The sequence below is a fragment of the Oncorhynchus keta genome, chromosome 32 (assembly GCF_023373465.1).
Source record: "Oncorhynchus keta strain PuntledgeMale-10-30-2019 chromosome 32, Oket_V2, whole genome shotgun sequence".
Taxonomy (NCBI): domain Eukaryota; kingdom Metazoa; phylum Chordata; class Actinopteri; order Salmoniformes; family Salmonidae; genus Oncorhynchus; species Oncorhynchus keta.
The window spans coordinates 31,676,390-31,820,568 of record NC_068452.1 but is presented as its reverse complement, the minus strand read 5'-3'; the positions used below and the strand labels follow the sequence as shown (position 1 = coordinate 31,820,568).

The 144,179-nt window shown below is 41.9% G+C and overlaps 1 protein-coding gene and 1 long non-coding RNA gene across 7 annotated transcripts; one reads left to right on the top strand and one right to left on the bottom strand.

Annotated features, from left to right (window-relative positions):
- The first annotated feature begins 52,486 nt into the window (after positions 1 to 52,486).
- On the top strand, positions 52,487 to 120,763 carry LOC118365626 (protein shisa-6-like). 4 transcript variants are annotated; one of them, XM_052491359.1, is made up of 9 exons: positions 52,487 to 52,666; positions 53,217 to 54,213; positions 60,292 to 60,440; positions 66,646 to 66,738; positions 67,540 to 67,611; positions 111,451 to 111,516; positions 112,665 to 112,685; positions 113,726 to 113,866; positions 117,126 to 120,763. In XM_052491359.1, the coding sequence occupies exons 2-9, from the start codon at positions 53,669 to 53,671 to the stop codon at positions 117,752 to 117,754; spliced, it is 1,716 nt and encodes a 571-aa protein (XP_052347319.1). In that variant the 5' UTR covers positions 52,487 to 52,666; positions 53,217 to 53,668; the 3' UTR covers positions 117,755 to 120,763. The 4 variants fall into 4 exon arrangements, with proteins under 4 accessions (XP_052347319.1, XP_052347317.1, XP_052347320.1 ...); XM_052491357.1 differs by having other exon boundaries at positions 113,726 to 113,893; XM_052491360.1 differs by lacking the exon at positions 67,540 to 67,611 and having other exon boundaries at positions 113,726 to 113,893.
- On the bottom strand, positions 79,984 to 113,712 carry LOC118365627 (uncharacterized). Of its 3 annotated transcripts, none has more exons than XR_008088744.1 (4): positions 113,145 to 113,712; positions 112,879 to 112,942; positions 105,447 to 105,546; positions 79,984 to 80,163 (listed from the first exon to the last, which is right to left on the bottom strand). It is a non-coding gene; the product is annotated as an uncharacterized LOC118365627 (long non-coding RNA). The 3 variants fall into 3 exon arrangements; XR_008088745.1 differs by lacking the exons at positions 79,984 to 80,163; positions 113,145 to 113,712 and adding exons at positions 82,508 to 82,746; positions 87,590 to 87,642 and having other exon boundaries at positions 112,879 to 113,130; XR_008088743.1 differs by lacking the exon at positions 113,145 to 113,712 and having other exon boundaries at positions 112,879 to 113,130.
- Positions 120,764 to 144,179: the final 23,416 nt, after the last annotated feature.

The following is a 144,179-nucleotide window of genomic DNA, read 5'->3' as shown; positions in this document are numbered from 1 at the left end:
GCGTGGTGAAATTTGGGGAGTGCATTGTCAGTAGTGTACCTTTGGTTCCTAGGGTGTTTCGGCCTTTCACACTATACACCCTCCCCAAAGGCGGCCAGCGACAGGGTGATCAATCCTACGCTTGCGTCCCATTCCCAATTAGTCATAGGAGTTGCCTTGTTGTTGATAGCCAACATCCCATGGGACTATGCATGGCAGGTGCGTCCTCCTCCCTGAGTCAAGCATTGTTGACCGCATACCTCCTGGCCCTCTCACTTCGGGGCCCAGCTGGGGTCTTTCCTCTTCATCCAGAGCCACTGACTGCTGCCTTCTGCCGCCTCTGATACAGCTTTGATTGCCGAACGCTGGCTCTGGCCCTTAATTCCCAGGTCTCTAAGCAGTCTGGTTGTAGATGTTGCCACAAAACCTCTGCAGCCCACCTCCACTGGTCGGACTTCTGTGTTCCAGCCATGATGCCGTGCTTCGGCAGCTAGATCAGCATAGCGCAGATGTTTTCGCTCATAAGCCTCATCTACTGAGTTTTCCCAGGGTACTGTGAGCTCAATGATGAATACCTTATTGAGTGAACGGGACCAGAGCACCATGTCAGGTCTTAGGGTGGTGGTTGCGATCTCCGGAGGAAACACAAGTTGCCGGCCAATGTCAGCTAGCATTTTCCAGTCGCGGGCCAAGCGCAGCTGGTCTCGCTCTGATGGTGTAGAGCCGCTCTTCGGTGGTTTAGCCCCTTCGCGGACAAAGTTTGTCCGTAAGGAGTGTGATGCTGCTGTGGGTGGTAGGGAGTTTGTGGCAGCTCGCTTGTCCTCCAGGGCGGACGCAAGGTTTTTAAGGACTTGGTTGTGACACCAAGTGTAGCGTCCTTGGGTGAGGCTTGTTTTACACCCTGTGAGAATGTGCCTGAGGTTGGCTGGCATGGAACAGAGGGCACAGTCCGGATCTTCACCATACCATTGGTGAAGATTAACTGGTGTTGGAAGGACGTCATATGTTGCTCTGATGGAAAAGCTCAACCGCCTCGCTTCCATGGCCCACAGATCCTTCCAGCTGATCTTCCTCTTCTCCACACTGTCCCATTGAGTCCACTGTCCCTGTTTGGCAAGAGAGACTGCCTTGGCCCACCTTGCAGCCTCCAGGCGTACTTCCTGCACTACCATCTTCCGCTGCTCTGGTGCAGTGGCCTTACTCCAAGCAGCACGGCTAGTTAGCCCAAGGCCTCCTCTCCCTTGCTGAACATGACCCACAATATCAGCATGTCTGAGGGCTGCTGTTGCCTCCTGGACTGCTTTTCCTGGCCTCCATTTGCGCCCAGTTGCCAAGGTCGGCGCGTTGTTGCTCACCACTGGGTCTTGAGATTCATTCAGTGTCATCTGGAGCCTGGTTTTTGCACACTTGTGAATTCCTCTGTTAGACTGGTGAGGGGCAGCTTGAGGACACCATCTCCATAGAGGCCTATGGTGGTAAGGCATCGTGGAACTCCGAGCCACTTCTTTAAGTAGCCTGTGACTCCTCTTTCCATCTTCTCCACTGTTGAGATTGGAACCTCATACAGTGCTAAGGGCCACAACACCCGGGGTAGGAGACCAAACTGCAGACACCAGGCCTTTAACTTTCCAGGTAGCTGGGTGTTGTCGATGGACTGTAGGCTACTACTGATAGTCTTTGTGCAGCTGTTGCACCTGGTCTTTATCCTTCAGGCTTGCATCATACCACCTTCCAAGGCTTTTTACCAGCTGCTCAGACACTGTTGGGATTTGGTCATCTCCGATGAAGAATTTCAGGTCAGAGAGTACTCCCTTCACAATCGAGATGCTGCGTGACTTGGATGGTTTAATCTTCATACGGGCCCAGCTGATGTTCTCCTCGAGTTTTCTGAGCAGTCTCCTGGTGCATGGGACAGTGGTGGTCAATGTTGTAATGTCGTCCATGTAGGCTCTGAGTGGAGGGAGGCGGAAACCAGAGTCGACTCGCTGTCCACCAACAACCCATTTTGAGGATCTGATGATAACCTCCATTGCCATTGTGAATGCCAACGGAGAAATGGTACATCCCGCCATTATACCTACATTCAGGCACTGCCATGAGGTGGTGAACTCTGAGGTGGTGAAGCAGAACTGCAGATCCTGGAAGTACGACTTCACCAGGTTTGTGATGGTGTCCGGTATGTGGAAAAATCTGAAGGCAGACCACTGGAGTTCATGGGGCACAGAGCCAAATGCATTGGCGAGGTCGAGGAAGACTACATGGAGGTCCCTTTTCTCCACCTTGGCCATTTGGATCTGGTGCCAGATCATGCTGAAATGTTCCAAGCAGCCAGAGAACCCTGATGTTCCTGCCTTCTGTACAGATGTATTGACGTACGCATTCCTTTGCAGGTACTCGGCCATCCTCTGGGCAATGACCCTAAAGAAGATTTTACCCTCGACATTCAGTAAGGAGATTGGGCGGAATTGGCTGATGTTCACTGCTTCCTTCTCCTTAGGGATCAGGACCCCGCCTGCCCTACGCCACACTTTGGGTATTATCTTCTTCTGCCAAGCTGTTCTCACAAGCCCCCAGAGGAACCTCAGGACGTCTGGTGCGTTCTTATACACTTTGTACGGGACTCCATTTGGCCCCGGGGCTGATGCTGTTCTTGCCCGTCGAACTGTGTTTTCCACCTCTTTCCATGTCGGAGGGCTGGTCTCAATATGATGTTCCGGGGGTTCAATAGGTGGGATATCTGATGGGATGGCCAGATGTTCATGTCGCTTTGAGTCAAAGTTTGTTGTTCTCAGGTGCTCCTCTAGGTCTTTCTTTGTTGTTTTTAGAGCTCCACTTTTTTCCTTTGTGAAGAGACTTTTAAGGAACTTGAAGGGATCTTTATAGAATCGAGTTCTAGTTTGTTCTTTCTTCCTTCTGCGTTTCCGTAGGTTCTCTGCTCTATGGAGGGATGCCAACCAGGTTTTGATGTCAGCCTGAAGTGCCTCTATGCCCTCCTTTTCCACTTCCGAGGCCTTCTTCCACTGTTTCTTAAGCTGCCGCCTTTCTTGAACGAGGCGCTTGATTTCTTGTTGCCTCCTGGAAACTGGTGGGGTTGGAACCTTTCTCCCACCTTTTGCCTCTTCCACTCAATCTTTCTGTCCCGTACTCATAGATGATGTCCCCATCCTCTCCAACTTCTTCTCCACTGTGCCTCGAAGTTTCTCGAGGGTCAAGGTAAGGTCAGTATTCACTGTTTCCCACAACTTCTTGTCACTGGCGCCAGGCCACTTCACATACGGTCTGTGCCCTGGTAGTCTCCTCTCGACTGCAGGTCTGGGAGGCTGGGTGAGTTCCACTCCTGTTGTTGGTTCCACCTCAGTTGCTACTTCGGTGCTTGAGTTTACGTCCTCCATGACAGTGGTACTGATGCACTGCAAACTATGGTTTGCGTCCAGTTGCTGTGCTTCATTCGACTGATTTGATCGCTTTCGCAGAAAGTAATCAATGCGAGTTCTCTGTCTCTCTTTACCCAAACACCCCTTCTTCCCCTGGTGGATCCTCAACCCATGGTGTGATGTAACTTTCCTCCAACCACAAATACAGGGAAATTCTTGAGGGAAACCTGTTTCAGTCTTCCAGACATTTGAGACTTGGACGGAGGTTCACCTTGCTATAGGACAATGTGCCTAAGCATACTGCAAAAGAAACACTCAAGTGGTTTAAGGGGAAACATTTAAATGTCTTGGAATGGCCACTCCCAACCCCTCTTTTAAGCTGCTGCTATTCTCTGTTTATCTTATATGCATAGTCACTTTAACTATACATTCATGTACATACTACCTAAATTGGCCCTACCAACCAGTGCTCCTTCACATTGGCTAACCGGTCTATCTGCATTGTGTCCCACCACCCACCAACCCCTCTTTTATGCTGCTGCTACTCTCTGTTCATCATATATACATAGTCACTTTAACGATACCTACATGTACATACTACTTCAATAAGCCTGACTAACAGGTGTCTGTATATAGCCTTGCTACTCCTTTTTCAAATGTCTTTTTACTGTTTTATTTTTTTACTTACCTACACAAACAAACACACACACACACTTTTTTTTTCTCGCACCATTGGTTAGAGCCTGTAAGTAAGCATTTCACTGTAAGGTCTACCTACACCTGTTGTATTCGGCGCACGTGACAAATAAACTTTGATTTGACATGGTTAGGTCCAAAATAAGCCCATAGAAATGCATTGGGCTTATTTTGTACCAATTTTGGTAACAGTGAAACGTCTCGCTTCGCTTTATCGTCTCTGAGCTGGAAACAAAATGGCACAATGGATTATGGTCATTGTAGTTAATTACCATGTTTCTGCACTGAACTAGGTTGAATATTTGTTTAGTAAAAACTACAACTCCCTTCAGCCCAGTGTCCCACATAGTTCTTGACTTGATTTCTCTCATGAATTATTCAATTTCTCTCTATAGAAACGGTATGTTGGGCGCACAAAAAAAAAACTAAGTGGAATTCAAGTAATTGAAAGACCATCGAATTGAAATGTTGGTTCATCGCTCAGCAGGACCACATGAAAATAGCCTCCCAGCTTGCACATTTGGTTCCTTGGAAGTTGGGGGAACATACATTTCTGATTTCCCATTAGTTCCAGGAACGAAGCCATACGTTTCCTGACACGTAAAATTGAAAGTTTTTTAGTTTGCAGTGAGATTCTGAGAATGTTTTACTATGGTTCCCAAAAAAGTTTTCCTTGGAGGTTTAATTAACATTCTGAGAATGGACATAAGTCATTTGAAGGTAATAAAATAACATTCTGAGAACATGTTTCAGCAAGACTTTTAAATAACCCTGCTAGTTTAGTTTGGGTTAAATGTTAAATGTTTTGAACTCCAAGCACAGATAGAACACATGCAAATGAATTTGCTTCGGCATTAATCATGCAAACGTTCCCACAGAACCCCGGGAGCACGGACACCATTGGAGGTGTGAAGACAGATGAAAACTTGTTACTGTGAATTAACATATAATGTTTGGATTGTTTTAAGAGTTCATAAAGAGCTATAAATGTTGATATGTTTTGTTGTACTGTCAGTGCTATGGATTTACAGGGAAATTGTGTTATTTTGTTCAGCGGACAGTTTAAAAAATAGCAACACTGGTGCGCTTTTATCATTTAAATTGAGTTGATTAGATTAGAATCTGGGTGTATTTTCCGGTCTTTTGTTTTTACTAGCAAAGTGCAAAGAAATGTTCATTCAGGTTGGGGGTGAGTTTCTGCTTGAATTTGATTAAAAGGACAGTGAATTTGTTCATACTTTGAGAACTTGCTACCAAGCACATGTCTGTATTACGCACATCATTATTTTTCTCTTCAAGATCTTTCTGAATTGAAGAAACGTGTAACCACGTTAAGTCTTAGCCTATTGGTGATCATTTACTCGAGTAGTCTGCAATGTATCATGTATTTCATGTACACTGTAATTGTTTGAGTGTTAATTCTATCGTGACTAATACATTCTGTTAGTTGAATTGAGTAAATGTATTCCTCATTTTAGAGTAATTCTTTGATTGACTATGCGTTCATAATTTAGTAGGTCTATTGGTAGTTGTTATATAAACTACACATGCTTGGGTACCACCTTGACATCTCTGATTTGCTTGCCTCAATAGATTAATGCTAGAACATTGGTCGTAAGGATGACCATTTTGTATCTAGTCTCTTGCATAACGGTGCAAGTTAGACACATATTCATTACAATCATACTGAGAGGTGATGCAAGGCTCCCTACCTTGACTAGATTCCTCCAGAGACACACAGGGCCTGTTGCATTTATTCACATAATAATGGAGTCAGGTTGATAAATGTAGTTTATTATTATATTTAACATAATGTCTACACCCCTACACAATGAGCAAACCTGTAGGAAAAACGTTATGCTGAAGTACTGAAATTCCCACAGAAGCACGCTATTTCTTAACGTTCTCAGAACAATGTGAGAACATGACTTTAAATAGAACCATGAGGAAACCTGTAGGAAGTACTAGAATTCCCAAAGAAGAACATTGTTTCTTAAAACATTTTACTGCAGTGGGCTAAATCAGGGTCACACCGAGTGTTTCTTGGTAGTCTTAAACATCTGCTTTGAAACAAAAGTATACACCTCACACACATGGTTATGGGCTTAAAAAAAGAAGACAGAAGACATGTCAGATATAGAGTTGTAAATGTATTCATTTTTTAGTTTGCATCCCAAAATTACACTTTATATACATCACAGAAGACTGAAATACCATTTGACATAGAAATGTCAGATTTTCGGTGGTAAAAAAAAGAAAAGTTGATTAATTATTCAATGAGTGTTTTTTTAATAACATTCCACCAATGAGGCCGCTAGGTCATTTGACTGTAGGAAAGGGCTACCTATTTGAGAACATTCCCAATGTCAAACCAGTTGGAGAATGTTCCTAGAACATTAACTAAGTTTAAATGAAATGTAACCATGTTTGAACTTTTAGGAAACGTTCTGCTCAAGTAATGAAATACCAAGAAAATAATGTTTTTTTTGTCAAGCTCCTTAAATGTGCTGAGTATGTTCCAAAGCCAAGCAACTATCCTGCACCATTCCCACCAAGCTCTAAGAAACATAGTACATAACGTTCTGAGAACCCTATCTGGGCTACCACCAACTGGCACTCTCCCAAGGTGCACTGAACAAGTGTGGACCCTGGACAGGACAGCAGCAGAGGACCCTGGGAGAGAGAATGCTGAGGCGGCCACTGTGGTGCCTGCAACTGATTAACTCCATTTCAGGAGTCATTAACATTCCTGCCGGATCATCACACACACACTTGTTGATGAAAATCACTACTGACAAGTCTATAATTATGGGACACTTTGGAATTGGCCTGGCCGACCGACTCCTTTCAGACTGGGGCCGAGAAAGAGCAAACCAGTGGCTCAACAAAGAAAGAACAAAAATGACATTACAGACGTGGGCCAATTTGCATTGATTGCTTGTCAACACATAATCTCAATGTGATATTGGAAGAGGAAGGTCGTACGTCTGTGCGGGCCCGAAGGGAAATCTCAGAAATGTAGGTAGCGTAGGCGACCACCACAGAAACGTAATGACGGAGGGAACACAGCCTTTTTCTCTCCTCTCTTCCTGGTCCTTACTCCAGTGCCCTTGTCTTCGCCTCTTTTCCCTCAGTCTTTCAGCATGGCCCACTTTCACCCGTTTTAAAATGAGGAGAGAGCACTCTCACTGAGATGAAGGCTATTTATTTCCCCCCTTCAGTGCGTGGCAGATTGAGAGCTTGATATACAGGTTATCAGTGGTGTATCTAGGTTTCCTCCGCTGAGGCTCACAGCCGCATACTGTACTTTAGCCCAGTTCTAGCCGGGGGTTGCACTGCCTGGCTACACGCCACCATACACGTGACTTGTAAAGCTCTCTCTCTCTCTCTCTCTCTCTCTCTCTCTCTCTCTCTCAAAAAACACAAGTTGAGTGGCTGCTTTTGAGGCAATGGAAGAGTACAACACACAATGTCAGTCTAGGAAATGTCCCATTGGGCACAGATGTTAATTCAACATCTGTTCAACGTAATTTCCTTGAAATAATATGGACACAACGTTGATTCAACCAGTGTGTGCCCAGTGGGATTTGTCTGAGTATGACTGGAGTATGTGAAGAAGCTATTCCAGCCAGCTACATATAGTCTCATTGGAATTACCATTCATGTCAAGTGGGAAAGAGATGCCGTTCATTTGGGAAACCTTGACTAACAGATGTCCACTTTGACTCCCAGACATGAGCTGGAGGATGAAACAGATGCCCTGGACCTTGTCTCACATTGGGCACTCTGAACTGTGGCATGCTCAAACATCCTGTGTGAATTTAGCACATGCACAATCTACAACCTACAGCCACTGTTGGAGTCAACCATTGGATAAGGCTGTTTGAATTCGAATCTACATAACCCTGACACAACTTGACAAAATATCAATCCTTTCTGCCCGTGAGAGATAATAGCAACTCTTAACTGAGATTTGGCTAGAGGTTTCTTTGTATTCAGAGCAGTGACTGTTTCTGCTTTAGCTCATCCAAGCTCTCTGTGAGTGAGCTGGCATCACCCAGAGAACACAAGGCCAGACACCAATCAACAGAAAGCGCCATAACAATATCCACTACAGACACTTACAAAGCTCAAAGGAGGGGGAAAACACACTTCATTTGGAGAGTGATCTGGGCAGTGTCATGAGAAAACCGAGCTGTGACTGAGAATTAAGATTCATTTTCAAACAAATGGATTACAGACATACCAGCGTTTCTGGATATATTCTTAGAGGCATTATAGATATAGGAAGACCGATATGTTCTAGTCTTCTGAATAGTGTGATTTGTGGCTGATAATAAAGACGGTTGGGAGGTCTATAGTACCTGGCAACAGAGAGGACAGCTTTATAAGAGGAGGTAAATCTTTGTGATGATGGAGAACTCAGTTGTGGGTGACTGGAGTGGAAGCCTTGGGGTGATCCTGTATTTTGCCAGGATCTACACAGTGTGGCAAGACAGAAATATGAATGGCATCAGTGGTTGTGTGGTGTATCGTATTAATGCAGCACCTTAATGCATCACTTTGTGGCCCTCTGGGCTGGACCGCTGCCCAGAACAAAGTGATTGGAAGTCATTTGGATCCAGGGTGCGAAGCAGAACTTATATGAAATGAATGCTGGCAACTGCACCATCCATGAATACTAATGAGGAAGGCCCAGACGTGCTGTTGAAGGTGGAGAGAAGATGCACAGAGTCGTTCTTTTGGAACTGCAGCTGTGATTGGGTGTCGATGCATTCTGTCTCTTTCTGTGATGTGTGTCCGGTACAGTGCACCTGTAATAACAATATAGAGACAGACTACTGTTCTGTACTGTATGTGTCAGATTTGTTAAGAGTGTGAAACGGACCAGAGACACTGTACACAGTGGGCTTTTCTCTCTCTCTTACTCTTGGTGTGTTTGGCAAACTAACAAATGTTTCTGTGCTAATTGAATGTTGCCCTCTGATAGATGTCTAAAATAATGAGGCCTTATTTTACTCTCATTTTCTCCCTGTGGAAGGATCCTCTCATCCACATCAAAGCATCTTATCGGCATGGAATCCCGAGTCTGAGGCAATTATTGATCACACTGAGTGCCCAGGCCTCCATTTTTTTCCAGCCCTGCACTGTGTGACATTATGATGATGTGGACAAAAGTGACTGGACCACAGAGATACTCTCATCTAAGCTAATTCAAGGTACCATCGGGGATCTATTACATCACAGGAGTCATAATAGTCCGTGCAAAGAGTGTAAATAGACTCAGGTAGAGACTGGTAGTCTCTGTTTGTGACACTTGTTTTTTTAATCAACAGTGAAAGGAGCAGAAATTCAAAGTTAGTTTGAATAAGCTCTTGACAATAAGGCTAATAACAGTTGACCTTATGTTTGTAGCAGGCAGCCTGTCTTGAGAATGATCAGCACTCTACAATGACTTTGCTTTACAGCACATGGCTTTCTTAGAGCTTTACAACACTACTTTTTAAAAGTTACTATACGTCATTGCTTGATTCTGTTTCATATTTTAGCTAATTTGTTCATATTTACAGACTGCTGTTACCAAACGTTGTTGCAAGGACAAATAGCTGGTGAGGGAGAGTAGAGAGCAGGTCACCATTCATGTTCCTGGTAGATCTGGAGCCTCAGCCTGATCTGTTGGTGTCTGTTAGCTCAGGCAGGGAGGGATGCCAAAGATTGCAAACTCTGGGGTAATGACCTATTTAGTGTGACTCACCTAAAACCCCATAATGAGACTGATGGATGATTTACTGGGGCCACAACTATGATCTTCTGATGTAATTTGTGTGCATGGGGTATTACTCTCTGAAATAGCTGTAAATAGTAGTTGAGCAGGTCCTTGACATACAGAGTTATGGAAATGTAATTGTTTTTAGATGATGAGCTACCTGGAAGCAGATCTCTGGCTGGGTGATACAGAAAGCAAATGTAGTCAACTAAATGGGATGGGGATTCTCCAAATAGGTTTATATAGGTTGATAGTGTTAGCACTACAGGATCAATAATGAGACACAATAACACATCGGGTAAAATTGTCTGCTAGTAAATTCCCAACATGAAAAGCTAGTTAAAATTACGTCATTACAACCTGTTTACAATCTTGTCATTAGAAACATTTTGCCGGTTGGGTTTTGGCTGGTTAAATAGCTATATCATCATCATAGTGAAGTCGAAGAACAAACAATAAAAAAGCCAAATGCTAGCAGACAGAGATCATGGTAGAGGGCACAGAGATTGACAAAATAGGACAACACAGGCTGGAAAGAGCAAGAGACTAATTACGGCCATGCAGAATAGGCCTATAAATAGCTCTGAAGTCAAAACCAGTATGATGCAGGTAGACATGAAGGAGGCACAATGGAATGCATTAATGAATGAGTAAGTGGAGGTTCTGAGCACCCAATCATACAGGCTTTGAGAAGGCTGTATCTCCATCTCCTATATTCCAATCCATTTCACCATAATCCAAGCCATCCCTAAGGCACTGCATCTCAGTGCTAGAGGCATCACTACAGACCCTGGTTCAATTCCAGGCTGTATCACAACCGACTGTGATTGGGAGTCCCATAGGGCGGCACACAATTGGCCCAGCATTGTTTAGCCGGGGTAGTCCGTCATTGTAAATAAGAATTTGTTCTGAACTGACTTGCCAAGTTAAATAATTAAAAAATATATATTCTGGCCCAAATCACTCACTGTGTTTGGCTATAGCTGGCTGTAGAGCCCCTTCATCCTGTGGACTATGTAGGGAAGGATAATGAGTGTTTTGGACGTCAGTAGAAAACCGCAGCTAATCAATGCAGTCTATTTGGAGCAGAATGTCAACCACTGCTCTGCCGTCTCCCAATACTCTGTCTAAGTGTATTGATGTACACTCAGGACACAAGAGACTTACACCATGACAAATAACCCTTGTGCATTTGCCTTAAAACTTGAGAAATGTACCTGTCAGAACCCAGGGCACTGAATGGCTCACATCAAAATGCACAATGAAATGTGTGACGTTTTAGAGCAGGAGTAAATATCTTAGTATGCTGATCCATCAGTTATATTTAGCTGTGTTCTGTTGTCTTACCCAATCGCAAAACTTTTGCTTTGGTCAGCACCAATGCATCGTCCTTTCAGTCTTACTCAGTCATGCTCAGGGACAGCATCTTTCATGTGCTGTTGTGTGATTGTTGATTACCTTACCCTCTCACTGAGATAACTCTCGCACTGCAGAGAACGGAAGCTGTTATTGAAGGGAAATGGAAGTCAGCCACTAGAGAGAGAAAAGTATAGAAAATCAAGTACATGTCTGCAAACATGCGGCTGAACTTTTTAAAAGTAATTCATTCAGCAGACAGGAGCTGAACAAGATTGATGTTCATATTTCACCCATCAATGGTTTTCATAATTCAGTACACTGGTGCGTTGGGCACAGTCAGAGCATGTCATCAACTATACCAAGTAGATTGAATAGCTGGCTTATTGACAACCAGATGATACAAATAAACATGCCTAGTGGCATCAGCTCAAGATCAGGATAAAACCTCTGGCCTGGTGGACATGGGGCCTTGGATCAGTGTCTAAAAGGGGAATGATGTGATATCCACGCTAGCTGACAATGCTAGACAATGCTTTCTCCACTATCATGTATAATGTACATCTCAACACTGCTTACATATAGTAATAACACAGTCGCCAAACCTCTCTAGACAGACTTCTTACTGCATTCAGGCCTTACTGCATACAGGCCTCTGCTATCCACAGATTCAGGCCAGGGATACAGGCCTCTGCTACCCACAGATACAGGCCAGGGATACAGGCCTCTGCTATCCACAGATACAGGCCAGGGATACAGGCCTCTGCTACCCACAGATACAGGCCTGGGATACAGGCCTCTGCTACCCACAGATACAGGCCAGGGATACAGACCTCTGCTATCCACAGATACAGGCCAGGGATACAGGCCTCTGCTATCCACAGATACAGGCCAGGGATACAGGCCTCTGCTACCCACAGATACAGGCCTGGGATACAGGCCTCTGCTACCCACAGATACAGGCCAGGGATACAGGCCTCTGCTACCCACAGATACAGGCCAGGGATACAGGCCTCTGCTACCCACAGATACAGGCCAGGGATACAGGCCTCTGCTACCCACAGATACAGGCCTGGGATACAGGCCTCTGCTACCCACAGATACAGGCCAGGGATACAGGCCTCTGCTACCCACAGATACAGGCCTCTGCTACCCACAGATACAGGCCTGGGATACAGGCCTCTGCTACCCACAGATACAGGCCAGGGATACAGGCCTCTGCTACCCACAGATACAGGCCAGGGATACAGGCCTCTGCTGCCCACAGATACAGGCCTGGGATACAGGCCTCTGCTACTCACAGATACATGCCAGTGATACTACAGGCCTCTGCTACCCACAGATACAGGCCATTGAGCTCCTTCTGTCAGTGGAGGTAGAGCATGAACTGCTATCCACTGATACAGGGTGCTTCTCACGTCAAGAGGTAGAGCACCACCGTCATCCAAGCGTATCATCCAGCTTTTCACAATCTCTGCTTGCAGGTCAATTGTTCAGGTAATGATGAATTCCAAAACTATGGAAATGAGTTCCGCTTTTTGATTTGCATTTATTTGAAATGTACTTATTGGCACACGGTAGACTGTTTGTACTAACCACCTACAGTGCATTTCCCAGAAATAAATATATAACTAATAATCATTAAAATGTAAGGGAGCTCTGGACAGTCAGTTAATATTTAATGAGCAATACGCAGCCTCGCTCAGAAGAAAATGGAATTATTGATGGAATTATTTTCTCTCTCTTAATATTTTACGGAATGACAAAGAGGACATGGTGTGCAGGAGTCTCTCCTAAACAAAACCTTAATGTTGTAAATATGAGAACTTTCTCGGAAGTTGTACTTTCAAGAATGACTCAGAAATGTCAAAGGTCAGCAGCAAAGCGAGTCCTCAGTGTTTTTGCATTGTCCCAAAGCCTGTCTGGAGAATGTGTCACATGCTTTCCAGCCTTTTTTTGCAGTTGTCTCCTTTTGTAGAGACCAGCAGGGTTCTGTCTGACTGGGGGATTCTGGAATAACTTGTGTCATCTCTTTGTCTCTCTTTTCAAACATTATTTTCATCTTGTGGACAATTAATTGCCTAAACCAATGTCAGGTATTTTTTTTAATCATAAAAAGCCTTCACACATCAAATATGCAAATGAGGAGTTATGCCACAATGTTTGCTTTTTTTTCCAGTTATGTTCAGGCCTGACAACTCCTCTCTATTCAACCCTGAGATGCCATTACCTGTGGATGGTTCAGGTTATTTATCACTTTCCACAAGTTCCAGTTGTTCAAACCTCTTAATGGTTCTTTTAAATGGATGTGCGTATAAGACAAATGATAACAAATTACTGGCACCAAAACTGAAGATCTATATTCTTGGCAACTACTTCCACTTCTGTGGAACTCATACCAATACATTTAGCTTAATTGTCTCTGACATAATTTCACCTCCTTTCGGAGATAAATGACAGTACACGTTCACGTCTTGCCAGTTATAGTATTCGGCAGTGATTTAGCAATTTAGATATATACTTCTGTTACACCCCAAATGGTCCACTGCTGATTTGCTTACCACTAAATCTCTCCATGCCGTCAATCTTACTGCAAGTTTGTTTTTTATATATATTTTATCCTAGGCAACCATCGTAATTATGGTACATATCTAATTCACTTCATCTTCTCAGTGCCTAGAGAACAGCCTATCTGGAGAAAGTATCCTTAGGTAGACAACTTATGAGTATCCAAGATTGTAAAATTATACCAGACCGTGGAAAGAAACCAAACTCTTTCCTAATGAGGAGAAAAGGCCACTCAGGGCAGAGCTTCAGTGTGAAACCCAGGGAGGGAGGAGAGGAACTACTGGTGCATGCAGCAGCACGGTGGTCTAGTGTCTCCAGGGCCGTGTAGTCTGCGTGCCTCCTATCCCAGGATCACTGGATGCAGCTCTGTGGGGCCCATCTGTATCTGCTGAAAATAATTTGACGTTGCAGATCATGATATACTGTAGAGCCGCTTTCACATCTGTGAGAATGTCATGAACTTTAAAAGGGAGTAGTGTACATTTCCAACTGGCAAGGTATCACTATTATGTAACAGGATGTCAATACTGTCCTGTTATATCCCTTTCATACACAGACCAAAATCACACAAATGTATCACGCCTGCTTTTTTATACCAGATTTTTCCATACAGCATATCATAAGGGGTAGGTAAAAAAGTGAATAAATTCAAACATGCCTTGGAGACTGTTGTGGTGGAGTACTGAGTAGGCAGACAAGATGCTGTGCGTGCAATGCCCAGGATGAGGGTGAAGGAGAAGCTGACTGTACACTATATAGCTGACTGTACACTATACATATCACAGAAGGTTGGTAACACCTTAATTGGAGAGGATGGGCTTGTGGTAATGATTGGAGCAGAATCAGTAGAATGGTATCACATGGTTTCCATGTGTTTGATGCCATTCCATTTGATCCAATTTTATGAGCCGTTCTCCCCTCAGCAGCCTCCTGTGGAACATACAGTCATGTCCATAAATATTTGGACATTGACCAAGTTATTATTATTTTAGCTGTTTACAACAGCATATTGCATATGAGCTGAAAGACTTTGCAGACTTTCATCTTTAATTTGAGGGTATTGTGGCAAAGAAGGGGGTCGAGTGATAAATGGCAGATATGTGAGAGCAGAACTAATAAACGGGCTCTGCCTGGTCACTAAAATGGCCACCCATATCAGAACTACAGATCACAAAATGGCCGACCGCCAAAACTACAAGTCCCAGAAGCAAGGGGAACCCTCAGAAGGTGGAACCAACCCACAGATAAAGGGTCAAGAAAAACCAGGAAGAGGGAGAGAGAGTGCTGGGAGGATCTATGAACAATAGAGAAAGAGACAATAGAGATTGACTGGATTTACCATGTATGAGCTGGATTGTTTTGGATTTACCTGTTGGCGTTTGGACCTGGACCTACCGAGAACCCAATTTGTGTCCCGAACCCTGCTATCCTTGACCTCGCCTACGGCCTGGGTGGACCAGGACGGAGAAACAAACACACAGGTACTGTCCTGTTTGAAAGAACTCTCATTCTTGGGTGATTTGGTGACAGTTTACCACTTCATTTGTGACAAACTCTCCTAATTTTGAAGAGGAGGAGAATGCGGGCATGGACTAACCATACCGCTGGTTAGGTAGAAGAAAAAGAAAAATGTTCAGTTAGCACTCCAAAGGGGAGTCAGTTTTTTTTTGTGGCTTTGTTTGGTTAGGACAGTTTCTCAGGTAAATGAGTATGGAGGGAGCCATACAGGCCCTATTACAAGCGACGGCCGCCCAACAAGAGGCAACTAGAGCTCAACAAATAGTTCATCAGGATGCAATGCGAATGTATCAGGACACGTTACAGATCCAGCACCGCACCAACCAGCTGCTCACAGAAGAGCAAGAGAGAAACACCCGGGAGTTAAGAGAAGGCCTAAAGGGGCTAGCGGACCAAATTGGGGCTCAATTACCAGCTGCAAATACCCAGAGGCGGGCCAATCATTTTCTTCAAAAAATGACAGCACAGGATGATGTGGAAGCATATCTTACCACCTTCGAAAGGACGGCAGAGAGGGAGAAGTAGCCGAAAGAAGAATGGGCAGGGCTTCTGGCACCATACCTGGCAGGGGAAGCTCAAAAAGCATATTTCGACCTGGAGTTGAAAGATGCACAGGATTACATTAAACTAAAGGGAGAGATTCTGACTAGACTGGGAGTGACCAATACTGTGAGGGCACACCGCTTCCACCAGTGGTCCTACCGACTTGGACAACCCCCACGAACACAGATGTTCAACTTGATTCACCTGGCACGGAAATGGTTGCGACCAGAGACCCGTTCATCCGCCAAGATCATCGAGACCATCGTACTCAACCAGTTTCAGCTAGGTCTACCCCAAGAAGTGAGACGATGGGTTGGCCAGAACGAGGTACTTTCCGCCGACCATCTCGTGGGCCTGGTTGAACGGTATTGTATGGCAGGAACAGCTGAGCAGGCACAGGAGGAAAGAATCCAGTTCCCCAGGCATGGGCGAACCAGCGGACAGGGTAAGGCTGTCCCAACATATAGAGGGAGAAGAGAGCAGCATGGGGCCATGAGGAAAGAATCAGAATCAGGCCGAGACACTAAGGGAAAAAACGGAAACCGGGACCGGGTGTCGAGCCCTCTCCCCCAAACCCCTATTATCTGTCACAATTGTAATCAACCGGGACATATTGCAGCCTACTGCCCTATTAAAGAAGAGCCAATGCAATGTAACCTCGGTGAAAATGAAGATGATATATGGTATGCAAGTCCTGTTGTAACCACTGTACTTGAAGGTTGAAGGGAAAGAGGTTGAAGCACTGCTGGATTCCGGCAGTATGCTAACCCTGGTTGTTGCAAGCCTAGTGCTGAATCATAAACTGGATACAAGACAGAATATCAGTGTTACATGCATTCATGGGGATACCCGTCTGTACCCCACGGCCTTAGTGAGCATACAGAGGACGGTGTGCTGGATCATGAGGTCGTCGTGGTCCCGAAGATGTCATATGATGTAATATTGGGTAGATACTTTCATAACTTTGCAAAGTTAGGCCAAAATAATGGCATATTTGAGAAGCCAACAACCCTGACCAAGCAGGAAGAAGCATGGGGCCTTCAACCAAAGCCAGGAAAAGTCTCCCAGGGGCCAACATCACAGGTGCTGGTAGGGGAGGAGGATGAAGTGGCAAACCTCGTTGATAACGAACAGCCCGGTACTAGTGGGGCTGGGGTCGATCTGAATCCAGAGGACGACGATCTAGAACCAGCACACCTGGCAGGGTCCTTGACTCATTTCGGGATGGCTCAAAACCAGGATCCAACCCTGCAGCAAGCCAGGGCAGACGTGCAGGTCGTTGATGGTACTCCCATAAATGATGGGATGATGCCTAATAGTTTTCCCCACTTCATCATGAAAAAGGGTTTGGTGTATAGAGTCTCGAAAATAGGGGTTGATGTGGTGGAACAGTTGTTGGTCCCCACCCGGCACCAGAGGACAGTACTGGATCTAGCTCATGGGCACCTTGGTATCTTACAAACCGGTTTCGGGTTTTATCTGAGGTTTTACTGGCCAGGAATTCAGGCTGAAGTGGCTCGGCATTGTGGAGAGTGCCGGGAGTGCCAGTTAACCTTTTATAACTAGGGGGTGCTATTTTAATTTTTGGATGAAAAACGTTCCCATTTTAAACAAGATATTTTGTCGCGAACAGATGCTCGACTATGCATATAATTGACAGCTTTGGAAAGAAAACACTCTGACATTTCCAAAACTGCAAAAATATTGTCTGTGAGTGCCATAGATCTGATGTTACAGAAAAAAAACAGATAAAATCCAATCAGGAAGTGCCGCATTTTTTGAAACCGCCTCATGGCAATGACTCCTTATATGGCTGTGGAGGAGCTAGGAGTCAGCTTACATTTTCCACGTTTTCCCCAAGGTGTCTGCAGCATTGTGACGTATTTGTAGGCATATCATTGGAAGATTGACCATAAGAGACTACATCTATCAGGTTGTCACTTGGTGTCCTCCGTCACAATTATTGCGTAATCTCCAACTGCAGTATTTTTCCGTTTGCCTCTGATGAGAAACCAACTGCCACAAATTATTTTTCATCGAATAGAATTGTGAAAAACACCTTGAGGATTGATTCTAAACAACGTTTGCCATGTTTAGATGCACTATTGTAAAGTGGCTGTTCCACTGGATGTCATAAGGTGAATGCACCAATTTGTAAGTCGCTCTGGATAAGAGCGTCTGCTAAATGACTTAAATGTAATGTAATGTTTCTTTCGATATTAGGGAGCTAATTTGGAAAAAAGTTTGGCGTTGACTGCATTTTCGTTTTTTTTTCTTAGCCAAACGTGATGAACAAAACGGAGCTATTTCTCTTACACAAATAATATTTTTGGAAAAAATGAACATTTGCTATCTAACTGAGAGTCTCGTCATTGAAAAGTGAGATTCCCAATCTGGGCTGTAGATCCCCACGTCATCTAAATAAACTGCGGCGTATGCTTTGTGCGGTTTTAGGACTTTGTCCATGAGCCGTTGAAAGGTGGCTGTAAGCCGAATGGCATGATGGTGTATTAAAACAAACCGTCGGGTGTTGCAAAGGCTGTCTTTTCTTTGGCCCTGGGGGTCAAAGGAATTTGCCAGTACCCTTTTGTCAGGTCAAGGGTCGTAATGACTCCATGATATATTCAATGAAATCGTTGAAACTACAACTTTCCGAAATACAGCTGCACGTAAAAAGCCTTATAGCAACTCCTTTGATCGTCAAGGCGAGAATGGAGGTCCCTGCGCGTGCGATTACAAACAAGGAATTGTGGTCCAACCCAAAACCATGACATACTGGCGTTTACCTCAGCTCATTGGCTATCTACCCAGCTGGATTTCAAAAAGATCAGTGGTCATTGGGCAGAAATATATATATATATAAATCAATGAAGCTTCGCTAAAATTATTGGTGCGTAAGGTAGTCATTTATCGTTGTCTTCAAATCAGCTCACTTGGGTCAATACTCCCCGCAAAAAAAACAATGACGTTTGGTCGTGTTGCAAACATCCAGAGGAATGCACTGAAACCCACCATGACTAGATAAACGATTGTTTACAGGGGAGAATCACGTCGAATGCTCCGTAAAAAAATGATAGAGATGGATTCACGGCACAACCGGTATACAAAATGTTTCGATTTAGGCTATAAAAAATGTATTTTATCAAAGAAAACAGCACTTCATTTGATCACTGGGACCCTCAGGAAGAGAAATAAGAGCAAGATATCAGAATGTAAGTCATAATTTTACCTTCAGATGTGAATGTGTAAAAACTGTCATGGCGGAAAATGTTTCTGTTGTTGATTGCTCTTCTCAAACAAAAGCATGGGATTTGTTCTCTGTAATAGCTATTTTAAATTGGAAAACATAGTTTGATTACCAATATTCTAATCTTTTGAAGGGTGTAAGACACTTGCATTTTCAAGAATGTTTAATGTTACGAAGTTGTATTTTTAGTTGTCACTCTGAAATTTCCCCTGATGTTGGTCCCTGTACGGGGATCGCAGCCATAACAGGTTTTAAGCATCCCCAATCAAAAATTACATCTAGAATCGGCTTCCTATTTCACAAAACAAAACTTCCTTCACGCCAAACATACCCTCATAAAACTGATCATCCTACCGATCCTTGACTTTGGCGATGTCATCTATAAAATAGCCTCCAACACTCTACTCAGCAAACTGGATGTAGTCTATCACAGTGCCATCCGTTTTGTCACCAAAGCCTCATATACTACCGACCACTGCGACCTGTACTCTCTCATTGGCTGGCCTTCGCTTCATACGTCGCCAAACCCACTGGCTCCAGGTTATCTACAAGTCTCTGCTAGGTAAAGCCCCGCCCTATCTCTGCTCGCTGGTCACCATAGCAGCACCCACTCGTAGCACACGCTCCAGCAGGTACATCTCACTGGTCACCCCCAAAGCCAATTCCTACCTTTGGTCGCCTTTCCTTCCAGTTCTCTGCTGCCACTGACTGGAACAAACTGCAAAAATGACTGAAGCTGGAGATTCCCATCTCCTTCACTAGCTTTAAGAACCAGCTGTCAGAGCAGCTCACAGATTACTGCACCTGTTCATAGCCCATCTGTATACAGCCCGTCTATCTACCTCACTCCCATACTGTATTTATTTATTTATTTAGCTCCTTTTGCACCCCAGTATCTCTACTTGCACATCCATCTTTTGCACATCTACCATTCCAGTGTTTAATTGCCATATTGTAATTACTTCGCCACCATGGCCTATTTATTGCATTATTTGCACTCACTGTATATCGACTTTTTTTCTACTGTATTATTTGACTGTATGTTTTGTTCATTCCATGTGTAACTGTGTTGTATGTGTTGAACTGCTATGCTTTATCTTGGCCAGGTCACAAGCACTGGATTACAGCAGAGAGCCTCCTGTAATGTCCTAAATGCTTTGGTGGCCCTTTCATCCCATTTGACCATGTTTGGCCCTCTGGCTCTAGTCATGTCGGTAAGTGGGGCGGCCACTGTGACATAACTTGGGATGAACTTCCGGTAGTAACCGGTCAGCCCTAGGAAGGCTCGGACCTGCTTCTTATTTACTGGTTTCGGCCATTCTCTAATTGCCTTCACCTTCTTACGTTGGGGTTTGATTAACCCTCTTCCCACAGTGTATCCCAGATACTCTGTTTCCTCTAACCCCACATAACACTTGGCAGGGTTCGCCGTGAGCCCTGCATTTCTAAGGGCGTCTAACACTGCCTTTTTTTTGCAATGAAATGTGTGGCTTGTTTGTGTGTGTATGTGTGTATATATATATATATATATATAACAATGGCCGGAGTTGAAAGGAACAGCACTTCACCTTAGTGACTGTTCCCTCTGCTCTATACAATACATATCTGTTTATTTTATGTGATGATAAAAGGCTCATACAAATATTTTTGTTATGTTTTCTTTCATTGATAGCGACTCCGACTGGGAGCCCCCGGTGCCAAGCTGCCCGCTCTACCTGTGCCTCCAGTGGTGTTCATATGCCATAGTTCATTACTGCCGGCATGACTGTGCCTCAGGGCCAAAAGGGCACAGCATGGAGGCGTCGTTGTGTTCTGTGTTGCATGAAATGCACCACTTGTTCAGTTTGCTTCTGCTTTACATCAGAAAGAGACTGCTATGGGACATGGCACAGGCAGCAAAATCACCAGCAGCAACACCCAATATTAAGTCCAAAGAGCTGTCACTACCAGTGAAGCAAGCCATTCTTACAGGCTGACTACACCGCTTGCGTTGCGTGTGCGAGCGTTGCAAAATAAATGTAGAAATCTATGTTATTCAATTATTGCACCTACACTGCTCGGGCGTACCAACGAGCGTCTGCTTTGCCAAGTGCTAAAATAGAAGTCAGTTCTATCTGCCTCTGCCATCTCTTCATTGGTTTATAGAAGCAGGTACCCACGTGCCATCTCCTCATTGGTTATAACCACGTGGGTGACTGAAAGACGAACAAAGTCAGTGGCGTTAATGCACCTAATTTATGAAAGTTGCTAATAGCAATATAAAGTCAAGAGAAGAAAAAGCCTGGAAAGAGGAGAGGTGACTAGAAATGGTTCGGTTGACCGTTTTATGTGTGGATTAATTGGCGGAGTAGAGGACCTTCTGCATTTCAGGTAAATAACAACTCAATGTTTATATCCCAGGACAAATTAGCTAGCAACAGCAAGCTAGCTATAAAGAACAAATTAGCTAGCAAGTGCAAGCTAGCTAGCTAAATTGCCATAAATGTTTAAGAAGTGGAATGTTCTGCAATGACCAAGTCCATCACCTGACCTGAATCCAATTGAGTATGCATTTCAGTTGCTGAAGGCATAACTGAAGGCAAAACGCCCCAAGAACAAGCAGGAACTGAAGACCGCTGCAGTAAATGCCTGGCATAGCATGACCAGGGAAGAAACCCAGCATCTGGGGATGTCTATGGGTTCCAGACTTCAGGCAGTCATTGCAAAGGATTTTCAACCAAGTATTAAAACTCACAATTTAATGTATGATTATGTTAGTTTGTCCAACTACTAAAATTGGGGGGCTATATATAAAAATGGTTGTAATTCCTACACGGTTCATACAATAATTTTGACAAAACCCTTAAATTAAAGATGCAAGTCTACAAATAAAGCACATCTTGATTGTTTTATTTAAAATCCATTGTGGTCGCATACAGAGCCAAAATGATGCAAATTGTGTCACTGTCCAAATACTTATGGACCTGACAGTATGTACAAAACAAAAATAACAAACATTGCATAGATTAAGACAGGAACGAAACTGGAATGGAGAATAACTGAAAGTAGGCCTAAGTCCAATAATAAGTTGGGCTCAAAATAGCCAGGTCTCAATCATGGCTGTAACTGGCAGCACGCCAACCTTACCCTGACTCCTCAAGGCCTCAATTTAAAAATACCAATATTAACCAATCATTCATTAACAAGCTCAAATAAGGCATGAAAGTACAAATAATATTCAGGCAATTATCAGAAATATTCACATTTTCAATAATAGTGTTAAACCCTGCTTTAAGCAGTAAGTCAACCAGGGAACACATTTATCTCGTTCTTCGGATTAAACAACATTGCATTAACCACACAGGATAGTTGGTGTTCCTGAACACAGCTCTGTTCGACCCCCTCACCCCACCCATTCATTCCTTTTGGCTTGACAAAAGGATTGATTAGAAGAGCTAATGGGTATGTTCAAGCGGATACATTTTGTAAAGTCGTTGACAAAGTCTGTAGCATTATGAGGATACAAATTGCCCGACTTTCGCCTACATGTAGACTGAATGAACTTTACAGTTTCTTTGCACTTTGCAGTTTCTTCTCACCAATTGCACCATGCAGCCATCACCTGCATTTTTTGGGAGCCACTATTTGTCAACCAATCATTAGAGTTTTTTTCGTCGACCCACACGAATGTGACCAAAGACATGACTGGAACATGAACCAACTTTGCCGCAATTCTAAAGCTACAGGGGATACAAATGAAAGTGATATTTGAGACCTCTTTCTAACCAATTAATTGTACAGGCGTTATGCTTTCAGTTTGTGAGTGCGTGATATGGGAGTATAGAAAAGTTAATTTTTCCATTTATAAAGACAAACTTTTATAAACAATAGCAGCTATGTTGACACTGCCATTTTGATCTGAGCCTTGCTGTTTGGAAAACCACTACCATGTCTGACTTTAGGTTGTCACAGATGTACCTCCCCCGACTTCCCTTGCCAATTTCCATCTATAGTCGGTATCGTTAGCCTTTCTGCTAAAACACACCCAATATTAGCAGAGCAACAAACAAATAGTTTGCCACTAAAACAAAATGAATGTTGTCATGCCGACTACAAACTTCTAAAAAGCCCTTTTGGATAGGCTACTGGGGAGATTTACTTTTGTGAACTCTATACTTAATAAACTTTATTTACATAATACTGTATACAGTAAATGTTTTCTTAATGATCCAGAGTGCTCTCCAGGATTAACTCACGGACCAACACATTTATAACTTGATGTCAGTGCTTGTCAGGTTGGCTGCGGTTTATTTAGGATAGAAAGCCCATTTATTCAATATTTTGACTTTTTAAAGAGTTTAGGATTACTTTCCTTGGCCTTTAACTTAGAAATGCAACACTAGTGGCCTGTGTTGTCTAATGGCTAGTCCCGCATAACCTGGCACACATGTACAGCCTAGGCAACCAGAGTTTGAATCTGCCCTATGCCCTTCTGACTCACAATCTATCTTACCTTTCCTGTCTCTTCTTCTTCACTGTCCTATCTCAATAAAATACATTAACATATACAGTATATACACTGTCTATACAGTGCTGTGAAAAAGTATTTGCCCCTTTTCTAATTTACTCTACTTTTGCATATTTATGATACTTAATGTTATCAGATCTTCAACCAAAACTTAATATTAGATCAACAGAACCTGACTGAATCAATAACACAACAATTATATACTTATTTAATTTATTTCATGAACAATGTGAAAAAGTAATTGCCCCCCTTACACTCAATAACTGGCTGTGACACCTTTAGCTGCAATGGCTGCAACCAAATGCTTCCTGTAGTTGTTGATCAGTCGCTCACATCGCTGTGGAGGACATTTGACCCACTCTTGCATACAGAACTGCTTTAAAGACATTTTTGACTGACCGCTTCGATTCGGTCTTATGTAGCAACATTTGAAATTGTATTTTTTTTACGTTGGATAAAAGTAGAGCTAGAAAATGGTATATCATACACTGCAGTTGAGGAACAATGGGAAAGTAATTCTGCTTTGAATGTCGATACATTTGTATCCCCACTTTTGAGAAAATGGCCCTTAAAATATTTGGTACACATACTGAAGAGCTCTTCTTTTGTCTACACCCATTCAGCATCATTCACAGCCTCTTAAGCCTTAGCCCCACCCATCTCTTTAAGGATTCACATATGAGGCCATGTGGTAAACACACGCTATATCAAATAAAATGTATGTTTATTTATCACACGCACAGGATACAGTAGGTGTAAACGGTACAGTGGTAGTACTTGCATACTTTCATAGTAGCAATATAAAAAACAGAGTGTACAGATGTTCATGAAATACAATCGATGGCCGTAATCACCCCCAGACACACGTGTTAATTTGATGGGTCATGTAATAATAATTTGGCCGAAGTGGAGTCTTTTGTTTAGACATGTAGCTAGCTAGTTAGCTAGCTAGCTAAACAATGAACCGGCATAACCCCAACTCATACAACTACCAATGCAAAAATTGTCATAGCTGTAGTATGAATCTGCAGGTAGCTAACGCTAACAAACTCGGTTCAATGTTAGCGAGCTAACATTGGACTATAATTAGCAATGCAAATTAATTTCTGATTCAAATAATATTACTACACAGATCATACACGTAATGTTAGCTAGCGAGCCAGCAAGCTAACGTTTGCTAGCTAACTAACAGCACGCTTTAACTTGCAATAAAAACTACTTTCTGACAAAATTAGAAACTTAAATCTGGAAAATGTAACTAGACTCTTACCTGTATACATGGATGAACACTTCACGGCAGACTGGAACCATTTAACTCCGTTTTGTTTGAAGCGTTTTGTTTGAATCTTGTTTGGCCAGCTTTGTGTCAAGTCACTCCGGTTCACACTGACCGTGGCGTGTGCATAAAGTAGCCCATCACTTTTTTTCCTAATAGCGCCTGCTAAATTAAATGTTGCTGAGAAAAGTAGCAAAACTTTTGTAGTTCTCGATGGCTAACATTATATCTTTCAAAATCGGCATGGTATAAAGGACTGTCAACACATACAGAACAGTTCAAGTTATAGAATGAAGCATGCTACATGGCAGACCAATCCAAACTCATCTACCGACATGTCCAGCCCATACATTCTCAGCCAATCATGGCTAGTTGGAAAGTTCCTGCCTTTTTCCATGGCTAAACCAACTAGGCTTGTAATTTAACAATTGTATTCGTATTTATGGATGGAATATATGTTTGTTATTAAGGCACATGAAGGTTCACATGTTCCAAAAGGAATTTCAGCCCAAAAACAAATGTTAATAAAAAACAAATGTTTACATTCAAATGCTACTCCTGATAAATACTGTAGTGACATGTGACATACTGTATGCCTAGTTTCCTGAAACAAGTCACATTTGAGGTTTTTCAAGCATGAACTGCTCGTTTCAAGTCCTGCTACAATATCTGAATTGGGTTAGGTCTGGACTGCTTTTAAACAATTTTCATGTAGACTGTGTTTTGGATCATTGTCTTGCTGCATGACTCAGCTGCGCTTCAACTTCAGCTCACAGCTGGATGACCTGACATTCTCCTGTAGAATTCTCTGATACAGAGCAGAATGCATGATTCTTTCTATTAAGGCAAGTCGTCCAGGTCCTGATGCAACAAAGCATCCCAAAACCATCACACTACCACCACCATGCTTGACCATTGGTATAAGATTCTTACTGTTGAATGCAGTGTTTGGTTTTCGCCAGGCATAATGGAACCAATGTCATGGATGAATACTATGCGAATGCACTGTATATACCATATATATATATATATATATATATATATATATATATATATATATATATAAAATACCAGTCAAAAGTTTGGACACACCTACTCATTCCAGGGTTTTTCTTTATTTTTACTATTTTAAACATTGTAGAATAATAGTGAATACTTCAAAACTATGAAATAACACATATGGAATCATGTAGTAACCCAAAAAGTCTTAAACAAATCAAACTATATATTTTATATTTGAGATTCTTCAAAGTAGCCACCCTTTGCCTTGATAACAGCTTTGCACACTCTTGGCATTCTCTCAACCAGCTTCAGGAGGTAGTCACCCGGAATCCTTTTCCAACAGTCTTGAATTCCCATATATGCTTAGCACTTCTTGACTGCTTTTCCTTCACTCTGTGATCCAACTCATCCCAAACCATCTCAATATAAAACATTAGGAACAGCTGCTCTTTCCATGACATAGACTGACCAGTTGAATCTAGGTGAAAGCTAAAATCCATTATTGATGTCACTTGTAAAATCCACTTCAATCAGTGTAGATGAAGGGGAGGAGACAGATTAATAAAGAATGACGTTTAAGCCTTGAGACAATTGAGACATGGATTGTGTATGTGTACCATTCAGAGGCAAGACAGAAGATTTAAGTGCCTTTGAATGGGGTATGGCAGTAGGTGCCAGGCACACCGGTTTGTGTCAAGAACTACAACACTGGGTTTTCACGCTAATCTGTTTCCCGTTTGTATCAAGAATGGTCCACCACCCAAAAGACATCCAGCCAATTTGACAGAGGTGTGGGAAGCATTGGAATCAACATGGGCCAGCATCCCCGTGGAATGCTTTCAACACCTTGTAGAGTCCATTCCCTGAAGATTTGAGGCTGTTCTGAGGGGAAAAGGGGCTGTAACTCACCATTTATGTTTTGTACACTCAGTATATAAAGGATTGCAACAGTGTATGCACTTACTCTAAAGTGTAGGCCTACTGTATACCAAGCAACTGTAGGAAATGATGAAATAATTATTTGAAATAATTGCAATACATTTACATTGAATCAAATCAAATAAAAGTTTATTGGTCGCGTACACCCACTTTTGCAGATGTTATCTCAGGTGCAACGGAATGCTTATTTTTCTAAGTCCAACAATGCAGCAATATCTAGCAATACAATAACAAAACACACATAATCCAAAAAGTAAAAAAATAATATATATAATTTTTGACAAAACAGAATGAGCAATAGCAGAAGGAGCAATTACAGAGTACAGAAACTAAATATACATGCATGTGAATGGTGTGTATTGACAGAATGGACAGTATATGAATAGAAAAGGTGTGTACAGCAGTAGTTATATAGGATGAGCCATGACTAGATTACAGTATATACATATTAAGTGCTATATAAACATTAAAGTGACCAGTGTTCAATGACTCTAAGTACAAGGTTCATGGCAGGGTACTGGGCGGAAGCCAGCTATTGCTGGCCTGGAGAGGGTCAGTCTCTCTGTCCCAGCACTGATGCACCTGTACTGTCTCCGTCTTGTAGATGGTAGCGGGGTGAACAGGCCGTGGCTCAGCTGACTGAGTTCCTTGATGAGCGTCTTGGCCTTTCTATGACACTGGGTGCTGTAGATGTTGCGAGAACAAAATTGCAAGATTAGGGTATTATAATGTTGTTATTGCATCAAATCGTTATTTTATGCAACAGAATAAGGGGTTGTTAGAACGCTCATCTATGTGTGTTCTACTGAGAATGGGCCTCTGGAAGATGTACGATGTCTTTGGGTGATAGCGCATTCCAGAGCATGAGTTAATGTTTCTGTACTCGGGTACCAGGGGGAGATGGCTCCAGTATGGAGTTGGGTGTCTCCACACAATGAGGACAGTTTTTACAGCAGATCCTTGTGACCCATTCCATACATCTGATGTTTGTCATGTAGACTGAAGGAGGATTGACTTTGCTATAAAATGCTGTGGCTCAAACCAGCTCGTTGAGTTCTCAGTGATCTCCAGGCGTGATTACCGACCAGCTCCATTACTGCAGTAATTAAATAATAACGTTTGATTGTTTTGAAAAAATCCAAAAGTCTCTCCTTTTGATTATAATAATTCCAGCACAATGTCCTGGAGGGCAGGTAGCGTGCTTCCGGTGATGTGTTGGAGAGCCCTACGGATGTGAGCCTTGCAGTTGTCGTACCAGGCGGTGATACAGCCCGGTAGAATGCTCTCGATGGTCTCTGAAAGACACGTGTATGCAGTCACTCGATCTTTCAAGTAGTGACAGAAATCCTGTAATTCTTGTGGGGCCTACTGCAGGTAATGCTTCATAGTTACAGTATAATGATTACGACTTCCTGTACAGGTTAGCCTGTAAAGAATAGCCATTTTATTAGCCCTGATTATTCAGCCCATGCTTTGCACGCTCCTAATTAAAGTGCATATCTTTATAAGTTCCACTGCATTGTCTTCCATTACTTTTACATTCATGGTTTTTCTTTCTTTCAGATTCAATACTAGTTTAATTGACAGTTTCGTGAAGGCAGCAGAAACTTAGGATTTATTTTTAACAAGAGAGAGAAAGAGAGAATGTGAAATGGAAAGGGTCAAAGCTAAATGAGTAATTCGTTATGAAGTGTTGCTCATCATGAAAGGATCTGTCTTCCTGTGTCCTCTGGATGTGTGGTGTCATGAAGTACTCAAAGGAAAACCCCATTTGTTAATATAGTATTTGGCGCTGGAGGATTCCCCTTTATTTCTGTATACTTAAACATTTATCTCTGTGTCTTTGTGTCTGCTCCAAGCTGGATAGACTTTGCCCAGCATCGCAACTGGCGAGATAAGTAGCTCTACACATGAATGTAAAACTGGAATAGAGGTAAATCCCAAGTTTCTGCTGCCTTCAATGAACTGTCAATCAAACTGGTATTAAATAAGAAAGGAAGAAAAACCATGATTGTAAAAGTAATGGAAGACAATGGGAAACAATGCAATGGAATTTATAGAGATATGCACTTTAATTAGGAGCATGAAAAGCATGGGCTGAATAAGCAGAGCTAATACAATGGCTATTCTTTGCAGGCTAACCTGTACAGGAAGAATTAATCATTATACTGTAACTGTTAAGCATTAACTGAACAAGCAAGACAGCATTACTGTCATACTTGTTAGATCAAGTATTGTATGAATCAAATCACATTTTATTGGTCACATACACATGGTATGGGGCGGCAGGGTAGCCTAGTGGCTAGAGCATTGTACTAGCAACCGAAAGGTTGCAAGTTCAAATCCCCGAGCTGACAAGGTACAAATCTGTCGTTCTGCCCCTGAACAGGCAGTTAACCCACTGTTCCGCCATTGAAAATAAGAATTTGTTCTTAACTGACTTGCTTAGTTAAATAAAGGTAAAATAAAAAATGGTTAGCAGATGTTAATGCGAGTGTAGCGAAAAGCTTGTGCTTCTAGTTGCGACAGTCCAGTAATATCTAACAAGTAATCTAACACATTCACAACTACCTTGTACACACAAATGTAAAGGGATGGAATAAGAATATGTACATATAAATATATGTATGAGCGATGGCCGTCGGTATGAAATACAGTATATTTACACATATGAGATGAGTAATGTAAACATTATTAAAGTGGCATTATTTAAAGTGACTAGTGATACCTTTATTAAATCCATTCATTATGTTTACACGTGTCCTTCAGTGTAAATGTATTGCAATTATTTTTTTTGCCACTATTTTATCCTTGTCTACAGTTGGTTGATGTAGAGTATGTGCATACAGGGTTACATTCCTTATAGATTTATACAGTATCTCACATTTGTAAATGTATCGAATGCTCCCTTAGCTCTGTTCCACCATTTATGAGTTCAGTCTATGGGAAGATGCCCTTCAAAGTTTTCCTGGGGTAAAGCTGAGAATGTGTATGCAGTTGATAAAGACAGTGGGCCTATTGCACTTGTCCTCCACACCATCACAGCCGTGCTTCTTGTTGCAGAGATAAGGAGGCGGTTGCCTTGTGGGATCAGACGCCGTCAAATCACAGATCAGGAAGAGGCTGTCGAGCAGGAAGAGGAAGACCAGGGAGGGAGGGAGGGAGGGAGGGAGGGAGGGAGGGAGTGTGTGTGTGTGTGTGTGTGTGTGTGTGTGTGTGTGTGTGTGTGTGTGTGTGTGTGTGTGTGTGTGTGTGTGTGTGTGTGTGTGTGTGTGTGTGTGTGTGTGTGTGTGTGTGTGTGTGACTATTCACTCTGGTAATCATGAAGAGACACACCTATTGATAAGCTGCTGTCCTTGTCCACTGACACTGAACATCTGGCCTGACCTAGTATCCCCCAGCTAAGTGAACAGGGCTGAATGATAATCATGTTTTACCAGCCTCCCCACCCACATTAACCTTTATGAACAGGTGTTTGCACAGACCTCTGTTTGTTTGTCAATCCTTCTGCATTGTCGCTAACATTGTTCTACGAGGTCTAACTGCTGCCTGGGGGCATTTTTTAGTACGTATTGTGACTATTAAACTCTCATACTTAGTGAGGATGAATGGAATTGTAGTACTTAAATAGGATTATACAAGTAAAGAGGAAATAGCTGTAAAATATGATCTTGCCTGTTGTTTTTCATGGTGCAGCATGTTGACAGAATGGGCCAGAACAGGAGCACCTGTAACAGGAGCACCGGTAACTTGGCAGCCGTGGAGGAGAGGTTTAAAAGAGGATGGTCTGGATGTGCCTGTCCTGGTTCTGCCAGCCTAACAGTGACGAACAGCTACATTAATCAACCCTGTCCAGCAGACAAGGGGTGAGTCCAAAATGAACACTTCACCAAATTTAGCCGCTACTGAAAGGTTACTTCCGCCTCCCCAGGAATACCCTGACCCACTTCTCCCTCTCCCTCCATATGTCTCCCCCTGCAATCTTCCTCTCCATTCTCTCCCCCTGTTTCTTTATTCAAGAGAATCTTCCCTTTATTGATATGAAGGTTCACTTCCCTGAACAGTTACTATGGGAAAATATGAAGTTGGTTTTGGCAGACTGAAGCACTATATGGTATTGTTATGCTGATGACTTTGTGGTTGGATTGATTACACAATCTAGGCTACTTTGCATTGCTGCTTGTCATATCGAAATAATAGAGACTACATTGTCAGGGTCAAAATACTTAACCTGTAAACAAGTGTATAGAAGAAGAGGATCTGATGCACCAATAGGATACCATTTAGGGTGTAAACACATTGGGTAGGTTTGGTGCTGTAGAGCCTGGCTCCAGAGTGATGGGCCTGATTGTTCTGGGGAGATAAGACTCAGGCTTCTCTGATGTAGACAGCTTCCTTTCACACAAAGACACAAAGAAGTGGATTGCATTGATTTAGTATTGATTCAAGGACCCAGACTTTGGAGATCTCTCCAGTTAGTTCTCGTCTAGCTGGGAGTGTGTTGAAGGAAGCAGATAATATTGTGAGAGAGTGAGACAGCCAGATAACACAGTTAGAAAGCAATAGAGAAGAATTATATTATTGTGGAGCTATGATTTTCTCGCCCATCTAAAGGCTCCTGGTAGCGTCCCAATGGCCAATGAGATGTAATTTTGTCACGGTAGAATGAGCACCTGTCTGTTGAGCCTACAGGCTGCTGGTGGCCCGTTAGTTATGGTGAGAGAGAGAGTATGGCCATTTATCAGCTTGGGCGATTTCTTAAATGAGCACATATTGGGGCAGGTGACAGAGCAGCACGAGAGGAGATTAGGCCTGTAAATTGGCTGTAGCCAGAGAGCCGAAGTGACAGCAGGCATCTCCCCTGGATCTAATAGGAGCTAGGCTGTCTGTCTGTGGGCTCCTACTGCACAGGGTCTGTTCCACTATTCACAGTCAATTCCGGGGGCACTGGAGAGCAAGGTGCTGGTATCACGTTTTGAGGTATGACCCAGGTGCAGACAGTGTTGAAGAAACAAAAGCTTATTCTTTAAACTGGGGCAGGCAAATGACAGGTCAAGGCAGGCAGGGGTCAATAATCCAGAAAGGGTGTAAGGCACCGGAACAGTAGGCAGGCTCAGGGTTAGGTCAGGCAGAGGTCAGTAATCCAGAGTAGTGGGGCAAAGGTACAGGACAACAGGCAGACTCAGGGTCATGGCAGGCTGAACCGAGAAAATAAAAAACAGGAGCAAGTACAGGCGGGAGCAGGGAAACAAAACGCTGGTAGATTCTACAAACTAAAACGAATTGGCAACAGACAAACAGAGAACACACGTATAAATACACAGGGGATAATGGGGAAGATATGGAGGGGGGGGGACGAGCACAAAGACAGGTGAAACAGATCAGGGCGTGAGAGCTGAAGTACCTACAGTATCCACGATAGGGGAAAACTGGGGACAGGAAGGGAGTTGTCGCTGTTGTAATAATGGCATGCATGAAGGGGCCCTGGCAGAATTTTTGTCATGGTTTCTAATGCTAAATCAGAACAAGGGAAATAGACAGTCCATCATGACAATGACCCAAATGTAGAGACTTTAATTCTGCACAAATGTAAACTTGGAATTCAAAGAACTGTGTATCCCTAAAAACAAATGCAAAAACAGGAACCTCATTGTATAATGGATGTTTTCATATTGCCAGATTTGTGACTGTGTCTGTTTACAGATGATAAATCCCACACTTGTATTTTGAGTATGACTGCAGTCAGCCTGTTATTAATTGGCGTAGGTTTTGCTAAATGGGATTACTTGAAGAACAGCACAGCCTTGGCCATGCAGAGCATGAGAGATGTGACAAGGCCACTGATGAATTTAAAACAATAGAGTCGACCAAGGAAAGAGGATCATATATTAAGTCATACAGACAAGATAAGTATGGGGGATCAATTATATTTGTCGCAGATACAAAGGTTGATGGATTATGGCTGTTCCCAAACAGTAAATTAAAATGCAGTATATTTACCTCTCCAAGTGCCTCTTCTGCAAAAACATGTGATTGGGGCAGTCAGCAGGATGGAATTATAAGTGTCTTTGGCGGTTGGTTAAGACTCATTAAAGAGTTCTATAGTTGGGATCCTACTGAGTCTGTGTGCTTCTGAATAGCCCAGAAAATAAATATTGTGTTTCACCCATACTTTTTTCTATCCCAGGGATTTATATTAAAGAGAACGTGGGCGTGCGGCAATCAGCTAATGGCTCGGCTGGCCGCAAGCTGAAGGCTATTAGCTGTGGTGTTGCACAGCAATTAGCTTGTGATTGCAAGAGACAGCTGAGACATGGCTGGTTTTCTCTGTGGACGATCTACTGTAGCGTTCCACTTAATGGGATGCTACTTAAAATGTTTCCCCTTTATTTTTACGAGTAAAACTTTCCCAAACGACATAACATGGCCAACATGTGTATTCCTTCACAGCTCAAAGGGACATTTGCAGATCTATTTCACAAAACAGCTATGAATTGGCAGTAATCATTTCGAACTGAAAAACCATTCCCTGATAATAGTATGCTGTTGACCTCCACTGGATCATCATGACTCTGTCATCCATATGGGCCCTTCATGTTCACTACTCTCCATTCTCCTCCCTCTCTCCTTCTCTATGCCTCTGAACATAACATGTTCTCTGCCATCAAGCTGTCACCACTCAACTGTAACCATGAAACATTGCAATTTCTGCCTTTTAGAAACATGTGCAAGCTGTTGAAAAAAATATATATATACACATATGTACTGTATATGTATTTATATGTATGTGTATATGTCTGTATTTATATTTGTATGTATGTATATGTGTGTATGAATGTATGTGTGTGTCTATATGTACAGTTGAAGTCGGAAGTTTACATACACCTTAGCCAAATAAATTTAAACTCAGTTTTTCACAATTCCTGACATTTAATCCCAGTAAAAAAAATCCCTGTTTTCGCTCAGTTAGGATCACCACTTTATTTTAAGAATGTGAAATTTCAGAATAATAGTAGAGAGAATGATTTATTTCAGCTTTTATTTCTTTCTTCACATTCCTAGTGGGTCAGAAGTTTACATACACTTAATTAGTATTTGGTAGCTTTGCCTTTAAATTGTTTAGCTTGGGTATAAATGTTTCGGGTAGCCTTCCACAAGCTTCCCACAATAAGTTGGGTGAATTTTAGCCCATTCCTCCTGACAGAGCTGGTGTAACTGAGTCAGGTTTGTAGGCCTCCTTACTCACACTCGCTTTTTCAGTTCTGCCCACAAATCTTCTACAGGATTGAGGTCATGTCTTTGTGATGGCCACTCCAATACCTTGACTTTGTTGTCCTCAAGACATTTTGCCACAACTTTGGAAGTTTGCTTGGGGGCATTGTCCATTTGGAAGACCCATTTGCGACCAAGCTTTAACGTCCTGACTGATGTCTTAAGATGTTGCTTCAATATATCCACAGAATATTCCATCCTCATGATGCCATCTATTTTGTGAAGTGCACCAGTCCCTCCTGCAGCAAAGCACCCCCACAACATGATGCTGCCACCCCCGTGCTTCACGGTTGTGATGTTGTTCTTTGGCTTGCAAGCCTCCCCCTTCTTCCTCCAAACATAACGATGATCATTATGACCAAACAGTTCTATTTTTGTTTAATCAGACCAATGGACATTTCTCCAAAAAGTACAATCGTTGTCCCCATGTGCAGTTGCAAACCGTAGTCTGGCTTTTTTATGGCGGCTTTGGAGCAGTGGCTTCTTCCTTGCTGAGCGGCATATCAGGTTATGTTATGTTACAGGATATAGATATTTTTGTACTGGTTTCCTCCAGCATCCTCACAAGGTCCTTTGCTGTTGTTTTGGTAATGATTTGCACTTTTCGCACCAAGGTACGTTGATCTCTAGGACACAGAACACATCTCCTTCCTGAGCGGTACAACGGCTGCATGGTCCCATAATGTTTATACTTGCGTACTATTGTTTTTACAGATGAACGTGGTACCTTCAGGCGTTTGCAAATTGCTCCCAAATTGCTTTTTCTGATGTGTTGGCTGATTTCTTTAGATTTTCTCATGATGTAGAGCAAAGAGTCACTTAGTTTGAAGATTGGATGTATTTCAAGGTCTCAGGTACACCTCCAATTGACTCAAATTATGTCAATTAGCCTATCAGAAGATTCTAAAGCCATGACATAATTTTCTGGAATTTTCCAAGCTGTTTAAAGGCACAGTCAACTTAGTGTATGTGAAACAGTGAATTATAAGTGAAATAATGTGTCTGTAAACAAATGTTGGAAAAATGACTTGTGTCATGCACAAAGTAGATGTCCTAACCGACTTGCCAAAACTATAGTTTGTGAACAAGAAATGTGTGGAGTGGTTGAAAAACGAGTTTTAATGACTCCAACATACAGTGGGGCAAAAAAGTATTTAGTCAGCCACCAATTGCGCAAGTTCTCCCACTTAAAAAGACGAGAGAGGCCTGTGATTTTCATCATAGGTACACTTCAACCACGACAGACAAAATGAGAAAAAAAATCCCGAAAATCACATTGTAGGTTTCTTTATGAATTTATTTGCAAATTATGGTGGAAAATAAGTATTTGGTCACCTACAAACAAGCAATATTTCTGGCTCTCACAGACCTGTAACATCTTCTTTAAGAGGCTCCTCTGTCCTTCACTCATTACCTGTATTAATGGCACCTGTTTGAACATGTTGTCAGTATAAAAGACACCTGTCCACAACCACAAACAGTCACACTCCAAACTCCACTATGGCCAAGACCAAAGAGCTGTCAAAGGACACCAGAAACAAAACTGTAGACCTGCACCAGGCTGGGAAGACTGAATCTGCAATAGGTAAGCAGCTTAGTTTGAAGAAATCAACTGTGGTAGCAATTATTAGGTAATGGAAGACATACAAGACCACTCATAATCTCCCTTGATCTGGGGCTCCACGCAAGATCTCACCGGTAGGGTCAAAATGATCACAAGAGCGGTGAGCAAAAATCCCAGAACCACACGGGGGGACCTAGTGAATGACCTGCAGATAGCTGGGACCAAAGTAACAAAGTCTACCATCAGTAACACAATCCTGCAGTGCCAGACGTGTCCCCCTGCTTAAGCCAGTACATGTCCAGGCCCGTCTGAAGTTTGCTAGAGAGCATTTGGATGATCCAGAAAAAGATTGGGAGAATGTCATATGGTCAGATGAAACCAAAATATAACTTTTTGGTAAAAACTCAACTCGTCGTGTTTGGAGGACAAAGAACGCTGAGTTGCATCCAAAGAACACCATACCTACTGTGAAGCATGGGGGTGGAAACATCATGCTTTGGGGCTGTTTTTCTGCAAAGAGACCAGGACGACTGATCCGTGTAAAGGAAAGAATGAATGGGGCCATGTATCATGAGATTTTGAGTGAAAACCTCCTTCCATCAGCAAGGGCCCTGAAGATGAAACGTGGCTGGGTCTTTCAGCGTGACAATGATCCCAAACACACCGCCCGGGCAACGAAGTAGTGGCTTTGTAAGAAGCATTTCAAGGTCCTGTCATGGCCTAGTCAGTCTCCAGCTCTCAACCCCATAGAAAATCTTTGGAGGGAGTTGAAAGTCCGTGTTGCCCAGCAACAGCCCAAAAACATCACTGCTCTAGAGGAGATCTGCATGGAGGAATGGGCCAAAATACCAGCAACAGTGTGTGAAAACCTTGTGAAGACTTACAGAAAACATTTGACCTCTGTCATTGCCAACAAAGGGTATATAACAAAGTATTGAGATTTGTTATTGACCAAATACTTATTTTCCACCATAATTTGCAAATAAACTCATTAAAAATCCTACAATGTGATTTTCTGGATTTTTTTTCTTTCTCATTTTGTCTGTCATAGTTGAAATGTACCTATGATGAAAATTACAGGCCTCTCTCATATTTTTAAGTGGGAGAACTTGCACAATTGATGGCTGACTAAATACTTTTTTGCCCCACTGTAATTGTATGTAATCTTCCGACTTCAACAGTACATACAGACACAAACATACATATACATACAGTACCAGTCAAGACACACCTACTCATTCAAGTTTTTTTTTTTTTTACTATTTAAAAAAATTATAAAAATGTCAGGAATTGTGAAAAACTGAGTTCAAATGTATTTGGCTAGGTTGTATGTCAACTTCCGACTTCAACTGTATATATATTTGCAAAAAAATATATGGGGGATTGGAAGTGACGCAGACATTGATGGAAGCTACAATCTATCTGAAATATTAAAGTTGATCTACCCCCTTAAAAAAACAATTTAAAAAAAACATGCAAGCTGTTAGACTCTTTCAGGGAACCAGTGTGTGTGTGTCCGCTTGTGTATCTTTGTGCGTGTGTGTCTGTGTGTGCGTTTGTGCGCATGTGTCTGTATGTGTGTGTTTGATTGCTATATTTCTCCTTTCTCCTGTAACAGTTATACAATATGAAAGCCACAGCACAGATGTAGAGGAAGTGGGTGATAGTCATGCTGATTTTTGTCTGGTGCATGTTGTCAAGAAGGAGGACAAGGGGGACAGCTCCAATGTACCAACAGTACTGTAGTGGAGGGACCAGGGCTCTGATGTACCAACAGTACTGTAGAGAAGGGACCAGGGCTCTGATGTACCAACATAACTGTAGTGGAGGGACCAGGGCTCTGATGTACCAACAGAACTGTAGTAGAGGGACCAGGGCTCTGATGTACAAACATAACTGTAGTGGAGGGACCAGGGCTCTGATGTACCAACAGTACTGTAGAGAAGGGACCAGGGCTCTGATGTACCAACATAACTGTATTGGAGGGACCAGGGCTCTGATGGACCAACAGTATTGTAGTGGAGGGACCAGGGCTCTGATGTACCAACAGTACTGTAGAGAAGGGACCAGGGCTCTGATGTACCAACATAACTGTAGTGGAGGGACCAGGGCTCTGATGTACCAACATAACTGTAGTGGAGGGACCAGGGCTCTGATGTACCAACATAACTGTAGTGGAGGGACCAGGGCTCTGATGTACCAACATAACTGTAGTGGAGGGACCAGGGCTCTGATGTACCAACATAACTGTAGTGGAGGGACCAGGGCTCTGATGTACCAACAGTACTGTAGTGGAGGGACCAGGGCTCTGATGTACCAACAGTACTGTAGAGAAGGGACCAGGGCTCTGATGTACCAACATAACTGTAGTGGAGGGACCAGGGCTCTGATGTACCAACAGTACTGTAGTGGAGGGACCAGGGCTCTGATGTACCAACAGTACTGTAGAGAAGGGACCAGGGCTCTGATGTACCAACATAACTGTAGTGGAGGGACCAGGGCTCTGATGTACCAACAGAACTGTAGTAGAGGGACCAGGGCTCTGATGTACAAACATAACTGTAGTGGAGGGACCAGGGCTCTGATGTACCAACATAACTGTAGTGGAGGGACCAGGGCTCTGATGTACCAACAGTACTGTAGTGGAGGGACCAGGGCTCTGATGTACCAACAGTACTGTAGTGGAGGGACCAGGGCTCTGATGTACCAACAGTACTGTAGAGAAGGGACCAGGGCTCTGATGTACCAACATAACTGTAGTGGAGGGACCAGGGCTCTGATGGACCAACAGTATTGTAGTGGAGGGACCAGGGCTCTGATGTACCAACAGTACTGTAGTGGAGGGACCAGGGCTCTGATGGACCAACAGTACTGTAGTGGAGGGACCAGGGCACTGATGGACCAACAGTACTGTAGTGGAGGGACCTGGGCTCTGATGTACAAACAGTACTGTCGTGAAGGGACCAGGGAATTCAAGTCTTCCCGTTTTATCTCCAACAACTAACTTGGCTTCAAAGATAATCTTGAGCTGAATGCAAACAGACCAAATTAATACTCTTCTTGAAGCTATTGTATAAAGCCCTCAAAGCATTAAGTCATGGTTTGATTAAGTCATTTAGATATTAGAAGTACATGAGATTTTGTCTTGATGATAATCCGTGGTCTCTGTGTAAATGTATTTTTCTTGTTAAAAAAGTTAAACTCTTTCCAGTGACTAGAAAATGACCACCTCTACCTGAACTGTCTCTTAATCTATATTCAATTTCACAGTGACTGGTGATACCTCAATACTGTATTATAAATCATGCTATATAGGCATAATCTTTTATGGGTACCACAAACTCCCTAACACAAGCACACAATTATACGTGTATGTACTGATTAGCGAACCCATAGCACTCACGTCTGTAGCCATGAAATGCTTTGGAAGGCTGGTCATGGCTCATATCAACACCATTATCCGAGAAACACTAGACCCATTCCAATTTGCATACCACACCAACAGATCCACAGATGATGCAATCTCTATTGCACTCCACACTGCCCTTTCCCACCTGGAGAAAGGAACACCTATGTGAGAATGCTATTCATTGACTACAGCTCAGTGTTCAACACCATAATGCCCTCAAAGCTCATCACTAAGCTAAGGACCTTGGGACTAAACACCTCCCTCAACTAGATACTGGATACTGGACTTCCTGATGGGCCGCCCCCATGTGGTAAGGGTAGGTAACAACACATCCCCCACCCTGATCCTCAACACGGGGGCACCTCAGGGGTGCGTGCTCAGCCCTCTCCTGTACTCCCTGTTCACTCATGACTGCACGGCCAGGCACGACTCCAACACCATCATTAAGTTTGCTGATGACACAACAGTGGTAGGCCTGATCACCGACAACGATGAGACAGCCTATAGGGAGGTCAGAGACCTGACCATGTGGTGCAAGGACAGCAACCTCTCCCTCAACATGATCAAGACAAAGGAGATGATTGTGGACTACAGTCCGGAGCTGTAATGGAGCAGGTTGAGAGCGTCAGATTCCTTGGTGTCCACATCACCAACAAACTAACATGGTCCAAGCACACCAAGACAGTCATGAAAAGGACACAACAAAACGTATTCCCCCTCAGGAAACTGAAAAGATTTTGCATCGGTCCTCAGATCCTCAAAAGATTTTACATCTGCACCATAGAGAGCATCCTGAAGGGTTGCATCACAGAGGGTAGTGCGTACGGCCCAGTCCATATCCCGGGGCCAAGATTCCTGCCATCCAGGACCTCTATACCAGGCGGTGTCAGAGGAAGGCCCTAAAAATTATCAAAGACCCCAGCCACCCTAGTCATGGACTTTTCTCTCTGCTACCACACGGCAAGCGGTACCGGAGCGCCAAGTCTAGGTCCAAGAGGCTTCTAAAAAGCTTTTACCCCCAAGCCATACATTTCCTGAACAGCTAATCCAACGGCTACCTAGACTATTTGCATTGCCCCCCCAGTGCCCCTGCACATTGACACATTGACTCTGTACCGGTACCCCTGTATATAGCCCTGCTATTGTTATTTACTGCTGCTCTTAAACTATTTGTTATTCGTATCTGTTGCAAGCATTTCTCTGTAAGGTCTACAACTGTTAAATTCGGCACATGTAATAAATATAATTTAATTTAATTTTAATTGTATTTATCTCCAACAACTCACTTGGCTTCAAAGATAATCTTGAGCTAAATGCAAACAGACAAAATTAATACTCTTCTTGAAGCTATTGTATAAAGCCCTCAAAGCATTAAGTCATGGTTTGATTAAGTCATTTAGATATTAGAAGTACATGAGATTTTGACTTGATGATAATCCGTGGTCTCTGTGTAAATGCATTTTTCTTGTTAAAAAAGTTAAACTCTTTCCAGTGACTAGAAAATGACCACCTCTACCTGAACTGTCTCTTAATCTATATTCCAATTTCACAGTGACTGGTGATACCTCAATACTGTATTATAAATCATGCTATATAGGCTTAATCTTTTATGGGTACCAAACATTCACTAACTCAAGCACACAAATATAAGTGTGTGTACTGTAGCTCATTATTCATTTAACTACCTAGTTACATCTTTCCCCTCACGGCTGCTCCACGCCATTCTGTTCTTAATGTAACCGAAAAGGTACACTTAGAGAAACGGCTGTCCCCTTAGGAGAACCCTTTTTTGGTTCCATGGAGAACCCTATATGGTTACACATAAACCCTTTGGGGCTCCATTTAGAACCCTCTGTGGAAAAGGTCCGACATGGAACCCAAAATGGTTCTTCAAAGGATTCTCCTACGGGGACAGCCGCAGAACCATTTTAGGCTCTAGATAGCATATATTTTTTCTCCCTTTGATGTTACATGGTCTGATTGATTGAGTCATGTAGGCTGCGTTTAGACAGGCAGCCCAATTTTGCTCTTTATTTCACTAATTGGTCTTTTGACCAATCCGGTCAGCTCTGAAAAAGATGTTAAAATATTTGATGTGATTTATGAAAAGACCAGTTGGTGGAAACAAGATCAGAATTGGGCTGCCTGTCTAAACGCAGCCGTATAGACCTGTTTCTTTATCTGCATTGTCTTCTCAGTAAATATTGTAGTTGTAGTAAGTAGAAGAAACCCACAGTGTCTTTACTCTAAATGCGAATCATCAGTGAGAGCCATCCATCTGGGGCTTCTCAGTGACAGAGGTAGGGGTGTGAGTGACTTTCTTCAATAGGATCCACAATATTCCTGTCTCTGTTGATGATTCCTGGGGATGTTCCTGGGGAAATTACCCACGATGCAGCCCTTATCCTTGGGCCAATTCCTAGAACAGCGGAGGAGCCTAGTGAAGAAACCCAGATATTGTGTTTATATATACTTTTTTGTCTACATTCTACATTTCGTCCCTCTTCTTCCAGTGTGCCATGTTGAGGTGCCTGGGAGAGCAGCTCCATTGCCATCAGCTTCATTGTGTACCTTGAAAAGAGTGTACATGAAAAGAGAGTGAGATGCCTCCCCTGCGGTGGTTTAATGATTTATTGCACAGCCTTCTTGCTCTTCTCATCTCACTTGTAAGGGGGGGAAGAGAGAGTTTAACAAGCACACTTGTTTTCACCCAGCCCTCAGATAGTTCCCATTTAGAGCAATGAGAAATGTGCCATGGTGCCACTCTGTGCAGCTGTGACCCAGTTCATAGACTCTCACCAGCACAGTGTCAGTGGGGAGGACACCAGATCCAGAGTGGGCACACACATTTGATTTGCTGGGGCATACACACCATCCCCCTACACTGGCACTGCCACAGCTTTCTATAGTGACAACCTTCTAATGACAGACGAAGGCAAAAACGGCATTGTTGACTTCAGATGTGGTCATCATATCTTATTTTAAAAAAGTGAACTTAGTTCTTTTTAATTTCTTAGCTTGTCAAGAGACTTGCTGTATTTAACAGCAGTTAATTCTGTATAAGACTAGTCATGGCATCCATTTGGGCAGAGAACCTACAACCTGGCAGAAGAACACTGCACTTTAGAGAAAGACTTTATTCATGGTATCTGTGCCCAGGTACTCCAAGTCGGAGAAAGGAAGCGACTGCACCTGATGAAACCGTAAACCCCATTGGGATTCTCATTAGCTGACAAGATTTAGCACTTAGAATACTGCATATTGATTTCATACCAAGTCTAAGGGATTAGGGCAACCCAATTTCACATTTTGAAAGGAACATCAAATAAAATGAGCTTATTAAATAGAAAAAATACTTTAAAAATAAAGTTTTAAATAGATTTTAACAGTAAGAGAGATGAACAGGGCAATATAGCACCTTGCTGCTATGTCTGTGAATGCATATCTACCTTGTTAAAATGTTAACAATTAAGTCCAAATATTGAAAATGATTTCCTTACCAGCATCTGATAACCATCCATTCTAATCCTTTAGTGTGATTAGACCCAAATTCAATCAGTTCTCTGGCTAATTATCTTTCATTCATTGTGGGAACATCATATCTTTCATCAGTAGTTTAGAGAGTCTCCATTATTAGAGCCTTAGAAACAGCTGGCCACTGGGTTGGTTTACTATGGGCCTTCTGCATTTAAACTGGGGGATAAATGGATAACTTTACTGACTCTGGCACAGGTTGATTCTGTGTCAATACACAATTACACTTGCGTAGATGTACTCAGTCACAACCGTGTTGGAGCCAAAACCTCTCAGCATTTTATAGTTTAACCAATGACGCAATACAGTGCTCTCTAAATGCCAAATTAATTCCTAGATCTATTTTTAGCTTCTTAAAAAAATAATTTCCTACAGTAGCAATACAGTGATCTCCCTCATCTCTATATGAACTATGACCACACCATTCAACAGATTCAACAGTGCATTGGATATAGGAACAACTTGTATGTAGAGCTCAGTCATCCATGGGGACAGAGTTGTTGATGCACCTGTCAGTTCTGTGTCCTGTGCCTGGAGCTGTCTGAGTGGAGATACATGCCCTTATTAAGACTCATGTACAATCACTGCATCTGGCTGATGGACCTTAGTGTTTTGATGTCATTTCTCCATTCCATACAACACAGGACTCCCCCTTGATGATCTTTTTCATATGACATTGATTTATAAGGAGGTTATTACAACTGACAATGATGGATAATGCTCCTGTATTTATGATAATTATATTGAGATTGAACATATTTCAGATATTTCAAAAGTCAAAAACAATTAAAAAGTAAAAGAAGTGAAAGAAAGACCTGTTGCTATGGTTCCTTGAGCATTCATTTATTTGAAAGTAAACATTTGAAGAATGTGAGGTTTACTCTCAGGATATTTCCTCTTTACCCAGACACCATTTTCTTCTATTTTGTCTTGCTTGTAGATGACAGCCTTCCAACAACTTCCACATGGCATAGACAGCAAAACCTATCCAACAACATATCGTTTGTAAACACATTGCAATTACATGAAAATGACTCCTAAGTTTGCCTTGCCTGTCATGTGAAAACACAGTTTGTCACGCAGTTCAAGTTTCACAATCAGAAAATATCTAGCTCTTGAAAGGTTTCAAACAGGCTGTATGATTGAAGTCTGTCAGAGCTGCAATTACTAGTGCAGATAAATTACTAGTGCAGTGACATGGGAGCAAAGAAAAGACTAAATTGGACAAGCCAAGACCGCTGGGCTTCAATGAGCCTGTCAATGAACCACATACTTCAAGAGAAAGCCTGAAAGTTTCCCGGGCTGAGAAACCTTCCCCTAGAATGGCATGGTCTTAGTGCCTAATTGGGCTGATTAAAAGAACTCCTAAGCCAGCACTTTTGATTAAGTGGAGTGATGGGGGTGATACAGCCTGCCTGTCAGGTGGGCCAGGCCTATTAGATGGACAGAATGAAGGGGAGTTCACATTTTCCTCCATCACCACATTAAGGGAGAGAAAGAAATTAACACATCAATCGTTATGAAATCATTATGGGCTGTAGCCATCAAATGTACAGTTACATCTGCAGTATATACATCTACAAATATGAAGTCACATCTACATCTACACATATAAAGTTACATCAACAGTATCTACTTCTACAAATATGAAGTCACATCTACATCTACACATATAAAGTTACATCAACAGTATCTACTTCTACAAATATAAAGTCACATCTCCACGGTACTTACATCTATAAATATAAAGTCACATCTACAGTAATTACATCTACAAATATAAAGTCACTTCTACAGTATCTATATCTACAAATATAAAGTCAAACTACAGTATCTACATCTACAAATATAAAGTCACATCTACAGTATATACACCTACAAATATAAGTCACATCTACAGTACCTACATCTACAAATATAAAGGTACATCTACGGTATCTACATCTAAAAATATAAAGTCACATCTACAGTATCTACACCTACAAATATAAAGTAACTCCTACAGTATCTACACCTACAAATATGAAGTTACATTACAGTATCTACACCTACAAATATAAAGTTACATTACAGTATCTACACCTACAAATATAAAGTTACATTACAGTATCTACACCTACAAATATAAAGTTACATTACAGTATCTACACCTACAAATATAAAGTTACATTACAGTATCTACACCTACAAATATAAGTCACATCTACAGTACCTACATCTACAAATATAAAGTTACATTACAGTATCTACACCTACAAATATAAAGTTACATTACAGTATCTACACCTACAAATATAAAGTCAAACTACAGTATCTACATCTAAAATATAAAGTTACATTACAGTATCTACACCTACAAATATAAAGTCAAACTACAGTATCTACATCTACAAATATAAAGTTACATCTACAGTATCTACATCTACAAATATAAGTCACATCTACAATATATACATCTACAAATATAAAGTCACTCCTAGAGTATCTTCATCTACAAATATAAAGTCACATGTACATCTACAAATATAAACTTACATCTACAGTATCTACCTCTCCAAATATAAAGTCACATCAACAGTATCTACATCTACAAATATAAAGTCACATCTACAAATTTAAAGTCAAATCTACAAATATAAAATCACATCAACAGTATATACATCTATAAATATAAAGTCACTTCTACAGTATCTATATCTACAAATATAAGTCACATTTACAGTATCTACATCTCCAAATATAAAGTTACATCAACCATATCTACATCTAGATCTAGTCACTTCTACATTATCTACATCTACAAATATAAAGTCACATGTACATCTACAAATATAAACTTACATCTACAGTATCTACATTAACAAATATAAAGTCACATGTACATCTACAAATATAAACTTACATCTACAGTATCTACATCTACAAATATAAACTTACATATTCAGTATCTACATCTACAAATATAAAGTCACATCTACATATACAAATATAAACTTACATCTACATCTACAAATATAAAGTCACATCTACAATTATAATGTCACACCTACATCTCCAAATATAAAGTCACATCTACATCTACAATTATAAAGTCACATCTACATCTACAAATATAAACTTACATCCACAAATATAAAGTCACATCTACATCTACAAATATAAACTTACATCTACATCTCCAAATATAAAGTCACATCTACATCTACAATTATAAAGTCACATCTACATCTACAAATATAAACTTACATCCACAAATATAAAGTCACATCTACATCTACAAATATAAACTTACATCTACATCTCCAAATATAAAGTCACATCTACATCTACAATTATAAAGTCACATCTACAAATTATAAAGTCACATCTACATCTCCAAATATAAAGTCACTTCTACAGTATCTACATCTACAAATATTAAGTCACACCTACAGTATCTTCATCTACAAATATAAAGTCACATGTACATCTACAAATATAAACTTACATCTACAGTATCTACCTCTCCAAATATAAAGTCACATCAACAGTATCTACATCTACAAATATAAAGTCACATCCACAGTATCTACATCTCCAAATATAAAGTCACATCCACAGTATCTACATCTACAAATATGAAGTCACTTCTACAGTATCTACATCTACAAATATAAAGTCACATCTACATCTACAAATATAAAGTCACATCTACAGTATCTACATCTCCAAATATAAAGTCACATCTACATCTAAAAATAAAAAGTCATTTCTACAGTATATACATCTACAAAAATAGTCACATCTACATCTACAATTATAAAGTCACATCTACAGTATCTACATCTAGAAATATTATTATTATTATAAAGTCACTTCTACATTATCTACATCTACAAATATAAAGTCACATCTACATCTACAAATATAAACTTACATCAACAGTATCTACATCTACAAATATAAAGTCACTTGTACAGTATCTACATCTTCAAATATAAACTTACATATTCAGTATCTACATCTGCAAATATTAAGTCACATCTACAGTATCTACATCTACAAATATAAAGTCACTTCTACATCTACAAATATAAAGTCACATCTACAAATATAGAGTCACATCTACATATATAAAATCACATCTACCGTATCTACATCTACAAATATAAAGTCACTTCTACATGATCTACATCTACAAATATAAAGTCACATCTACATCTACAAATATAAAGTCACATCTACAGTATCTACATCTACAAATATAAAGTTGTGTCTACAGTACAGTATGTAGCCTGCTGTATCTGTTTCTCTAGGAGCTTCTAGGAACTGACAAACCACATTTCATTCCTGATCTGATGCTAGAAGGTATCATTCATATAATATGCATAATCTAACAGCTCTCTAGTACATCTTGTTTTGGTCAACTCTTCACTATTCTCCGTATTTTTCTCAAGTCTTATGATTTGAGAGTAATCTTCTTTAATCCAACGTTTTTCATGGCACAATACAGCACTTGTAATTGGCAGATAGCATACCATTTTCTTTGAAAGATATTGGAACAAAAATGTGATTCAATTTAAAAACAATAACAAGAAAAGGAGAGGAGAGGCTTCTATGAGATCCTGAGGGCATGTGCCATAATTAAATTTGGATGCCACAAAAAACAGTTTGTTACTTGGCTCTATTCCAATGACTTACTGTATGTGTGCTGTGTACTCTGCGACTTTGTCAGTGTGCCCCTGCACCCCTGCTGGGTCCGCCTGGTCCCTGTAGGCCAGAGCCTGCATGATCTTCTGGCCATCTTGATAGGACATTCTACGTTGCCAACACACAGCAGGGCAAACACAGACACACACACACTAAACACAAGGGGCAGGTTTCTCTTGAAGGGATGAAACTGAGCCTCTCAGTATAATTTAGGAACAGCAGTCTCTGAAAGACATTGGGTAGTTGGAAACTTGGCATTGACAGGTTGGGGTGGGATGAAGATTTGACATGTGTGGAGAGAGTCACATTGAGGCTGTGGGTCAAAGTATCTCTCACACCTGGTTTAATTGGTCATTTCAGATCAGATTTACCCTGAAATATGTGCCTGCTAGTTTTTACACATTTTGTAGTGTGGAACTAATGCAGGTAAATTGGGTAAAAATATCTTGACCTCTGATCTGATCAGGACTTCAAATCAAATCAAACTCAGCAAATGGTATGTGTGAAAGCTACATTAGACCAGAGAGGATGTGCGCTCTCTCTCTCCTTCCCTACTATTCATCTCATCCACTGTCTGTCTTAAGTAGCACTTTGAAAACTCCGCCAGATGAATTTTGCAGGAGCTACTTAATAATGCCTTGTGATCTGAGGGAGAGGGAGAGAAAGAGTTAGAGGAAGAGAGAGAGAGAGAGAGAGAGAGACTGGGGTATAAGAATAGCTGGTAGTTCAGGATTAACAGATAACTACTCTTTCATATGAACCATGTGATGACAAGATGCCCATTACATGAATCATTGAAGTTTCAAAGATCTGTTTTGCTACTGCCGCAGACATTGAAAAAACTAAGTTAAAATTCAGTCCAAGAACAATCTTTTGAGAAGACATGAGAGGGTATGGCCACTATGGAAACAGGCCTATTCCTAGTCATACTACTGTAGCGGCTTGGTACAACCCTCTAAACTATCTTACTTCAACACCTCCTTACAATAACCATTGGCATCTCCCTCAGTTAACCTCCTTTTCTTCAATTCATTGACAATCACATATCTTATGAAATTCCCTTTGGCCCTATTTTTTTATAAAAACATTTATTTGAAGAAGAAAAAAGCTTTACATTCCTGGTTGCCTATAGCCTCACTCGTCACTTATCTCTACACCATTAATTATTCATATATAAAGGCAGTGTCTTTTGTAAGGTTTTGATATGTACATAAAATCTAAGGAACTACCAGGGCTGGTCATGGTTACTGTCGCTCCAAGTGCCAAGGTAATTTGAGATGTATACAGTTTCATGCATGTTAAACTGTGTGCAAAGTCCCCCAGAGACTCTCTTTCCACCAAGCATTGGTATCCTCTCAGTCCTGGTCCAGCGACAGTTTGTGATGTAATTCCAAAGCTGTGACATTTACGTCCAAATGGTAATTGATTCAGAGGAAGCTGTTGGTATGCAGCTACAATTTAACAACCCGTCTCAGGGGGTGTCAAGCTGTGGGAAGGAGAAACAGGAAATGAGTTGTACTGAATGTTTACCGAATGCCAATTTGAGACTGCCCACGTTCCACACCACAGAGAGGGCAGCCAAGCCCGGGGAACTGTGTAAGAGGAGATTGCAACAGATTTCTTGTTCTCCACGTTCTGCTTAGCGGCTTACCTTACTATACAAACATCCAGGCCCAGCACAACCCTGGTAGTGAGACAACCCTGGTAGAGAGGCTACTATTGATTGGGGCCTGGAGGAAAAAGGAACCTAGTACATGCTATCCAAGCTCTGTGCTGTGTTTACTGGTGCGGCATAGACTCCACCACTGCAAAGCCAAGCCGCCACAACAGGGACAGACAAGCAATAGTAATCCCCCAACTTCCACAGACGCTGTCAAGCTTTTCCCAAGGAAAGTCTGGCATCAACCTCAATACAAACCACCCAGGATTCCAAAAAATGCTAAAAGAGTCCCTCACAATTACTTCTCAACAGTATTGACCATGTTCATTTATGAAGCTGACATCGTAAAGACGAATGCAGTAATGACGGGCATTAAACATGACCCTTGGCGATCATCAGCAGTGGTCATTTTGTGCTATTGTCCTCATTACATTTCTCTATAACAGCTGTGTATACCAATGTGCTTATAGCTACTCATTTATCATGAACCACATTAAGAGGCAATTAAGGAAACATAATGTTATCACGGCAGAAGAAAATGTATATGTATTTGTATATCTGTTCTCTTAATGTGATAAAAAGAGAACACTCATAATGGTCCTGTAGACATTTTCACTGTGTTCGTGTGTCTGTAGCCTACTTGTGCTGGAGGTAATGGACTGCCAGTCTCAGTTAGTGAAGGACCAGGTTAGTGTACAATTGTCTTTCCCTGCAGTGGTTGAGTTATTAAAATGGTGTTTTCCTCCATACAACAACCAATCTTAGCTGCCATGATGCCTTCCCAGAAATGCATGTTTGTTCATCCAAAAGCAACTGTGACACAGTGCTGCCTGTCCTCTGTTCCCCCACAGAAATAAAATGAACCCCCAAGGTCGACAATATGTCCACATCCAATATGTCCACCTCGATTGTGCAATGATGTTGTTATGTCTCCATTAACTGTGTCCTGGACTTATCATGATGTTCAATACCCAAATAGTGAACTACATCACACAGTGTCACGTCAAGTAAGTAACAAAGCGGTCCACATGGAAGTTTAACCGACCCTTCTACTATGCCCTTCCTCTGAATCACAGAGCACTGACGTGTTGGAGGGAGATAAGGTTTTGCTGGCGTTAACCGCTAACAGCACACCACACAGACAGCCACTCCTTTCATGGTCTGAGCGTGCCAGCAGCAGCAGCAGTTGCCTCAGTCAGTGCTGGCTGTGCAGCTTTGCTGGGGCTGATAAAGCGAAAGAGGGAGAGAGAGGCACTGCTGCTACAGCTTTGCTCTAATTTCCCCGAGACTGGCTGCTGTTCCTCTTTACTCTGTCTCTCTCTGATAGCATGGTGTGGTGGAACAGACACAGGCCAGAACCACCTCCTCCTCCTCTCTCTAACCATAACACTTTCCCTCCGTCCCTCCATGCTCACTTTCTCTCCACATGCCACATGGGTCTTAACTTTCTTTGACACATTCCACTGGACCATGTTGTGGTTCTTTACTATGTGTCGGTGCATTTCCCGAAAAACGGCATGAAAGCAACCATATAGATACGGCAAAAGTGTTTGAAGTCATTAACAATTATGCCGTTCTGGCTTTACTCTCAAATTGGAGATAAGGAGTAGGCCACACAGAAGCTGCCTAGTATGCCCCAAATGACTAACTTTGATAACATCAGCGCTGATAACATTGGCTAATTTCCCCATGCCTATCTGCTCTTGAGAGGAGATCACTTGGGCCTGTCAAAATGAGGGAGATAGGGTGCCATTACATATGTTCTCATTAAATTGAAAGGTGTATTGGTAGTTTGAAGTGGGTTTACTTCTGCATCTCAGAGGACATTCATGTAGATTTAGCATAACCCTTCCAGACTCAATGATTTTGTGACTTTGGAATATACGGATGTGGGCTGATGGTACTTCTAGGAATTCAAATCTTATAAAATCTTATACAAATGCCTTAAAATCAATTAATTTTTCAAAGAGTATTTGCTTTTTTGATAAAAATTTGGACAGTTCCATTAACTCAAAAATACCCAAACATTTCAACATTACACACTACTCTGTTTAGCATAAGAACTGGGGCAGACATTTTGGTTATGCTCTGAGCTGAAGCCCAAAAAGAGATCCACATACAGTCCCTGATTGAAAGAGACGGTTTTTAGACACACAGCAAACAGATGTGGTGCAGTAGGTGGGGCATATTCATGATGTCATAACAATGACACCTCATTATTGTCACTTAGTCTTCTGTTTGGAGAAAATATAACATTAGACAGTATTGCTTCCAATTAGTTGTTGTTTCAAGATGTTGCTCATTCCTCTTAATTGGGAGAAAACAAGAGAGCAGAATTCCCAGGTTGGGACCCTAATGATTTCATTCTTCGGAGGAATAGTCTCATTATTCCTGAGCCAATGTCGACCCAGTCGTTACCTGTCAATGCTTTTTGCTGAGGCTAGCTTTCTCCGCACTAAGCTGTTAAACATTAATGGACAATCCTTCTTCCCTTTGTGCTCGATATGACATTTGATGTGTCATTTTGACTGACAGAGAGTCGGGGGGCTAATTTGCAAATGCTGCCATCCATAGCATCCAGTGAAGAAACACATTTATCAAAAGCCCTGTGCCCTTTTCTTTTCTCCTTGTCATATTAGCTTCTGAACACTGTCAGGGCAGTGTGGAGTTTATGGATTTCATTTCAAAGGCCTCGCTGTTTTCAACATGCAACTCAACGTGTGGACAAGGTTAAAAAAGGCTACCTCATTAAACCATGGGCCACAAAGTAACTTAATGTGCTTGGAGAGTAATAGTATCTCATCATAGCGTTATACTCATACTGTAATATGGGGCAAACACAACTGAAAGTACACAAACCTGTCAAATGAAAAATGAGGTGGGAAAGTACATCAAATATGTAGAGTTCTCTGAAACGATAAGGATTGTTAGATTTAGATTGCACAAGGTCTCCCAGGAACCTCCACTGAACTAGGGGCTGAAGTCAATTATGTAGGCCATTGTTCTTTTTCAGTCTCCACTGCCTCTTCCAAAATTACATGGAGGTTGAACATGATGCAGTGTCTTTCATTGAAAATTAGGCTACTGCGGTTTCTGGAGCCTCCCATAAGTAAGTGTGTTAGCTTTAATGCAGCTTTTTCACTGAATATTAACCAACTGCTTTCCGTTGTAATGTATGTGGTCTCTCTTTCCAGCGAGCCACATTCCAGATTAGATATCAATGTCTTAGGAAATATAGCCACTTTTCTGAACACCAGAATGGAACATTCCAATGGCCTGGAGACAAACTCTGCTATCATGACATGTTAAACTGTGTATTAGCATCATATTGTGGCATGTTATTGTATTACCTAAAGCAGATAATTCCCAATCTCTCGCATAATAGGGCATAATAAAAGCCAACTATATAGAAGCACCAACAATTGCAACATGCTGCTGTTACATGGTATGAGTGAAGGCATCATTGTGCAGTAGAGCGAAGATTTACACCACCAACGTCGCACTCTGAAAGAGAAAGCTCTAATGCAGTTCTAGAATGATCCAGATTACTGAGTGCAGCCTGTAGGCATGACAGAGCACACTGCTGTCAGGGGCCGATTTCTAATTAACTGAGGTACCTGTATTGGTGACGTAGATGCGCTCATGTGGAGGGGGGAGTGATGGATGGAGTCGGGTCGGAGCAGAGCGGGGTCTCACGCGGAGCTGAGGTACTTTGGTTCAGTCTGTGGCAGAATCGAGAGAACCAGTTGCCGGACACCATCAACGGGTAAGTGCTTATCTGTTTCGTTGCTGTGTGATTTTGGTTGTCTTGTTTGTGCAAAAGTTTCGTTAGATTCGCCTTCTTCTCTCCATGAATGGAGCTGGAGGAAAGTCAACTTCGTACATGAAAAGAGGGGGGAAACTACCAGCATTGAATATGTTAGGCTATTTCTCTGTAAAATGAGTTAAGACGTTTTATTTGTCTGCGTTATAACTTTGAAGTGGACATTCAAAACTAGAAAGCATAGCACCAAGAACTACTCAAGGATATATCCGCATAGTGTCCGCGCTGGGTTGCGCTGTCCATGGTGCTGAAACAGTTCGCGCGTCTGCGAGGGAACGTTTGTTTGACTGAGCAGAATTGTTTTAGCGCGTTCATATGCGTCTGTTTAGTAGGCATTGATACGCAATTCATAAAATTAGATTTAATTTGGTACAGATGGTTATGTTATTTTTCTTGTGCAAAATGTTTGTTCCTTTTTTTCTTTTAACAAAGTTTTTTTTTTACAGTAGGAATTTACTGAATCCTCTGTCTTTCTCTCCTGCTTTCTCTACAGAAAACAATCAGCGTTCAACTGTGCAAGATTTAGAGCTTTGCTAATAAAGATATACTTATGGTAGATGGCATTGTCGGAGACAGCCGGAGGGGATTCTTCAGCCCATTTCTCAAGCTGAATCCAAATGACACTTCCTCCACCCAAAAGTCCCCCGATGACCACAGAACTCCACTTATATTCGGAGGATGCTGCACAGTGTGTGACACGGTCGTCCGACCGCAATTGATTGGTGCAAGAAGCGTCCTTCCCTCAACCAGAGCATGACACTTTCAGCAGTGGACAGTTGGAAAAGGGCTTCGGAAATGAACCCATGTGGACAGCCACAAGACTGGGTCAGTGGCAGGAGCACGGCTAGGTAAAGAAGCAGAGGTCTTCGTGTGAGGAGAGAAAGCATACAACTAAAAAAGTGGGGGGCAAACGATCGCATCAGCAAAGACATACAACCTCAAATCATGGGGATACAGCATCTTCTGCTTCTTTTGATTTACTTGGACCCGCTGAATGTACTGTGCGCGGCTACAGCCAACAAGAAGAAAAACGCTCCAAAGCGGAATCAGAAGATGAAGGAGGTGAACGGCACGGAGGCGCCTACTGCGGTTCCGCGGCGAAACACTCAGGTCCAGGCACCTTCGATCGCTACCCATGACACGTGCCTGGGCTACTACGACGTGAGCGGAGCGTACGATAAAGTGTTCGAGTGCAACAACACCGAGCACCGCTACTGTTGTGGAAGTTGTTTCCTGCGCTATTGCTGTGCAGAAAAAGGGAAACGCATAGAACAGAAAACTTGCACAAATTATAACACCCCAGATTGGATCAAAACGCAGCCTCCCTCCCCGGCACCAACAGGTGACACTTACGACCCTGACTTGGATCAGACTAACACAACGGTATACATCACCTGTGGTGTCATAGCTTTTATCATCCTCATCGGAGTTTCTGCAAAAGTTGCCTACGACAAAGCAACCAAGCCCCCTCAGGAAATGAATGTCCATAGGTGAGTCACCCTGACATTCAGGTTAAGAATTAACCCCATTTATTATGGGGCCACTTTTTTTCCTCTGTGTGTCAGTGTGTGTGTGTGTGTGTGTGGGGGGGGGTATGATTGTGTGTGCAATCACTGTTATGAAACACCAGCTTCAGCTTTCACAGACATGAAAAGTCCGCTGATGTCAGTAAAAAATGTGTACAGTGGGTATAGAAAGCTAAATTAGATTTGTGAATAGACTAAATCATGAGCACTTCATCACAATGATGCATAGAAATCTGACCACATATATTCTCAACCTTTTCAATAGGGATGAAGCCATAATTCACAATGATGCTCAGTTTCATTCCTCTCTGGAAAATACTGTTACATCACCTGCAAGCCATTACACAAAGGACAACTGATCATTACAATCAACTCCTTTTCAAGTACCTCTCTTATGCAGATATACACAACCCCCAAGTGACAGTCAACCCGATTCACCACTACCACCACCACTACTACTACCACAACCACCACCATACATTGGAACATTAAATGTCTCTTGTCAACTAAAGTATTGCTCCGTTTTCATCAGCAGCACAAACAAACCTCCATGAGGCAGGTGTGGAATTGAATGGCTCTGTCAAAGAAAAGGCATCACATTCATGGTCACAGTATAACATTCAGACTAAGAGCAAGGTTGGGTTGCTTCACTGCTAACAACCCAGAGGACATACTGAACAGATGTCACTCTCCCTTCTTTTGATTGGCTTTGTATCTTACGGGATAATGGCCCATGGATGGACTGCTGTTGGGAAAGTATGAGATAAACACATTATGGTGGAATACATCTAACTGCCGAGGAATCAGTGTCTCAATGTATTCATTATATTATGTCCCTATGAATGGAATGAATGCATACTGTTCCACTAATCCTTATAATCAGGCACTCTCCAACAATTTCTAAGTATTTGGATAGGTGCTGAAAATAGCGTATTGCCTCCAAAATGATTGAAGCTGGTGATTTTTTCCATGACACATTAGAAGCCTTGACTATATTGTTAAGCACGTCCTAGAGCTAGGAGAGTAACTAGTGTACCTTAGTCTGAATTGAAAGACAGTTAACCTTCTGAAGTGGAGGAGTATGTTAGGGATTTTGTGCTCGCCATGATGAATTTAGCAGATTAAGCCAGCAGCTATCTCATTCACTCACAGTGTTATATGTGAGTAGTATACCTATGCCTTGCAATAAAAACTATAACAAGAGAGTACCCAAAGAGATGGTTTGGGTGGCGAAACCACATGTGGTTAGCCAATCATTGTGGTTGTCTAATGGTGCCCATAGCAGAGGGGGTTATCTACCTGTTCAGCCAAAGCTAAGATCTTGATTAAAGCCCATGTGAGGCTAATTGTGCCTTGCTAGGACTGGCTTCTGTACCCTCGTTACCTGCTGGCTCCATAAAATCAAGGTAGTGATTGGAATTCAGATGGATTGTTCTCAGAGTCCATGCAGCATGAATTTGTCCCCATTCTTAAGCAAGCCCCTCCCATGGCATCAACCCTAGATAGAAAATGTATGTTTCTCCTCTAGAGATCATTTGTACCACACCCCTAATGGATATAGTGGCTGGTCTAGCAGACTGGAAGACCTTTGTCTGGAGTTAAATGCAGCTTGAACTGTAGCGGTGGCCAGATGTTCAGTATGGGGTAAGCTCCGAGGATGACACTGTCATCTTGTCATGACAGGGATCTACAACCATAGATCTGTCTCTCTTCCACAACATCCGTTAACCTCAGCACCTGTTTTCTGCATTAATACATCTGCTGTTAGATGAGTCACACTCACACTGTTGTTAGAAGTCCATACTTCAGCCTGTCAAATGTCATTGACTCCTAGCTGAACAATGCATATCAAAGCAGTAGAAAGGAAACCTTTTTGTTCCCCTCAGTTTATTAAACATCTGGTTCTGAAGAGAAATCTTTCAGGTGGACGGTTCTGTTGACAAAATATAGATATGAGAACAAGGCTTGGATAAGTGCCCCCCATTCATTTTTCTTTCGAAAATTCATGGTCATATTTACAACCTCAATAGCTATTGATTTAATAGTCACACCAAAAGATGGTGTCAAGTACAGGTCTTTGGTTTACGAGATAATGTTCTCAGACACATTTGTCTGCTCGTAGAGTGACATTCAAATATACAATCCTTAAATGCAAGCCAAGCCATTACCTTGACAGTTTCAACGATGACAGTACAAGTAGAAATATGATACCAATATCTGTCTGTCTCTAGTGTATTCCTACAGTTCTAGTCAAAGCTATTTCATGCAACCTACCAAACGGCTCACTTTGATCCCACTAAAGACTATTAGACTTCTGAGGCTGTGGCAGTACCTCCATCTCAGTACTCAGAACTGAGGAGACTGTGAGGATTTCTGGCCCCTTAATGCTCTCCTATCCTAGCCTTGGGGCGTACTTTCAAATGGAGATGCTTACTGCCACCACCACATCAGTATGAGTGGTGGTGAGAGAGATGAGACAGATGCTGTCCAATTCTGATTTTTTTCTTTACTAATTTGTCTTTTGACCAATCAGATCAGCTCAAAAAATATATAATGTAGGGCCTCCCGGGTAGTGCAGTGGTCTAGGGCACTGGGAGGTCCGTGGGGCGACACACAATTGGCCTAGCGTCATCCGTGTTATGGAGGGTTTGGCCAGTAGGGATATCCTTGTCTCATTGCGCACCAGCGACTCCTGTGGCGGGCCGGGCGCAGTGCACGCTAACCAGGTCGCCAGGTGCACGGTGTTTCCTCCGACACATTGGTGCGGCTGGCTTCCGAGTTGGATGCGTGCTGTGTTAAGAAGCAGTGCGGCTTGGTTGGGTTGTGTTTCGGAGGACGCATGGCTTTCGACCTTCGTCTCTCCCGAGCCCGTACGAGAGTTGTAGCGATGAGACAAGATAGTAACTACTAACAATTGGATACCACAAAATTGGGGAGAAAGGGGGGTAAAATTCTATTTAAAAAATAATATATATATATATATATATTATTATTATTTTTTTTTTAAATAGAATATATATATATAATGTAAAAATATCTCATGTGACTGGTCAAAAGACCAATTTTCAAATGAAATCAGAATTGGGCTGCATGTGTAAATGCAGCCAGAGTAGGGATGACTAAACGAGGTGACATTGCCTAGTGGACATTCAATAGCTTTTTTAATGATTTATTTCCAACAATCATTTGGCACATTTGGTAACAATGATCTCTGCCGGGGAGAAAAAACGACTTCTGTGGCTTGAGACATCCATGCTGATAACCCTGTCTAGAACATGGGATTAACTATATACTAGGCAATGGTTTAAATGTATTTAGCCCTGTAAAGTGACTCAGAGTTTTATCTCAGTGACTGGGGATGGATTGTGAGGGGAATGCTAAGGCATTGGCAGACCTTTGTTGTTTCTTCTGTGACCTTCACGGAGGCACAATAAATGTCGAGTGAAAGCCAAAGCCAGGGATTTGAGTGGTCTATATTGATCACTTTCTCAAAAGCAAACCTGGATGCAATTTAAGATGGATCTGTTGCAAAAAAGTATCTACTCTCAGATTGAGTATGTATTAGGTTTTGTTAGGCCGGTGAGAGTCAGTTCCAATACATTCAAAAGGGATTTCTAAATTGACCTGCATGCAGTGAGATTGAATATGTATTTTTAGAGTGATTTTACCATAATATTGGGCAGAGAAAGCAGATTGGGTGAGGTAGGTGAGATAGTATGACTTTGCAATGTCTCTTGTATAACTGTAAAGCATGTAAAGCACACTTATATGGATTTATTTCTTCTCCAGTCTCTGCTTTTACTCCATTAGTGGTTGGCATGTCAGTGATATCCTTCTCTCTGCTCACATTGGGAATATTCATGTTGTTGGTGTTCCTGACAACCTATTCTCTCATGGACCGACTATGTAAACCTAATTGGTACTGGTACTGGTCCTCGAGCATCTGACCAAATTACAAGAGATTTTATTTCTGCGTCAACCGAGATTACTGACAACCTGATAGGCAGGTTCAATGCTGCAATTCTTTTCTAACATATTCATTCAGCCATGAATCATGGCTTGACAAACATTTTGTGGAGTTCAGGATCCAAGGGGAGTAGAAATTCACTTTGGTTTCCATTTTTTTCTCCCCAATGCTTTTGAACCGATTTTAATTGGAAAATGGCCCGGTGCAGCAAACAAAGACCTAGCAAAGCTGCAGTTGGCTCAAAACAAAGCAGCACGCCTTGCCCTTGACTGTACACACAGAACTAACATCAACAGCATGCATGAGTCTGTCATGGTTGAGGGTTGAGGAGAAATGTTACTTCTCTTCGAGTCTTTTTAAGAAATGTGTGTGTGTTGAAAATGCCTAACCACTTGTATAATCTATATGCATACACTTCAAACAGACATACTGTACATACTCCACCAGATACGCCACTATGGGTTTCTTCACAGTACCCAAACCAAAGACAGATTTAATGCATCGCTCAGTTACTGTATGTTTAGAGCCATGTCATTGTGGAATGCTCTGCCACAAGAGGTTACTCAGACAAAAAGTAAGTTTAGGTTTAAAAAACGGACAAAAAATGTATGTTGTATCACATAAATACTGTTGTCTCTTGGTCCCATTCAAATATATAACTCTTATTTTTATGTGCATTTTTCATTTGGATTTAATGTAATATCTTGTGTTTTTCTTGTCTATAACTGTTCTGTACTTTGTCATGTATTTGTACATTGTATGTGTACCCCAGGAAGAGTAGCTGCTGCATGTGCAGTAGCTAATGGGATCCTAATAAACTAAACTAATGCGTTTAGAATGCAGATGATAGACTTGTTGAACATCTACACCACATGCTCATAATAATTCAATCTCTGTCTCAGTCTGAAATAACAGACTCAAATAACATGTCACCATATCTGTAAACACATTCTAGTCTTCCTTATCTCTTTTCACAATGTAGAAATGTGTTCAAATAGAAACAAAATGAGAAAAAAATCCAATTTCACTGCGGAGGCAAGTCCCTCTGATAACCAACAAGACTGAACTACATCCTCTGTCATGTGCTGCAAGTGCAGTGTAAAGGGAATTACAATTTATTTTCACTTCTCTTCTTTACAGTATTTACTTCACTCCCTCGATGGATGATGGGTGTATCGTTTGAAGATTATTTTATACGTTCCCATTTCTTGTAGATGTTTTTCCCCTTCCCGTACATAGGAATGTACTGGTGCTATTGAAACATGATTTACCGAAGAGATTTTGTAGGAGAGGAAACTGTGACAGATCTAGACTTTGGGGTTTTCAAACACAATATTTTTTTAAAAGCACCTCTATTCCTCCACTGTGTGGGACTGGTTGAACGTGTTCCTGCCATACAAGACGCAAAGTAGTCAACTGGGGCGATGAAAACCAGGTCGCCTCAGTCTGTGGAAAGGATATGGTTAAAGTGTGCCCATCCTAGAAGGGAAAGGCTATTAATAAATAGCTCCCAAAGTCACAGAGAGTTATGGAAAGAAGTTGACTCAGGTCGACTTTGACACAGTTACATTACCCTTTCAGCTCTTTGAAGAAACCAATATGTCCACCATCCTCACCACTATACTTCAATGGGGACCAATGTTGAAAATGGTGATAGCAAGATGCTTTGTGTAGAGCCCTTGAAAATTGGTAACTTGGTAGGAGTTAGATTCCCATTTGAACCTTAGTAGTGGGGGCGTATAGCTCTAGCAGAACATTCTTCAAGGAACATTGATGAATGGCTTTAGCTGTCTTCCCTTGGCCTGAAGGGAAAGGCCCATCTGAACTCAGTGTGGCTCAGTATTGAAACCTGGCCTGTCGGCCACCTTGGGTGTAATTACACTTCACACTGTGCCTGGTTCTGGAGCTCCACCAACACAATTGGAGCTGTATGTAACTAAATAAATTAAGTAGACCTTCTGGGGATGTTGAGAATAATGGTTGTCGGTGATTGAAAACAGGAAAGTATTTCTGGTTCTGTTTGTATAGTCTGAAAATGCAAAAATTACATCTGTGTTTTTACATTTCTTTTGCAGAGCCCTTGCAGACATTTTGAGGCAACAAGGACTAAATAAGGAGAATGAAAATATTGCAGCATTGGAGGGTTCACCCAAAGACATGGACACACCTCTCCGAACATCCAAGAACCATTACACCCCAGTTCACACCATGCTAGCAAACCATGGTGGGTACCTGCACTGTTTTTACTTCACATATCCAAGAATATCTTGCAAAAATGATTCAAACTGTATTTGTCCTAAGCATAGTTTCTGAAATGGTCTTTACCTCTAGTAAGCTGCATGGTGCACTATGAGTTGAATCAAAGTCCTTTCTCTGTATAAAATCGATACCCAAGATGACAGAGTTACTATGGAAACAGAGGTTATGTTAAATAGTTAGATCAAATTAAACAAGGTTCAATGTAAATGTCATGAGAACATAATAGAGAAGGTGTTATTAAAGCCATATTCTTTGCCCTCAGTTACGTTCTCTGAGTGGTGGAGATCCAGTCTGAATTTCATATAGACAGTAGTGATTGGTAGGAATTGTGGAGGTAGATTATAGAAATCCCATAGAAACGAGACAAGCAGGGATGACTGAATAAGGAGACATTCTATTATGGACTTTCAATAGCTTTTTATGACTACACAGTAATCTCCATTGTACACACTTCTATGTAACAGTATATATAACTACTGTCATTATACTTGGCTGACATGTGTACAACAATGTTATTTCTATGGTATGCAACCTTTGCATGGTAAAGTGGGACCTTATTGCTTTCATTAATGGTTAAAATGGTCTTTGACACACACACTGAAATAGATGATGGGCAGTGTTGGGGAAGCTACTCTGAAAATATAATTAATGAGCTACCAGTTACTTCACACTATTGTAAGTTAAACTACACTAAAGCTAACCTTAAAGTTACTTTTAAAAAGTAGGTCACTACAACCAAACTACTTAGCGAAAAAGTATCATACCTGAATCTGAAATGTCACAGACTGCAAATTGCAAGAACATATCACTCTGGAGTCAGATGTTAACAGAATGTGTATTCTGGCCTATTAAACTCAAACATGTGGAATTAGGCACAAAAAAAAGTGTTTCAAGTGAGAATTAGGCAGGTTTGATGCTGAAAAATAAGGGCAATTCTTGCCTACTTCACCAATATTTTATTTTTGAAAAAAAAAGTGGTGTGTAGTTACAGTAGTAAACTACGACACTACATGGCAAAAAAAGTTGCCTACGAAGTTGCCTACTACATGACAACACTACCAAGATTTGAATTTAGGTCAACTACCACAAAGCTGCTGTAAAAATGTATTTAAATTGCTAGTTAAACCACATGTAGTTCACTACTCCCCCAAACTGATGATGGGGGCCCTGCTACTTAAGTATATTTTTTAAAGACTGAAAACGATATAGCAGTTTAGACAAAGGGCCTCGGCTGAGTCTATTTTCATGCTGGGGTTCCATAAGCCTACTCAGCATTGGCTCAAAATGGAGATGCAACTTAACATGTTCTTCGGGAGACACATGGCTTTTGTCCTGAGATAATTCGGTCTTGCATCGCTGTTCCTCCTTCTTTTATCCGGTCTCCAGATCCCTGCTCCGGGGATCACTTGCTAAGTGCCCTGGTATGGTGTCCCAGATTCAGTGTTATGTTTCACTCTCGTGTCAAAGTAGAGACTCCTCCTCATCCAGGGATTGTGTCAGAGGAGAACTGTTACGTGCTACACCATGGGATGTGAGCCGCTTTTCTCAGACTTGACTCGAGCCACAAAAGCCACAGCTGCTGGTATGTGCAGTTTATTAAATGAAACTACTGTAAGGGCTAGCCAACAGAGGTAGTTACAGTTATGTTTGCCTGAATTCCAGCACTTGACACTTCAATAATTCTCATTGGAATCAATAACCACTTTGACTGCCATACAGTTGTCCAAAACTAGGATTGTCTAACCCCTTATTGGCTTTCATCCCCTCTAACAGCTTTCACTGTGCTTCATTAATCAATAATGTTAACCCTGAAGTGACCTCAAGACTACCATGACACCCCGGTGTTTACCATTAAGAGATTGTGGACAATGCTGGATACTTCCCTGGTGTTTAACATTAAGAGATTGTGGACTATGGTGGATACTTCCCTGGTGTTTAACATTAAGAGATTGTGGACTATGGTGGATACTTCCCTGGTGTTTAACATTAAGAGATTGTGGACTATGGTGGATACTTCCCTGGTGTTTAACATTAAGAGATTGTGGACTATGGTGGATACTTCCCTGGTGTTTAACATTAAGAGATTGTGGACTATGGGAGATACTTCCCTGGTGTTTTACATTAAGAGATTGTGGACTATGGTGGATACTTCCCTGGTGTTTAACATTAAGAGATTGTGGACTATGGTGGATACTTCCCTGGTGTTTAACATTAAGAGATTGTGGACTATGGTGGATACTTCCCTGGTGTTTAACATTAAGAGATTGTGGACTATGGTGGATACTTCCCTGGTGTTTAACATTAAGAGATTGTGGACTATGGTGGATACTTCCCTGGTGTTTTACATTAAGAGATTGTGGACTATGGTGGATACTTCCCTGGTGTTTTACATTAAGAGATTGTGGACTATGGTGGATACTTCCCTGGTGTTTTACATTAAGAGATTGTGGACTATGGTGGATACTTCCCTGGTGTTTAACATTAAGAGATTGTGGACTATGGTGGATATTTCCCTGGTGTTTAACATTAAGAGATTGTGGACTATCCTGCTAACTTCCCCAGTGTTTAACATTAAGAGATTGTGGACTATGGGAGATACTTCCCTGGTGTTTAACATTAAGAGATTGTGGACTATCCTGCTAACTTCCCCAGTGTTTTACATTAAGAGATTGTGGACTATGCTGCATACTTCCCCAGTGTTTTACATTAAGAGATTGTGGACTATGCTGCATACTTCCCCAGTGTTTTACATTAAGAGATTGTGGACTACCAAGGATACCCTAGAGGCTGACTATTTTGTTTGGGTTCATGTCAGTCCTGCAATTGGTCTTCATCCCTTGTGGCCTCCTTCTGACACGACTCATCTTTCTGTTGTGAAATACTGTACGTGTCTCCCCCAAGTCTGGCATCAGGTGTACTATATTGGGTTAAACTGGCCTTGACTGAACTAGCCTCAACACATACAGTAATTCATTACATACTGTATTACAGTGCTAGTTGGTGTCTTTGGTGGCTCATGTAGGTTATATGTGGATATACCTGGGAATCTGCAGTAATACATGAGATCCTCATATGAATATATCTGTTTTTCACAATTCAGATTGTATTCTACGTTGTTTTATTTTTACACTTGGAAATATATTATGTTCTAAGGAAAATCAGTTAAATGACCCTTTCAAGATAATGTATCAGTATATTTCAGCATAAGAACATAGTCAACGTCTCATACAGTAGAACCTGAATTCAGCCCTTAGGCGCTGTCCTTAGAGTAGACCAAGGTTAGAAAGCTGATTATCCCCATCACAGCTTGTCAAACACTGGCAGGGATACAGTGCATTCGGAAAATATTCAGACCCCTTCACTTTTTCCACATTTTGTTACGTTACAGCCTTATTCTAAAATTGATTCGTCCGCCTCTGGCTGGGCCACTAAAGGGTATTCAGAGACTTGTTATGAAGCCAATCCTGCATTGTATTGGCTGCTTAGGGTCATTGTCCTGTTGGAAGGTGAACCTTCGCACCAGTCTGAGGTCCTGAGCACTGTGGAGCACGTTTTCATCAAGGATCTCTCTGTACATTGCTCTGTTCATCTTCCCCTCAATCCTGACGAGTCTCCCAGTCCCTGCCACTGAAAAACATCCCCACTGCATGATGCTGCCACCACCATGCTTCACCATAGGGATGGTGCCAGGTTTCCTCCAGACGTGACGCTTGGCATTCAGGCCAAAGAGTTCCACCTTTGTTCTCATGGTCTGAGAGTCATTTAGGTTCCTTTTGGCAAACTCTAAGCAGGCTGTCACGTGCCTTTTACTGAGGAGTGGCTTCCGTCTGGCCACTCTACCATAAAGGCCTGATTGGTGGAGGGTTGCAGAGATGGTTGTCCTTCTGGATGGTTCTCCCATCTCCACAGAGGAACTCTTTGCACTTTCAGAGTGACCATCAGTTTCTTGGTCACCTCCCTGACCAAGGCACTTCTCCCCCGATTGCTCAGTTTGGCTGGGAGGCCAGCTCTAGGAAGAGTCTTGGTGATTCCAAACTTCTTCCATTTAAGAATGATGGAGGCCACTGTGTTTTTGGGGACCTTCAATGATGCAGAAATGTTTTGGTACCCTTCCCCAGATCTGTACCTCGACACAATCCTTCCTTGCAGCTCTATGAACAATTCCTTCGACCTCAAGGCTTTTTCTCTGACATGCACTGTCAACTGTGGGACCTTATATAGACAGGTGTGCCACGCCTTTCCAAGTCATGTCCAATCAATTGAATTTACCACAGGTGGACTCCAATCAAGTTGTAGAAACAACTCAAGGATGATCAATGGAAACAGGATGCACCTGAGCTCAATGTCGAAGTCTAATCGAAAGGGTCTGAATACTTATAAGGTACTTCTGTTTTTTATGGGGTATTCTGTGTAGACTGTGTAAATGATTTAATCCATTTTAGAATAAGGCTGTAATGTGGAAAAAGGGAAGAGGTCTGAATACTTTCCGAATGCACTGTATGTGTTGTAGTTGTTTTCCCTTTGGTATTATTCTAAGCCAAGAACACTTCATGAAGGCATACTTTGAACAGATTTTTAAAAAAAAACTTGCACATAAACGCCTCTTTCTATTCAGCATAAATTGGACACAGTCAACTTCTTAAATCCTGAGAGTCATTAAGTATTTACTTGTTTCTTTAGTATGAAAATCCCAAAGTAACAGTGATGGATAAAATGTTTCAGCAATCAGTTTACAGTATCCATTGGGCTTGAAAACAGAACCAAACAGGCTTTAGAGAGCTCAGGCCTGTGTCAAACGTCAGTGTAATGAGGACCAGGGCTAATGGTCCCAGGTGTTCCTTCTCATTATGATCATTTGAAATGCTGTTCGATCTCTGCCTCTATGGCCCAAAGGTCTGAGTGACGCTATTGACTTTGAAGTTGCTCCATTGAGATGAGGCTGTTGAACTATTTGCCAGCTAATGCAGACTGGCACTAACAGGAAGGAAGAGAGCTAGGGGAGGGGAACTCAATAGGCCTTTCTAAGACAGACCGTCATGTTGTTTCTCCTCTATTTTCAGCTTAAGCTTTCACTGCCTGATACATACTCACTTTCTCAGCCTACCTGCATCTTTTTGTGCACAACATTTTGGTGTTGGATTGGCAGGACAAATGGAGGTTGTCAGACTGCTGGCCGGCACTTTGACGGTCCATTGTGGATCTCTGCACTCTCAATTACAGGACTTGTTCCAGCCAGACACACTATATCATCTTGGAACAAATTATGTTACATAGTGATCTTTAAGACCAAGGAAATTCAGGATGAAATGTTTTGTTGCAAGGCACCTTTTTTATAAACTGACATTTCATAGATGCAGTACTGCAATGCAGCTGTCATGATAATGAAGATAGATCCAATTACACAGTGTATGAATCAATTATATAAGGTCCCTCCATAGTGTAGGTCTATGTGGGGTAAAAGTGTTGTACTGTATAAGTTGAGGATGGAATGAATCCGTTTTAAAACACAGGAGAGTGTCTCGGTTAGAAGGGTTCTTTAGAATCTCATCACTGATCTTCAGGGTCACGTGCCCAAGCCTGAAAGACATTTTGCCATCCAATTAAAGTTTGAATGTTTTACCTGCTTTGGCAAAAGGGCAGGGCTTTTGACCCTGAATGGGCATCTTTGTTTAATTTGTGAGCGATATGAGAAGGGAAGGTCTTCACTAGCTCCCCCAGCTCGCAGCTTTGGGGAGACCTTTTGCGGTGGTGATGATCCTGAGTGTACATCAGACAGCATAAATTGTTAATGTGAAACCTTCCTTTCCCTCTGTGCCCCTGTTCCTTTTCCAGTTGTCTGAGCCAAAGAGGAAGTGAAATACAGAGGCCTCCTCACTATCTGTCAGAGTACTGGCTGAACTGAACTAAGACTCCATAAAAGACAAACTGCCGTGAACAGCTATTCAGCTAACTCAGGAATGAGGCTAATGCATCATGTAATACGTTCATTAACTAGGGTGGTTGGAGGTATTAAGAGTTTCCCAAACTCTGATATGTGTACACAGTTGTTTGTGATTTCGTGTGTGAGGGTTGGAACGAAAATCAGCAACGGATATGCTTAGTGAATTGTCTCGGTCAGATAAATGGTATTGGTCATCTCATGCCATCTTAACTCTGCATTTCTCTCACAGGGCACTACGGGAAAGAGAACTTCCGCCAAGGCCAACTTGATCATAACTTCATCTCCTCTGGATTCGTGACACTGGGACGACCGCACCTAAAAGGTATTGTCTGTTGGTCTGATGACAATTACTATTTCTTCAAGAGTAAAGACAGCGTTGACGTACAAACTTCTAACACAAATCTCACTCACATTTTGACCTTGCCTCTCACCTCCACACATTTCCTCCACTCTTTGTCCAAAATGTCTTCCTTTGTTTTTCAAACCACTGTTTGAGTAGATCAGGGGGAAACAGTGCAATAGCCCATCCCAATTATTTGACTTGCTCACTTCTCATCTGGCAGTCACCTTGGGAAATGGGACTGAAGCTTTTGGCAGAACAATAACGGCATTTCTCAAAGCTAATTGAAAAGAGAAAAGCCTCAGCGAGTTCCTGCTTTGTTCAGATGTGAAAAGTACTCTCTCCTTTTTGTTATGTTTTTCCCCTTGACTGACTCATAAAGGCATTTACACAATGGCCATGTGTGGATGAAATAACACTCAGCATTATCAGCACTGCATGCTGTACTTGTCACATCCTCCAACTGTTCTTCGTGCCAGATCACTGTGTACAGAACTGTCTACTGTACGAGAACAATGCAGTCAGTTGAGCTGACAGTCTCGTCTCCGCTCACTAAGGAGGCTTAAAATCATTGATGATAGTTGTACATAAGTGACTTCTTGTCAATTGCCAAGAAAACTACATTATGATATACACCTATTGAATTTATCAGTCGAAATATAAATAGGCTGAATTGCAACATAGAAAACGAAATGTTCTTAATCTGAAAGTATAGGATGATAATAGCTAGAGTTGGTGCATAAAGCTAAGTAGTAAACAAGTGGCTGTTCTCTGTCTTTGCAGCGCAGCACTCTGTAGACGATTTAGGGCAGCTGTCCTGGCAGGGAGATCTGGACGTTCCTAATATCTCCTACAGTATGTAACATATTCTCACTATGGAGACCCCTGCTTCCTGCCGGAGAACAGCCACACACCTGCTTTCTGCTCCCGCCAGATAAGACCACTCTCACACACCTTGACCCTGGGCCCATAGAGTGGGTTTGGCGGCTAATCGCACCAGCTCCTCATAATGCAGGGCATCAGAGCAGTCGCCCTGCCACTATCATTAACCAGCCCAGTACAGCTTTCAGAAAGCATGGCTGGCTGGCGTACCTGATGGTGAACATATAGAGAAACAACTCCACAAGGAGGAGTGGAAAACAGGCTTGAATGTCTGTGCTGGTCTGTTCTCCAAAGTATGAAGCAGTCATGGGTTCTGTAGATGATTAGGATAGACAAGGAGGGTGACAAGCATTAAAATGGTTGCTATGTTATGATTAAGTGTGTGTGTGTGTGTGTGTGTGTGTGTGTGTGTGTGTGTGTGTGTGTGTGTGTGTGTGTGTGTGTGTGTGTGTGTGTGTGTGTGTGTGTGTGTGTGTGTGTGTGTGTGTGTGTGTGGACACATTCTGATCCTGTTATTGTGTTTGCAATTCCATAACCACTTCTTGTAAATTTTAGGTGTCTGCAAGGTAAGTGGTATTTTGCCAAGTGACAAAAACAAATACTGTTTTACATTTACTTCAAATATTTCCTTGCAAATCTATATAGTTGTTCAATATGTTCATGTCTTTATACAACAAATGTATGTGAAAATTAGGTAGGCTAATTGGGGTTTGAACAGCAATCCTCTGCCTTCCTGTTAGGCCACATCACTGCTTCCTGGTGTTACAGTAACTGTCATTACAAAGCCGAGGGCTTTTCCACCTCAAACAGCTGGCTGTCAACAGGCTCTCTGTCTGCTCCCTGTACCTCCTGTTACTATCACCAGTTTGACATCCAGTATTGGCACTGACCCAGTATATAGCTTACTCTTTATTCTTATTTCTCCTGTTTTCTTTATTATATGTATATATATTGTAGTGACCTGTGTTATGTGTTATGCTGTTCGTTGGTTGTGTTGTACTTACCAGTACCCAGTGTTCACGGGATCCGACATGCCAGTCAAACTGCTATCTGCCAACCACGGGATTACCTGGAATGTTCTGGTGCCGGGCATCCTGATGGTTGGTGGAGCGGCGGGTGGTGGGTTTGGGGGGGTTTGGCTGGGGGGTGGAGCATCACCAGTTTAAGACCATGCTTAGCCATTGTTCTCTCTCTTACATCTGGTCTTATCCAGAAACAGTCACGGTTGATTTATACGGGTATCCTTATTCGGCGTGGGCTATGGCCAAACAGTAGCCTGTGTTGAGTTTGGTTATTAAATTTGGAATTTTTAAACTCAATTCTCTGTCTATGAAGCCCCTAAATAAGGTCTGGTGCAACCAATTACCTTCAGAAGTCACATGATTTGTTAAATAAAGTCCACCTGTGTGCAATCTAAGTGTCACATGATTTGTCACATGATCTCAGTATATATACACCTGTTCTGAAAGGCCCCAGAGTCTGCAATACCACTAAGCAATGGGCATCACCAAGCAAGAGGCACCATGAAGACCAAGTAGCTCTCCAAACAGGTCAGGGACAAAGTTGTGGAGAAGTACAGATCAGGGTTGGGTTATAAAAAAATATCTGAAACTTTGAACATCCCACGGAGCACCATTAAATCCATTATAACAAAAATTGAAAGAACATGACGCCACAACAAACCTGCCAAGAGAGGGCCGCGCACCAAAACTCACGGAACTGGCAAGGAGGGCATTAATCAGAGACAACAAAGAGACCAAAGATAACCCTGAAGGAGCTGCAAAGCTCCACAGCGGAGATTGGAGTATCTGTCCATAGGACCACTTTAAGCCGTACACTGCACAGGGCTGGGCTTTACGGAAGAGTGGCCAGAAAAAAGCCATTACTTTTATTATTATTATTATTATTATTTTTTAACATTTGGTGTTCGCCAAAAGGCATGTGGGAGACTCCCCAAACATATGGAAGAAGGTACTCTGGTCAGATGAGACTAAAATTGAACTTTTTGGCCATCAAGACAAACTCTATGTCTGGTGCAACCCCAACACCTCTCATCCCCCCGAGAACACCATCCCCACAGTGAAGCATGGTGGTGGCAGCATCATACCGTGGGGATGTTTTTCATTTGCAGGGACTGTGAAACTGGTCAGAATTTAAGCAATGATGGATGGCGCTAAATACAGGGAAATTATTGAGGGAAACCTGTTTCAGTCTACCAGAGATTTGAGACTGGGACACAGATTCACCTTCCAGCAGGACAATGACCCTAAAGCAACACTTAAGGGGAAACATGTAATGTCTTGGAATGGCCTAGTCAAAGCCCAGATCTCAATCCAGACCTCAATCCAATTGTGAATCTGTAGTATGACTTAAAGATTGCTGTACACAAGCGGAACCGATCCAACTTCAAGGAGCTAGAGCAGTTTTGCCTTGAAGAATGGGCAAAAATCCCAGTGGCTAGATGTGCCAAGCTTATAAAGACATACCCCAAGAGACTTGCAGCTGTAATTGCTGCAAAAGGTGGCTCTACAAACTATTGACTTTGGGGGTGAATAGTTATGCATACTCAAGTTTTCAGCTTTTTGTCTTATTTCTTGTTTGTTTCACAATAAAACATATTTTGCATCTTCAAAGTTATAGGCATGTTGTGTAAATCAAATGATACAACACCCCCCCCAAAATCTAAATGGGAAAATGCCAAGGGGGGTGAATACTTTCGCATGCCACTGTATATATATTCACTTTTTAAATTAGTTATACTATTTTGATATTGATTGCTGCACTGTTGGGTAGAGATGGCAAATTAAGCAATTCACTGTACTTGTGCATGTGACAATAAAACATACATTTGAACTTGACGTACATGTTACGTGTCTCCACCACATCATTATAACCCTGCTACAATACACCATACTGAACCCCTGCTACAATACATCATACTGTAACCCTGCTACAATACAACATACTGCAACCCTGCTACAATACACCATACTGAACCCCTACTACAATACAACATACTGCAACCCTGCTACAATACACCATACTGAACCCCTGCTACAATACATCATACTGAAACCCTGCTACAATACATCATACTGTAACCCTGCTACAATACAACATACTGTAACCCTGCTACAATACACCATACTGAACCCTGCTACAATACAACATACTGCAACCCTGCTACAATACACCATACTGAACCCCTGCTACAATACATCATACTGAACCCCTGCTACAATACACCATACTGAACCCCTGCTACAATACATCATACTGAACCCCTGCTACAATACAACATACTGAACCCCTGCTACAATACACCATACTGAACCCCTGCTACAATACATCATACTGAACCCCTGCTACAATACATCATACTGTAACCCTGCTACAATACAACATACTGCAACCCTGCTACAATACACCATACTGTAACCCTGCTACAATACACCATACTGTAACCCTGCTACAATACATCATACTGTAACCCTGCTACAATACACCATACTGTAACCCTGCTACAATACATCATACTGTAACCCTGCTACAATACATCATACTGTAACCCTGCTACAATACATCATACTGTAACCCTGCTACAATACACCATACTGAACCCCTGCTACAATACATCATACTGTAACCCTGTTACAATACACCATACTGAACCCCTGCTACAATACATCATACTGTAACCCTGCTACAATACACCATACTGTAACTCTGCTACAATACATCATACTGTAACCCTGCTAACATACATCATACTGTAACCCTGCTACAATACATCATACTGTAACCCTGCTACAATACACCATACTGTAACCCTGCTACAATACATCATACTGTAACCCTGTTACAATACACCATACTGAACCCCTGCTACAATACATCATACTGTAACCCTGCTACAATACATCATAACTGTAACCCTGCTACCCTGCTACAATACATCATACTGTAACCCTGCTACAATACACCATACTGTAACCCTGCTACAATACATCATACTGTAACCCTGCTACAATACATCATACTGTAATACATCATACTGTAACCCTGCTACAATACACCATACTGTAACCCTGCTACAATACATCATACTGTAACCCTGTTACAATACACCATACTGTAACCCTGCTACAATACATCATACTGAACCCTGCTACAATACATCATACTGTAACCTGTAACCCTGCTACAATACAACATACTGCAACCCTGCTACAATACACCATACTGTAACCCTGCTAACATACATCATACTGTAACCTGCTACTACACCATACTGTAACCCTGCTACAATACCATACTGTAACCCTGCTACAATACACCATACTGTAACCCTGCTACAATACACCATACTGTAACCCTGCTACAATACACCATACTGTAACCCTGCTACAATACACCATACTGTAACCCTGCTACAATACATCATACTGTAACCCTGCTACAATACACCATACTGAACCCCTGCTACAATACATCATACTGTAACCCTGCTACAATACATCATACTGTAACCCTGCTACAATACACCATACTGTAACCCTGCTACAATACACCATACTGTAACCCTGCTACAATACACCATACTGTAACCCTGCTACAATACACCATACTGTAACCCTGCTACAATACACCATACTGTAACCCTGCTACAATACACCATACTGTAACCCTGCTACAATACATCATACTGTAACCCTGCTACAATACAACATACTGCAACCCTGCTACAATACACCATACTGTAACTCTGCTACAATACATCATACTGTAACCCTGCTAACATACATCATACTGTAACCCTGCTACAATACACCATACTGTAACCCTGCTACAATACACCATACTGTAACCCTGCTACAATACACCATACTGTAACCCTGCTACAATACACCATACTGTAACCCTGCTACAATACACCATACTGTAACCCTGCTACAATACATCATACTGTAACCCTGTTACAATACACCATACTGTAACCCTGCTACAATACACTATACTGTAACCCTGCTACAATACACTATACTGTAACCCTGCTACAATACATCATACTGTAACCCTGCTACAATACACCATACTGTAACCCTGCTACAATACACCATACTGTAACCCTGCTAAAATACATCATACTGTAACCCTGCTACAATACACCATACTGTAACCCTGCTACAATACACCATACTGTAACCCTGCTACAATACATCATACTGTAACCCTGCTACAATACATCATACTGTAACCCTTCTACAATACACTATACTGTAACCCTGCTACAATACATCATACTGTAACCCTGCTACAATACACCATACTGTAACCCTGCTACAATATCATCATACTGTAACCCTGCTACAATACTGTAATCCTGCTACAATACACCATACTGTAACCCTGCTACAATATCATCATACTGTAACCCTGCTACAATACACCATACTGTAACCCTGCTACAATATCATCATACTGTAACCGTGCTACAATACATCATACTGTAACCATGCTACAATACACCATACTGTAACCCTGCTACAAAATCATCATACTGTAACCCTGCTAAAATATCATCATACTGTAACCCTGCTACAATACACCATACTGTAACCCTGCTACAATACACCATACTGTAACCCTGCTAAAATACATCATACTGTAACCCTGCTACAATACACCATACTGTAACCCTGCTACAATACACCATACTGCAACCCTGCTACAATACATCATACTGTAACCCTGCTACAATATCATCATACTGTAACCCTGCTACAATACACCATACTGTAATCCTGCTACAATACATCATACTGTAACCCTGCTACAATACACCATACTGTAATCCTGCTACAATACACTATACTGTAACCCTGCTACAATATCATCATACTGTAACCCTGCTACAATACACCATACTGTAATCCTGCTACAATACACTATACTGTAACCCTGCTACAATATCATCATACTGTAACCCTGCTACAATACACCATACTGTAATCCTGCTACAATACACCATACTGTAACCCTGCTACAATATCATCATACTGTATCCCTGCTACAATACACCATACTGTAATCCTGCTACAATACACCATACTGTAACCCTGCTACAATATCATCATACAGTAACCCTGCTACAATACACCATACTGTAATCCTGCTACAATACACCATACTGTAACCCTGCTACAATACACCATACTGTAACCCTGCTACAATACATCATACTGTAACCCTGCTACAATATCATCATACAGTAACCCTGCTAAAATACATCATACTGTAACCCTGATACAATATCATCATACAGTAACCCTGCTACAATACACCATACTGTATCTCTAGCATCTCTCTTCAGTCCCTAAATTCCTTTCAAGTGTGTGTTGTGATATTCTGGATCTTTTCCCCATGCATTCACGTGGAACTGTAAATATGTATTAATGAATATCCATATGCTAATAGGGAGACATAACGGAGTCTTCAATCAAGAAAAACAACTGCTTAGCACAATAGGAATGACCTCAAATTTTATTGAGCAAAATCCTTTAGTTCTCTGTGGGGGCGTACACTCTACTCATACAGACACTATAGGACTGCAGGCTAACGTTCAGTAGCAAGCTCATATAGCTCACGGTAGATCGTTTATGTGGCTGGCTAGTGAAGTGTCTGTTGGAAGGCTTGTGCAGTGAGTGTGATTTATAAATGATATCAGTGAGTGGTTTGAATTGGCAATGTCTATCCATCTCCACTCTTCCATGATGGATTGGCCAGGCAGACGTGTCCCTTAAGCCACTGTGGACCACAACAGATGTATTAGACACAGCTAAAGGCCAAGCCGCTGCCAAACAGGAAATGCTTCAGGAGATTCCACTTCATTCATTCATTGAATTGATAAAATGTGTTTTTGAAGCGGGTGAAGATATCTCTCCCAGCTGATATAAGAATCTCCATTTGGAGGAGTTTGAGGGGTGAGGTTCTTCCTGCATTGTTTGGAGGTCATTGCAAGGTTGTTGGAGAATTTGATAGAGAGAATCTTATTGTTACAATAAAACTATCCAAGATGTTTGACAGATTAGAGGTATGTTGGAGTGGAACAGGCATAAATCAGAGTTAGAAATTATTTGTCCTCAAATGAGACATTAACCTTGCAAATTACTAATTGGTTGTGAAAATACAAATCTTGCCAAAGCTAAGTTGTGTTACGAATGTAATAAATGCTAATCTGTTTGTCGTAACTGACTTAACACAATAATGTGAGGTCATTGCCAGTGGGCGTAGACTAATGTGGGTCGACTATTTCATAATATTATTTCAAATGTAATTTCGTCATTCTGAACCCCAGGCCTTTTTCCTTCAGAAGTACCTCCTTTCACAAAACCTAACTGTTTTTGAGGTCAAAAAAATTATCCTTTGTCCATCGTGCCAATTTCAGATATCAAGTGAACAAACATTACCCTTGTCTTAAGGATTTTATATGCCCCCCTTCACCCTCACCCCTCTGGCTGTGACATCCACTGATGTGCATCCTGTTTAATTATTTTTTCACAAGTTGCTCCCTGATTTTGTCCCAGGGGGAATTGGTTTCTTCTCATCCCAATCCATTTAAGGTGACCTTGTCTCATAGGGACAGTGCTGCAGCCCTCCCACTCCATTTTTCTCTAATCCCTGAGGCTCCACATTGGTAGGGGAGGTCAAGTACACCAAGCAGGTGTCACCTGCATGACAACCTCCATTATGGGGATCTCTCCAAGTCTCAGGTCTAAAGGCAGACATTTCAGCTAAGTGATATCCCAGAAAGGAGGGGTACTGAAGAGGAGACTGTATACAGTATATTTTTTATTTAACTAGGCAAGTCATTTATGAACAAATTCTTATTTACAAAGACGGCCTGGGAACAGTGGGTTAACTGCCTTGTTCAGGGGCAGAACATATTTTTTACCTTGGCAGCTCAGGGATTCGATCTAGCAACCTTTGGGTTACTGGCCCAACTCTCTAACCGCTAGGCTACCTGCTGCCCCACTATATCACTAAGAGGGACATTCAAAGACCCAGTGCAGAGGAGTAAGACAAGTGGAAAAGGAAATGGCTGGGCAGAGTGTCTTAGCTGTGACCTCTACTGTTCACTCCAGACTGGGAGGGTGTTAAAAGCTTGACCCCTGAGTAACCTCCCAGTAGCGTGAGCCCCCCAGCCGTCCATCGCCCCTCCTGACCAGTCTACTGTGACCACTTCACTGTGTCTTCGGCTGTGTGACAGCCAGGGGAGGAGGAGAGGCATGCCCACGCATGGCCCTGCCAACTAGATCCTAATGGACAGGCCTGAGCACCAAGACGGACTGTAATCCAATAATAGTGGGCCATTGTGACGGAGGCACAGAACTCTCTACCTTCACACAAATACGACTCTCTCCCCACTATTGTGAGTTTTCTGTCTAAAAATATACAGGAAGAAATTCTAAAGGATTTATTCATGGTGATATAGTTGATGGGAGAATATTCTCTTTGTTGCCTGTCTTTGGAAAGAGGCGCAATCCATTTTTATTTTAAGAACCAGGGCACTATTCAGAGTTGGGGCTCTTGCAAGACATCTAAAGTGCTTCTTGTTAAGGTCATGTCTGTTGTGACATAACAGTTTGTGTCATAGCATGTCAAATGTTGCGTTAGATATGGAAATGTGAACAAATTGTTTGCAACTGGTAGTTTAGATAATCTTGACATTATTTTCGATCGTAATCCAAAATCAATAAGTCTATCAATTCAGCATGGTGAAGGTAAATCATAGATGAATTCAGCTTGTGAATAGTTCACAAACCCATAAAGGCTATCGAGCGACACTGCTCTCACTGACCTCGTTCCTTTCTGTTCTCAGCAAGAGCCACATTGGTAGAAGCTGTGTTTTCCTTCTCTCTCCCGATGAGCATGTCTATGAGCAGTCTCTGCTCTGTAGGAATCTGGAATAGTCAAATGCACAATATGAATTGATTATAATCCTTATTCAGCCTGTCTATTAAAAAAGCAGGCTAAAGGAAGTGATTAGGTTGGCTTCATGAGTCTCATGCTCTCTTAGTCCCACATGCCTTTAACAGTGGGCTGGGTGGCTGTGGGCTGGGTGTAACGGTTTTCTAATGGTGAAGGAGAGTCGGACCAAACTGCAGCGTGTAGATTGCGATCCATGTTTAATAAAACAAACGTAACACAAATCAAAACAAAAACCAAAAACAGCCTATACTTGTGTCAACTAACACAGCACAAGGACATCAAGACACCCAGGACAATCACCCACAAAACAACCAAAGAATATGGCTGCCTAAATATGGTTCCCAATCAGAGACAACGATAAACACCTGACTCTGATTGAGAACCACTCCAGACAGCCATAGACTCTGCTAGATCACCCCACTAGCTACAATCCCACTATATACCAAAACCCCAAGACAAAACACACCACAATACAAAAACCCCATGCCACACCCTGGCCTGACCCAATACATAAAGATAAACACAAAATACTTCGACCAGGGCGTGACACTGGGTGGCTGTGGGCTGGGTGGCTGTGGGCTGGGTGGCTGTGGGCTGGAGCTCAGCTCTCTATCCGCTCGCCTTCTGATTTGTATTATTTATTTTAGTAGTTTAATTTTACATTTATTTAACTAGGCAAGTCAGTTAAGAACAAATTCATGTTTCTTTATCTTACTGATAAACACACTGATACCCTCACATCACCTCTAGTGATCCATGGTCATTTCATGCATTATGCACTGCTGTTGTGTGTTTGTCCAGTGAAATCACATTTGAAGGGCCGGAGATGGATCAGCATGTACGGTGTGTGTGTGTGTGTGTGTGTGTGTGTGTGTGTGTGTGTGTGTGTGTGTGTGTGTGTGTGTGTGTGTGTGCGTGCGAGAGCAATATGCATATTGATGCCATCTGAGTTTTGATGGTACTCTGCATTATGAATTGGCATGGAAACAGATAGATATGCATTCATTCATTGCTTACTTCGTGTCTTTAAAGTGTCTTTATGTCAAATTGGAAAAATAATTATCTTTTTCCCATCTCCATATCAGGAGTTGGTGCATTTATTCTTGAGATCGTACCACTTCAGAAAAGAATCGCAGAGCCTCCTTGAATTCCAATGTGCCTGTTGAGCTTGAGTTAGGATTCAGTGTGTATGACAGTGTTTACTATTCAGTTAAATGATTTTCACATTTGTATCATGTTGTGTGAATGTGCTTTGTGAAAATGATACACCAACTTGCACAGCAATACAAACATAACTGTACAGCCTTTTGTAGGGAATTTGTATTTGTGATCTCCCACATTAAAGCACATGTTAAGGTGTGTTTCAGGTGTCTCCGGAAGGTGGTGATTGACTCCGCTGTCCTGGCGTCGTGAGGGAGTTTGTTCCACCATTGGGGGCCATTTAACTGATGTCTTGAGATGTTGCTTCAATATATTCACGTAATTTTCCTCCCTCATGATGCCATCTATTCTTTTCCTCCAAACATAATGATGGTCATTATGGCGAAACAGTTCTATTTTTGTTTCATCAGACCAGAGGACATTTCTCCAAAAACTACGATCTTTGTCCCCATGTGCAGTTGCAAACAGTAGTCTGGCATAGCTTCTCCTGCTGAGCGGCCTTTCAGGTTATGTCGATATACTACTATTGTTTTTACTGTGGCATTTATGACCCCAAAAAACATACTTATTTATCATCCAGCATCTTCACAAGGTCCTTTGCTGTTGTTCTGGGGATTGATTTGCACTTTTCGCACCAAACTTACCAAAACTATAGTTTGTTAATTGTTTTAATCTCTAAACTTCCGGAGACCATTAATAAGTTAACATAAAAACAAATCATAAATAATTTCAGTCTGCATTATTGTCATATATAAATACCTCCTTCCCTGCCAATGTGATGGTCCCATAAACAAAAACAACCAGGACTATGAGGGGTCTCTCCGCTGTCTGGCTCTGGATATTAGGGCAGTCCTTTTCATTTACTTTGTGCTAGTGAGATTGAACGTGGGTCCTGTTCAGCTGCATGCTCAGCCTTATAGGTACTTGTGGTCCATGCATGTGGCTGATTGTGAACAATTGACTGGGAGCTGCCATGGAGGGAGAGAGAGAATTACATGCGGCTTTTTTTTTAATGGCGGTTTTCAGTGGTCTCCTTGCTCTCTCTCTCTACTGTGGATATACTCTCTCTCTCTTCTCTTTCTCATCTCTCTGTCTCGTTCTCTCCTCTGAGCGCTCTCTTCGCTCAGTTTGTACAGATCTCTACCTTCAGGCATTTCTGACCCCCTTAAGTCTTGGCTGATTTCTTTAGTCTCCCCTGAGTTTCAGTCTCCACAACCCAATCGACTCATTCATGACATCAGAAATTTCTGTTTAAAGGCACAGTCAACTAAACTCTGACCCACTGGAATTGTGATACAGTGAAATAATCTGTCTGTAAACAATTGTTGGAAAGATTCTTGTGTCATCAAAGTAGATGTTCTAACCAACTTACCAAAACTATAGTTTGTTCAAAATATTTGTGGAGTGGTTGAAAAACTAGTTTTAATGACTCAACCTCAGTGTACGTAAACTCGACTTCAACTGTATCTATCAGTGAACCAGTTCTAAAAACAAATCATAAATAATTTCAGTCTGCATTATCTCATATATAAATCAAAATATATGCTCCACTCAGTCTCCAACAACAGGTTCCTCCCAATGTGATAAGCTGCAGGATTTGTGCCTGAAAGTAAAATGTCTTTTCTAATGCTACACCACAGTGTAAACAAAAGAAAACAACCAGGTCTCTTCCAGACAAACAGGAAGTCTGAAACAGAGGTGTGGTTGTAGAGGGGAGTAGGGCAGTCCTTTTCATTTACTGTGTGTCTATTGCAGTCCTGTTCCTGCTGCATGCTCAGCCTCTCAGTCTTGTGGTCCATGCATGTGGCTGATTGTCAATTGACTGGGAGCTGCCAGCTCAGTCTCTCTCTCTCTCTCAGTCTCTCTCTCTCTCTCTCAGTCTCTCTCTCAGTCTCTCTCTCTCTCTCAGTCTCTCAGTCTCTCTCTCTCTCTCTCTCAGTCTCTCTCAGTCTCTCTCAGTCTCTCTCTCAGTCTCTCTCTCTCTCAGTCTCTCTCTCTCTCAGTCTCTCTCTCTCTCAGTCTCTCTCTCAGTCTCTCTCTCTCTCAGTCTCTCTCTCTCTCCAGTCTCTCTCTCTCTCAGTCTCTCTCTCTCTCAGTCTCTCTCTCAGTCTCTCTCTCTCTCAGTCTCTCTCTCAGTCTCTCTCTCTCAGTCTCTCTCTCTCTCTCTCTCTCAGTCTCAGTCTCTGTTAAAAGTCCTTGGGAGGCTAGTATGCCTTATTATAGTTCTCCTCAGGTTTAAGAGACTCCTATTCATTCTATCCTTTACATAGCATTCCATTCATAATGGAGACAGCAAGGAGGGGACAGCAAGGAGGACAGCAAGGAGTCATCAGGCCAGGTAGTCCTGGGGCACGGTCCTCGGGTCCTAGGGTCCTAGGGTTGAGAGAGAGAGAGAGAGAGAGAGAGAGAGAGAGAGAGAGAGAGAGAGAGAGAGAGAGAGAGAGAGAGAGAGAGAGAGAGAGAGAGAGAGAGAGAGAGAGAGAGAGAGAGAGAGAGAAAATATATATATATATACTTAAATTCACACAGGACACCAGAAAAGACAGGAGAAATACTCCAGATATAACAGACTGACCCTAGCCCCCCAACACATAAACTACTGCAGCATAAATACTGGAGGCTGAGACAGGAGGGGTCGGGAGACACTGTGCGTTGGGCCAGTAGCTGAAAGGTCGCTGGGTCAAATCTCTGAGCCGAGTAGGTGAAAAATCTGTCGATGTGCCCTTGAGCAAGGCCCTTAACCCTAATTGCTCCTGTAAGTCACTCTGGATAAGAGCATCTGCTAAAATGTAAAACATTCCCCCTGTCTTCCCAGCATAGCTTTTTATTTCATTAGTTTGCTCATACAGTTGGAAACATCACACCATATTAAAGACAATGTCAGGCGGGTTATTTGAAGGATTAATTGACATCTATATATTGTATATAGATACACAGCCTTTTATTAGGGCAGGGATATATTGCTGTCTCTATCTGCATTAGGGCTGCATGCTCTAAAGGTCATTAATAAGAGACATGCATTATTCATCAACTGTTCATTTTGATGGCAAGGTATAAAACAGCATTTTTGATGTAAACAGGGAAACAGTCGGACACTAGCAAGAGATGAGGGGACCACACAGCCTTCAGCTTGGGGGTTGAAGTAAAGATGAAGTATAAGACCACTGGCAGGGCTTATTACCTGCCGGGCTGGAGCACGAGGAACCAGAGAAGAGAGGAAGGGTGACAATTACACAGCCATTCAGCTACAGGGCACGTCGTATGCTAGCATGAAATGCTATTAGCGGGCCGACAAAGTTGTGAATTAAATACTATAATGATGAAAAATCCCTCTATGACATATCCAATCATGTTAGGATGGAGATGAGTGTTATCTGCACTCCACCTGTCAATATCTATTATGAGGAGGGAGCAGCACAGGGCAGTGGTGGACATGGAATTGCTTCTGTCAGCATGACGCCAACGAGCGAGCCAACACCAGAAGAGCAGCAGTGACCATACCACACCTGTCTGAATACTAATACCAGGGAGAGCAGATCTAGCATGCATAGCAGGACAGCTACAGTACTGTGCTGTATGTGGCCCAGACACTCAGTGCTACTATTGAAGAAAGGCTGTTGTTCTGTAAAGGGAGGTTCTGCCATTACGTTGAAGGGATAGCTCATTCAAAGCTGGACCAAAGCTGACACAAATGGAGCAAATGGCTGAGAGATACAAACCATCTGACACCCAAATGCCAAAACGCTGCAAGAAGCCCAGGCGGGGCTGTGTATTTGGTGGTTTGTTGGCTGTGATGTGTACAGGGAGGGACAATGTCTTAGCTAATGTGGAAAGCCGATGGAGTGTCTACATTTTCCAGAATGTATTTACTCATAAATAGAGACACAGGTGCACGCAAACACACATGCACATACACACACACACACACTGGAATATCCACAATCAGCTCATCAGAGAGAGAGAAAACTGCTGTGAGTGCAAATCAGTGCCCAGTAGGGTGGAGAACGAGCAATGAGATGTGTGTTTTGTTATGCACATCGAATCCTCTAGCTTTTTGGCATAATGGTGGTGGTGGAACATTGAGCTGCAAGCGACAAGCTCTCATTCCAGCCACAAATGGCTGGTAATTGCAGCTCGGTGGGAATGGCGTCCCAAAATCACAATTGCGGCTGATGCATAGTCATCACACACTCTCCGCTGGCTGCTTCATTAGGCAACACCTCAGAGTAGATTTAGTGTGACGAGAAGAAGAAGGACAGGCCCATACACACACACACACACATATATATATATATATATATATATATATATATATATATATATATATATATATATATATATACACACTGAGTGTTCAAAACGTTAGGAACACCTTCCTAATATTGATTTGCAGCCCCTTTTGCTCTCAGAACAGACTCAATTCATCGGGCATGGACTCTATAATGTGTCGAAAGCATACCACAGGGATGCAGGCCCATGTTGACTCTAATACTTCCCACAGTTGTGTCAAGTTGGCTGGATGTCCTTTTGGTGGTGGACCATTCTTGATACACATGAGAAACTGTTGAGCGTGAAAAACCCAGCAGCGTTGCAGTTCGTGGCACACTCAAACCTGTGCGCTGGGCACCTACTACCATACCCCTTTCAAAGGCACTTCAATATTTTGTTTTACCCATTCACTCTCTGAATGGCACACATACACAATCAATGTCTCAATTGTCTTGAGGCTAAAAACCTGTCTCCTCCACTTCATCTACACTGATTGAATGAGATTTAAAAAGTGACATCAATAAGGGATCATAGCTTTCACCTGGATTCACCTGGTCAGTCTATGTCATGGAAAGAGCAGGAGTTCCTGATGTTTTGTACACTCAGTGTATATCCTCTGTATCCTGTGCTGTATCCTGTAGTGTTCACTCATTCAGGGAAGCACAGTGTGTTTACTCTCTCCCAGACCTGTAACACGAACATAGTATTGACATCCTAAACAAATCCATAACCCATTCAGAAACACAGCTCTGTGTTGTTCACATTGAAGACACCCTGATGAAGGGAGTTGTTGCTTAGGGAAATGAAAAATCTAATATTTGTGGCATGTAGGAAAACGCGGGTTGACTTCAGAACTGTGTTATTGAATAAAATAGAGGTGTGAGAGTCGAGAGTGGGCCAGTATGACAGGCCTGTTATCAGTAGGCTGTCCCTTGGGTGTTGTCCTGGAAAAGCAGAAACCAGGTTTCAGCAGCAGGCAGTACTGACAGAGAGAATGAGAGAGAGGTAGAGAGAGATGGAGAGAGAAGGAGAGGGATAGAGATAGGGAGAGAGGACAGGAGAACCATGCAGAAGACTAGGGTTTTGGATTTCTGAGGGGTGCAATCCCCAATAATGTGAGACATCAATCAGGACCATTTCCTCGTGCTGTGTGGACACTTTCTATTAAAGCTCATTAAGAGTGCCAGATAGAATGCAAGGAGTCTTTTATGCTAATTTCCCGTTCATCATGTTGCAGTGTGATATCGGCAAGAGTCTGGTCCCATTAATCTGGCAATGGAGAACAGTGGCTTTGAAGGCCATATCTTATAATAGCAGCTATTTGTCTTCAAACAAATCATTGTGGTGCACGTTCTCATGAACTGTCGACACCGCCCATCAGTAATGGCATTTTCTAACACCAAAATCTTGAGAATCTTTATTTTTTTATATAGCCAAGTTGATTACAACGGCAAACTATGATTTACTGGCAAAACAAATACCTTTCAACTATAATTATAAGTCAAATTACAGTCTTATGCATCGGCTTGGGTTTAGATTATCACATATCATCGAAGATGTTTTTATGGGAAAGGAAAATAAATCATTTGCCTTTATGGAGCAGTAATGATGCATTTAGCACTCTCATCTCCTCTGGTATCCTTATCATTTCAGGTGTCTGGACACTCTCATCTCCTCTTGTAATCCTTATCATTTCAGGTGTGTGGACACTCTCATCTCCTCTTGTAATCCTTATCATTTCAGGTGTCTGGACACTCTCATCTCCTCTTGCAATCCTTATCATTTCAGGTGTGTGGACACTCTCATCTCCTCTTATAATCCTTATCATTTCAGGTGTCTGGACACTCTCATCTCCTCTTATAATCCTTATCATTTCAGGTGTCTGGACACTCTCATCTCCTCTTATAATCCTTATCATTTCAGGTGTCTGGACACTCTCATCTCCTCTTGTAATCCTTATCATTTCAGGTGTCTGGACACTCTCATCTCCTCTTGTAATCCTTATCATTTCAGGTGTGTGGACACTCTCATCTCCTCTTATAATCCTTATCATTTCAGGTGTCTGGACACTCTCATCTCCTCTTATAATCCTTATCATTTCAGGTGTCTGGACACTCTCATCTCCTCTTGTAATCCTTATCATTTCAGGTGTCTGGACACTCTCATCTCCTCTTGTAATCCTTATCATTTCAGGTGTCTGGACACTCTCATCTCCTCTTGTAATCCTTATCATTTCAGGTGTCTGGACACTCTCATCTCATCTTGTATCCTTATCATTTCAGGTGTCTGGACACTCTCATCTCCTCTTGTAATCCTTATCATTTCAGGTGTCTGGACACTCTCATCTCCTCTTATAATCCTTATCATTTCAGGTGTCTGGACACTCTCATCTCATCTTGTATCCTTATCATTTCAGGTGTGTGGACACTCTCATCTCCTCTTGTATCCTTATAATTTCAGGTGTCTGGACACTCTCATCTCCTCTTGTATCCTTATCATTTCAGGTGTCTGGACACTCTCATCTCCTCTTGTATCCTTATCATTTCAGGTGTCTGGACACTCTCATCTCCTCTTATAATCCTTATCATTTCAGGTGTCTGGACACTCATCTCCTCTTGTAATCCTTATCATTTCAGGTGTCTGGACACTCTCATCTCCTCTTGTATCCTTATCATTTCAGGTGTCTGGACACTCTCATCTCCTCTTGTAATCCTTATCATTTCAGGTGTGTGGACACTCTCATCTCCTCTTGTAATCCTTATCATTTCAGGTGTCTGGACACTCTCATCTCCTCTTGTAATCCTTATCATTTCAGGTATCTGGACACTCTCATCTCCTCTTGTAATCCTTATCATTTCAGGTGTCTGGACACTCTCATCTCCTCTTATAATCCTTATCATTTCAGGTGTCTGGACACTCTCATCTCATCTTGTATCCTTATCATTTCAGGTGTCTGGACACTCTCATCTCCTCTTGTAATCCTTATCATTTCAGGTGTCTGGACACTCTCATCTCCTCTTATAATCCTTATCATTTCAGGTGTCTGGACACTCTCATCTCATCTTGTATCCTTATCATTTCAGGTGTGTGGACACTCTCATCTCCTCTTTTATCCTTATAATTTCAGGTGTCTGGACACTCTCATCTCCTCTTGTATCCTTATCATTTCAGGTGTCTGGACACTCTCATCTCCTCTTGCAATCCTTATCATTTCAGGTGTCTGGACACTCTCATCTCCTCTTGTATCCTTATCATTTCAGGTGTCTGGACACTCTCATCTCCTCTTATAATCCTTATCATTTCAGGTGTCTGGACACTCTCATCTCCTCTTGTATCCTTATCCTTTCAGGTGTCTGGACACTCTCATCTCCTCTTATAATCCTTATCATTTCAGGTGTCTGGACACTCTCATCTCCTCTTGTAATCCTTATCATTTCAGGTGTCTGGACACTCATCTCCTCTTGTATCCTTATCATTTCAGGTGTCTGGACACTCTCATCTCCTCTTATAATCCTTATCATTTCAGGTGTCTGGACACTCTCATCTCCTCTTGTATCCTTATCATTTCAGGTGTCTGGACACTCTCATCTCCTCTTATAATCCTTATCATTTCAGGTGTCTGGACACTCTCATCTCCTCTTGTAATCCTTATCATTTCAGGTGTCTGGACACTCTCATCTCCTCTTGTATCCTTATCATTTCAGGTGTCTGGACACTCATTTCCTCTTGTATCCTTATCCTTTCAGGTGTCTGGACACTCTCATCTCCTCTTGTATCCTTATCCTTTCAGGTGTCTGGACACTCTCATCTCCTCTTGTATCCTTATCCTTTCAGGTGTCTGGACACTCTCATCTCCTCTTGTATCCTTATCCTTTCAGGTGTCTGGACACTCTCATCTCCTCTTGTATCCTTATCCTTTCAGGTGTCTGGACACTCTCATCTCCTCTTGTATCCTTATCATTTCAGGCGTCTGGACATTTTTTTCTCTGTGTCTGGACACTTGTAATATGTGGCAGACAGGCAAGCAGGAAGGCAGGCGAGTGCAGGCAGGTAGGCGGGCGGGCAGGCGGGCAGGCAGGGAAGCAGGCAGGCAGCACAGCGGTTCTATCAGACCAGATCTGTCCCTGGGCGAGTTGAGTCTTCATGGGGAGAGAGACTGCAGCTCGAGGCACATCATATTCTTCCATCTCTCTCCAGCCCCAGACAACAGGCTGAGCAAAAGGACTGTGGGTGCTGCCAACTGTGAAATGAATTGAACTTGTGATCCGAGGGGTAGAGACTAGTATTCACCCTGAGGAGGCATGTGTGTGTCCACGCAAACATTAGCCCATGACAAAGGAACAACAGAGCCCAGAGGCAATGCATCCCAGGTCAGTTTCTTTCCACACCAAGATGACTACGGACATGGCTGGATTACTGCACCAGTTGACTTGGGTGATATTGCAGCTTTTTCATTTGGCTCTTGTGAGGGATAACATTTTGGGGAAAAAATTGTGTTAAAATCTGTAGTGTTAAACATGTCAGATATTTTTCAATCATTAATATTCTCTCAACGATAATACTTCAAAGAGCCACATTATTGTTGAAGGAATAGACTTTCAACCAGTAAATCAATGATTACACAGGGGACCAGAAGGTTAAGAAAAACCGGCTGAACACATGCTCACCATTTTGGGGATATAATATAATTTTATCAGTGGACTCAAGAATTCAATTACAGTACAGCTTGCTTCTGGACACACTGATAAATATTTGTAGGGGGCTGTTACATTTTAGTGGAAAATGTATTTTTATTGTCTGCCCACCCGACACAGAGGGGATGGATGGAGGCTTGAAACAGACTGCCGATGCATGCAATACGGAGAGTAGGCCATCACAAGTGCATTGCTTTAAGCAGTTTGTGTCCCTCAAAGGGTCCCAGAAATGCAGTCTCTGGAAGGCCCCATGGATACAATGCAATATCTGCTGCCCCACATTAGATAACTACCCTGAAACCTACTCTGAGTTCAAATTGCACCAGTCACACAGCAGCAGCACTGAAATCCTTAAGGTGGATGGTTGTGGTTTAGAGTTTAGAAGTGACAAAAGGCTCTCTTCGGTCAAAAAAGTGTCTAAAATTGCAACCAATAGAGCATGATTTCACTAAGTATATATTTACATCCACTGAATCAGCTCAGTGTAAAGGACTTTAAAGCAAGGATACATGGTGAGAGGAGCAATAATATAACAGCTATCTTGAACCTGGAAGTTTTTTTTGGCTGTCCCCATAGTAAAACCCATTGAAGATCCCTTTTTGGTTCCAGGTAAAACTCCTTAGTTCCCAGGTTTTAAAAAAACTATTGGGTTCCAGGTGTCGTTAGTTGTCTTTGATTGAGAATCATACTTAGGTAGCCTGGGTTTCACTGTTGGTTTGTGGGTGTTTGTTTCCTGTGTCAGTGTTTGTGCCACACGGGACTGTTTCGATTATATTCACTTTGTTATTTTGTATTCTGTCGTGTTCAGTTTATACTATTAAAACATGGACACTTACCACGCTGCGTTTTGGTCCGATCCATGTTACTCCTCTTCAGACGAAGAGGAAATCTGTCGTTACACAGTGATAAAAAAAGCTGTGACATTACTGGAGAATGAGTGGTAAAATACCCCTCTACCTCAATAGTCTGTACTCCAGGCTAGCCTACAAGTCATGATTAACAACCTTACTGCTTCTCCCAGATCTGAACAGTATTTCAGTTCAAAACTGACCACAGATCATTTGTCAAGGAGAGATTTTTACCTCCAAAAATGGCTTGTGCATACATCAAATATTAATACCTCTCCAGAATACATTGTTATGGAAAATGTTCAGGAAGGTAGTGAATGAGTTGCTTTACTAGGCATATGATGTTCATGTCTCAAGGCGATGCTGGTCGAATATCATCTTGGTGTTACATTTCCAGGACTAAGGAAAGGCAGCATGACATTCATTTATATACAGTGCATTCGGACCCCTTGACTTTTTCCACATTTTTTTACGTTACAGCCTTATTCTAAAATTGATTAACAAAAATAAAATCAATCTACACACAATACCCCATAACGACAAAGCGAAAACAGAAACTCGAAATTTAGCTCAGGTACATCCTGTTTTCATTGATCATCCTTGAGATGTTTCTACAATTTGATTGGTGTCCACCAGTGGTAAATTCATGATTTGATTTGGAAAGACATACACCTGTCTATATAAGGTCCCACAGTTGACAGTGCATGTCAGAGCTAAAACCAAAGCCATGATGTCGAAGGAATTGTCCGTAGAGCTGAGAGACAGGATTGGGTCTGCAGCATTGAAGGCCCCCAAGAAAACAGTGGCCTCCATAATTCTTGAATGGAAGAAGTTTGGAACCACCAAGACTATTCCTAGAGCTGGCTGCCCAGTCAAACTGAGCAATCTGGGGAGAAAGGCCTTGGTCGGGGAGGTGACCAGGAACCCGATGGTCACTCTGACAGAGCTCCAGAGTTCCTCTGTGGAGATGGGAGAACTTCCATCTCTGCAGCATCACCAATCAGGCCTTTACGGTAAAGTGGCCAGACGGAAGACGCTCCTAAGTAAAAGGCACATGACAGCCCGCATGGAGCTTTCCAAAAGGCAACTAAAAGTTACTCTCAGACCATGAGAAATAAGATTCTCTGGTCTGATGAAACCAAAATTGAACTCTTTGACCTGAATGCCAAGCATCATGTCTGGAGAAAACCAGGCACCGCTCACCACCTGGTCAATACCCTCCCTACGGTGAAACATGGTGGTGGCAGCATCATGCTATGGGGATGTTTTTCAGCGGCAGGGACTGGGAGACTAGTCAGAATTGAGGGAAAGTTGAACGAAGCAAAGTACAGAGGGATCCTTGATGAAAACCTGCTCCAAAGCACTTAAGACCTCAGACTGGGGCAAAAGTTCACCTTCTAACAGGACAATGATCCTACACACACAGCCAAGACAGCGCAGGAGTGGCTTCGGGAGAAGTATCTGAATATCTCTTTGAGTGGCCCAGCCAGAGCCCGGACTTGAACCTGATTGAACATCTCTGGACAGACCTGAAAATAGGTGTGTCCTGCGACGCACCCCATCCAATCTGACAGAACTTGAGAGGATCTGCAGAGAAGAATGGGAGAAATTCCCCAAATACAGGTGTGCCAAGCTTGTAATGTCATACCCAAGAAGACTCGACGCTATAATCGATGCCCAAGGTGCTTCAACAAAGTACTGAGTAAAGGGTCTGAATACTTACGTGAATGTAAGATTTCATTTTATTTAAATTATTTTTTGAAAACATTTCTTAAAACCTTGTCATTATGGGGTGTTGTGTGTAGATTGAGGAAGGGGGAAAACGATTTAATCCATTTAAGAATAAGGCTGTAATGTAACAAAATGTGGAAATCAAATCAAATCAAAAAAGTGAAGGGGTCTGAATACTTTACAAATGCTCTGTATAGCATTCAGAATATAGCGATATTTAATTAGAATGCTTTGAATATGGCGTTCAAATATTATGACCTTCATGAACACAACCATCTGTGTTGCAAATGGAGGCTGCTTTACTTAATCAATTATAACGTCTAAGCTTTTAAGCCGCATTCCTCCAAATATCTGAGATATGCATAATAATGACCTCATTACAGAAGACACGGCAGAGTGCTTGGGCATTGTGTTGGGGAGATTGGATGCAAAACCCACTTTTATCATTTGTAATCTATCCTTCATAGGACCCCGAAGAAGAAGAAAATGGAGGAAGGCAGATTGTAGGGGAACAAGACAGCGTCAGGCTTTTCATTGAGAAACCAGCCAGTCAGTTCAAAATTGAAACCAGACTGATTCATTCTAGGCACGAATGCAGCTCCAGCCATCTACGGTGTTTGTGATGCAGTCTATTGCAAGGTTCATGAAAAGACACTTTATCAATGACATGGGCTACAGCATCTACAAAGAAAATGTATCAACTGTTACCAATTTTGAAAAAGAAGCTAGGAAAATATATCAGAAGAAAATAGTGGTGTTCACTGAGAATATCTTAGATATTTCCCCTTTCCCCCTAGACTTCTCCCAGATCTTTAATTTCTCTAACTTTAAATGTTTTGCAGCTATGTTTTGGTCTTAAACATTTAAACCATTCATTGACATGTGCACATTTGATTTGACATCACACTTGTATTACTCAAACAACAATTGGTAGTTAGAGTCTTGTCCCATCGTTGCAGCTCCTGTACGAACTCAGGAGAGACAAAGGTTGAGAGCCATGCGTCCTCCGAAACATGATCCTGCCAAGCTGCACTGCTTCTTGACACACTGCTTACTTAACCTGGAAGCCAGACGCACCAATGTGTCAGAGGAAACACCGTACAACCAAAGTCACACGGAGTCACTAGAGCATGATGGGACAAGGAGATCGCGGCCGGCTAAACCATCCCCTAACCCGGACGACGCTGGGCCAATTGAGCGCCGCCTCATGGGTCTGCTGGTCGCGGCCAGCTGCAACACAGCCTGGAATCAAACCCGGTCTGTAGTGATGCCTCAAGCACTGCAATGCAGTGCATTTCCACTTACAAGTCTGTGTGTTTGTCATATGTGCAGTGTGGTAATGCCATATATAAAAAATGATGTATCAAAAGTTCCTGTTTTCTGCTTTACTTCGAGGCTGAAGCATCTCCACGAGCCAAACTAACAAATTCTCTCTCCTCTTCTCCAATGCCCTCTGACTCCAATCATCTTTTCACCACATCTATCTCCATAACATTATTTCACCAAGTGTTCCACAGAATACCAGGTATGGTCCACTTACTTCAAAATCTTGTTACTTGTGGTGCTCAATGACCACTTTAAAGTCTTTCATACACAGCATGAGATTGACAATTGCCAGACGTGCTAGACGAAAAGTGATCATCATAAGCCCTATTTTGCACCAGAGAATGACCAGATGATGAGAAGGGTTATTCATTGTGGTGGAGGGAAGTGAATAAGAGTATCTTTCTTCAGTCATCTCAACATCTCAGTACATAAGACAATCACCCCACTCCTACTCCACTTCTTAAGCTTAATCGTCATTTCATCTGATCCATTAGTTCCAGTCAGCAGATGAAAAGTCAACCTGAGGCCTGATCCAGTTGACCATGCCTTAACATGTCTCCTAATGGGATCTCAAACATGAATCACTTTCACATTCATTCCAAAAAATGACATTTACAGTATTATAGCTTAAATGCCCAATGCAGTCATTTTTATCAACATATTAATAATAGTTTGTGAAAACTATTTAATTAATTTACGACCTGGTGATGTCACCATGCAGGCCACAACTCCATCCCACCAAAACAGGCTGACATTTCAGGTGGTCTTTTCAAACAGCTCTTACACTAAAATGGCATTATCATCGTTTTCCTTGTTTTGACTGCACCAGGTTTTTGTGTGTATACACACACACTCACACACACACACACACACACACACACACACACACACACACACACACACACACACACACACACACACACACACACACACACACACACACACACACACACACACACACACACACACACACACAGTACGGAGCATTCCAAGTAATTTACAGAACTTGTTCTGGAGTGTTGAACTTTTCATAGTAGTTCTCGCAATTAGCCGTAAATGGTTGGCAGGGATCCAAGATGAATGGAGTAGAGCATCTCATCCTATGATCATTTGTTCTGCATCCCATTGAAGTGATGTCCTCGGTGACAACGTAAAGTTTGATCAGCAACGTTGTTGTAATATCATAACCATTGACAAACAGCCAGGGTTGCTCATGAGAGAGTGTAGTTTATTACAGAAAGGCCTCCGGCTGGCCTACATAGAATAGTGTATTACACCACATCACATTCAACCCCATCTGACGAAACCAGTTATGCTCTGCTGGTTTTAACATGATTGTCTTCTCTTTGAAGACATCACCATTCTCTATTGGACTTGATATCATAACCTTAAAAGGCCTCAGACTGTGGCCAAAGTTTGCTGTTAGCCCAAAAAGTCAGGCAGAGCGAACAGAATTTCATTAGCATCTGTCTGTTCACGTCTTCTGAAGTTGTATGCATCGAGGCACTGTGCTGTAGTCGTATAGCCATCTGGGCATCTCTTCTCTGAGCACGGCATTGCATGCACAGTTAATTAAATGTGTACACACCCTGGTTTGATTAATCTGCCCACAGGGGTTTGTCAACGTTATTTATGATAACCAAAATAATGCAGTTCAGCTCTACACATCCATGTTGGGATGTAAGAAAGCAGAAACAACATTTGAATATTGCCTAGCATTTTAAATGCATAACGTTTTATATATGAAACGAGTAGTAGACCAACAACAAGAAAGACTCCCTCAAATTGTATAGACTTACTGATTACTGCATGTTACATTAAAGCGGTGTTGGTCTTTAGCAAATTAAAGCCATTTAGAATACCATTACACACATTACGATTTAAAGGACTTCATTGGGATGCATAGGCGTCTGACATTTTGCCTTGGCAATGCCAGTACTCAGTGGAAGTGACTAGACAGACAATTAAAATGTCCTAGCCAAGGAAAAGGCTTAAAAACGCAGACTGACAATAAGACGCAATGAAGCCCAAGCCAGATAACGAGATCAGGGAGAGGAAATGAAATCTACAGTGAGTGCTGGCACTTGACCCCATTATTCAGAGTGAGCGGAGAGGTGTGTCTCGGCTTTATTGCCCTTTGCACTGACTGCGTTCATTTGAGAAAATGATATGATCTTTGTTGCTGCTCATGGCCTAGTTTCAACACTGAAACAAATTAAGTTATGATTAGACACCTCATTGGAGATTTTTATTTGAAATGACCTCAGATTGGATTGTTTTAGACTGTTCAAAGTTGTTCAAAGTTGTTCTGTCGAACTACCACCAAACTTTCTGATTCATGTGTTTTTGAGGAAAGTTTTAAACCTAACAATTACCAACATTGGCATAACTTGTTTATTTAGGTGTGTGCATAGATATCATACAATTTATTACATGTTTTGATTTATTTCTGTGGGTGTGTGTTTTTCAGGGTGCAGACTATCACAGCAGCTGCCGTTCTTATATCAACACCTCTATCAGAGGCTGTCACCATATATGAGGTTACCATAGAAACACAGCCCAGGAAATTGTGTTTTCATACTGCTTTGCAATAGATTGATGTTTGATATACCGTACTTGGGGTTGGGTGTGGACCTGAAGTTTACACTCAATATGCATGGTAATATCCCTCTGGTCCTGCCTGGGTTGTGTGCCGAGAGGCTCCAAGACATGTTCTCACAGCTGCAGCCAGCCTGTTGACATACTGTGTGGAATGGCTGGATTCTAATGAAACCAGGGGATCCACAGGCTTAATGAGGTGGAGAAATTATCGAGTTTTCCCACCACGCTGCCAGGGAAGACAGATGCTCAGTAGGCAGAGGTTTCGCTTTTCATGTCGGGAATGCAGAACACATTTTAATGCACACTACGTTGTCTGGAGTGGTTATTGCATGAAACATATTCTCATTACCAGGTCTTAATGGAAGATAGAGTGATCTGATGATAATTGACATTCACGTTGGCTGTGTTGCATCGGCTGAACAGGGGTACATTTTTGGCAAGGTTTGGTTACTGGGGGACCACAAATCCATTAAACTCTTCAATTGGTTGAGAACAGTTCTTTTTATAGTCTGCCACAAGAGATAATTCAGCCAACCATCCTGTTTGTTTCAATAACACTGAATATGAGAGATCTCCAGATTTTCTACATTTGAAGGTTCTTATTATTATGTGGCCAAATAATTATCCTAAAATAAGTCCCTCTGTAAATTCGATCTGATGTAAACAAATGTTTTTATTATATATTTACAAATGTATTATACAAGTAAACGCGTTAAATTATTATTTATGTACAACTTTATCTTCTTAGTGTTACCAGCACCATGCTCCTACCAGCGGAATCATTTTGACCTCGTTGATCTTTGAAAAGGACTGGTAAGAATTGGGTGGGTGTTTTTGTGAATCTTAGGTAATGTAGAAGAGGCCAGGACCAGCCCATGGCTGGCACTGTGTGGAAGACAAGTCAACAGAGTTTTGTGGAGTGTAATGCCAGGCCATTACCTGGAGCAGGGGAGAGCATGACTCACATTAGATTAGAACAGTCCTCTTTCATTGTTCCCAAAGGAACACATTTGTCTTATGGCAGTCACAAAATATTGGCTAATTGTGACAAATGCGTCCTGCACAGCACAACACTTTACAATTTATACTGTATTCTCCTGTACAGCGCCCGTTCATTACTAGAATTCATTATGCACTGTGGACAGGCCAGGCGGACAGGCCTGGCGAATTGAAAGGTACCAATTTACTTTAACAATATGCAGGGAATCCATAATCCCTTGCTAGACCTCATCAATGAAATGGATGGCTGTGAATGCGGAGCCCATGCATCTTTAAACACCCTACTATATCAGCTGGGTTTAGAGGCCTGATTACAGAACTTGCTTAGTTGGCAACCTAAACTTTAAAATGGAAGTGCCAGACTTTATATTTGGCTCTGCCTGGTCGCTTTGGGGGCAGCTCACTTGTATTTGGGTTCCAAAGTCATGACATCTGTGAGTGACTCGTGGCACTCACCCCTCCCTTTGCACCTTTCTATGGACCATAAGGTCCTGAGACGAGTTTTGTGTTATGTAAGTGCTGTCCTGGGTCCAGACAAATCTCGAAATGAGCTCGTGAGATCAAGTTGCTGGGTCTGTGGACAGGTTGTTGGCACTGCGGGTTGATGCGGGTAGTGGTAGTGCAAATCGACCCCAAGCCTCCTCGCGCTGCACAGGCTGCCCTAGTTAAAGGGGTATTTTAAGACTTCCCAGACGTGTTTATTTGCCCTCTAACGGCGGTCTGTCTCTTTCTTAAGTTCAGCCTCTTCTTCCATCTGAATCATCCATCTCCTACAGATTGAAGGAATCAGCGTAAGAAAGTCAGCCTCGTTGTACATATTGTGGCACCATGTACCTGTCTTCTCTCAGTGAATTGTACGCTACAAATACTGCTACCAAAACAGAAGGTCTCCCACTGGGCACACACTGGTTGAATCAACGTTGTTTCCACATCTTTTGAATGAAATAACGTTGAACCAACGTGGACTAGACACTGTATAAACATCTGTGCCCAGTGAGCTGTAACTGCCAGTGATTATCTGTTCTACTCAATAATATTGCTCTCTGCTAAACAAAGAAATCAAAGCAAGAGCGTATTACAAGAGTGAGATTGGGAAGGCGACATTGTCTTGCAATGATGAAGTGCTTGTATGATTAATGGTATGAAAAGTAATTGAATGACTTGCAAAAACTGCATGATACATCAAATACTGAACCCGAATCAGAAGAAACATGTTCGATGCTGTGAAACCCATTTAGAGGGTAGTTTCTTTAGTAAGTAGATAAACGTGCACATTTGTTGTTGAATACTGAGTCATCTGGGTGAAAGCCCTTGCATTAAGTATCCTGATGAAAAAGTGAATTGATGATCGTCATGACCCAACACAGCAGTGGCTTTCAGTTCAAGTATTTCACATAGCACCATTTTTTCTTCTGATGAGTTTCAGACAAATGTGATTTCAAAATCAAATCAAATCAAATTGTATTAGTCACATGCGCCGAATACAACAGGTACAGTGAAATGCTTACTTATAAGCCCCTAACCAACAATTCAGTTAAAAAAATATGTATAAGAAATAAAAGGAACAAGTCATTAAAGAGCAGCAGTAAAATAACAATAGCGAGACTTTATACAGGGGTACCGGTACAGAGTCAATGTGCAGGAGCACCGGTTCCATAACGCCACGGGTCCATATTGCACGGGTCCATATTGCACGGGTCCATATTGCTGTCATTTTGAATAGCCTTTACCAGACTTACATATGAGAACATTTCATTAGCAGGGCGTTGTTTGAAATGGTCTCTCCCATTGAGCCCTGTTATGTGTGTCTGTTTCCATGCTCAACTCTCTCTACTCTGACTCCTCTCTGAATGATGAGCCGCTCCCCGTTTCTTTTACATAACATGTCCCAAACGGGGATGTGAATGATGAGCCGCTCCCCGTTTCTTTTACATAACATATCCCAAACGGGGATGTGAATGATGAGCCGCTCCCGTTTCTTTTACATAACATGTCCCAAACGGGGATGTGAATGATGAGCCGCTCCCCGTTTCTTTTTACATAACATGTCCCGGGGATGTGAATTCTTTTACATAACATATCCCAAACGGGATGGAATGATGAGCCGCTCCCCGTTTCTTTTACATAACATATCCCAAACGGGGATGTGAATGATGAGCCGCTCCCCGTTTCTTTTACATAACATATCCCAAACGGGGATGTGAATGATGAGCCGCTCCCCGTTTCTTTTACATAACATATCCCAAACGGGGATGTGAATGATGAGCCGCTCCCCGTTTCTTTTACATAACATATCCCAAACGGGGATGTGAATGATGAGCCGCTCCCCGTTTCTTTTACATAACATATCCCAAACGGGGATGTGAATGATGAGCCGCTCCCCGTTTCTTTTACATAACATGTCCCAAACGGGGATCTGAATGATGAGCCGCTCCCCGTTTCTTTTACATAACATGTCCCAAACGGGGATGTGAATTATGAGCCGCTCCCCGTTTCTTTTACATAACATATCCCAAACGGGGATGTGAATGATGAGCCGCTCCCCGTTTCTTTTACATAACATATCCCAAACGGGGATGTGAATGATGAGCCGCTCCCCGTTTCTTTTACATAACATGTCCCAAACGGGGATGTGAATGATGAGCCGCTCCCCGTTTCTTTTACATAACATATCCCAAACGGGGATGTGAATGATGAGCCGCTCCCCGTTTCTTTTACATAACATATCCCAAACGGGGATGTGAATTATGAGCCGCTCCCGTTTCTTTTAACATATCCCAAACGGGGATGTGAATGATGAGCCGCTCCCCGTTTCTTTTACATAACATGTCCCAAACGGGGATGTGAATGATGAGCCGCTCCCCGTTTCTTTTACATAACATGTCCCAAACGGGGATGTGAATGATGAGCCGCTCCCCGTTTCTTTTACATAACATGTCCCAAACGGGGATCTGAATGATGAGCCGCTCCCCGTTTCTTTTACATAACATATCCCAAACGGGGATGTGAATGATGAGCCGCTCCCCGTTTCTTTTACATAACATATCCCAAACGGGGATCTGAATGATGAGCCGCTCCCCGTTTCTTTTACATAACATATCCCAAACGGGGATCTGAATGATGAGCCGCTCCCCGTTTCTTTTACATAACATATCCCAAACGGGGATGTGAATGATGAGCCGCTCCCCGTTTCTTTTACATAACATATCCCAAACGGGGATCTGAATGATGAGCCGCTCCCCGTTTCTTTTACATAACATATCCCAAACGGGGATGTGAATGATGAGCCGCTCCCCGTTTCTTTTACATAACATATCCCAAACGGGGATGTGAATTATGAGCCGCTCCCGTTTCTTTTTAACATATCCCAAACATGAGCCGCTCCCATAAAACGGGGATGTGAATGATGAGCCGCTCCCCGTTTCTTTTACATAACATATCCCAAACGGGGATGTGAATGATGAGCCGCTCCCGTTTCTTTTTAACATGTCCCAAACATGAGCCGCTCCCCCATAACATGTCCCAAACGGGGATGTGAATGATGAGCCGCTCCCCGTTTCTTTTACATAACATGTCCCAAACGGGGATGTGAATGATGAGCCGCTCCCGTTTCTTTTACATAACATATCCCAAACATATCCCAAACGGGGGGGATGTGAATCCCAAACGGGGATGTGATGAGCCGCTCCCCGTTTCTTTTACATAACATGTCCCAAACGGGGATGTGAATGATGAGCCGCTCCCCGTTTCTTTTACATAACATGTCCCAAACGGGGATGTGAATGATGAGCCGCTCCCCGTTTCTTTTACATAACATGTCCCAAACGGGGATGTGAATGATGAGCCGCTCCCCGTTTCTTTTACATAACATATCCCAAACGGGGATGTGAATGATGAGCCGCTCCCCGTTTCTTTTACATAACATGTCCCAAACGGGGATGTGAATGATGAGCCGCTCCCCGTTTCTTTTACATAACATGTCCCAAACGGGGATGTGAATGATGAGCCGCTCCCCGTTTCTTTTACATAACATATCCCAAACGGGGATGTGAATGATGAGCCGCTCCCCGTTTCTTTTACATAACATGTCCCAAACGGGGATGTGAATGATGAGCCGCTCCCCGTTTCTTTTACATAACATATCCCAAACGGGGATGTGAATAATGAGCCGCTCCCCGTTTCTTTTACATAACATGTCCCAAACGGGGATGTGAATGATGAGCCGCTCCCCGTTTCTTTTACATAACATGTCCCAAACGGGGATGTGAATGATGAGCCGCTCCCGTTTCTTTTACATAACATATCCCAAACGGGGATGTGAATGATGAGCCGCTCCCGTTTCTTTTTACATAACATGTCCCAAACGGGGATGTGAATGATGAGCCGCTCCCGTTTCTTTTACATAACATATCCCAAACGGGGATGTGAATGATGAGCCGCTCCCGTTTCTTTTACATAACATATCCCAAACGGGGATGTGAATGATGAGCCGCTCCCGTTTCTTTTACATAACATGTCCCAAACGGGGATGTGAATTATGAGCCGCTCCCCGTTTCTTTTTAACATATAACATGTCCCATAAATGTCCCAAACGGGGATGTGAATGATGAGCCGCTCCCGTTTCTTTTACATAACATGTCCCAAACGGGGATGTGAATGATGAGCCGCTCCCCGTTTCTTTTACATAACATGTCCCAAACGGGGATGTGAATGATGAGCCGCTCCCGTTTCTTTTACATAACATGTCCCAAACGGGGATGTGAATGATGAGCCGCTCCCCGTTTCTTTTACATAACATGTCCCAAACGGGGATGTGAATGATGAGCCGCTCCCGTTTCTTTTACATAACATATCCCAAACGGGGATGTGAATGATGAGCCGCTCCCGTTTCTTTTATCCATAACATAACATATCCCAAACGGGGATGTGAATGATGAGCCGCTCCCGTTTCTTTTACATAACATGTCCCAAACGGGGATGTGAATGATGAGCCGCTCCCGTTTCTTTTACATAACATGTCCCAAACGGGGATGTGAATGTCCCAAAGCCGCTCCCGTTTCTTTTACATAACATATCCCAAACGGGGATGTGAATTATGAGCCGCTCCCCGTTTCTTTTACATAACATGTCCCAAACGGGGATGTGAATGATGAGCCGCTCCCCGTTTCTTTTACATAACATGTCCCAAACGGGGATGTGAATGATGAGCCGCTCCCCGTTTCTTTTACATAACATATCCCAAACGGGGATGTGAATGATGAGCCGCTCCCCGTTTCTTTTACATAACATGTCCCAAACGGGGATGTGAATGATGAATTTCCATATCCACCGTTGATTGTTTAATCTGACAGACTGATAATAGATGTTTAATGGCGTCAGCAGAGAGGGCGGTGTCAGCCAGTTCAGTTCTTAAAGACCCATTATCTCTAACACACTTATGATCAGCGTTTCCAGAACGTTTCTGAAGACCTTTTGTAATTGGATTCACATCGCCTTCTTTGACTATTTGGAAGTCCTGACAGGTGTGGAGTGTCAGCTATGTCATTTCCAACTCTGGTGTTTGGAGTGGTGTATTCTGTACCCTATGAGACATGCTGTGTGTAAGACTGACTCAACAGGCAGTTCTTTGTTTTCCCCCAAGTTCCCCTTAGTACGTTGTGTTCTGAGTTCTAAGGCAGGAGCAGACAGCACAGCTATAAGATTGAATGACCAGATAGATCATAGTCCTTTTATGCCTGTTGACTATTCATCTCCGAGGAGTCAAAACCCACAAAACCAATGGATAGATGTGCCTTACACCACAAAATGTGCAAAAAGGAGTGTGGTGGAAATATGAGACGTTGAGGAATACCTGTAAAATCAGCCCACTCATAGTCATAGGGGCGCTTTCGCCTCCAAAACCCCATGCCCTCAAGCCATTTTAGCCCACACAGTCTGTGTTCAAAGTCATCTCAGCTCGATGAGGTGTCATTTCCTATTAACACAGATTTGCAGCACCCTCTATCTCTCTCTGATCAAAACATATTAGCTACAGACCTATACTTTCTGTAACCTTGCTGAGCATGGTCTCTTTTCAGTGGAAATGGGTTTTTCAGGGACATCTTGAAACAAGCAGTTTTGAAAAGGCACAGTGAAATGATCTCTTCCTGTTGTCTAATTAAAGAGCTGAGGTGTCTGGCTGGAGGAAGAGAGAGAGGGAAGGAGAGAGGGAAAGAAAGAGAGACATAAAAGAGAAGAGCAACATTTGACCTGTGCAGGCATATTGACAGCAGAAGTCTTCAGACGGAAGACAACGAGAGCAGTGTAGAGATAGCAAGTACTTCAATTACCCTGCAGTTTGATGCCTTCCTAAACACGTCACAGCTCAAAACAAACCGTTCCATCAAATTGTTGTTTAATTTCTTCTATATGTGTGGTTAACCCTTTACACTCGTGGAAATTGGCCAATGTGGACATGGACTAATTAAAAAGTTTCTAACAGGAAAAACTACACAAAGCATATCAATGACCATGGTAGAAATTGAAAGAGAACACTTTGGAGATGATGGGGAAATGATCAGACCAAAGGTTAGGACACAACAGTTCACCTGACACAAGACTGAATTCAAACGTTACACTGTTGATTTCATGTGCGTTTTACATTAACTGTACTTTTCACAGCATTTGTCAATAACGAAATCTGAAAATACTCTGGATACATTCAGTAACATAATAAGACCATTTATTGACATTTTGGACTAGGTGCACGATCAGAATAAAACTATTACAAATGTCTAACTGGTGGTCCAAGTGCCCACACACCTCTCCAAACTCCACATTTCCTGAGTAATTCTAACTCACTTTTATGACAAAGGAAGAGCCTTCAACTATAAGGTACATTTCTGTGCTCTCCTAGCTTTCCCATTGAGGAACTGAAGCAAGCATCCTTGTAACTGCCCACACACACTGGTTGAATCAACTTTGTTCCATCGTCATTTCAATTAAATGTGTAGGGGTTGGTTGAAATAATTATGTCAAATTAGGTTATATCTACAGTAGCTTTGATTGGACTGATACTTTCAAAATCTTACCTAGCGGTCATCATCGTGAATCAAGTCGACAATCTACTGGCAAATCCTTTTTAATCCTTGTCATATGAAGATAAATAATGGAGAGAAATTATAGACAAAACGTAGACTTTGATGACAAAGTTTGATTACAAAATTTGACCATGAAGGACCGCCGCTCCACCTTCCTGTTCAAGTGAGCACAGCACAACAAGGTGAGTCCAACAATGTATTGCATGCTGCTGCATAAATGATGTAATATGCCAGGGAGATATGTATACTGTAACTAAGAAAGTAATCATAAGTGTATGTTGTGTAGTAAGCTGTTAGTTGTCCATGTGCCTTACCCTAATAATTTTGCCTATTGTTCTGACTTGGTGGTGCACAAGTAGCCTATAACCTGTTTTAGAGAAACGTAATCATTGAATATTATAAGAGCTTTCATTCTCTGCTTATATGCCCCCTTTGTTTATCCTACAGTTCTGACTTGGTGTACAGGGAGAATACTGTAAGAACGGCCCATGTTCTGAATTCTGTTGCTGTACATTTCAAAATTGCTGAACAAATAGTTATTTTGTCTACGTCCGTCCTAGCTTGCTCATTAATGTCAATCGAAATTACAGATTGCCTCTTATCTGCTCGTTATCCCCTTATGCCAGAGTTTGTACATCTCAATTGTCAGTAGAAACCACATTTGTTTAAGCAAGTCAGCCATATCAGCAATGTTTTTTTTAAAGAATAAATGAGGCTGAATGATTTGTTTTGGTGCCAGACAAGGCTCTGCTGATAGGCAGGTGTAGCAGTGGTAAGGGACTGCTGTTGGAACTCTGCTGTTGGGACATCTTTATGTAGGTCCTAACAGTTTGTGGGAACTGTTTGTCACCGTTATAGTACAATTCATGTATTGTTTAGTGTTGTGTTGTGTGGTGGCTTTGCTGGCATGCAAAAGAAAAATGTTTGGGGGGTTTGCACCACCAAGATTTACACTCTAAAATCGCCACTGGCGGGAGGGATGGGGACATCACCTTGTCGTGCGTAGTGCTCAAGTGTATAACTTGGGACGGCAGGGAGCCTAGCGATTAGAGTGGTGGGATAGTAACCGGTTGCTTGTTCAAATCCCTGAGCCAAAAATATTCCAAATGTGCCGTTCTGCCCTTGACCAAGGCAGTTAACCCCCACAACAGCTGATCCCCGGTTGTTGTCGATTAAGGCAGCCCCCTGCAACTCTCTGATGCCTAGGGGTTGGGTTAAATGCGGAAGTTGTGCAACTGACTAGGTATCCCCCTTCCCTATCCCTAATGGCTGTCAGTCAAAACCAGATGAGCAGAGAACCTGAGCTCTGATGTCATGTATATCATTTTACTGTACAGCCACTGCAATTAAAGCGCCTATTAATGACAAAATCTGCCATTTTCAACGCGTATAAAGGATGACAAGGGCTGTGAGTGGAAAGGGCTACTGAACACTTTGGGGTCTCCCAGTGTAAGTAATGTGTACCTTTCAGGTAGAGACTGGGATGCAGATAATTATGTGCGATGAGTAAGCATGGTTTGTTGTAGCTCATAGGCATTGCTGAAAATGGTGTACCGCCACATTTATAAGTTTAATTTAACGGCCAAACTTACGCTCATCATAGAGGTACCTTTATACGTATATTAAATAACATTATTTAAATAGCCGCAATCACACAGAACATCACACAGATTTTTTTTTTTTTTGTGATGGGATGTCTGGCTCAATCTGGAGGTGAAAATCGCCTCTCAGAAATGCTTTTAGGGCCACTTTGCTCTTTGATTTTCCCATTGAGTCGCCACATCAGGTATCTGACTCAGGCTCTCCTGAAGAAGAAAAGAAGGTTGCAGGGGGGATGTGGTGATCAGAGAAATGCCATTACTAGAGCAGAACATAACAGAGAATGCTCAATTCACTGATACTCACAAAGAGATGTGGCTTCTCTGGGGTTTTCTTGTTAGAAATATTGATCCTTTTCAGACTATGTTTAAGTAATATGATCAAGAACAGAGCAAAGCAATAATGGAGACTGACTGCTAATCATTGACGTCAATCACATTAACTTCTGTTTGTGAACTGACATAAGCATAATATAGATCATGACTATAGCGAGAGAGTTGTGTAAATTACAAGGTTCCACAGTAAATTACTTGGTTCCACAGATTTTGTTTTTGTATGATTACTCCATTCAGAGACATGTAGACATGAGTATTTCTGCTTCTTTCACAATCAGATCACATTTCATCCTCTCCTCTCTTCATCCCCCTTAGCAGACAGCAAGCATATGCTCAATGTATTCACCTTCTGGCATCTCCCCATAAATCGAAATTGTCTTTAGCTTCTCTATGAATGTCCCCTTATATTGCTGATTGACTTGGCTGCCCTTATCCGCCCACAAATATTTCTGATTCTCTTCTGACTGCCCTCATCCCCTTCACCTCTCTCCTCTCTGATCCTGTCAAACTCTCCTCTGCTGCGATGCACAGCCGTCCACCCACATCAGTCTCTTTCATGCACTCCGCCCTCCTTCTCATCATTTCTCTAACCTCTCTCTCTCTCCTATCCCTCATCTCCCTCATTTCCTCTTGTCCCTTTTCTCATCTCAGCTTCTCTGATTGAACCTTTCACATTTCAGAATAAAAGTGTTCTCATGATACGCTCTCCCATTTCATGAAAGCTAATATTTTTTACCCCCATCCCTCAACTCACCCTCAATCTGGCAAGACCTGTCTTTTCCTGTTTCCCTCTGAAATATTGTCTGTCCATCAACATCTCGGCTTCAACATGCATACATTTAGATAAGCCTCAACCTAAGAACCTAATAATCTTCTCTGATGTTATGCTAGTTAGATTTTAGACTAATGCAGTCCTACTATGAAAACAAAAAGGACAATGTTACAGTGACAATGTTCTATGTGTATGGAATCAGTTCGTATCCTACCAGTCTGGTGTGAAAGCCCCTAAAAACATCACTGCATTTATCTATGTTCGATCAATATCTCCCAGTGCCATCTATCAATGTTTCTCCCTCAAATATAATCCACCACTGGTTCAATCACTTCCATCTCCATCTCATCAATACCATTTCTTGACAAACAGATTCTCCCTTTCGTTCTCTCTGCCTCCCCAGGTGTAAGGAGATCATGTGATTATAAGAATTGTTATGAGGAGAGGAGTGGCTAGATATTTGAACAGGTACCAGGCCTGTGTTTCTCAGAGCTACTCCGCTGTTATTTAATTAATTAGTCACTCCTCAACACAGCATCAGAGAAGGGGTTACTGGGTAGAACACTGGACACCCAAACAAACGCCTCTACGAGCCGACAGTAGCCAATAGTTATCACCTTGATGTATGCACATTAATAAGTGCCTCGTGATGCCAAGTTTCTGTTGTTGTACATTTAGAAAGCATGGGGATAGAAGGGTGACACAACCCTCACCATGGGATGTGAAATGCCAGACGAGCTGCGGCGCATCGTGCCACCACCCGCTACGGAAACATGGGGGACAGGCATATGGCGTCAATTATTTCCCTAGTATGCTAATTAAAGGGAGACCCACCACTTTCCCAAGAAGCCTCTCCAATCCTGCCAGTGTGCAGGATATGTAATTAATATGGGCAGAACTGCGCTGGAGTGCAGATTGCAGACACTGTTAATCTGAGATACGTAGAAGTGCGCTCATCATTATGGGCGAATGCACATGGAAAGGCGGCTAATCAACGTGGTCCATATTTTCTCGAGCGGCGCTCAAGTGTGGCCTTCTCTCCATCACTCGAAGTCTGGGGCTGCAGCTCTGGCTCTCACCCTATCAGAGGACAGCACACCATTAATCACGAGTGTCTTATTAAACGCTAGGAGACGAATGTCATCCAGTGCAACACGTCACACGTAGCGCCTCACTGCGTCCAACGACTATTAATTAGCGTCATCAGCGTCCCCAAATGTTTGCGGGCTGTGAGCGATCATTTCATTAGCGAACTTTAGATGGGAGATACGAGGTAAATATTTTGAAGACGGGATAACAAGACGAACAGCAAACAATTCATGCAGATACTTGGCCACGATAAACAAGCTTAACTCTGTAGGACTAGTATCTATCACAGTCCTTATGTAAATAGATACAATCACCTCGTGTACTCATCTTGTGGATTGATTGTTGCAGGATTGGTTACTCGCAGGAGGGCTGGGTAAGAAATTGGGTTGGGTAGGAAAAGAGGCCAGCCATCATCTGGAAGGGATAAAAAAAAAGCGAGATGAAGCGACTGATAAACAAAGGGATACTGAGCCAAGTCATCTTTCACTGCCTGAAAAAGTCGTAAAATAACACGAAGCTTCCTGCTAAGAGTTTCTATAAGTTATTGTCAAACGGTTGGGCATTGATGGCATATCACCATCCTTTATCGTGGAGTGTCAAGGTGATTGAAGACTATTTTTTACTAAGGGGGCTAAAACTTCCACATTGCTCTTAAAGTGCAGTTTAAAAGCTATTCTGTCCCATGCTCAGCGTTAGATGTGATTCCCTCCAGTCTAATGATCAGCGTTAGATGTGATTCCCTCAATTCCAGGGTTAAGTGTTAGATGTGATTCCCTCCAGTCCAGGGCTCAGTGTCAGATGTGATTCCCTCCAGTCCAGGGCTCAGTGTTAGATGTGATTCCCTCCAGTCCAGGGCTCAGTGTCAGATGTGATTCCCTCCAGTCCAGGGCTCAGTGTCAGATGTGATTCCCTCCAGTCCAGGGCTCAGTGTCAGATGTGATTCCCTCAATTCCAGGGCTCAGTGTTAGATGTGATTCCCTCCAGTCCAGGGCTCAGTGTTAGATGTGATTCCCTCCAGTCCAGGGCTCAGTGTTAGATGTGATTCCCTCCAGTCCAGGGCTCAGTGTTAGATGTGATTCCCTCCAGTCAAGGGCTCAGTGTTAGATGTGATTCCCTCCAGTCCATGGCTCAGTGTTAGATGTGATTCCCTCCAGTCCAGGGCTCAGTGTTAGATGTGATTCCCTCCAGTCCAGGGCTCAGTGTTAGATGTGATTCCCTCCAGTCCAGGGCTCAGTGTTAGAAGTGATTCCCTCCAGTCCAGGTCTCAGTGTTAGATGTGATTCCCTCCAGTCCAGGGCTCAGTGTTAGATGGGATTTCCTGTACATGAGTCACAAGGTTAGGCTGAAGGGGAGAGGAAGGCTTTAGCCTCCCGCTGACTGGAAGCAGTATGCCACCAGAGCATGAATTCACCTCAGCCTAAGATAGTCAGGAGGCATTAGGGAAGGCGATACAGAATCGATGGAAATGAATCAAAGAGTCTCATTCCCGGGGGCCCATAATGGGATGACGTCATGAGGAACGCTAGACCAGCACTCTCAACCCGCTGTCATTGGCCTCTCTGAGGGGAAGGGAGGATATACAGAGAGCTTCAGAGCCTCACAGAGTCAGAGACACACTGATCTGTCATTGTAATAGATGGACCTCACAGCGCACTGCTGCAGTAGAGGTGCTCAGAAATCTCAATACTCACGCTCAAGGTTGTTGACCGGTCTACCATAGCTACACAACTGACTTTGTCTCTTCAAAATGTGGGTGGAAAAAAATGAGCAGAGCTAAATGAGAGCAAATTGAACTGAAACGTGTAAATGTTTACACTTTGCATTCAATACCTTTGCAGTCAACTCAAGCTCATAATTGCAAAGTCATTTCAGTTGTTATTTTTCCAGCTTGTTGTGTCTTCACAAAGCCTGGCATTTCTCCCTCATTAAAATGTTTCCTCACCTCCCCCATTAACAATCGCCTTATGCTGACAATACAAATATAATTGCGGGAAAACATAGAAAGTAATTATTCAAACAAAAAAAATAAAGAAAGGGAAATTAAAAGGGATATTAATTTATTTGTATTCGGTGGGATTTTTACATCTCTTTCATGAAAAACCGACTCCTTTGATTTTTAATTAGCGTCACTGAAAATGAAATGAATTTGGTTGTTGAGCATTCTTGAATATGGCTTATTCAATGAGTATGAGAGCTCTTTAGTATAGACATCTAGAGAGGGTGTGCAAAAGGCTGATATTAGTCTGTTATCCTCTAATCTTATCTGGGGAAGGATGTGGGAGAAATGTTCCTGTATGCAAAACATTTGGTCCGTTCTGGATGACCATTTCATACGTAGAGCTCAATGGCAAATTCTGTGTCTTTGAGCTTCATGCATTTCTTTTCAGAGTTTGAAAAGAACCTTTCCATAGAACTGATCCAATCCCATCAATTCATATCATATGACTCTGTTTAGACATTATAATTGCATGTTTGTTTTTGTTTTTTTAGTTACATATCCAATCTATAGAGTGCTGTTTTTGCAAGTGGATACTGTATGCTTCTCTCCTATGACTCCTACGTGATTCCAGGTGTTGCTGTTCCATTCAACTTGGATCCTTCAAGAAGATGATAAGATGCTAAGGCAGGGATAAAGGCAGCTTTGAATGATGTTACTTCTTTCCAATTGAAGGAGACATCAGATAAATCTGTGCTTATCCTTGTTAGCGAGTCACGAGATCAACAAACTTCAGGCCACCGGAGGAGGTTTGGTAAAGTTGCAACATGTTTTTGGTTAATGTCATGTAACTGTTGGTTTTTATGTCTCTCCCAATATGGTTGTTACTTTTTTATACTATGCAATTGTTTGTATCACTGGGATCTCTTTGCAGTATGTGACGCAGAAAACTAACAGACGTTGTGATGGTATTGGCAGATGAGCTGGATGAAAAATGGCCTGACCCCCTAAAGATTTGTCAATGTAGGGCAGATACAGTTATAGACCAGCATTAGTTGAAGCTCATGTTTCTTAAAGCAACAGTGATGTATCCAGACATGCCTTGGAACCTGTTCAAAGTGTCATATTTCATTGTGCCTCATGACTTGTGCCACATGAAGTGAGGTTTACTCTCACAATATTGTTTTGTCTTCTCTTCCGAGCTTTATTGTTGTTTTGTCTGTAGAGTGACTAATATTCTTTCTTTGAAGTACAGGGATTCAGTTAGTCATCTTGAACTTAACAATTACAAGTCCTGGATTTCTTCTGAATTTGTGAAGAGCTGGGATATTCACTTGTTCAGAATTGTCGCAACAACTACACTGCTGTACACTGAAACAAAGCAGCGCCTGCAAACCATAATCACACCCCAAAAACATCCTGCAAGCATTGTGCACAATAGAACCTCTGGTCACAGCACATATTTTACTTATTTAACTAGGCAAGTCAGTTAAGATCAAATACTTATTTTCAATGACGGCCTAGTGCCTGTTCAGGGGCAGAACGACAGATTTGTACCTTGTCAGCATGGGGATTTGAACTTGCAACCTTTCGGTTACTAGTCCAACACTCTAACCACTAGGCTACCCTGCCGCATATCGATACAAGCCCACATCCATGCAGAACCTGTCTGCATTGATGGTAGGTTCTTGCAGTGTATCTTCCCCAGCAGGCTCCTGTCCATTTACATTTTACATTTAAGTCATTTAGCAGACGCTCTTATCCAGAGCGACTTACAAATTGGTGCATTCACCTGTCCCTCCCTCTACCATCGCAGGGCGTAAGGTGGAGAGATGAGTTGAGGTGAGCCCCAGTCAGCCACCCTGCAGGACCCACATGGCACTTTACACACTGCCAGGGTAATGACACAGCGTGGGCTCTCATCGTTACAGGCAGTCCATCAGGTTTCACTGACAGAGGCAGAGTGAGGCTTTCAAAATGGATCTGGGTAACAGTGGGATCCCCTCTGTCTTGTCCAGCCACTGGAACCTGGAAGGGTTTCACTCAGTGGTGCCCAAAATGCCTGCATTATGTTCAACCAAGCATGTCTGACATGTTGAGGGGATGTTAAACCATTAGATATGTAGTATGTATGTAGTTCCTATGTAATAACGTTTATTCATTATAATAACCAGAGATATCGGTTTGAGGGTATTGACAAAGTACAATGTGGACTCATAATGAGTAAAATGCGAACAATTGTTGGTATCAAGTAAAGCATTGACCTGTCACATCTGAATGAAGACTTTCACACACCAGAGCCATTCTAAATGAGCTCTATTACAGTAGATATACATATCTGCACTTCAGGTGTAGTCTAACTCCAACAATACTATTTTATGGCATTCATTATTTCAAATTCTCACAAAGCCCCTCCACGGACAGGCTCCAGAGCATAGAAATATGAATGAATAGAACGGGCTTTCCCATTCAAGCCAATGATGGCATTATAGGGTGGGCATGGCAGTCTTTGCGAGTGTAGCCAGGATTTTACCAGTAAAATTGCCAGATTTAGAGGTTCCAAGCCTGTTCTATTCATTGTTATTTTTATGATCCAGAGCCCTGCAAGCAGTACAGCTGTTCATCCAAACATTCCTGTACCTGTTTCTGGACACGTTACAGACTGGAATGAAATTACTGGACACCTCTGAATTTCTGGGAGTCGTGTGACTTTTCTACTGTACATCTGTTTCATGAGTTGATGCATTTACATAGTGGTGGGTGGATATGGGAGTCCTGGGGCATGACATCTTCCCACCTCCTTACACACAACAGACAGGATGTAGGTGTTCTTCAGCAAACAACATCATCTGCGGTTGTTCACATTTGCTTAACTTTTTAAGGCGTGCAACTGTAGGAGGTCCACTCTGAGAAGATAATCAATGGTGATGCAATACAAAATGGATGCACATACTGTATAAGAAAAACGGAATGTTACCAACGTTTATGAAAAGCCAAAGGAAAGCCAATACAACAGGAAGGCAGATATAGGAGCAGTCACTCCAATCCGTTTTTGAACAACCTTTAGAAACCTGAAGTATTCCAACACGTTTTTTTGGGGACGGCCTGATTGTTAGACAGTTTGTAGATAGCAGGAAACCTCTTATTTTCAGTGTAAAACTTTTTCCCTGGCAAGCTCAAAGCAGTTTAGTTTAGCTCAGCCATCTGAAGATCGTGTAATTGGTCCCTTGATCAAACAGGGTGATTGAACAGGGCAATACAGCTATAGTGTGAAGGGAGATTGGGCACAAATCTTGTTTTATGTTCATAAAGGATATTGGGATTTGGAATACCGGTACATTGCCATTTAATTGGATGATGTTGTCCATTGGTTGTTGTTCTACTCCGTTGTATTGTTTCTAAAAAGCTTTTCCTTTAGAACTGTGGTAAAATCCAGTTTAACAAGGTACTTTACCCTACTGTGCTGATTGCTTTGACATAAATCTCTCCAACAGGAAGCAATTTTCCCTGCAAAATGTATGTTATGCGCAGTTCCAGCTACTTATCCGAAACCAGAAGATGAAATGAAGGCTTGTGTTGCCACACATCTTTTTTGTAACTGTCACAACTCTCCATTAGCAAGTCACAGTAACGGAAAGAAAGCAACTGTTTTTCTAACGCCACGGAGATGCTCTCCTGTCACTTCACGTTAAACATTCGAAAGAGTTCACATTTTATTTGAGTTTCTTTTGTGTTTAGGGTTCTAATGGGATGATCAATGAGTTTGTTGAAATGCAAATAAGGTACAGTGTCCTGCATCTGCTGCTGTAGTAGAGGAGAAGCTGTGAACAACATTGACAAACTAGACCTCACCGAATAAAGGGAACATATTCACTCCCTCACATGACATGGAGTCCCACAGATGTCAGGAAGTTAACGATTCTGATGAAATCTGTCTTCCCTCATTCTTTGTTGCTCAAAAGGGAATAGCACAAAATGCCTGCCTTAAAATGTGACTGTGTAGTAGAGTATAGATGCACAAAATGCCTGCCTTAAAATGTGACTGTGTAGTAGAGTAAAGATGCACAAAATCCACTTTAATCATCAGTCAGATATCAAAGCACACCACTGCTATCTCTGGACAGATCTCCTACTTTGAATTTGGTATCGCAAAGACAATTTACTGAAATGTCTGTCAATGGGACATAGGTTTATGTGATCATTCACAGTGGTGTCCAGTCAGCCTGCATTACAAGAGTCAATGATCACAAAAATTAGGGAAACGTTGATAATATTGTCATGTATTAACAGCCATTTATTTGACATGAAATGCACATAATGTGAATCTATGGTAATGTTTCATTTGATTTCCAAACCTAACCTTTTCATTGTTTTCCCAATAGGCAACCACCAACATGATTATCAACATAGTCACCTGGATCTTACCCAGGCCCACACACCTAAAATTGGTAAGGATATTTAAGGTTTGCATGTTCACATAAGTACAGTATATATAATATGACTGTGGTTGGTTGGTAATATTTCACTCTTTCCAATGAGTAATAAAAATGTTTAGATAGTAACTAACCGTCTGTAGAGATATATGGTAGATGGAAAGTACATTATGGATACTAACCATGCCCTTTTAACTGTGAGATTATACTGCCACACAACACACAGTGGCTCTTGGGTATGCTACAAAGATGTCTTCATTTACCCCAATAAAGGTGAGGGAGGATTAAGTCATATTGATTTCCTGAATGTATGGTTTTATCAGCTCCAGTACGACACATGAACTTTGACTAAATTCGAAATAAGTCAAAATATGCTTTTTTTTTTTTAATTTCAAGCAAGGACAAAACCATTTTTCTTGACGGGAAATGAATAGCTTGGATAGCAAATGAAACGGGGTCTTGTGGAAAATGAATTAAAATGGCATCTGTATGGCTTTCTCAAGTTATTGAAAAACTTCAATTACTTATATTGTGCCTTATCTATTTTCCTAAATGAGACTTTCTATGAAAAGAGAGGTGCTTTTTAGCATGAAATGATTGAGTGGTCACAGCTCTAACACTGCAGGGAAACACCATGAGTTCAGAGAGAAAAGCTATTTGTACATTGTTGCTTGATGCCTCTCCATCTATCCTACATAATTGGCGAAGAACAAAGTTCATATTTTGATATTTTTACGCTAAGAGGTCTGCACTGAAACGCTGCACCATGCTACACTGTCTGTTTCAACATCAGTGGAGCTGTGGACTCCAACCTCATGGCAGGATAGTTTTCCAATTGTATGTTTTGAGGCCAACATTTTCAAAGGCAAATGGACTTTTGAAAGTACCCATAAATAGATCTCTCCAACACAGACACCAAAGGATAGCTTTCAAGGTGGATCAAACCAGAGCTGATTATGAATAACTACTATTGAGAATGGCCACAATACATAGGAATCTGATTACTTTATTTGACTAGTACGATCATTATAAATAGCATAGACTTTCAACAACTAATTTGAAACAGAAAATGTCAGACACATTGGTTTGGTTATTAATACATACTATGAATAATGTTTGTTATTGTACTGATCCATTTTCTCTTACTTGGATTTGTTATGTAGCCCACAGACAAATGAGACATGGTAAGTAATACGCATATACACCTGCTGTACATGTGTATTCCCTTTCTCTTTTACGTATTGTATATGTCGACCTCTTGTTCTGACAGTTGGTGACAGTGACGTCTTGTATATTGCTGGGGTCAAGGCGGGGGGTCACTCTTCCTTTTTGTTCAGACTGAAGGAACCAGAGTTGACACACCAAACTCTCACTTACCTTCTCACTCTGCTTTGCTCTCTCTCTCTCCAGTATCTCTCTTTGTTGGGTTATCTGCAACACACTGTTTGCAATGGTAGAGTCTCATTAAGATCTGTGGTAACGCTTCAGAACCGGACCTTTGTTACACAAAATACACATTCTACTCCCTTCCATCTTTTCTTGCTCACACTCACACTCTCTTTCACTCTGTCTCTGTCACTCACACTCTCTTTCACTCTGTCTCTGTCACTCACACTCTCTTTCACTCTGTCTCTGTCACTCACCGAATGCCTCACTTCTGTTCCACATGGTCCTTGGTGTTGTGTGTCCCTGTCCTCTCTATCACAGTAGTCACCCAGCCCTATTTTTAAACCTGCCACCGCTGACCAGCACCTCAGAGGACTGGTAATGCTCCACCCCACCCTAACGCTGCTAACGCTCCAGCTGCCTGCGCCACGACCACTTGTCCCACATAACCATGGCCACAGCAGGCAGGCAGGCAGCATAGCCACCCGCAATGGTGCAACGCATACTAGTGACAGCTAGCGTGGCGAGTGCACTTACAGCCGCAACCAATCCTAGCACACCAGAATTGCACTCTGGAAAAAAAAAAAAAAAAAAACACAACAAATCATGTTAAATCCCGGTTAGAAGAGTCGAACATAACAGTCCCAACTTCATCTATCCTCACCCACATACCCCCACCGCACCCACACACCCTCCTCACACCCACACTCTGTATCCCCCTGTCTCCTCCAGTGAAGACCCCCTGTGTACGCGCCCCTCTCTGTGGCATCCTCCAGACTGTCGGCTGTCTGATTGTAATCTGATTACACTGCGTCAATCTCTCCTGTCTCCACTGCAGAGAAGCCCCAGCGCATGAACAACATCCTAACCTCGCAGACAGAGCCATACGACCTGGACATGTCCTTCTCACGCTCCTTCCAGAACCTCACCCACCTGCCTCCCAACTACGAACTGGCGGCAATGAGCAAAGCTGACTTAAGTAAATACTCCTCTCTCCACAAATTAAGTAGGTGGTCTTTCATTACATACACCATCATGTTTGTTTGATCTCCAGTCCACAGGGGGGAGAAAAGGTTGATCTTAACACATTGTGTTGAAGACCACATTGCATTCAAATACTGTGATGCAATAGTAACCCTGTATGGATGCCTATTACAGGGATGCAAACATAAGTCATGAGCACAAAGTCATTGGGGTTATGAGCTGAATCCAGAGGAAGACATCTCTGTGTGTGAGATGGGTTTCTTGAAATGCACAAGCACATGTTAAAGTCACTGGATTCAGCCCCATTGTCCCCATCTACCGACCCATTGACTGACATCTAATTGTCGTGTAATTTGGCTCCATCTGTGGCCCGTGTCATGTAGCTAATGTCTGGTAATGACATATTAACAGCCATATCTCCATACCCACATGAGTCTCGACGCCAACAAGATGGGACTAATGTCTCTGAGATGAGATCTGGGTCAGCCCGATTATTATCATTATACTTCCTCTGCATGATGGCTTGACTTTCACCATTCTCCATATCCCCTATGACAGCTGCATGCTCTACAGTATGCTCCTCCTCTAGTATCCTGTGGTTGGTTGCGTTGCATGTGTCATGCAAAAGCATTGTTTCCTTTCTGCTCGAATGTTCAATAGTGCTGTATTAAAATAAGTAGGGTGTGGTATTCTAGTGCAGGCTTGTATGTTATGCTCAGTGTGGACACAGAGAATCAATGTGACGAAACCTTTGAGGTGGACTACATTGATAACATCTGAATTGTCTATACTCAGCAATGTGTTGTACTGCTTCTTCATCTAGTACTGCTCAATAGAAACATTACCCACTGGGCACACACTGGCTGGATCAACATTGATTTCTCCTCAATTCAATGTAATTACGTTGAACCAACGTGGAATAGACGTTGGATTGATGTCTGTGCCCAGTGGGTAGATAGAAGACCATAAAATAATCCAACACATTGAAATCACAGAGAGGAATCCAATTAAACAAAAAACAGTTTGAGCTGGGACCCATAAACCCTAAAGTATTGGTCAGAAAAGGGAATATTTCAGTTCTCTACCTACCTAGAGTACAGTGACAGCTCTTCTGAGAGGAGAGTTCCCTCATACCTCTGATAGATGCTGTGGCTTTGTGCAAGGAGAGAGGCTTTGGAAAAACGCCAAAAACGTATATAATGAGTTGCTTTTTTAATGAAACCATCTGGAGAGATGACGAAGAAAATCAAATGAATATGGTTCATTTGTGATTCTAAATGCACATACTGTAGTCTGTGTGTGATCCCTCCTCCTCCTTCGTTCTCCCCTGTCCGTCAGACAGGACTGGAGGGAGCCGGGGATGGAGATGGAGGACACGACTCTAAAATAACCTGCTCAGACCCTCCAAGGAGCTAGCGGGTGGAGGGAAGGGGAGGAGGCAGGAGGAATCTTATTTGGCTCGGTCTTCTCGTTCCCTCTGTAATCAACTTAAAAGGCATTAGAACACTCGTCAGAACAACAGAGCCCCTTTAATCCCCATGCCAAGCAAAAAGCTAAATGATATTATTGTGGGCCCCTTTCTCTTACCACGTCTTATCTTAATCCCCTCTAAAGATCCCTTTATAATTGATGTTTCACAAGTTTTTCTACAAGTCTATGTGCATTATGTGATTACTGTTCTGTCTGGGCCGGATGATGGCGTATTGGGATCAATAGCTACCACAGATACTCACCACATTGAATTGAATCTGGGTGACTGGAGACTTCAGTTGAATTAAGGGTAAGGAAAGGGAAAAGGGATACCTAGTCAGTTAGCCACAGCTAGCAGGTTTGTGGTTTCACCTCACCTTCGAGACCCCGTGCCCTCTCAAAATCAAATGCAAGTTCAAGTGCAACGTCTTATTTGAAGCGGCAAAGAAATGAATCCAGCATATATCTCTTTAACATAAAAGTAAAAAGGAAGGAAATACATTTGTTCTTTGTAACATCATGAACATGGACACAAAAGACACAAGGTTGACCTGCCTATGGATTGCCTAGTTTAGTGAGCTGTCACACTCCATCCTCGCCGTGATAAGAGTTACAAAGTTGCATCTTTCATACTAACAATGTGGCCTAATGCCCTATGTGAATTATTTACAAAAGGCCTAACATTTTTAACAGCAGTTAAAATGTCCAATTTAAATGTATTTTGAAATGTCAAAACTAATGTCAAAACTAGAGTTGATGGAAATGTCTCTGAGTACAACATGAAATCAAACCCTGTTTCAACATGGCATAGTATTTTCAATGCAATGATGTCAATTCTAAATCTGTGATCTATAGGCTTAGGATAAACTGAACCCTAATCCTTATAACTCTTGGCAACGAAGAGGAACTTAAATTAAGCTAAGGGACATGTCCTGTCTATTGTGGGCAAGCTATAGCCTCTGGGTCAGTGTTGTTGACATTTCTTACCATAATGTCACACCCAAAGTGACCCCTGGAGAAGAATACAAAACGCTATTGCCAGAAGCCTAACCCAGGTCTTCTTCATTAGTGATGCATGCTGGGGAAAATAAATCCCTTATGGAGAGAAAAAAAAGTGATCTTCTCTATCCAGGCGTGGCATCTATCTAAGGAGGAGGGTTTAAATATCCATACCAAAACAAAATCCTTATCATCCAAATCTTAGTCAAGCACAGTCTTGTCCTGACATTTTTAGACCACCTCTGTGTGTTCCTGAGGCCTTAGGAAATTAGCTTCCGCTGAGGTATCTAACCCCCAGAGATGACAGTTAGTCACAGTAGTTTCAGGGTGCCATCAATCTGATGTTTCCAGGCCCAGCCGGTCTAAAAGCCTGTTTAAAAGTCATTTGAGAGGAGCCCGCCGCTTTCCTCATGCAGATGTAATGACTTTAACATCAGGAGAGTGTTGGCATTCGCTGTAGAGCCCCTCTGCTTTTGGCAGAGTCAAACCACTGGCTACCCTGCAGTGCAACACTCGCATCACTGACAGTTTGATTGTTTTGCCTCGCGGCAGGCGTGTCGTCCTTTCCACGCCAGAACAGGAGTGGAATTATTGTGATGCGAAAGAGCCCCTGCCTTCTCCTATGAAAGCAGGACAGAAAATGCAATCATACTCAAAGGGGAATTGTAGTAGAACTGCAGAGCTGATCCACTCAGGAGAAGGTATAGAATCATTCTTTATATAGAGTGTAATGTTTCTCCTGTGCTTCTCCCTCTTTCCTCCCACCCCCCTCCTTTCCCACTCAGGTGATAAGGACATAGATGAGTACTACATGCGGAAGCGACACCAAGACTTGGCAGGTCGGCAGATTCTGCAGCCGCCCCACATGGTGAAGCTGAACACAGAGCCCCACCAGCAGCACCGTCAGCGGCCTCACCGTGTCCAGAGGGCCATGTCCCAGGACCATGTGCTGTCCCCAGAGAGGACCCCACGCCATGGCTACGGCCTCTCAGCCTACAACATGGGCGTCTCTTCCTACGGCAGCCGCATTCTCTCAGAGGAGCAGCTGCTCTCCGCAGACCGCCTCCAGTCCCAGGACCCCCTGCTCTCGCCGGACAAGATGCTGTCGCTGCGGCGCTCCAACTTCCGGGAGAAGGCCATGTCGCGGGCCATGTCCCATGTAGACATCAACTTTGTGCCCACCACACCTGTCATAGACCGCAGTGAGCGCTACGCTAAGATGCAAAAGATGCACTCCCATCCCACTACCATCAACGACTCATACAACACGCTCACCGTCAACCACCCGACCACCAACAAGAGGCAGCAGTTTGCCTCGCGACGGACACACACGGTGGACCATCTACAGTACATCCCAGGCCACCAGCACAAAAACCAGTACCGCACGGCCAGTAAGAACGAGGTAACTGTTTAACGAGAGGGTGGCTGGCCAAGGATTCCTGTGTCAACAGACTGTCAACAGATGAAAACAGCAGATACTTCCAGAGGTGTGCAACCTCACCTTAGGTCTTCTTTTCAAAGTAGCCAACAATTAACCCTTCTTGCTTTCAGCTCAAGCTCTCAGTTTCATTCAGATTTGGATTATCACAACTAGAATCAACCACAAAGATATCTGTACTTTCTCTATAGGGCAACATAAGGGCTTTGCATGTTGACACATAAGGAATGCTTTATGTGAGGTTATCTGTAAGAAGACAATATTTTTTAAAAAGTGGAATTGGAAAGGAACTGGATCAACTTTATAAATATATACATATATTTACTATTTGTATTTTCAGTCCTTGTTATAGCTTTAGAAATTCTTATTGAACTTAACTGGTGTTAGAACTTCAAGAGGTGCCTCTCGAAATTGTTCCCATTTCAACGATGAAGTGGATTTGTTGGTTAAAAAGCACAATTAATTGGTTTCTTTCTCTGTTGGTTTATTCTTGTTTTTTGGTAATGGCCAGCACATATCAGCTTATTAGTGGCTATAGTGGCAATTTCCATTGCATAAATGATTGTAAATAGGCTATATTAGCAGAATTATACACTAAATGAGAAGAGCTGGACAAGTGGAATTGTTGAGTTTCTACCCAAGAGTCTACAGTCTTTTCACAATTAAAGATCACAATTTCAGATTAGTCCAACCCCTCAACAAATACTTGATACTAACAAACATGTTCAATAATGTGTGTGCGTATGTGTGTATATTTTTGTAACTGTGCTTGTAGGATGATTGTGTATGGCTAGGGTTGAATCAACCTCATGCCACTGTTAATTAGCAGCTTTAGACTGTAGGCACACTACTCCACAGGTGACCATGTAAACTAATGCTTCTTTCAAATAGCTTCATTTTCTGCACTCATTCCCTCGCTATATAATCCAAGTGGATGACATCCATTTTGTTTTGAGTTAGGAAAAGCTGCTTTCATTTTGATATACAGTATTGTCGTATATTTGACTCCATTCGTCAGAGTTGAAGAATAATAGTTGTTGTTATGTGTTTACAATTGTTACATTGTTGCAGGTGTGTTGACGTACCTGACACAATCGACAAAGAGGACATCAATATAATCACTAGCTAAGCAAGGATTAAAACTGTGATTTTTATGTCCAGATGTTTTCATTAAAGCAATGCCTTATTGTGTGGAAGCCCATACTCATGTTCTTAATTGTACTATCATGCTTGTGTTTTTATGTCTTGTGTCTAACATGTTGATGCGTAACCAACTTTTTATGTCATTTTTTTTATCATAGATGATTTACCAGCACTATAGAAGCACAGAAGGACAGAATCAGTTTCGGTGATATACCTCAGAAATTATAGGATGAAATTCTTAAATTAACAACAATGTTCTTTGAAAAGAAGCAAAGGAAGTGATTATTTTAAGCAAAAAAAAATAAGAAACTAGAATTGAACAAAATATTTCACATGATAAAAAAAAATGTCTTCCACATTTTCAAATTCATCCAGACTTCCTTGTGGACTCCCACTGTGTCCTCTTATACTTATAGAGTAACAGACCCATCAAGTACATGAATTGTCGTTGTTTTTACTTTTCAACTATCTCTTCAGTTAACAAGAAAGTCAAAATATTATTGTAAAATCCTGGGTCATGGAAATGGGTATATAGACATTTACTGTAGAGATGTTGTTATATAAATTTGCTGGTCATTGACAATTTCAAACATTGTCACTGGTGTACTACCTTAAATGTTAGGAGCTTGCATAATATTGTTACAACTTGTGCAGTGTGTCCATATTTAAGACTTGATTTTGCTTAGAATTTGTCATTACAACAGAGGCTAACATTGCGATTCTTCTTAGCAAATGATATGCTTATATCATTATATGACTAGCTATACTATACTGTATGTTCACATGCAATGTAGACACAGTAGAAATGGATGCACTTGAAATATTAAGAGCAATTATTACACGATAGTTTCGAACCCCAGTATCAGCTAAGATATTGAGAGGATGGCAACTAAAATGTCATTTCTTTTGAGGTTCAATTTAAGGCCAGAGTACCAAAAGAAACCGTGATAGTTCAATATGGAGTTTCATAGTCCTTGTCAAGCTCCAGTGACAGCTAAAACAACATAAAATGGCTATAGAAATATGTCAGAGCAACAAAAGAATTGAGCAACGAAAAAATGACATTTGATGGTCCTGACTCTGACATGGTGGGAGCTGCAACACTGTGTTCTACTGATGTTACACCACCGGAATCTTACAGACATGTCTCTAAGCAACCATCTATCTGGCTCAAATACATCCACCCCATCGCAGAGCTCCGGTTTTACTTTCCAGTCGGTCAATGATCTTGTCCACAAGAAGCTTTTCCCACACACATGAGGCTAGAGCTCAGTTTTTGCCGTAGGGTCTGAGACTAAGGTGCTGCTAAGTTGTTGCGTCCCATGATCTATCTGCTGTAAAAGCTCTGTTTACTTTTGTTGCAAATATTCCTTGCCATTTATTAAGCTTGTATTTTTATGTGTCAATGTGGTATGAATGAAAATTCCTTTGTGTCTTTGTTGCACAAACAATGGAGGACTCATTTAAAAAGCTTCAAAGCAAGCAGTATACGACTGTTCCTGTGCAAATGTTTTTGTTTACAAATGAATTATTAAAGCACATCCCATGTGTATTGTACAAAACAATAATCCGTTTAGTAAATATGGAGTCTGGGGGAATTTTTTCACATGTTCATTTAAACAATATTCATGAATTAGAGTAATATTGGTATTATGTTTTTTTATGGCTGAGGTATAAACATATATTAACTGTTTGTAAAGAATGACAGAGAAAAATAACCCACATCTACTTTATATATGGAATTATACAGCTTGTTTGACAGTCTAATAAATGTATAAACCTAAACATTTCAACATGAAATTAGCATATACCCCATAGATATAACACTATGGACCTCCAGGTTAAGTTACAAATCGTTGTTATCCTGTCACCTATATTAACTAGACTAAATGCTACTCTGAGATTTTTGCAAGAAGTTGCCCAAATTGCAACCTCACCCACAAGGTATTACACACCACACATTTGGAATACACATGAAACAAGATAAAGAAACGACATCTTTATCCAATGCAATGCATTGATGACAAGACATGCTATAGTTTATCCCTTTGTCATTAAATAAAGCTTCCAGTCAATTTGCCGTTTGCTCTTCCACTGCCGCAGTTTGCATAATTCTATTGGTATGTAAAGTTGTTAACTACACATTAATGATTCAAATCAATAGGGGAGCATTATCAACTCTTTTATCCCCTCCACTTCTTCTGAGAGCTTGAATCTACTGTACTGTACTATCGACAGAGGTCATTGACCTAATGGCACTCACCGTAACAACAGATACATTATGACTGCCATTACTCTGATGACACACATATTAATACCCACTGTTTCCAGAACAGCCAGTACAATTTCAAAACCTCTTTAAATTCATAGAGTCAGAAGAAAACATTTCCTCGCAACATGAAAACAAAAGCCTTGTGGTTACAATTGTGTACAGATAAATGGGAAACAGCTATGTTTTTCACTTTGTGTCGGACCCTCCCATTTGCATTTAGATGGGAAAAGGTCATGGCTATTGGAACATGTGAGGTAAGAAGGAAACAGCAGTGGTCAAACACATTAACAGACAGAAAGGAAAATGAATACGCGCAAATTGGTCCATGGCAGAGTACATTAACCAACTGAACTTGTTTTTCCACAAATATTTTTTAAAATGAAAAAAAGGTCCTGCCAAAAACGAACTTAGGATCAATTTGATCAGTCTTTTGTTGCTGAGAATTTTCCTGCACCGCTTTAGGATTTACATATATTCACTGAAAACCCACACTAACAGTATTGCATTTTCATGTAGTCTACTTTTGACCAGCTAATAGCCTAATCACCAATCAAGCAACATTATAGAATAAATGTTCAACTCCTGTTGCTGCAGGATTATTTTGCTCTGACAATATAGGTCAAACACCAGTATATTCTAAGCCATACAACTCAAGGGAGTTCTCTGATATCAGAGAAGTTGTGGCTTTACCTCAGGGTAAACAGTTCAAAGGAAATGCCACTGCCAACAGGAAAATGGCCATGGTGTTTCTGCCATGGCACTTGTCATTCACTGCACATTTCGCCAGACTACTGCTTTGAGGCCAGGTTTTTTATGGAGTGACCTTTCTATCCTCCTGGGACGAATTTGAGCAACATGACAACTTAAAAGTATGACAGACTTCTCGCTGTATTTCATTCCTCTGTATTACAGTTGGATCTGTTGGTTAAGCTGACTTGTGAGGTGAAGGAATTCAAAGAACTGGGGTTGACCTTCTGTCTCAGCACCTACGTACCTGATCAGATCAGAATCCACAACACCATGGAGAATAGGCTGTCTAGGATTGATAGCACAGTACAGGGAAGGAATACTATGAGGAATGGAGACGGGGGTACCACACTGGCCTGTCACTTATAGTAAAAACAAAAATGACAGGTGTTGACCAACCAGAACAGAAATAGTAGCCATTTCCTCTACAGCAATTACACTTTAATAACCTATTCAGAAACATAGCAAAGATTGGACAACATTTATTGGATGTGTGTAATGTATGGGTCACCACTGCAGCTCCAGGGCTCATGGGTACAATGTAGGCTATGAATGTGGGCAACATGTAAATGCAGAGATAAAATATCGGTGCTAAGGGAGGCCTGTGTGTGAGGCGTGTTAACAGCATGACATTCAGCGCTGACCAGCCGACCATGTGTGTCAGATGATGAATGCACCTAACGCGGCCCGGCACTGCTCCCAGCACCAAATCCCCAAAGCTCACACACAGCCCCACACAGCCCCACACAGCCCCACATAGCCCCACACAGGCTGAAAGTATTGATCCCCCCCAACACTGCCTCGCCACCACTTAAATGAGAGCAGTCAATTGGATACCGTGCAGGCTCGTAGGCGGCCAAGGTATTCTCTCTTGGGAATGGTGTGGTTGGGTGGAGGAAGGAGAGGGGAGAGGGTAGAACGAGTGTAACTACAGTTGGTAAGGTTTGGTGTTGTAAAAGCCTGTAGGCGTCTATGATGATGTTCGACTTTCAGTTAAACCAACAATGAACCTTCAGTCAACTCAAGTCATCGGCCACTTAGCTGCTTAGCCAGCCAGAACTTCCCCTCATCGAGTGGTAAATTAATGGACGATCATGAGAAGTGGCTGTATGCAGGTAATGATACATAATGGATATACTATTAGGGTCATTTCATGATGAGGCTTGACGAAGCGCCACCAGACCACGGGCGGCCAACCATGTTCTCTCATATCGTTGATCTGGGACCTCATCATCTTGGCTGCTTTCATCCACAGTGTGAGGTTAAGAGCCTACTGTGAGAGAGGACTAAGTGGGAAAGGGCATCTGCCCAGCAAATGATGATGATGATTACTGTAATAACCCTAATTACAACAATCAGGGGAGTAATTATGGAAAACCTTTCTACTGTACAGCTCATGAGAATAGCTGTTCAATGGAGCACTGCAGTAAGAGAGAGGGGTTTAGGAGAAACCACATTACATAGACCATAATAATAAATAAAGCGTCATCACATAAACATTACAGCCGTGGGTTTCATCCTTGTAGCTATGTTGGTTAATATATTAAAACGTTTACCTTGGGGTAAATTGAGCCAATGGCCATAGGGTGAACCAATGTTTGAGCCAATGGCAAGTTGAGCAAATTGAAGTGTTTTCTTCCCAGGTGTAATGTAAGGCATTATCGCTGGGATATGAGGTAACAACTGGGCCTGGCCAATGTGAAAAGTGTTTTTAAAAAGTACAATGTCTTTGTTAGGTGTTAATCCTGTGTTAAAATATGCTTAAAATGATTAAAAGACCAAAAAGTGATTGTGGTCGTGTTGAATTGTGTCTGGGAAATAAAGACAGACATGGTTTTCAAAAGGTTGATTTAAAATTGAATTCAGCACATAAATTTGTACGCGACTCAACTCACCCTGTCCTAGGCTCAATTTACCCCGTACCCAGAGTAAGTTGTGCCAATAGATCACTTTTTGGGGATATGCTATGTTTTCAAAACTGTAATGTTTCCATGAAATCTGATTATTTCCAGCGATACACAACATCTTGCAATATATATAGATATCGCTTTTAGAAAAAATATAATATTTCCCTTGACGGAGAGATGCTGAATGTAAAAAATGGTTAAACTTACCCCACTCTCCCCTACCTATTTCATTGGCGTTGCACACAACAGACTGCTATTACATAGGCTATATTACATAGACGTGTACACCTAAATGTAGGCCTACAACGTTTTGTCTGCATTTTTAGAATCATCTGCTTTGTCACATATGCTTTATTTGGCTCGAGGAGGATGAGCATTACAAAGTGTATGAAAAGTAGGATGGTAGTTTGCACTCTGGTTATCGTCCTACAGATGGCAGTATTGCAGTTATTTAAAAAAAGTTTATCGCAAACCCATAGGACCTGAATCGACAGTCTTAATGTAGGAAAACACTTCCTATTAGTAGCAAGTAGCCTAGTCAAAGAAGCATCAATGCAATGTTGGCACACACCATTTTGTTACAGACCAATTGAACAAAAGTAAACCTTGAATTTGTAGATTTTAAATGTTCCTGTAGTGGCCAGGGTTGACCTATTTTAAGAAATTCCATTGGTTGGTCAATATAAAACCTCAGATCTTTGATAGGCTGATGAAGAATTTGTATAGGGTTAACATACAGTATGTCATGTCATCTGATGGGACCAGCTACAATTTAGCGTTCTGTCACATGCAAGTAAATCAAGTCTGCAATGCATTTTGTACAGGAGAAAATGTTTAAATGTAAATGTTCTCTTATGTTCGCAAGTAGGCCTATGGACCTCATGCATTTGGGTCAGAACACTCATAGAGATATATTACATCATATGGTGTTACATTATATTAGCACCTTTCTGACACATGAAATTACTATATCAAATACAGTGGAGGGGGAGGTTTTTGTCAATGTGCCCTTGGGCGGGGCGCTTGACCCTGGTTGCTCCTGTGGGTCGCTCCGGATGAGTGTCTGCTAGATGACTGAATGTAATGTAAATGTTGAGTGGCTTCACTGCAGGTAGATTGTATATTTTAAAATTCCCCCCACCCCACCCCCAAAATAAAATAAAAAATAAATGCATCTAAATATATGCATGTTCGTCTCTGTTTCAGCACCAACTGGTAGATTAAAAATACTCTGATTTTGTAGATTATTGAGGCACATTTTGGGGTGAGGAAAGTATGCATGAATCATTAAAAAAACAGGTTTGGTGAACCTTTAAACACAAAATATATTGATTAATCAGGAATACAGTGTTTGGCTCATCATGAAAGTTGTCATATTCAAGTTCAAACCATTACATATTGGAAGTTGGAAAAAAGTGTACAATAAAGGATGAACAATAGTCTTATGAATCTACCTTAATCCACACTAATCATGGAATTGTGACGTCGAAGGTCCATTAGTTGTGAACCGTGCACCAGGCTCCAGGGTTAAACTGCTACATGTGGTCTGAATTCCATAATGATTCAAATAGGCTATGTGTCCCCATTTATCGCACAACGTTAGCTTAATATGATCCAGTATTGCTAGCAATCCTCAGGAACATGCACAAGTTGACAGAGGAAAGAAAGGTAAATGGAATGGAATGATGCCAAATGTAAGCTACGAATTGAAGAAAACTAACGCTAAAGTCACAGTTATAAATGTATGTGGGTATTACTGACGGTGGCTCCTGATAGTGGCTAAAATTTAATATGATATAAATTGTAAAATGGATTAAAGTCCGGGCATATAATTTTAACATTCTAAAGTGCATTCATCAACTCGGCAGGTCCCAGCCCTACAGAAGCCTCTAGCTTGGGTCTCCGAAATTTCATCCACCCAAATTATGAGGGCATACAATAAAAATTCTGAATAATGGCACAGCTATTTATAGTCTACTTCACTTTGGAAATGGGGCCGCCACACATGTCATGTTAATATGATTTTCAGTTAGCTTCCATATGACTGGTTTCACATTCGTCTCCAGAGATCATAGGGAAGAATCATCTAAAACAATTGCTATGTGTATTTACAATCCCCTTCTCCAAACAGATTACTTATTTAACTAGCTCTTATCAACAGCTCTTATCATTTTATAAATTACAGTGCTGTTATTTCTATCAGAAAAAATAAAGTAGATGCTTTTTCCACTGCTTTTTCTACAAAGTTGGTGGAATTATGAGGGAATTAAGTCAAGGTCAGAATACGACATATCTGTAGACACATCTCCACCACACCTTCATTTCTTAGATCTCCACCCCGACCGAATAGTGTGTGAATAGCATGCTATTCTTATGCTTCAATTCAATGTCAGAATAGGCATAGAGAGAAAAGTGCAGTGGCGACCCGTCATTCGGGGCAGGTGGGGCAGAGCCGTCATTCGGGGCAGGTGGGGCAGAGCCGTCATTCGGGGCAGGTGGGGCAGAGCCGTCATTCTGGGCAGATGGGGCAGAGCCGTCATTCTGGGCATGTGGGGCAGAGCCGTCATTCTGGACAGGTGGGGCAGAGCCGTCTTTCGGGGCAGGTGAGGCAGAGCCGTCATTCGGGGCAGGTGAGGCAGAGCCGTCATTCTGGGCAGGTGAGGCAGAGCCGTCATTCGGGGCAGGTGAGGCAGAGCCGTCATTCATTCGGGGCAGGTGGGGCAGAGCCGTCATTCTGGGCAGGTGGGGCAGAGCCGTCATTCGGGGCAGGTGGGGCAGAGCCGTCATTCAGGTGGGGCAGGTGGGGCAGAGCCGTCATTCGGGGCAGGTGGGGCAGAGCCGTCATTCGGGGCAGGTGGGGCCGTCATTCGGGGCAGGTGGGGCAGAGCCGTCATTCGGGGCAGGTGGGGCAGAGCCGTCATTCGGGGCAGGTGGGGCAGAGCCGTCATTCGGGGCAGGTGGGGCAGAGCCGTCATTCGGGGCAGGTGGGGCAGAGCCGTCATTCTGGGCAGGTGGGGCAGAGCCGTCATTCGGGGCAGGTGGGGCAGAGCCGTCATTCGGGGCAGGTGGGGCAGAGCCGTCATTCAGGGCAGGTGGGGCAGAGCCGTCATTCGGGGCAGGTGGGGCAGAGCCGTCATTCAGGGCAGGTGGGGCAGAGCCGTCATTCGGGGCAGGTGGGGCAGAGCCGTCATTCGGGGCAGGTGGGGCAGAGCCGTCATTCGGGGCAGGTGGGGCAGAGCCGTCATTCGGGGCAGGTGGGGCAGAGCCGTCACTCGGGGCAGGTGGGGCAGAGCCCCACATGTTTTGAGCACCACATTTTTGGGTTACCTGTTTTGTCACATATCAGTTTTCAAACAATGTAAAAATATATATATAAAAAAATCATTGAGTTAATAAAACCGCATACAAAGATGGTCTATTTTATGCCTTCTTTAGTAAGGCAGCTCAAAATGCAGGTGTTTCAGCCTAGCTCAGTGCTTTATGTGGTGGTGGGGCAGCCAGCGGAAAATATGGAGCATAGGGGTTGGTAATGTTTTCTAGTTGCATCGTGATTGGCTCAGTGTTCTGTCACTTATGGGACACTACGTCACAGCCAAACCTAAGGGTAGGGCTAAAAAAATCAAGCCCTTTGGGTGCTGCTATAGAGTTACATTAGAAGTGCTCAAGGTCATTGGCCACAGAAAAAAAATATGTCAAATCACGTTATATCTACAGTAGCTTTTATTGGACTGATCATGTCAACATCATACATTCAAAATCTTACCTAGCAGTCATCATCATGAATCAAGTCGACAATCTACTGGCAAATCCTTTTTAATCCTTGTCATATGAAGAGAAATTATAGATAAAACGTATCAGTGGTCATTGGCCATTGGACATTACACAACAAGTCTGAAATCGCAAATTCAACAATGCATGGTTTGGATGGAATCAGTGGCTAACTGCAAGCATTGCACAAAAATCACTAGCCTGCTATTCAGTAGAGTGTGTGGTCCTAAGTCTGGGTTTAGGGATCTCTTTTCCAAGCTTAAAATGATAAACATCCAACATTGGCCATGCTGTCAATCCAGCATGACTTCTGCCGCGCTCAAAACAACTGTTAACTCTGAACTGGGAAACTGAACTGGGAAATCTGACTTTAGTGAGCTCAAGACAACTGGGAACTCAGGAAAAAAAAACGAACTCTGAGGAATTGTAAGTCGGGAACTCGGGCCTCTTTTTAGAGCTACGACCTGAAGATCACTGGCGTCATCATGATTCTACCTTTTTTTTTTTCAAATTCCCAGTTGTCTTGAAAGCCCGATAAAATCCAGAGAATGCAGACTTTGATGGCAAATTTGCCCACAAAGGACGGTCGCACCATCTTCCTGTTCAAGTGAGCACAGCACAACAAGTCCAAAAATGTATTGTATGCTGCTGCATAAATGATGTAATATGCCAGGGAGATATGTATACTGTAACTAAGAAAGTAATACTAAGTGTATGTTGTGTAGTAACCTGTTAGTAGCCCATATGCCTTACCCTAATCATTCTGTATTTTTTTCCCATCTTAATTTCATCTGCTGTTCTGACTTGGTGGTGCACATGTAGCCTATAACCTGTTTTAGATAAATGTAATCATCGAATATTGTAAGATCTTTCATTGTCTGCTTATATGCCCCCTTTGTTAATCCTACGGCTCTGACTTGGTATACAGGGAACTAAGAACCGTAAGAATGGCCCATGTTCTGAACTCTGCTGCTGTACATTTCAAAAGTGCTGAACAAATAGTTATATTGACTACGTCTGTCCTAGCTCGCTCATTAATGTCTTAATCGAAATTATAGATTGTCTCTTATCCGCTTGTCATCCCCTTATGCCATAGTTTGTACATCTCAATTGTCAGTAGAAACCACATTTGTTAAAGCAAGTCAGACATATCAGCAATGTTTTTTTTAAAGCAGTAAATGAGGCTGAATGAACTGTTTCGCTGCCAGATAGGCTCGGCTGATAGGCAGGTGTAGCAGTGGTAAGGGACTGCTGTTGGAACTCTGCTGTTGGGACATCTTTATGTAGGTCCTAACAGCTTGTGGGCACAGTTTGTCACCGTTATAGTACAATTAATGTATTGTTTAGTGTTGTGTTGTGTAGTGTAGTGGCTTTGCTGGCATGCATTCCCCCTCCCCCAAAAATGGTTTGCCCCACCAAGATTTATATGCTAAAATCACTACTGGAAAGGTGCATAAAAAGGGAATTACGTTGCATTTACATGCACTTAACTCAGGTCGGAATTCCCCCTTAAGGGTTAACTCATGTTTGACAAAGTCAGTCATAAATTCTGTAATGTTGTGACTCAGAACTTGTTAAAACAACTGCAGTCATATGGATTAATTATGCATGTACTGCTGAAGTCAAAAGTCTCGCAATTGCTTACATTTCTCCAATCTCGACTTCTCCACTACTCAGGAAGTGTTTTTAATTATTGTCAGTGGTTTCTGCCACCTTAATGAATACGCTGTCTGCTTTGTCTTATTGACAACCGCTTTCATCAATCACCACACATACATACACAGTCCACAATTCACTCTCCATCTGGTCCTCCTCCTCTCTCTCTCTCTCTCTCGCTCTCTCTATTTTTCTCTCTTCTCACTTCTTTCTTTCCTTTCATCTTTTTTTTTTTATCATAGCAAAGTCACTTTGAATTTCCGTGCTAAACTTCAAGTCAGGAGCTTCACCTCCCATCCAGACTTCACATGGCCAGGGTCAAGCAACAGATCAATGCACATCAGACTGGAGATGAGGCAATCCCTCAAGTCATTGGTGTGTGATTGGCAGATATTTCCATTTGATCATATGGCAGCAAAAATCATTCAACGAGAAGGCCCCACTCCCCTTATGATGCAGGAACATCACCAGGAATGTGTTCAACCACTAGCATGCTATTTTGTTAACAACAAACTGATATGTGTCATTCCTTGGTGGGTATTTTCTTTAGAATTTCTTATGTAATCCCAGGCAGGTAAATACATAAAAACCCATTTGGAATACTATAAAGTGAGCTCCAAAGGTATTGGGACAGTGACACAATATTTGTTGTTTTGGCTCTGTACTCCAGCATTTCAGATTTGACATGATATAATGACTATGAGGTTAAAGTGCAGACTGTCAGCTTTAATTTGAGGGTATAGCCTAGTAAGGCATTTCTCGTTTCATTATTACTTAACTCTGAGTAATTATTTATAGGCATGTTGTTGAAGTGCTGTTGTTGATGTGTTGTTGAAGTGCTGTTGTTGATGTGTTGTTGAAGTGCTGTTGTTGATGTGTTGTTGAAATGCTGAGTTCTCCTGCCAGCCTGTAGCGCGTCACAAACGCTTCACAATTGATTTCGTAAACGGCAGGCTATAGCCTTGAAATAATAATATTATAAACAAAATGATTTATTTCCGTTCCTTCTTAGGCTACCTGGCTTGCTCCTGGCTGATGTAGAGTCAGTATGTTGTTATATAGCCTGTTGAAATGTCAAACATCAATTGATAGTGACAGCGTCACACATTACTTCCCAAGCAAAGTACATGTTTTATCTCCTAATCAAAGGTTGTAGTGCAGCCTCTGAATATCATAGAGACAAATCCTAGATATCTTATATGCATCTGGCACGTCTTTTGCCACATTTTACAGCTTGTTTCTTACTTAAAACACTGCGGACTAAAGTGTTGTTACAGATCGCGTTATATAATCAGCCATTTCCTCACATACCCCCCCAATTCAGCCCTGGTTTTAACTCAACACACCAAGCTCTTCACTGACACTGGGATATTTAAGGAATGCATGGAGACTAGGGTTGAATAGCAGGAACTGGGTTACCGAGATTTACCACCCAAACCCACCCCCTTTTCCAGGAATAAATAACTGAGAAAATGGTCAATTATAATACATTATTTATATGAACAGCATGATGTAAAATAGAACTGTTAAATCGTTAGCAATGTCCAAATCTGGCTTCTCAATGGCCTTCTCTCTGCTATCTGCATGATCAGTCATCAACGCCCAGGGTGGGGACAGAAAGCACATCTCAGTCTGGAACGCAGTTCACAATGCATTTAACCTACCATCTCATCATGGTAACTTTTTTTCTTGTGACTGGTAGGTCTGCATTTTCTGCAGCATGGTCTATGCTACAGTAATACAATATAATATAATGTTGTAAACATACATTTTTTGATTGCCGCTGCATAGTTTTAAAACAGCCTATCACACGCCGTCTTCCACCCGCTTACGTAACCCTGCACCTTAGAGGCTACTGCCCTATATACATAGACATGGAATCACTGGTCACTTTAATAATGGAACACTAGTCACTTTAATAATGTTTAAATCATTTTTACATACTGTTTTATTCATCTCATATGTATATACTGTATTCTATTCTACTGTATTTTAGTCAAATCCACTCCAACATTGGTCGATCTAATATTTATATATTTCTTAATTCCCTTCTTTTACTTTTAGATTAGTGTGTATTGTTGTGAACTGTTAGATACTACTGCACTGTTGGACCTAGAAACACAAGCATTTCGCTACTCCCGCAATAACATCTGCTAAATATTTGCATGTGACCAATAAAATATGATATGACTTTCTCTCTCCATCAATTCCATTCAAATTGCATCCAATATATATATATATATATATATATATATATATATATATATATATATATACATATAGATGTCCTAGATGACCTCTTTCAGGTAATACATTCAATGCATATTAAGCTTCTAACTTCTCTCTCTCTCTTTCTCTCGGAGGACCTGAGCCCCAGGACCATGCCTCAGGACTACCTGGCCTGATGACTCCTTGCTGTCCCCAGTCCACCTGGTCGTGCTGCTGCTCCAGTTTCACGTGTTCCGACCCTGCTGAACCTGCTGGTCATCTATGAACATTTGAACATCTTGGCCATGTTCTGTTATAATCTCCACCCGGCACAGCCAGAAGAGGACTGGCCACCCCTCACAGCCTGGTTCCCCTCTAGGTTTCTTCCTAGGTTTCGGGCCTTTCTAGAGAGTTTTTACAAGTCTCCCTGCTTCTACAAATACATTGCTTGCTGTTTGGGGTTTTGGGCTGGATTTCTGGACAGAACTTTGTGACATCAGCTGATGTAAGAAGAGCTTTATAAATACATTTGATTGATTGATTGATCTAACATTCTCAGCCCTTCGGCATAGGATTTGCATCGCTGCTGAGGTCAGCGATCAATCTTTCAGTGGGTGAGGGTTCACTTATTAGTGAGGGAATGGGTGGCAACACATCTGACAGCTTGCTCATTATTATGATTACTAGCTATTTAAATGTATGTAAAGTTTGGTTTGTTGGAAGCAGTACAAACCATTTTTATCAGTTTATAGATGTCAATGAATCATCAATGCTGGATCAGTAATGTGGGAGGAGGGCTATCAATTTTAATTGAATAATCAATGTTATTGATTAATCATACCTGTATAGGCCATTTGGGAATTAAACTTTAATTAACCTGAATGCGTCGCTGTATCTAGGTTAATGTGGGAATGTTTAAATTGTCTCATTGGTTGGAACAAACTAATTTGGTCCTTATCCAAATGATCAACCTGGAAGAAGGTTAGTTTGGCAATTTAACTTCCTTGTTAAATTGAATGAGACAACATATCCAGTCAGTTGAGATTGGTTGGATATCATACAGTGTAACCCGTTGTAACAGAGGTGAGAAGGCGTGTGCCCTCACATGAAATGTTTTTTTCAAAAATGACTGGCGAACCTTCACCGCCAGTGGTCACTTATCCCTGAAAGCTGAAATCAACGGGATTTCCACACGGTGCAGGATTTCAGTGTGAACAAAGGAAATATGGCTGCTCTCCCTTTTTTAGCTTAGCTACTAGTGCAAAGCTAGCCCTTCTTGTACAGGAATCTCATTTTCAAGCACAACAGGGTTCCCTTCATCAGACTCAGGTAGCATCAGGCTGGAATTTTGATGTCAATCAAAGCTCTAATCAAATCCAAATATACAGTAGTTATTTGCTTTTGAATGACACTTCTGGTTTTGTCAGGAAATACCGGGAGAAAAGTGATTTATTTTCAGGGTGGAACATTTGTAAAATACCGGGAAAATATTAAACCCTAATGGTGACTGAAGGACTTGGCTGACAAAATCTATGGATAGTCGACTATAACTTTGTCTGTGAAATATTTTCTTGAATAGGAATAAATAGGCTCCATCACAAAGCCCTCGTGTTGTTAATAGCCTAAAGTCAAATTAAAATGAAGACTGTTTAAATGAATTAGGCCTCCTCGAATTAGCCTACTTTCAGCACCCATGTGCTGTCATCTCAGCGACTGCCGCTTCATAGTAATGTAAGTTATGTAAAATACTAGAATATGGCTTATTGTGAGGTCAATAACTCTGATAAATAGCTTCATTGTGGGCAACGAAACATATTGTTTTTATTTTAATTCATTATAGGTGCAGCATGCTTACCTCTGGTCCTCCTTCTCATCTTCACACTCTCCCTCTCAACCTGAGCAGGACATCAGTCGGCCTAGTCAGCCTGCACAGATATTGTTTCTTTTTTTGTTGTTGCAAATTGCCTCGCCTCCTGAAGTGCCACCATACACAGCACAATCATTGGTTTGGCATTACAAAGCAAGAGAAGGGCAAGCTGAGGCTCATGATTGGGAATTGCAGTGTGTAACGTAGTGTAGCCTATTTTATATACACGATCCCAGCAGCTCAAAAACTCGGGAAGGAAGTACAATTTCTTAGGAAATGTCTTCTCCGAGCATGCTCTTCGTATAACCTAGGCCTATAGCCTATAGAATAGGCTATGAATCATTTAATTGAGACCACACTAGGCGCAGTTGATATTGCGCGCCCAGTCGAGAATCAGGGATGAGGGGCATCATCGGGCAATAACCAACTAATTATCAAACCCTGAGCATTTAAGTGGGCTCCTGAGTGGCACAGCAGTCTAAGGCACTGCATCTCAGTGCAAGAGACTTCACTGCAGTCCCTGGTTCAAATCCAGGCTGCATCACATCTGGCTAAGTCCCTTAGGGCAGCGCACAATTGGTGCACAGTGTCATCTGGGTTTGGCTGGGGTAGGCCGTCATTGTAAATAAGAATTTGTTCTGACTGACTTGCCTAGTTAGATTTATAATGTTTAATCAACTACATAATCCTCCCCCAGACTAAATTTTAAAAATATCATCTTCCTCCAGGTAACTGCTGTGTAAATTTCCATCTCTCCTTAACTAAGCAGGATTGTTTAAATCAACTACACTGTTTATGATGGTAACAGAGGAGCAGGGGAGCTGGGACCTGTTTCCTCTGTCTAAAGAGACAAATAAAGTCCAGGTGTTGGCCTCCATGTAGTTTAATATGCTGTAAATGGAGCGTCCACAGCACCTTCCTCTGTCAACAAGATGGCGGGACTAACCACCAACAGAGGTGTTTTTCATTGTGTGTGTGCATGTGCGTGTGCGTGTGCGCGTGAAGAGAGAAAGAGAGAGAAATCCTCTCATGACTCACTGTATTACATAACGTCTTGTGGTTCCACTTGTGTGCACAGCATGCAACAAACACATTCTCATCAAGGGCCATGAAGGTCTTAAGAAGTGTGTTAACTCTATATTTTTTATATTTGCAAAGGGGGCAATTTACTTTTGCAAGAGCTCTCTGCTAGTTTAACAGCTCCCCTCTACGGCAGAACAATTTCATCTAGGGAACTAGGCTGAGATCCCTCAGAGGAATTCACTGCGGGAGCACACAAACGGAAAAATACTCTTGTTCCCTTTTAAGTTTCTCTAAAGCAAACAGCGCTGAAATGCCTCCAGCAGATCGGTAGTTTAAAAGTTCAAATCCAATCCATTAATCAACAATGCTGGAGTGGAGAGTACAACATGAGGCCTAAGACTCATTCACCAAGCACTAGGTATATTTAACACACACACACACACACACACACACACACACACACACACACACACACACACACACACACACACACACACACACACACACACACACACACACACACACACACACACACACACACACACAAATGCACACACAGGTTTATGAAATTCAGCTAGAATGGTTGGCATATATGCACAAAATTACACTTCAATCTACCAAAACTCCTATGTCCCCATGTCCCATTTCACTATTCCCTGTGCAACAAATATCCGACTAACATTTGAGCAGATTGCATAGTAAACTTTGAGGCGGTCTAACCATTTCGCCTACACAATGAACATCCTGTTATCTCCCCAGTTGTAACTGACATAGCAGTATTGTGGTACACACAGTCTACACGTGTTGGACCCACCGTTCTGCCACCACACCATGATAATAGGTGTGAGATGAACGGCAGGTCTCACAGGGCGAGGCGTCCTAGATTCTGAAGACACTCCGTGACCTTGATTTCTGCAGGAGTGAAATTCATGGAGTGCGGATTATTAAAAAGTCTAAACACCACCGCTAAAAGACTCAACCTTCCTTTGTCACTCTTTCACCATTATGAGTCCACACTGGAGAACACACCTTTCATCTTATCTTAATTATTGAATGTGAAGAATCCCTTTAGTATTGAGTCAAAGTACACTGAAGCTGCTCCGTCAACTCTGGAGGGAAAAGGAGAGGGTAAAACTTAAGATCTTTTGAGAATAAATTGTATACTGACCTTTAAACTAGGTTTGTAGCTATGACTAATATGTTATTTGATAAACACCACAACACCACACAGAAGTAATGAATGTGCGTTTCCCATTGTGAAAAGATAACAGTGTTAAGGTCAAATGATGTTTTTTTATTATGGCTGAGCTGTCCCTGAAGTCTGAAGAGGCTTAACAATGCTTCAAATGCAGGAAGACAGTTTATAGAAGGCAAAATCTGATACAAAGGAAGAAAAACACTCATGAATTATTCAGTATCTTAGTCCCTCAGTAAACACCACTTTATAATGAACTGTGAGAGGAGAAAAATTAAAGCTTCCTAGAATATGTTAATACTGACAATGTTCAGCACGTACCACCAAAAACTGTTTCTCATAAAACAAATCCCCAGAGTACATTGGCTATAAATCAAAACGCTGTGACCATCATATTTTAACCCAATATGAAATGTATTACAGTATGATACTTAGATTACATGATAGACATCAGTTATATTCAGATTAAGAAACAGATATATTATGTGAGGAGATTTGACTTGAGGGGTCACTGTGATGACATTTTCATTCCCTTTTTGGTGAGGAAATAAAGAAATATATTTTCTCTCAAAAAAAGGATGAAAATAAGAGACTAAATCTATATTATCGACATAATCCTGCGGCATGAGTGTTCCTTTGTCTGGACAGATCAGAATTGGAGCCTGAACAGAACAACAAATCTTTAAACTAAAATATGAGTCTTCCACAGCCAAAGGAATTGATCAATGTGAAATATTACCCAAAAGGTTCAATGAGTAGATCAAACATTGGACCATTCTTGATACACAAGGGACACTGTCGAGCGTGAAAAAAACCAACAGCATTGCAGTTCTTGACACCCCGTTCAAAGGCACTTAAATCTTTAGTCTTTCCCATTTACCCTCTAATGGAACATACTGTATACACAACGCATGTCTCAACTGTCTCAGGGCTTAAATCCTTCTTTAACCTGTCTCCTCCCCTTCATCTACACTGATTGAAGTGGATTTAACAAGTGACATCAATAAGGGATCATAGCTTTCACCTGGATTCACCTGGTCATTCTATGTCATGGAAAGAGTAGGTGTTCTTAATGTTTTGTATTCTCAGTGTATACATTTCATGGTGTTGTCCAATAACCGACTTGCCTGACAACATCCACCATGAGGCTATACAGTATATCTTGGAAGAGGTTGATAGTTACCTGTTTTGACATGATCAACATTCACTTGTCTTCTTAGAACCATGTGTTGCTATTTGTAGGGTTTTTAATCATTGAGGCTATTGGTGCGATCTAAACACTTTGTAAATGGTTGTGAAAACAGTCTGTGAAAAACTGTGAATGTCAGCCACCTACATATTTCAAGGATGAATAAATGCTGACAGCAATAGTTAGACTTTGCTGAATGGGAAGACCAGCATAATCTAACAAGATGTGACACAATGTAATGAATTCACCTCATGACGACACACATCGGTTTGTGGGGACAGAGAGCCACATCACCTGGCCACCTCTTACTGTTATTGAAAGCTAGTCTCCGGGGTTTCTGACTGGGCAGTGTAATATCCAACTGCCATGTTGCCTCTTACTTCAAAATGGAGGAGGTTGCACTTGGACACAAGGATGAACCTTCCCCTCAGACTGACATTCAAAAGCATTTGAAAATAAAAATATGTCCACTTACAAATCTATTTAGAGAAGCCATTGTGACAGAGGCCATGTGTTCAATATATACCAAAATGTTGCAAATTCCCTTTAAAAGCAATACTTTAGAGTGAAAACTTTATATTACTTTCTACATACTAACACAGGTATTTTTCTAACAGTTCCCTGTTAATGTAAATTCTGCAAGGCTAAATACCCCACAGAGAATACTAACAGGTCTAGCTGCCATATTGGATTTTAAGCATGAGGCAAAATAGGCCTCCTTTGTCTTCATTAGGCTTCAACATCTGCACTGCCTTAGCCACCAAGCTGTCATTGAAGGTTAGCCCTGACTAAACTCTGAGCACTACGTGCCCATTTTGGTGCATACAAGTCATCGAGGCCTGTAAGAATGAGGAGGGATGGTAGGGCACTTTCCCATGAGAACGAGGGACCTTCTCCACAATGCTGATGGGCATGTTGGATCAATACCATCGACTGGACCCACCGCTCACAGGGGGATTAGCATTTCAAAAGCTTCTATAGTTACGGCTGGGGGCACAGTTTGCAGTGTCGAGACAAACAACCCCTCCTCCCCACACGGTTGGTAATATACTGTACCCTTTGACCTCTAGTGTCACAGGCAGACCTTTCCTCACTTCATGGGAATCCTTCAAGAGTATAAATCTACAGCACTGGCATGATAAAATGTTGTTGGTCAGAGAACAGAGATATTTACAGGCAGAGATACGTACTTCTGAGTTGCCTGCACCTTGTTTATCTCTTTGACCCCTTATCGATTGCTCTTATTTCCCATGGCTCAGGAGGGTCTGACCCTTTGATACCATTAGCCTTTCTCTTAATACCTGGAATTAGAGGTCAGATTCTCATGAAGCACAATCATAACTTGCAGTATATTGCTTTACCTGACGTGGACAGCTTGCAACCTCTGAATGAAACTCTCTCAACCCCACTTTGGTGCTGACACCATACCGGCTTTATTGCTTTTAAGGGGATTACATAGAGCAGAAAGGATGGCAGACAATAAAAGTTTGTTAACCACCAAAGGCCATTCAATCTTTTTGTTTGGGACTCAGAGTGGACTGAGGTCTGTGTGAATGGGAGTTGGATGTACGGCAGTCCTCTAAAATCGTATTGTCTTTGCTAAATTCATTTTCAAGTGTAAGGCTGCAGAGAACATCGGCATCGGCACTCTTGAAAGCGTCTTGACCTCAAATGACATCTAAGGGATGCTGACAGTAGTATAGGTTGAGCTGACTAGAGCTTCTCAGCCTCTTGCTCCACATGTCCACCAACACTGGGGCCAAGTGGTGCAACTGACAGTAGGAGTATATCCATGGCCCATCTCAACCACTATGGAAGATGTCGAGTCACCACCGACTAATTAAATGAAAATATTTTGAATCTTCTAACTTTAGAATCTTCCGGAGTGAGTTCATCTAGGACTCTGATGGTGCCATACGGGCATAGCCTCTGCCATAAAGAAAGTCTTCTGTTCTGCCTGAATGGTTGTATTTCTCATTGAAAGAACTGCACTCATGCAGAACAGCAGTGACGGAGTTTAAACTGAGATGACACCTACAGGGCACGTCCCAAAAAGTTACCTAAGAAACTCACTTTCAAAAAGGCTATTTAGAATCCCTGGAACTCAAAACTGACTATGACCTGGAATCAAACCTTTTTCATAACTCTGTTTGCATAATGATTCTTATCTTCTCTGTCGAAGATCCATTCAGAAAATGTAATCCGAGAGACATAACCTGAAGGGTTTGGTTTTACCCATGATAGTAACCGCTCAGCTAGAGAGAGAGAAAAAAATGCACTGACAAAGATGTAGAGATGGGTCTGATCCTTCACCATTACCAATAGATAAGGCCAAGCTCGTAAGAGATTTAAAGATTCAAAGAGGATATAACGAAAGACAGCTTTCTTAAACTTAATTCTCAGTGAGCCCCCATACTTTAATATAGAGCCAAACCATGTGGCCAGTCTCAGTTCAATCGGAAGCCATCAACAACCTTCAATGAACAATCCAAGGCAGACATCAGCGAAGAAGGCAAACAGAGCACCTTGAGATCAACCAGGGACTGTGGCGGGCTCCATCCCTGCCAATTACCAGACTGGGAAAACAAATCTGTCAGAAATAAGACCTGCCTGAGCTATTGATCTGTTTATACAATTCACACCTTCCCAACTGCATGCATTAGTGCTCTCTCTCCCTCTCTGTTTCTCTCTCTGTTACTCCCTCTGTCTCTCTTTCTTTCTTTCTCTTTGTCTATCTATCTCCCTGACACACTTTAGCAGGGGTGGCACAGTGCAAGACATTGACTTCACAATAGCATGGGAGACAGGAACAAGAAGCATCAGGACATATGCCCTCCTTTGAGTACAACCTGGTCTTAAAGCATTTTGCATTATTTCTTATGTAAACCCATGATAATCCATTTAGTATGATATGTTACATTTAGTATGGTATGTATTCATTTGTGGATGTCCATCACCCATTTCGTATGATATGCTATGAATTACAATTTGTATTATATGTTACGAATTTGCTAAACTTATGATATGTTGTGAATTCTAGCTAGGTCGATAACGTCAGCTAGGGTTAGGGGTTAGGGCTAAGGTTAGGGTTAAGTTTAGGAGTTAGGTTGAAGGGTTAGGGTTAGGGGAAGGGTCAGCTAAAAGGGTTAAGGTTAGGGGAAGGGTTAACTAACATGCTAAGTAGTTTCAAAGTAGCAAAAAAGTAGTAAGTAGTTGAAAAGTTGCTAATTAGCTCAAATGCTAAAGTTGTCCATGATGAGATTTCAACATGCAACCTTTGGGTTGCTAGATGTTTGTGTTATACACTTACCCTTCCACCCCGACAAACCACCCACCTTAAGTTTTTGCCTTAAGTAACCATCTGTCTTGTGTAGCCATACCAAACGTAACCTATCATACTATATGGAGTGTCCCAGATTTACATACACAATAAAACGAGACTGTTGAGTGGTGTGCTACGTGTTTCTCTTCAGTAGCGATTAATAAATACGAAGGCCTTGTCAAAGGATATGGGAGAGAATTAGAGTATAAGTAAATCCAGCCTACCAAATAAATGTAATATGATCTATTTCCTTTGAGGAGAAGGTGAGACAGAGGGGACATGCCGAGTTTGGATCAAACAAGTATAGGTGAATGAGAGACAAATGAATCTTCAAAACCTGAAGGGTCTCATCCCATGCAGCTTCTCTCAGCAGTCGAGAGGACAAGTTGAATTAATGCTGCGGCTGTTGTTTGCCATCAACCAGGGTGCATGGCTCCTCCTGTGGGTCTTTCAAGCAAATGATGCAAACTTGCCATAGAGAATAATTAGTCAGCTGGGTGACCTGGGTCTGCAGTGATAGTGAGACAAATCAATGTATTCTTCAGAATGCTATTTATGTCTGAGGCTGAGTGGATGTAGCTGACTCTGGAGGGTTCATCGATATTTAATGATGAGCTGTTTAGGCTCAAGAGTCAGTGTTACTTTATTCGTCCAAATGTATTTTTCTCTTTCATCCTCCCTCCGCAAAAAAACAGGGAGTCTTACCATGTATCTTTGATGCGCATGTCTGCAAATAGTATACACACTACAATTGACCAGTCAACAGTCATGTCTTTTCTCTCTTCATCCATTTATTAACTAAGTTTATTGAGAGAATATGAGGTAATAATAAATGAATGTCAGTGTGTGACTACTCTAGGTGTCTACGACCAAAGTAAATGGACCATTTAAGATAGATTTAACACATCATAAGCAGAAGCTGGCACATTAGAGGCTAATACATGTCTCACATATAGAGGTGCACAAAACTGTTACATTCTGAGTAGTAATTCTGCTAGGTAGAGGACGCAAGTATGAATCCTGGTGCACAATCTCTAATGCAGAGCCGAGATAGCAAAACCTAGTAAAGACCAGCATTGCCCTCTAGTGGGAAATATTGCCTACTGTTATTGACGACACAATATGGTATTTTTTCTTAACATTGTAAGAACACACCCAGTCAGGGAGCACAAGTCATTCACATGGTGCAGTCACGACTCACGACAGAGAAACATGAGAATAATTCAATAGAGAGCACTTGTGCAAATGTAGCTTTTCTATAGCAAATTCTAGCCAATTCGAATGAGCCATTTTCCCTGCCAAGGAGCTCTTTGTGAATCCTGATTGAATTAAACAAAGGGATTATGTTGCAAAAATCAATTGTCACCAAGTTTTTTTCTCAAGTCAACATACAATGTGTCAAGCTAAACTAACTGTAAGTGATGAGATCATAACAGGGCACTTCAATGGAACACCAATGAGGAAAGAATGTATACGACTCAACAACCTGACGAACGTCAATTGTTAGCTATAGGTGGGTGCATTGCAAAGAGTTTAGACAATGATCAAGTATTGAAAATAACCTTACCTACACTCTAACAGAAAACTGGCATTTATACCGTAATTTTTGTTATTATCGACAGTCACAAAAAACTGAAACATTTTACTGCATCATACTCTAAATGATGGTGCATTGTGAGAGGCAAAAAACTTCTGACCACTAGTGGGTGCACGGTATTGTTGTTTCTGGCTCATTAACACATTATGAGGCGGGTCTTGTAAGAGGCTATATTTGTTGCACCCACGACTGAGAATGCTGTAGAAATATAACTCGTATGTGGTTATAATGCCCTATGAACTTAAAATGTTTAGGGGACAGATTGGAGTCTTAAACCTTAAATGCCATGTCATTTTGGTCTGTTTGGCACTGTAGTCGTAACCAGTTTGGAAGCTTTTCTTAAGGCTCCTAGAAGTGCAAGTTATATAAAACACCAAATATGAATTGATGTGCTGTAATGTGTAAACACTTCACTTCACTTCATTGACTTGTTTACATTATAATACAGTCACTTTACAGTATTGTACAGTGTCATTACACAGTACTTGCTTTGATACCGTATTTATATTACAGCAGGTAATATGAAATACAGAATTTTACTTGCCACGAACTGCCTGTAAGTTACTGTCAAATTCATGGAAACCACTTTACAGTGTACCTTTAATTAAAACAACACAGAAATTAGTACAGTTAACAGATATTTTTGCACCTATTGATGCATCTGCTGAGTCTTAGGGCACTTTCTCCAGTCTGATAATATATCAGGGATCCTTTTTTCCCTGAACAGTATTTACATCCTCCAATATATGGATATTGTTTACATGTAAGCCTCATCCAGCACCCTTAAGATACTGGACACTGTGTATCACGGGGCGCTTAGATTTATAACAAATGCATGACCACTCACCCATCACTGTGATCTATACGACATGGTGAAGTGGCCCTCCCATCCTATGAAAAGTATGAAGCACTGGTGCATCTTTGTGTAAAAAGCAGTGCTTGGACTATTGCCTACTTACAGTATTTGTGCTCCTAACTAATTTATAGTCTCCAACCTGTTCTCAGCTGATACTATCTTTCAGTTTCTAAGGCCAGGACTGAAAGTGGAACATTTTCATTTTCCTACAATTCTCCTTGGTCTTGGAACGAGCTGCAAAATACCTTAAAATTGCAGGAGAGGGTATTTCTTGCTGAGTAAAATGTTGATGACCATTGTGAATGTATTGTATTGTGCAGTGGGAACTGTCAAGGCCTTCTACCAGGGTGCCGGGGTTCCGGTCTGGAAGCACACTTTCCACTGTGCTCAGAGGGCACTTTCGGTACTGCAGTTTAGCTGAAGTTGAGCCGAAAAAAAGATATTCCTGTTGATGGTCCCATAGTAGAATAAAAAAATCACCTTTGTGCCACCTTTGGTAGTGCACAGGCATTATAAGCTTTGTAAAGCATGTGGCAGCATCCATGAAAATGGGTATGCGAACGCGAGTAGATTATGTTGAAAACAAGGACGTTCATTCTGGAAGCGGTCTTCACTTCTTTTGTACATCAATGCCTTCTACACCTTCAGAGAAGGACAAGGATTTATAAAATAATCGTTGTGTTTTTTAAATATAAATGTTGTTTTAATTTCTATTTCGACTCAATAATATTATTATATTATTATTTTAAATGAAATTCTGATTTAATCTCTTCAATTTGTGTTGGATAGAAAACGGTTCAAACTGAGGAGAAAAAAGATCCAATCAGGGTTAGTGTTAGGGTTATTGTTATTGTTAGTGTTTAGGGTAGGGATGTCTCAAGGATCCTGGATAGCACTGATCATTTTTCTTTGGTGCTCTGGGGAGATAAATCTAGCTAGATAGGTCACTATTGGCAAGGCCCTCAGAAGCTTGACAGAAAGAATCTTCCATTCAACTGAGAGCAGAATTTTGGAGTGACTGTGGAATCAATCAATCACATTTTTATTTGTAGTGGGTGAGACTATTTTTACAGAAACCTATGGAAACTTCCACCTTCTCAAGAGCAGTAGTTTTCCCAAGGTCTAAACTAGATCGTTTTTGTTGTAGACTGGTGGCAAGATGGCAAGATGCAGTAGATGGTATCCTTTGATGAGTCACTGTTGTTGTTTTTGGTGATAGTGTGATAGTGATGGCGTTAGGCTACCATAGATTGTGTAAGAAGTGTGGTAGTTGTGGCTGGTAACGTTAGTGTGGGTGCTGTCACTGTGTTTATCTTTATTTGTTTGTTTGGTACAATGTTTTGGAAGATTTTTTCCCCAACTGAAGGCCCAATAGCCACTGTTTACCGCTGGCATTATGCTCTTGTGTTGAGTGTACACGCTGACTACTTCCTAGTGACCTCTTGCCAGGTCCCCCCTGCCAATGAGGTTTCTAACCTCAAGGGTATTTTCCTGGTTATATATAATAAAATAAGAACTACTAGCTGATTTCCATACAGAAGCATTGAGAAGTCACAGTGGTGGGTGATGTCAGCCATTTCCAGTGCCCTGCCCTGCTTTCCCCTCTCATCTCTAATAGTCTTCCTGTACATTGATTTATTCTCTCTCTCTC

Coding starts and splice junctions, on each gene's coding strand:
- LOC118365626 (XM_052491357.1), top strand. CDS start 53,669: ATGGGGATACAGCATCTTCTGCTTCTTTTGATTTACTTGGACCCGCTG. Junction 67,612..111,450: donor CGTTCCTAATATCTCCTACA/GTATGTAACATA, acceptor TTTTCCCAATAG/GCAACCACCAACATGATTAT. Junction 111,517..112,664: donor GGCCCACACACCTAAAATTG/GTAAGGATATTT, acceptor TTTGTTATGTAG/CCCACAGACAAATGAGACAT.